The 144179-nt window shown below is 49.8% G+C and overlaps 1 protein-coding gene across 3 annotated transcripts; it reads right to left on the reverse strand.

The window, feature by feature from the left end:
• Positions 1-31907: 31907 nt before the first annotated feature.
• Positions 31908-98787, reverse strand: LOC138638860 (zinc finger protein 550-like). 3 transcript variants are annotated; one of them, XM_069728553.1, is made up of 13 exons: positions 98604-98752; positions 88653-88795; positions 86029-86155; positions 84935-85033; positions 84690-84797; positions 84523-84594; positions 80464-80559; positions 75921-76019; positions 75433-75531; positions 57126-57224; positions 48413-48505; positions 45986-47937; positions 31908-32219 (listed from the first exon to the last, which is right to left on the reverse strand). In XM_069728553.1, exons 2-12 carry the CDS (start codon positions 88665-88667, stop codon positions 47450-47452), a joined length of 1395 nt encoding a protein of 464 aa, XP_069584654.1. In that variant the 5' UTR covers positions 88668-88795; positions 98604-98752; the 3' UTR covers positions 31908-32219; positions 45986-47449. The 3 variants fall into 3 exon arrangements, with proteins under 3 accessions (XP_069584654.1, XP_069584651.1, XP_069584652.1); XM_069728550.1 differs by lacking the exons at positions 31908-32219; positions 45986-47937; positions 48413-48505 and adding exons at positions 50616-51250; positions 54593-55108 and having other exon boundaries at positions 98604-98738; XM_069728551.1 differs by lacking the exons at positions 31908-32219; positions 45986-47937; positions 48413-48505; positions 86029-86155 and adding exons at positions 50616-51250; positions 54593-55108 and having other exon boundaries at positions 98604-98787.
• Between the last annotated feature and the right edge of the window lie 45392 nt (positions 98788-144179).

Below are 144179 nucleotides of genomic sequence, written 5' to 3' on the forward strand. Positions count from 1 at the left end.
CCCCGGTGCTGACACAAGATCTCCAGCATCAGCTCCTCATCTACTGCTGACAACCTACCTGTGTACATGTGAGAGGTTGTCGGTCCGGCCCCCGGTGCTGACACAAGACCTCCAGCATCAGCTCCTCATCTACTACTGACAACCTACCTGTATACATGTGAGAGGTTGTCGGTGCGGCCCCCCGGTGCTGACACAAGATTTCCAACATCAGCTCCTCATCTACTGCTGACAACCTACCTGTATACATGTGAGAGGTTGTCGGTCCGGCCCCCCGGTGCTGACACAAGATTTCCAGCATCAGCTCCTCATCTACTGCTGACAACCTACCTGTATACATGTGAGAGGTTGTCGGTCCGGCCCCCCGATGCTGACACAAGATCTCCAGCATCAGCTCCTCATCTACTGCTGACAACCTACCTGTATACATGTGAGAGGTTGTCGGTCCGGCCCCCCGGTGCTGACACAAGATTTCCAGCATCAGCTCCTCATCTACTGCTGACAACCTACCTGTATACATGTGAGAGGTTGTCGGTCCGGCCCCCCGGTGCTGACACAAGATCTCCAGCATCAGTTCCTCATCTACTGCTGACAACCTACCTGTATACATGTGAGAGGTTGTCGGTCCGGCCCCCCGGTGCTGACACAAGATCTCCACCATCAGCTCCTCATCTACTGCTGACAACCTACCTGTATACATGTGAGAGGTTGTCGGTCCGGCCCCCCGGTGCTGACACAAGATCTCCAGCATCAGCTCCTCATCTACTGCTGACAACCTACCTGTATACATGTGAGAGGTTGTCGGTCCGGCCCCCCGGTGCTGACACAAGATCTCCAGCATCAGCTCCTCATCTACTGCTGACAACCTACCTGTATATATGTGAGAGGTTGTCGGTCCGGCCCCCCGATGCTGACATAAGATCTCCAGCATCAGCTCCTCATCTACTGCTGACAACCTACCTGTATACATGTGAGAGGTTGTCGGTCCGGCCCCCGGTGCGGACACAAGATTTCCAGCATCAGCTCCTCATCTACTGCTGACAACCTACCTGTATACATGTGAGAGGTTGTCGGTCCGGCCCCCGGTGCTGACACAAGATCTCCAGCATCAGCTCCTCATCTACTGCTGACAACCTACCTGTATACATGTGAGAGGTTGTCGGTCCGGCCCCCGGTGCTGACACAAGATCTCCAGCATCAGCTCCTCATCTACAGCTGACAACCTACCTGTATACATGTGAGAGGTTGTCGGTCCGGCCCCCCGGTGCTGACACAAGATCTCCAGCATCAGCTCCTCATCTACTGCTGACAACCTACCTGTATACATGTGAGAGGTTGTCGGTCCGGCCCCCGGTGCTGACACAAGTTCTCCAGCATCAGCTCCTCATCTACTGCTGACAACCTACCTGTATACATGTGAGAGGTTGTCGGTCCGGCCCCCGGTGCTGACACAAGATCTCCAGCATCAGCTCCTCATCTACTACTGCTGACAACCTACCTGTATACATGTGAGAGGTTGTCGGTCCGGCCCCCGGTGCTGACACAAGATCTCCAGCATCAGCTCCTCATCTACTACTGCTGACAACCTACCTGTATACATGTGAGAGGTTGTCGGTCCGGCCCCCGGTGCTGACACAAGATCTCCAGCATCAGCTCCTCATCTACTGCTGACAACCTACCTGTATACATGTGAGAGGTTGTCGGTCCGGCCCCCCGGTGCTGACACAAGAGCTCCAGCATCAGCTCCTCATCTACTGCTGACAACCTACCTGTATACATGTGAGAGGTTGTCGGTCCGGCCCCCCGGTGCTGACACAAGATCTCCAGCATCAGCTCCTCATCTACTGCTGACAACCTACCTGTATACATGTGAGAGGTTGTCGGTCCGGCCCCCCGGTGCTGACACAAGATCTCCAGCATCAGCTCCTCATCTACTGCTGACAACCTACCTGTGTACATGTGAGAGGTTGTCGGTCCGGCCCCCCGATGCTGACACAAGAGCTCCAGCATCAGCTCCTCATCTACTGCTGACAACCTACCTGTATACATGTGAGAGGTTGTCAGTCCGGCCCCCGGTGCTGACACAAGAGCTCCAGCATCAGCTCCTCATCTACTGCTGACAACCTACCTGTATACATGTGAGAGGTTGTCGGTCCGGCCCCCGGTGCTGACACAAGATCTCCAGCATCAGCTCCTCATCTACTGCTGACACCTACCTGTATACATGTGAGAGGTTGTCGGTCCGGCCCCCGGTGCTGACACAAGATCTCCAGCATCAGCTCCTCATCTACTGCTGACAACCTACCTGTATACATGTGAGAGGTTGTCGGTCCGGCCCCCGGTGCTGACACAAGATCACCAGCATCAGCTCCTCATCTACTGCTGACAACCTACCTGTATACATGTGAGAGGTTGTCGGTCCGGCCCCCCAGTGCTGACACAAGATCTCCAGCATCAGCTCCTCATCTACTGCTGACAACCTACCTGTATACATGTGAGAGGTTGTCGGTCCGGCCCCCGGTGCTGACACAAGATCTCCAGCATCAGCTCCTCATCTACTGCTGACAACCTACCTGTATACATGTGAGAGGTTGTCGGTCCGGCCCCCGGTGCTGACACAAGATCTCCAGCATCAGCTCCTCATCTACTGCTGACAACCTACCTGTATATATGTGAGAGGTTGTCGGTCCGGCCCCCGGTGCTGACACAAGATCTCCAGCATCAGCTCCTCATCTACTACTGCTGACAACCTACCTGTATACATGTGAGAGGTTGTCGGTCCGGCCCCCCGGTGCTGACACAAGATCTCCAGCATCAGCTCCTCATCTACTACTGACAACCTACCTGTATACATGTGAGAGGTTGTCGGTCCGGCCCCCCAGTGCTGACACAAGATTTCCAGCATCAGCTCCTCATCTACTGCTGACAACCTACCTGTATACATGTGAGAGGTTGTTGGTCCGGCCCCCCAGTGCTGACACAAGATTTCCAGCATCAGCTCCTCATCTACTGCTGACAACCTACCTGTATATATGTGAGAGGTTGTCGGTCCGGCCCCCCGGTGCTGACACAAGATCTCCAGCATCAGCTCCTCATCTACTGCTGACAACCTACCTGTATACATGTGAGAGGTTGTCGGTCCGGCCCCCGGTGCTGACACAAGATCTCCAGCATCAGCTCCTCATCTACTGCTGACAACCTACCTGTATACATGTGAGAGGTTGTCGGTCCGGCCCCCCGGTGCTGACACATGATCTCCAGCATCAGCTCCTCATCTACTGCTGACAACCTACCTGTATACATGTGAGAGGTTGTCGGTCCGGCCCCCCGGTGCTGACACAAGATCACCAGCATCAGCTCCTCATCTACTGCTGACAACCTACCTGTATACATGTGAGAGGTTGTCGGTCCGGCCCCCGGTGCTGACACAAGATCTCCAGCATCAGCTCCTCATCTACTGCTGACAACCTACCTGTATACATGTGAGGTTGTCGGTCCGGCCCCCGGTGCTGACACAAGATCTCCAGCATCAGATCCTCATCTACTGCTGACAACCTACCTGTATACATGTGAGAGGTTGTCAGTCCGGCCCCCCGGTGCTGACACATGATCTCCAGTATCAGCTCCTCATCTACTGCTGACAACCTACCTGTATACATGTGAGAGGTTGTCGGTCCGGCCCCCGGTGCTGACACAAGATCTCCAGCATCAGCTCCTCATCTACTGCTGACAACCTACCTGTATACATGTGAGAGGTTGTCGGTGCGGCCCCCCGGTGCTGACACAAGATCTCCAGCATCAGCTCCTCATCTACTGCTGACAACCTACCTGTATACATGTGAGAGGTTGTCGGTCCGGCCCCCCGGTGCTGACACAAGATTTCCAGCATCAGCTCCTCATCTACTGCTGATAACCTACCTGTATACATGTGAGAGGTTGTCGGTCCGGCCCCCGGTGCTGACACAAGATCTCCAGCATCAGCTCCTCATCTACTGCTGACAACCTACCTGTGTACATGTGAGAGGTTGTCGGTCCGGCCCCCCGGTGCTGACACAAGATCTCCAGCATCAGCTCCTCATCTACTGCTGACAACCTACCTGTATACATGTGAGAGGTTGTCGGTCCGGCCCCCCGGTGCTGACACATGATCTCCAGCATCAGCTCCTCATCTACTGCTGACAACCTACCTGTATACATGTGAGAGGTTGTCGGTCCGGCCCCCCGGTGCTGACACATGATCTCCAGCATCAGCTCCTCATCTACTGCTGACAACCTACCTGTATATATGTGAGAGGTTGTCGGTCCGGCCCCCCGGTGCTGACACAAGATCTCCAGCATCAGCTCCTCATCTACTGCTGACAACCTACCTGTATACATGTGAGAGGTTGTCGGTCCGGCCCCCCGGTGCTGACACAAGATTTCCAGCATCAGCTCCTCATCTACTGCTGATAACCTACCTGTATACATGTGAGAGGTTGTCGGTCCGGCCCCCGGTGCTGACACAAGATCTCCAGCATCAGCTCCTCATCTACTGCTGACAACCTACCTGTATACATGTGAGAGGTTGTCGGTCCGGCCCCCGATGCTGACACAAGATCTCCAGCATCAGCTCCTCATCTACTACTGACAACCTACCTGTATACATGTGAGAGGTTGTCGGTCCGGCCCCCCGGTGCTGACACAAGATCTCCAGCATCAGCTCCTCATCTACTGCTGACAACCTACCTGTATACATGTGAGAGGTTGTCGGTCCGGCCCCCCGGTGCTGACACAAGACCTCCAGCATCAGCTCCTCATCTATAACTGCTGACAACCTACCTGTATACATGTGAGAGGTTGTCGGTCCGGCCCCCCGGTGCTGACACAAGACCTCCAGCATCAGCTCCTCATCTACTGCTGACAACCTACCTGTATACATGTGAGAGGTTGTCGGTCCGGCCCCCCGGTGCTGACACATGATCTCCAGCATCAGCTCCTCATCTACTGCTGACAACCTACCTGTCTACATGTGAGAGGTTGTCGGTCCGGCCCCCCGGTGCTGACACAAGATCTCCAGCATCAGCTCCTCATCTACTGCTGACAACCTACCTGTATACATGTGAGAGGTTGTCGGTCCGGCCCCCGGTGCTGACACAAGATGTCCAGCATCAGCTCCTCATCTACTGCTGACAACCTACCTGTGTACATGTGAGAGGTTGTCGGTCCGGCCCCCGGTGCTGACGCAAGATCTCCAGCATCAGCTCCTCATCTATTGCTGACAACCTACCTGTATACATGTGAGAGGTTGTCGGTCCGGCCCCCCGGTGCTGACACAAGATCTCCAGCATCAGCTCCTCATCTACTGCTGACAACCTACCTGTATACATGTGAGAGGTTGTCGGTCCGGCCCCCCGGTGCTGACACAAGATCTCCAGCATCAGATCCTCATCTACTGCTGACAACCTACCTGTATACATGTGAGAGGTTGTCGGTCCGGCCCCCGGTGCTGACACAAGATCTCCAGCATCAGCTCCTCATCTACTGCTGACAACCTACCTGTGTACATGTGAGAGGTTGTCGGTCCGGCCCCCCGGTGCTGACACAAGATTTCCAGCATCAGCTCCTCATCTACTGCTGACAACCTACCTGTATACATGTGAGAGGTTGTCGGTCCGGCCTCCCGGTGCTGACACAAGATCTCCAGCATCAGATCCTCATCTACTGCTGACAACCTACCTGTATACATGTGAGAGGTTGTCGGTCCGGCCCCCGGTGCTGACACAAGATCTCCAGCATCAGATCCTCATCTACTGCTGACAACCTACCTGTATACATGTGAGAGGTTGTCGGTCCGGCCCCCCGGTGCTGACACATGATCTCCAGCATCAGCTCCTCATCTACTGCTGACAACCTACCTGTATACATGTGAGAGGTTGTCGGTCCGGCCCCCCGGTGCTGACACAAGATCTCCAGCATCAGCTCCTCATCTACTGCTGACAACCTACCTGTATACATGTGAGAGGTTGTCGGTCCGGCCCCCCGGTGCTGACACAAGATCTCCAGCATCAGCTCCTCATCTACTACTGACAACCTACCTGTATACATGTGAGAGGTTGTCGGTCCGGCCCCCCGGTGCTGACACAAGATCTCCAGCATCAGCTCCTCATCTACTGCTGACAACCTACCTGTATACATGTGAGAGGTTGTCGGTCCGGCCCCCCGGTGCTGACACAAGACCTCCAGCATCAGCTCCTCATCTACTGCTGACAACCTACCTGTATACATGTGAGAGGTTGTCGGTCCGGCCCCCCGGTGCTGGCACAAGATCTCCAGCATCAGCTCCTCATCTACTGCTGACAACCTACCTGTATACATGTGAGAGGTTGTCGGTCCGGCCCCCCGGTGCTGACACATGATCTCCAGCATCAGCTCCTCATCTACTGCTGACAACCTACCTGTATACATGTGAGAGGTTGTCAGTCCGGCCCCCCGGTGCTGACACAAGATCTCCAGCATCAGCTCCTCATCTACTGCTGACAACCTACCTGTATACATGTGAGAGGTTGTCGGTCCGGCCCCCCGGTGCTGACACATGATCTCCAGCATCAGCTCCTCATCTACTGCTGACAACCTACCTGTCTACATGTGAGAGGTTGTCGGTCCGGCCCCCCGGTGCTGACACAAGACCTCCAGCATCAGCTCCTCATCTACTGCTGACAACCTACCTGTGTACATGTGAGAGGTTGTCGGTCCGACCCCCGGTGCTGACACAAGATCTCCAGCATCAGCTCCTCATCTACTGCTGACAACCTACCTGTATACATGTGAGAGGTTGTCGGTCCGGCCCCCCGGTGCTGACACAAGATGTCCAGCATCAGCTCCTCATCTACTGCTGACAACCTACCTGTATACATGTGAGAGGTTGTCAGTCCGGCCCCCGGTGCTGACACAAGATCTCCAGCATCAGCTCCTCATCTACTGCTGACAACCTACCTGTGTACATGTGAGAGGTTGTCGGTCCGACCCCCGGTGCTGACACAAGATCTCCAGCATCAGCTCCTCATCTACTACTGACAACCTACCTGTATACATGTGAGAGGTTGTCAGTCCGGCCCCCCGGTGCTGACACAAGATCTCCAGCATCAGCTCCTCATCTACTGCTGACAACCTACCTGTATACATGTGAGAGGTTGTCGGTCCGGCCCCCCGGTGCTGACACAAGATCTCCAGCATCAGCTCCTCATCTACTGCTGACAACCTACCTGTATACATGTGAGAGGTTGTCGGTCCGGCCCCCGGTGCTGACACAAGATCTCCAGCATCAGCTCCTCATCTACTGCTGACAACCTACCTGTATACATGTGAGAGGTTGTCGGTCCGGCCCCCGGTGCTGACACAAGATCTCCAGCATCAGCTCCTCATCTACTGCTGACAACCTACCTGTATACATGTGAGAGGTTGTCGGTCCGGCCCCCGGTGCTGACACAAGATCTCCAGCATCAGCTCCTCATCTACTGCTGACAACCTACCTGTATACATGTGAGAGGTTGTCGGTCCGGCCCCCCGGTGCTGACACAAGATGTCCAGCATCAGCTCCTCATCTACTGCTGACAACCTACCTGTATACATGTGAGAGGTTGTCGGTCCGGCCCCCCGGTGCTGACACAAGATCTCCAGCATCAGCTCCTCATCTACTGCTGACCACCTACCTGTATACATGTGAGAGGTTGTCGGTCCGGCCCCCGGTGCTGACACAAGATCTCCAGCATCAGCTCCTCATCTACTGCTGACAACCTACCTGTATACATGTGAGAGGTTGTCGGTCCGGCCCCCCGGTGCTGACACAAGACCTCCAGCATCAGCTCCTCATCTACTGCTGACAACCTACCTGTATACATGTGAGAGGTTGTCGGTCCGGCCCCCGGTGCTGACACAAGATCTCCAGCATCAGCTCCTCATCTACTGCTGACAACCTACCTGTATACATGTGAGAGGTTGTCGGTCCGGCCTCCCGGTGCTGACACAAGACCTCCAGCATCAGATCCTCATCTACTGCTGACAACCTACCTGTATACATGTGAGAGGTTGTCGGTCCGGCCCCCCGGTGCTGACACAAGACCTCCAGCATCAGCTCCTCATCTACTGCTGACAACCTACCTGTATACATGTGAGAGGTTGTCGGTCCGGCCCCCCGGTGCTGACACAAGATCTCCAGCATCATCTCCTCATCTATAACTGCTGACAACCTACCTGTATACATGTGAGAGGTTGTCGGTCCGGCCCCCCGGTGCTGACACATGATCTCCAGCATCAGCTCCTCATCTACTGCTGACAACCTACCTGTATACATGTGAGAGGTTGTCGGTCCGGCCCCCGGTGCTGACACAAGATCTCCAGCATCAGCTCCTCATCTATTGCTGACAACCTACCTGTATACATGTGAGAGGTTGTCGGTCCGGCCCCCCGGTGCTGACACAAGATCTCCAGCATCAGCTCCTCATCTACTGCTGACAACCTACCTGTATACATGTGAGAGGTTGTCGGTCCGGCCTCCCGGTGCTGACACAAGACCTCCAGCATCAGATCCTCATCTACTGCTGACAACCTACCTGTATACATGTGAGAGGTTGTCGGTCCGGCCCCCGGTGCTGACACAAGATCTCCAGCATCAGCTCCTCATCTACTGCTGACAACCTACCTGTATACATGTGAGAGGTTGTCGGTCCGGCCCCCCGGTGCTGACACAAGATCTCCAGCATCAGCTCCTCATCTACTGCTGACAACCTACCTGTATACATGTGAGAGGTTGTCGGTCCGGCCCCCCGGTGCTGACACAAGATCTCCAGCATCAGATCCTCATCTACTGCTGACAACCTACCTGTATACATGTGAGAGGTTGTCGGTCCGGCCCCCGGTGCTGACACAAGATCTCCAGCATCAGCTCCTCATCTACTGCTGACAACCTACCTGTATACATGTGAGAGGTTGTCGGTCCGGACCCCGGTGCTGACACAAGATCTCCAGCATCAGCTCCTCATCTACTACTGACAACCTACCTGTATACATGTGAGAGGTTGTCGGTCCGGCCCCCCGGTGCTGACACAAGATCTCCAGCATCAGCTCCTCATCTACTGCTGACAACCTACCTGTATACATGTGAGAGGTTGTCGGTCCGGCCTCCCGGTGCTGACACAAGACCTCCAGCATCAGATCCTCATCTACTGCTGACAACCTACCTGTATACATGTGAGAGGTTGTCGGTCCGGCCCCCCGGTGCTGACACAAGACCTCCAGCATCAGCTCCTCATCTACTGCTGACAACCTACCTGTATACATGTGAGAGGTTGTCGGTCCGGCCCCCCGGTGCTGACACAAGATCTCCAGCATCAGCTCCTCATCTACTGCTGACAACCTACCTGTATACATGTGAGAGGTTGTCGGTCCGGCCCCCGGTGCTGACACAAGATCACCAGCATCAGCTCCTCATCTACTGCTGAAAACCTACCTGTATACATGTGAGAGGTTGTCGGTCCGGCCCCCCGGTGCTGACACAAGATCTCCAGCATTAGCTCCTCATCTACTGCTGACAACCTACCTGTATACATGTGAGAGGTTGTCGGTCCGGCCCCCGGTGCTGACACATGATCTCCAGCATCAGCTCCTCATCTACTACTGCTGACAACCTACCTGTATACATGTGAGAGGTTGTCGGTCCGGCCCCCGGTGCTGACACAAGATCACCAGCATCAGCTCCTCATCTACTGCTGACACCTACCTGTATACATGTGAGAGGTTGTCGGTCCGGCCCCCGGTGCTGACACAAGATCTCCAGCATCAGCTCCTCATCTACTGCTGACAACCTACCTGTATACATGTGAGAGGTTGTCGGTCCGGCCCCCGGTGCTGACACAAGATCTCCAGCATCAGCTCCTCATCTACTGCTGACAACCTACCTGTATACATGTGAGAGGTTGTCGGTCCGGCCCCCCGGTGCTGACACAAGATCTCCAGCATCAGCTCCTCATCTACTACTGACAACCTACCTGTGTACATGTGAGAGGTTGTCGGTCCGGCCCCCCGGTGCTGACACAAGATCTCCAGCATCAGCTCCTCATCTACTGCTGACAACCTACCTGTATACATGTGAGAGGTTGTCGGTCCGGCCCCCCGGTGCTGACACAAGATCTCCAGCATCATCTCCTCATCTACTGCTGACAACCTACCTGTATACATGTGAGAGGTTGTCGGTCCGGCCTCCCGGTGCTGACACAAGACCTCCAGCATCAGATCCTCATCTACTGCTGACAACCTACCTGTATACATGTGAGAGGTTGTCGGTCCGGCCCCCCGGTGCTGACACAAGATCTCCAGCATCAGCTCCTCATCTACTACTGCTGACAACCTACCTGTGTACATGTGAGAGGTTGTCGGTCCGGCCCCCCGGTGCTGACACAAGATCTCCAGCATCAGCTCCTCATCTACTGCTGACAACCTACCTGTATACATGTGAGAGGTTGTCGGTCCGGCCCCCCGATGCTGACACATGATCTCCAGCATCAGCTCCTCATCTACTGCTGACAACCTACCTGTATACATGTGAGAGGTTGTCGGTCCGGCCCCCGGTGCTGACACAAGATCTCCAGCATCAGCTCCTCATCTACTACTGCTGACAACCTACCTGTATACATGTGAGAGGTTGTCGGTCCGGCCCCCCGATGCTGACACATGATCTCCAGCATCAGCTCCTCATCTACTGCTGACAACCTACCTGTATACATGTGAGAGGTTGTCGGTCCGGCCCCCCGATGCTGACACAAGATCTCCAGCATCAGCTCCTCATCTATAACTGCTGACAACCTACCTGTATACATGTGAGAGGTTGTCGGTCCGGCCCCCCGGTGCTGACACAAGATCTCCAGCATCAGCTCCTCATCTACTGCTGACAACCTACCTGTGTACATGTGAGAGGTTGTCGGTCCGGCCCCCCGGTGCTGACACAAGACCTCCAGCATCAGATCCTCATCTACTGCTGACAACCTACCTGTATACATGTGAGAGGTTGTCGGTCCGGCCTCCCGGTGCTGACACAAGACCTCCAGCATCAGATCCTCATCTACTGCTGACAACCTACCTGTATACATGTGAGAGGTTGTCGGTCCGGCCCCCGGTGCTGACACAAGATCTCCAGCATCAGCTCCTCATCTACTGCTGACAACCTACCTGTATACATGTGAGAGGTTGTCGGTCCGGCCCCCCGGTGCTGACACAAGATCTCCAGCATCAGCTCCTCATCTACTACTGACAACCTACCTGTATACATGTGAGAGGTTGTCGGTCCGGCCCCCCGGTGCTGACACAAGATCTCCAGCATCAGCTCCTCATCTACTGCTGACAACCTACCTGTATACATGTGAGAGGTTGTCGGTCCGGCCCCCCGGTGCTGACACAAGATCTCCAGCATCAGCTCCTCATCTACTGCTGACAACCTACCTGTATACATGTGAGAGGTTGTCGGTCCGGCCCCCCGGTGCTGACACAAGACCTCCAGCATCAGCTCCTCATCTATAACTGCTGACAACCTACCTGTATACATGTGAGAGGTTGTCGGTCCGGCCCCCCGATGCTGACACATGATCTCCAGCATCAGCTCCTCATCTACTGCTGACAACCTACCTGTATACATGTGAGAGGTTGTCAGTCCGGCCCCCGGTGCTGACACAAGTTCTCCAGCATCAGCTCCTCATCTATAACTGCTGACAACCTACCTGTATACATGTGAGAGGTTGTCGGTCCGGCCCCCCGGTGCTGACACAAGATCTCCAGCATCAGCTCCTCATCTACTGCTGACAACCTACCTGTGTACATGTGAGAGGTTGTCGGTCCGGCCCCCCGGTGCTGACACAAGACCTCCAGCATCAGATCCTCATCTACTGCTGACAACCTACCTGTATACATGTGAGAGGTTGTCGGTCCGGCCCCCGGTGCTGACACAAGATCTCCAGCATCAGCTCCTCATCTACTGCTGACAACCTACCTGTGTACATGTGAGAGGTTGTCGGTCCGGCCCCCCGGTGCTGACACAAGATCTCCAGCATCAGCTCCTCATCTACTGCTGACAACCTACCTGTATACATGTGAGAGGTTGTCGGTCCGGCCCCCCGGTGCTGACACAAGATCTCCAGCATCAGCTCCTCATCTACTGCTGACAACCTACCTGTATACATGTGAGAGGTTGTCGGTCCGGCCTCCCGGTGCTGACACAAGACCTCCAGCATCAGATCCTCATCTACTGCTGACAACTTACCTGTATACATGTGAGAGGTTGTCGGTCCGGCCCCCGGTGCTGACACAAGATCTCCAGCATCAGCTCCTCATCTACTGCTGACAACCTACCTGTGTACATGTGAGAGGTTGTCGGTCCGGCCCCCGGTGCTGACACAAGATCTCCAGCATCAGATCCTCATCTACTGCTGACAACCTACCTGTATACATGTGAGAGGTTGTCGGTCCGGCCCCCGGTGCTGACACAAGATCTCCAGCATCAGCTCCTCATCTACTGCTGACAACCTACCTGTATACATGTGAGAGGTTGTCGGTCCGGCCCCCGGTGCTGACACAAGATCTCCAGCATCAGCTCCTCATCTACTGCTGACAACCTACCTGTATACATGTGAGAGGTTGTCGGTCCGGCCCCCCGGTGCTGACACAAGATCTCCAGCATCAGCTCCTCATCTACTACTGACAACCTACCTGTATACATGTGAGAGGTTGTCGGTCCGGCCCCCGGTGCTGACACAAGATCTCCAGCATCAGATCCTCATCTACTGCTGACAACCTACCTGTATACATGTGAGAGGTTGTCGGTCCGGCCCCCCGGTGCTGACACAAGATTTCCAGCATCAGCTCCTCATCTACTGCTGACAACCTACCTGTATACATGTGAGAGGTTGTCGGTCCGGCCCCCGGTGCTGACACAAGATGTCCAGCATCAGCTCCTCATCTACTGCTGACAACCTACCTGTATACATGTGAGAGGTTGTCGGTCCGGCCCCCCGGTGCTGACACATGATCTCCAGCATCAGCTCCTCATCTACTGCTGACAACCTACCTGTATACATGTGAGAGGTTGTCAGTCCGGCCCCCCGGTGCTGACACAAGATTTCCAACATCAGCTCCTCATCTACTGCTGACAACCTACCTGTATACATGTGAGAGGTTGTCGGTCCGGCCCCCCGGTGCTGACACATGATCTCCAGCATCAGCTCCTCATCTACTACTGACAACCTACCTGTATACATGTGAGAGGTTGTCGGTGCGGCCCCCCGGTGCTGACACATGATCTCCAGCATCAGCTCCTCATCTACTGCTGACAACCTACCTGTATACATGTGAGAGGTTGTCGGTCCGGCCCCCCGGTGCTGACACAAGAGCTCCAGCATCAGCTCCTCATCTACTGCTGACAACCTACCTGTATACATGTGAGAGGTTGTCGGTCCGGCCCCCGGTGCTGACACAAGATCTCCAGCATCAGCTCCTCATCTACTGCTGACAACCTACCTGTATACATGTGAGAGGTTGTCGGTCCGGCCCCCCGGTGCTGACACATGATCTCCAGCATCAGCTCCTCATCTACTGCTGACAACCTACCTGTATACATGTGAGAGGTTGTCGGTCCGGCCCCCCGGTGCTGACACAAGATCTCCAGCATCAGCTCCTCATCTACTGCTGACAACCTACCTGTATATATGTGAGAGGTTGTCGGTCCGGCCCCCGGTGCTGACACAAGATCTCCAGCATCAGCTCCTCATCTACTACTGACAACCTACCTGTATACATGTGAGAGGTTGTCGGTCCGGCCTCCCGGTGCTGACACAAGATCTCCAGCATCAGCTCCTCATCTACTACTGACAACCTACCTGTATACATGTGAGAGGTTGTCGGTCCGGCCCCCCGGTGCTGACACAAGATCTCCAGCATCAGCTCCTCATCTACTGCTGACAACCTACCTGTATACATGTGAGAGGTTGTCGGTCCGGCCCCCGGTGCTGACACAAGATCTCCAGCATCAGCTCCTCATCTACTGCTGACAACCTACCTGTATACATGTGAGAGGTTGTCGGTCCGGCCCCCCGGTGCTGACACATGATCTCCAGCATCAGCTCCTCATCTACTACTGACAACCTACCTGTATACATGTGAGAGGTTGTCGGTCCGGCCCCCGGTGCTGACACAAGATCTCCAGCATCAGCTCCTCATCTACTGCTGACAACCTACCTGTATACATGTGAGAGGTTGTCGGTCCGGCCCCCGGTGCTGACACAAGATCTCCAGCATCAGCTCCTCATCTACTGCTGACAACCTACCTGTATACATGTGAGAGGTTGTCGGTGCGGCCCCCCGGTGCTGACACAAGATTTCCAACATCAGCTCCTCATCTACTGCTGACAACCTACCTGTATACATGTGAGAGGTTGTCGGTCCGGCCCCCCGGTGCTGACACATGATCTCCAGCATCAGCTCCTCATCTACTACTGACAACCTACCTGTATACATGTGAGAGGTTGTCGGTGCGGCCCCCCGGTGCTGACACAAGATTTCCAACATCAGCTCCTCATCTACTGCTGACAACCTACCTGTATACATGTGAGAGGTTGTCGGTCCGGCCCCCCGGTGCTGACACATGATCTCCAGCATCAGCTCCTCATCTACTGCTGACAACCTACCTGTATACATGTGAGAGGTTGTCGGTCCGGCCCCCCGATGCTGACACAAGATCTCCAGCATCAGCTCCTCATCTACTGCTGACAACCTACCTGTATACATGTGAGAGGTTGTCGGTCCGGCCCCCCGGTGCTGACACAAGATCTCCAGCATCAGTTCCTCATCTACTGCTGACAACCTACCTGTATACATGTGAGAGGTTGTCGGTCCGGCCCCCCGGTGCTGACACAAGATCTCCAGCATCAGCTCCTCATCTACTGCTGACAACCTACCTGTATACATGTGAGAGGTTGTCGGTCCGGCCCCCCGGTGCTGACACAAGATCTCCAGCATCAGCTCCTCATCTACTGCTGACAACCTACCTGTATACATGTGAGAGGTTGTCGGTCCGGCCCCCCGGTGCTGACACAAGATCTCCAGCATCAGCTCATCTACTACTGACAACCTACCTGTATACATGTGAGAGGTTGTCGGTCCGGCCCCCCGGTGCTGACACAAGATCTCCAGCATCAGCTCCTCATCTACTGCTGACAACCTACCTGTATACATGTGAGAGGTTGTCGGTCCGGCCCCCGGTGCTGACACAAGATTTCCAGCATCAGCTCCTCATCTACTGCTGACAACCTACCTGTATACATGTGAGAGGTTGTCGGTCCGGCCCCCCGGTGCTGACACAAGATCTCCAGCATCAGCTCCTCATCTACTGCTGACAACCTACCTGTATACATGTGAGAGGTTGTCGGTCCGGCCCCCGGTGCTGACACAAGATTTCCAGCATCAGCTCCTCATCTACTGCTGACAACCTACCTGTATACATGTGAGAGGTTGTCGGTCCGGCCCCCCGGTGCTGACACAAGATCTCCAGCATCAGCTCCTCATCTACTGCTGACAACCTACCTGTGTACATGTGAGAGGTTGTCGGTCCGGCCCCCGGTGCTGACACAAGATCTCCAGCATCAGCTCCTCATCTACTGCTGACAACCTACCTGTATACATGTGAGAGGTTGTCGGTCCGGCCCCCCGGTGCTGACACATGATCTCCAGCATCAGCTCCTCATCTACTGCTGACAACCTACCTGTATACATGTGAGAGGTTGTCGGTCCGGCCCCCGGTGCTGACACAAGATCTCCAGCATCAGCTCCTCATCTACTGCTGACAACCTACCTGTGTACATGTGAGAGGTTGTCGGTCCGGCCCCCCGGTGCTGACACAAGATCTCCAGCATCAGCTCCTCATCTACTGCTGACAACCTACCTGTATACATGTGAGAGGTTGTCGGTCCGGCCCCCCGGTGCTGACACAAGATCTCCAGCATCAGCTCCTCATCTACTGCTGACAACCTACCTGTATACATGTGAGAGGTTGTCGGTCCGGCCCCCGGTGCTGACACAAGATCTCCAGCATCAGCTCCTCATCTACTACTGACAACCTACCTGTATACATGTGAGAGGTTGTCGGTCCGGCCCCCCGGTGCTGACACAAGATCTCCAGCATCAGCTCCTCATCTACTGCTGACAACCTACCTGTATACATGTGAGAGGTTGTCGGTCCGGCCCCCCGGTGCTGACACAAGATCTCCAGCATCAGCTCCTCATCTACTACTGACAACCTACCTGTATACATGTGAGAGGTTGTCGGTGCGGCCCCCCGGTGCTGACACAAGATCTCCAGCATCAGCTCCTCATCTACTGCTGACAACCTACCTGTATACATGTGAGAGGTTGTCGGTCCGGCCCCCCGGTGCTGACACAAGATCTCCAGCATCAGCTCCTCATCTACTGCTGACAACCTACCTGTATACATGTGAGAGGTTGTCAGTCCGGCCCCCGGTGCTGACACAAGATCTCCAGCATCAGCTCCTCATCTACTGCTGACAACCTACCTGTATACAAGTGAGAGGTTGTCGGTCCGGCCTGCCGGTGCTGACACAAGACCTCCAGCATCAGCTCCTCATCTACTGCTGACAACCTACCTGTATACATGTGAGAGGTTGTCGGTCCGGCCCCCCGGTGCTGACACATGATCTCCAGCATCAGCTCCTCATCTACTACTGACAACCTACCTGTATACATGTGAGAGGTTGTCGGTGCGGCCCCCCGGTGCTGACACAAGATTTCCAACATCAGCTCCTCATCTACTGCTGACAACCTACCTGTATACATGTGAGAGGTTGTCGGTCTGGCCCCCCGGTGCTGACACATGATCTCCAGCATCAGCTCCTCATCTACTACTGACAACCTACCTGTGTACATGTGAGAGGTTGTCGGTCCGGCCCCCCGGTGCTGACACAAGATCTCCAGCATCAGCTCCTCATCTACTGCTGACAACCTACCTGTGTACATGTGAGAGGTTGTCGGTCCGGCCCCCGGTGCTGACACAAGACCTCCAGCATCAGCTCCTCATCTACTACTGACAACCTACCTGTATACATGTGAGAGGTTGTCGGTGCGGCCCCCCGGTGCTGACACAAGATTTCCAACATCAGCTCCTCATCTACTGCTGACAACCTACCTGTATACATGTGAGAGGTTGTCGGTCCGGCCCCCCGGTGCTGACACAAGATTTCCAGCATCAGCTCCTCATCTACTGCTGACAACCTACCTGTATACATGTGAGAGGTTGTCGGTCCGGCCCCCCGGTGCTGACACAAGATCTCCAGCATCAGCTCCTCATCTACTGCTGACAACCTACCTGTATACATGTGAGAGGTTGTCAGTCCGGCCCCCGGTGCTGACACAAGACCTCCAGCATCAGATCCTCATCTACTGCTGACAACCTACCTGTATACATGTGAGAGGTTGTCGGTCCGGCCCCCCGATGCTGACACAAGATCTCCAGCATCAGCTCCTCATCTACTGCTGACAACCTACCTGTATACATGTGAGAGGTTGTCGGTCCGGCCCCCCGGTGCTGACACAAGATTTCCAGCATCAGCTCCTCATCTACTGCTGACAACCTACCTGTATACATGTGAGAGGTTGTCGGTCCGGCCCCCCGGTGCTGACACAAGATCTCCAGCATCAGTTCCTCATCTACTGCTGACAACCTACCTGTATACATGTGAGAGGTTGTCGGTCCGGCCCCCCGGTGCTGACACAAGATCTCCACCATCAGCTCCTCATCTACTGCTGACAACCTACCTGTATACATGTGAGAGGTTGTCGGTCCGGCCCCCCGGTGCTGACACAAGATCTCCAGCATCAGCTCCTCATCTACTGCTGACAACCTACCTGTATACATGTGAGAGGTTGTCGGTCCGGCCCCCCGGTGCTGACACAAGATCTCCAGCATCAGCTCCTCATCTACTGCTGACAACCTACCTGTATATATGTGAGAGGTTGTCGGTCCGGCCCCCCGATGCTGACATAAGATCTCCAGCATCAGCTCCTCATCTACTGCTGACAACCTACCTGTATACATGTGAGAGGTTGTCGGTCCGGCCCCCGGTGCGGACACAAGATTTCCAGCATCAGCTCCTCATCTACTGCTGACAACCTACCTGTATACATGTGAGAGGTTGTCGGTCCGGCCCCCGGTGCTGACACAAGATCTCCAGCATCAGCTCCTCATCTACTGCTGACAACCTACCTGTATACATGTGAGAGGTTGTCGGTCCGGCCCCCGGTGCTGACACAAGATCTCCAGCATCAGCTCCTCATCTACAGCTGACAACCTACCTGTATACATGTGAGAGGTTGTCGGTCCGGCCCCCCGGTGCTGACACAAGATCTCCAGCATCAGCTCCTCATCTACTGCTGACAACCTACCTGTATACATGTGAGAGGTTGTCGGTCCGGCCCCCGGTGCTGACACAAGTTCTCCAGCATCAGCTCCTCATCTACTGCTGACAACCTACCTGTATACATGTGAGAGGTTGTCGGTCCGGCCCCCGGTGCTGACACAAGATCTCCAGCATCAGCTCCTCATCTACTACTGCTGACAACCTACCTGTATACATGTGAGAGGTTGTCGGTCCGGCCCCCGGTGCTGACACAAGATCTCCAGCATCAGCTCCTCATCTACTACTGCTGACAACCTACCTGTATACATGTGAGAGGTTGTCGGTCCGGCCCCCGGTGCTGACACAAGATCTCCAGCATCAGCTCCTCATCTACTGCTGACAACCTACCTGTATACATGTGAGAGGTTGTCGGTCCGGCCCCCCGGTGCTGACACAAGAGCTCCAGCATCAGCTCCTCATCTACTGCTGACAACCTACCTGTATACATGTGAGAGGTTGTCGGTCCGGCCCCCCGGTGCTGACACAAGATCTCCAGCATCAGCTCCTCATCTACTGCTGACAACCTACCTGTATACATGTGAGAGGTTGTCGGTCCGGCCCCCCGGTGCTGACACAAGATCTCCAGCATCAGCTCCTCATCTACTGCTGACAACCTACCTGTGTACATGTGAGAGGTTGTCGGTCCGGCCCCCCGATGCTGACACAAGAGCTCCAGCATCAGCTCCTCATCTACTGCTGACAACCTACCTGTATACATGTGAGAGGTTGTCAGTCCGGCCCCCGGTGCTGACACAAGAGCTCCAGCATCAGCTCCTCATCTACTGCTGACAACCTACCTGTATACATGTGAGAGGTTGTCGGTCCGGCCCCCGGTGCTGACACAAGATCTCCAGCATCAGCTCCTCATCTACTGCTGACAACCTACCTGTATATATGTGAGAGGTTGTCGGTCCGGCCCCCGGTGCTGACACAAGATCTCCAGCATCAGCTCCTCATCTACTACTGCTGACAACCTACCTGTATACATGTGAGAGGTTGTCGGTCCGGCCCCCCGGTGCTGACACAAGATCTCCAGCATCAGCTCCTCATCTACTACTGACAACCTACCTGTATACATGTGAGAGGTTGTCGGTCCGGCCCCCCAGTGCTGACACAAGATTTCCAGCATCAGCTCCTCATCTACTGCTGACAACCTACCTGTATACATGTGAGAGGTTGTTGGTCCGGCCCCCCAGTGCTGACACAAGATTTCCAGCATCAGCTCCTCATCTACTGCTGACAACCTACCTGTATATATGTGAGAGGTTGTCGGTCCGGCCCCCCGGTGCTGACACAAGATCTCCAGCATCAGCTCCTCATCTACTGCTGACAACCTACCTGTGTACATGTGAGAGGTTGTCGGTCCGGCCCCCCGGTGCTGACACAAGATCTCCAGCATCAGCTCCTCATCTACTGCTGACAACCTACCTGTATACATGTGAGAGGTTGTCGGTCCGGCCCCCGGTGCTGACACAAGATCTCCAGCATCAGCTCCTCATCTACTGCTGACAACCTACCTGTATACATGTGAGAGGTTGTCGGTCCGGCCCCCCGGTGCTGACACATGATCTCCAGCATCAGCTCCTCATCTACTGCTGACAACCTACCTGTATACATGTGAGAGGTTGTCGGTCCGGCCCCCCGGTGCTGACACAAGATCACCAGCATCAGCTCCTCATCTACTGCTGACAACCTACCTGTATACATGTGAGAGGTTGTCGGTCCGGCCCCCGGTGCTGACACAAGATCTCCAGCATCAGCTCCTCATCTACTGCTGACAACCTACCTGTATACATGTGAGAGGTTGTCGGTCCGGCCCCCCGGTGCTGACACAAGACCTCCAGCATCAGCTCCTCATCTACTACTGACAACCTACCTGTATACATGTGAGAGGTTGTCGGTCCGGCCCCCGGTGCTGACACAAGATCTCCAGCATCAGCTCCTCATCTACTGCTGACAACCTACCTGTATACATGTGAGGTTGTCGGTCCGGCCCCCGGTGCTGACACAAGATCTCCAGCATCAGATCCTCATCTACTGCTGACAACCTACCTGTATACATGTGAGAGGTTGTCAGTCCGGCCCCCCGGTGCTGACACATGATCTCCAGTATCAGCTCCTCATCTACTGCTGACAACCTACCTGTATACATGTGAGAGGTTGTCGGTCCGGCCCCCGGTGCTGACACAAGATCTCCAGCATCAGCTCCTCATCTACTGCTGACAACCTACCTGTATACATGTGAGAGGTTGTCGGTGCGGCCCCCCGGTGCTGACACAAGATCTCCAGCATCAGCTCCTCATCTACTGCTGACAACCTACCTGTATACATGTGAGAGGTTGTCGGTCCGGCCCCCCGGTGCTGACACAAGATTTCCAGCATCAGCTCCTCATCTACTGCTGATAACCTACCTGTATACATGTGAGAGGTTGTCGGTCCGGCCCCCGGTGCTGACACAAGATCTCCAGCATCAGCTCCTCATCTACTGCTGACAACCTACCTGTGTACATGTGAGAGGTTGTCGGTCCGGCCCCCCGGTGCTGACACAAGATCTCCAGCATCAGCTCCTCATCTACTGCTGACAACCTACCTGTATACATGTGAGAGGTTGTCGGTCCGGCCCCCCGGTGCTGACACATGATCTCCAGCATCAGCTCCTCATCTACTGCTGACAACCTACCTGTATATATGTGAGAGGTTGTCGGTCCGGCCCCCCGGTGCTGACACAAGATCTCCAGCATCAGCTCCTCATCTACTGCTGACAACCTACCTGTATACATGTGAGAGGTTGTCGGTCCGGCCCCCGGTGCTGACACAAGATCTCCAGCATCAGCTCCTCATCTACTGCTGACAACCTACCTGTATACATGTGAGAGGTTGTCGGTCCGGCCCCCGGTGCTGACACAAGATCTCCAGCATCAGCTCCTCATCTACTGCTGACAACCTACCTGTGTACATGTGAGAGGTTGTCGGTCCGGCCCCCCGGTGCTGACACAAGATCTCCAGCATCAGCTCCTCATCTACTGCTGACAACCTACCTGTATACATGTGAGAGGTTGTCGGTCCGGCCCCCCGGTGCTGACACATGATCTCCAGCATCAGCTCCTCATCTACTGCTGACAACCTACCTGTGTACATGTGAGAGGTTGTCGGTCCGGCCCCCCGGTGCTGACACAAGATCTCCAGCATCAGCTCCTCATCTACTGCTGACAACCTACCTGTATACATGTGAGAGGTTGTCGGTCCGGCCCCCGGTGCTGACACAAGATCTCCAGCATCAGCTCCTCATCTACTGCTGACAACCTACCTGTGTACATGTGAGAGGTTGTCGGTCCGGCCCCCCGGTGCTGACACAAGATCTCCAGCATCAGCTCCTCATCTACTGCTGACAACCTACCTGTATACATGTGAGAGGTTGTCGGTCCGGCCCCCCGGTGCTGACACATGATCTCCAGCATCAGCTCCTCATCTACTGCTGACAACCTACCTGTATATATGTGAGAGGTTGTCGGTCCGGCCCCCCGGTGCTGACACAAGATCTCCAGCATCAGCTCCTCATCTACTGCTGACAACCTACCTGTATACATGTGAGAGGTTGTCGGTCCGGCCCCCGGTGCTGACACAAGATCTCCAGCATCAGCTCCTCATCTACTGCTGACAACCTACCTGTATACATGTGAGAGGTTGTCAGTCCGGCCCCCCGGTGCTGACACAAGATTTCCAGCATCAGCTCCTCATCTACTGCTGATAACCTACCTGTATACATGTGAGAGGTTGTCGGTCCGGCCCCCGATGCTGACACAAGATCTCCAGCATCAGCTCCTCATCTACTACTGACAACCTACCTGTATACATGTGAGAGGTTGTCGGTGCGGCCCCCGGTGCTGACACAAGATCTCCAGCATCAGCTCCTCATCTACTGCTGACAACCTACCTGTATACATGTGAGAGGTTGTCGGTCCGGCCCCCCGGTGCTGACACAAGATCTCCAGCATCAGCTCCTCATCTACTACTGCTGACAACCTACCTGTATACATGTGAGAGGTTGTCGGTCCGGCCCCCCGGTGCTGACACAAGATCTCCAGCATCAGCTCCTCATCTACTGCTGACAACCTACCTGTATACATGTGAGAGGTTGTCGGTCCGGCCCCCCGGTGCTGACACAAGACCTCCAGCATCAGCTCCTCATCTATAACTGCTGACAACCTACCTGTATACATGTGAGAGGTTGTCGGTCCGGCCCCCCGGTGCTGACACAAGACCTCCAGCATCAGCTCCTCATCTACTGCTGACAACCTACCTGTATACATGTGAGAGGTTGTCGGTCCGGCCCCCCGGTGCTGACACATGATCTCCAGCATCAGCTCCTCATCTACTGCTGACAACCTACCTGTCTACATGTGAGAGGTTGTCGGTCCGGCCCCCCGGTGCTGACACAAGATCTCCAGCATCAGCTCCTCATCTACTGCTGACAACCTACCTGTATACATGTGAGAGGTTGTCGGTCCGGCCCCCGGTGCTGACACAAGATGTCCAGCATCAGCTCCTCATCTACTGCTGACAACCTACCTGTGTACATGTGAGAGGTTGTCGGTCCGGCCCCCGGTGCTGACGCAAGATCTCCAGCATCAGCTCCTCATCTATTGCTGACAACCTACCTGTATACATGTGAGAGGTTGTCGGTCCGGCCCCCCGGTGCTGACACAAGATCTCCAGCATCAGCTCCTCATCTACTGCTGACAACCTACCTGTATACATGTGAGAGGTTGTCGGTCCGGCCCCCCGGTGCTGACACAAGATCTCCAGCATCAGATCCTCATCTACTGCTGACAACCTACCTGTATACATGTGAGAGGTTGTCGGTCCGGCCCCCGGTGCTGACACAAGATCTCCAGCATCAGCTCCTCATCTACTGCTGACAACCTACCTGTGTACATGTGAGAGGTTGTCGGTCCGGCCCCCCGGTGCTGACACAAGATTTCCAGCATCAGCTCCTCATCTACTGCTGACAACCTACCTGTATACATGTGAGAGGTTGTCGGTCCGGCCTCCCGGTGCTGACACAAGATCTCCAGCATCAGATCCTCATCTACTGCTGACAACCTACCTGTATACATGTGAGAGGTTGTCGGTCCGGCCCCCGGTGCTGACACAAGATCTCCAGCATCAGATCCTCATCTACTGCTGACAACCTACCTGTATACATGTGAGAGGTTGTCGGTCCGGCCCCCCGGTGCTGACACATGATCTCCAGCATCAGCTCCTCATCTACTGCTGACAACCTACCTGTATACATGTGAGAGGTTGTCGGTCCGGCCCCCGGTGCTGACACAAGATCTCCAGCATCAGCTCCTCATCTACTACTGACAACCTACCTGTATACATGTGAGAGGTTGTCGGTCCGGCCCCCCGGTGCTGACACAAGATCTCCAGCATCAGCTCCTCATCTACTGCTGACAACCTACCTGTATACATGTGAGAGGTTGTCGGTCCGGCCCCCCGGTGCTGACACAAGACCTCCAGCATCAGCTCCTCATCTACTGCTGACAACCTACCTGTATACATGTGAGAGGTTGTCGGTCCGGCCCCCCGGTGCTGGCACAAGATCTCCAGCATCAGCTCCTCATCTACTGCTGACAACCTACCTGTATACATGTGAGAGGTTGTCGGTCCGGCCCCCCGGTGCTGACACATGATCTCCAGCATCAGCTCCTCATCTACTGCTGACAACCTACCTGTATACATGTGAGAGGTTGTCAGTCCGGCCCCCCGGTGCTGACACAAGATCTCCAGCATCAGCTCCTCATCTACTGCTGACAACCTACCTGTATACATGTGAGAGGTTGTCGGTCCGGCCCCCCGGTGCTGACACAAGATCTCCAGCATCAGCTCCTCATCTACTACTGACAACCTACCTGTATACATGTGAGAGGTTGTCGGTCCGGCCCCCCGGTGCTGACACAAGATCTCCAGCATCAGCTCCTCATCTACTGCTGACAACCTACCTGTATACATGTGAGAGGTTGTCGGTCCGGCCCCCCGGTGCTGACACATGATCTCCAGCATCAGCTCCTCATCTACTGCTGACAACCTACCTGTCTACATGTGAGAGGTTGTCGGTCCGGCCCCCCGGTGCTGACACAAGACCTCCAGCATCAGCTCCTCATCTACTGCTGACAACCTACCTGTGTACATGTGAGAGGTTGTCGGTCCGACCCCCGGTGCTGACACAAGATCTCCAGCATCAGCTCCTCATCTACTGCTGACAACCTACCTGTATACATGTGAGAGGTTGTCGGTCCGGCCCCCCGGTGCTGACACAAGATGTCCAGCATCAGCTCCTCATCTACTGCTGACAACCTACCTGTATACATGTGAGAGGTTGTCAGTCCGGCCCCCGGTGCTGACACAAGATCTCCAGCATCAGCTCCTCATCTACTGCTGACAACCTACCTGTGTACATGTGAGAGGTTGTCGGTCCGACCCCCGGTGCTGACACAAGATCTCCAGCATCAGCTCCTCATCTACTACTGACAACCTACCTGTATACATGTGAGAGGTTGTCAGTCCGGCCCCCCGGTGCTGACACAAGATCTCCAGCATCAGCTCCTCATCTACTGCTGACAACCTACCTGTATACATGTGAGAGGTTGTCGGTCCGGCCCCCCGGTGCTGACACAAGATCTCCAGCATCAGCTCCTCATCTACTGCTGACAACCTACCTGTATACATGTGAGAGGTTGTCGGTCCGGCCCCCGGTGCTGACACAAGATCTCCAGCATCAGCTCCTCATCTACTGCTGACAACCTACCTGTATACATGTGAGAGGTTGTCGGTCCGGCCCCCGGTGCTGACACAAGATCTCCAGCATCAGCTCCTCATCTACTGCTGACAACCTACCTGTATACATGTGAGAGGTTGTCGGTCCGGCCCCCGGTGCTGACACAAGATCTCCAGCATCAGCTCCTCATCTACTGCTGACAACCTACCTGTATACATGTGAGAGGTTGTCGGTCCGGCCCCCCGGTGCTGACACAAGATGTCCAGCATCAGCTCCTCATCTACTGCTGACAACCTACCTGTATACATGTGAGAGGTTGTCGGTCCGGCCCCCCGGTGCTGACACAAGATCTCCAGCATCAGCTCCTCATCTACTGCTGACCACCTACCTGTATACATGTGAGAGGTTGTCGGTCCGGCCCCCGGTGCTGACACAAGATCTCCAGCATCAGCTCCTCATCTACTGCTGACAACCTACCTGTATACATGTGAGAGGTTGTCGGTCCGGCCCCCCGGTGCTGACACAAGACCTCCAGCATCAGCTCCTCATCTACTGCTGACAACCTACCTGTATACATGTGAGAGGTTGTCGGTCCGGCCCCCGGTGCTGACACAAGATCTCCAGCATCAGCTCCTCATCTACTGCTGACAACCTACCTGTGTACATGTGAGAGGTTGTCGGTCCGGCCCCCGGTGCTGACACAAGACCTCCAGCATCAGCTTCTCATCTACTGCTGACAACCTACCTGTATACATGTGAGAGGTTGTCGGTCCGGCCCCCCGGTGCTGACACAAGATCTCCAGCATCAGCTCCTCATCTACTGCTGACAACCTACCTGTATACATGTGAGAGGTTGTCGGTCCGGCCTCCCGGTGCTGACACAAGACCTCCAGCATCAGATCCTCATCTACTGCTGACAACCTACCTGTATACATGTGAGAGGTTGTCGGTCCGGCCCCCCGGTGCTGACACAAGACCTCCAGCATCAGCTCCTCATCTACTGCTGACAACCTACCTGTATACATGTGAGAGGTTGTCGGTCCGGCCCCCCGGTGCTGACACAAGATCTCCAGCATCATCTCCTCATCTATAACTGCTGACAACCTACCTGTATACATGTGAGAGGTTGTCGGTCCGGCCCCCCGGTGCTGACACATGATCTCCAGCATCAGCTCCTCATCTACTGCTGACAACCTACCTGTATACATGTGAGAGGTTGTCGGTCCGGCCCCCGGTGCTGACACAAGATCTCCAGCATCAGCTCCTCATCTATTGCTGACAACCTACCTGTATACATGTGAGAGGTTGTCGGTCCGGCCCCCCGGTGCTGACACAAGATCTCCAGCATCAGCTCCTCATCTACTGCTGACAACCTACCTGTATACATGTGAGAGGTTGTCGGTCCGGCCTCCCGGTGCTGACACAAGACCTCCAGCATCAGATCCTCATCTACTGCTGACAACCTACCTGTATACATGTGAGAGGTTGTCGGTCCGGCCCCCGGTGCTGACACAAGATCTCCAGCATCAGCTCCTCATCTACTGCTGACAACCTACCTGTATACATGTGAGAGGTTGTCGGTCCGGCCCCCCGGTGCTGACACAAGATCTCCAGCATCAGCTCCTCATCTACTGCTGACAACCTACCTGTATACATGTGAGAGGTTGTCGGTCCGGCCCCCCGGTGCTGACACAAGATCTCCAGCATCAGATCCTCATCTACTGCTGACAACCTACCTGTATACATGTGAGAGGTTGTCGGTCCGGCCCCCGGTGCTGACACAAGATCTCCAGCATCAGCTCCTCATCTACTGCTGACAACCTACCTGTATACATGTGAGAGGTTGTCGGTCCGGACCCCGGTGCTGACACAAGATCTCCAGCATCAGCTCCTCATCTACTACTGACAACCTACCTGTATACATGTGAGAGGTTGTCGGTCCGGCCCCCCGGTGCTGACACAAGATCTCCAGCATCAGCTCCTCATCTACTGCTGACAACCTACCTGTATACATGTGAGAGGTTGTCGGTCCGGCCTCCCGGTGCTGACACAAGACCTCCAGCATCAGATCCTCATCTACTGCTGACAACCTACCTGTATACATGTGAGAGGTTGTCGGTCCGGCCCCCCGGTGCTGACACAAGACCTCCAGCATCAGCTCCTCATCTACTGCTGACAACCTACCTGTATACATGTGAGAGGTTGTCGGTCCGGCCCCCCGGTGCTGACACAAGATCTCCAGCATCAGCTCCTCATCTACTGCTGACAACCTACCTGTATACATGTGAGAGGTTGTCGGTCCGGCCCCCGGTGCTGACACAAGATCTCCAGCATTAGCTCCTCATCTACTGCTGACAACCTACCTGTATACATGTGAGAGGTTGTCGGTCCGGCCCCCCGGTGCTGACACAAGATCTCCAGCATTAGCTCCTCATCTACTGCTGACAACCTACCTGTATACATGTGAGAGGTTGTCGGTCCGGCCCCCGGTGCTGACACATGATCTCCAGCATCAGCTCCTCATCTACTACTGCTGACAACCTACCTGTATACATGTGAGAGGTTGTCGGTCCGGCCCCCGGTGCTGACACAAGATCACCAGCATCAGCTCCTCATCTACTGCTGACACCTACCTGTATACATGTGAGAGGTTGTCGGTCCGGCCCCCGGTGCTGACACAAGATCTCCAGCATCAGCTCCTCATCTACTGCTGACAACCTACCTGTATACATGTGAGAGGTTGTCGGTCCGGCCCCCGGTGCTGACACAAGATCTCCAGCATCAGCTCCTCATCTACTGCTGACAACCTACCTGTATACATGTGAGAGGTTGTCGGTCCGGCCCCCCGGTGCTGACACAAGATCTCCAGCATCAGCTCCTCATCTACTACTGACAACCTACCTGTATACATGTGAGAGGTTGTCGGTCCGGCCCCCGGTGCTGACACAAGATCTCCAGCATCAGCTCCTCATCTACTGCTGACAACCTACCTGTATACATGTGAGAGGTTGTCGGTCCGGCCCCCCGGTGCTGACACATGATCTCCAGCATCAGCTCCTCATCTACTGCTGACAACCTACCTGTATACATGTGAGAGGTTGTCGGTCCGGCCCCCCGGTGCTGACACAAGATCTCCAGCATCAGCTCCTCATCTACTGCTGACAACCTACCTGTATACATGTGAGAGGTTGTCGGTCCGGCCCCCCGGTGCTGACACAAGATCTCCAGCATCATCTCCTCATCTACTGCTGACAACCTACCTGTATACATGTGAGAGGTTGTCGGTCCGGCCTCCCGGTGCTGACACAAGACCTCCAGCATCAGATCCTCATCTACTGCTGACAACCTACCTGTATACATGTGAGAGGTTGTCGGTCCGGCCCCCCGGTGCTGACACAAGATCTCCAGCATCAGCTCCTCATCTACTACTGCTGACAACCTACCTGTGTACATGTGAGAGGTTGTCGGTCCGGCCCCCCGGTGCTGACACAAGATCTCCAGCATCAGCTCCTCATCTACTGCTGACAACCTACCTGTATACATGTGAGAGGTTGTCGGTCCGGCCCCCCGATGCTGACACATGATCTCCAGCATCAGCTCCTCATCTACTGCTGACAACCTACCTGTATACATGTGAGAGGTTGTCGGTCCGGCCCCCGGTGCTGACACAAGATCTCCAGCATCAGCTCCTCATCTACTACTGCTGACAACCTACCTGTATACATGTGAGAGGTTGTCGGTCCGGCCCCCCGATGCTGACACATGATCTCCAGCATCAGCTCCTCATCTACTGCTGACAACCTACCTGTATACATGTGAGAGGTTGTCGGTCCGGCCCCCCGATGCTGACACAAGATCTCCAGCATCAGCTCCTCATCTATAACTGCTGACAACCTACCTGTATACATGTGAGAGGTTGTCGGTCCGGCCCCCCGGTGCTGACACAAGATCTCCAGCATCAGCTCCTCATCTACTGCTGACAACCTACCTGTGTACATGTGAGAGGTTGTCGGTCCGGCCCCCCGGTGCTGACACAAGACCTCCAGCATCAGATCCTCATCTACTGCTGACAACCTACCTGTATACATGTGAGAGGTTGTCGGTCCGGCCTCCCGGTGCTGACACAAGACCTCCAGCATCAGATCCTCATCTACTGCTGACAACCTACCTGTATACATGTGAGAGGTTGTCGGTCCGGCCCCCGGTGCTGACACAAGATCTCCAGCATCAGCTCCTCATCTACTGCTGACAACCTACCTGTATACATGTGAGAGGTTGTCGGTCCGGCCCCCCGGTGCTGACACAAGATCTCCAGCATCAGCTCCTCATCTACTACTGACAACCTACCTGTATACATGTGAGAGGTTGTCGGTCCGGCCCCCCGGTGCTGACACAAGATCTCCAGCATCAGCTCCTCATCTACTGCTGACAACCTACCTGTATACATGTGAGAGGTTGTCGGTCCGGCCCCCCGGTGCTGACACAAGATCTCCAGCATCAGCTCCTCATCTACTGCTGACAACCTACCTGTATACATGTGAGAGGTTGTCGGTCCGGCCCCCCGGTGCTGACACAAGACCTCCAGCATCAGCTCCTCATCTATAACTGCTGACAACCTACCTGTATACATGTGAGAGGTTGTCGGTCCGGCCCCCCGATGCTGACACATGATCTCCAGCATCAGCTCCTCATCTACTGCTGACAACCTACCTGTATACATGTGAGAGGTTGTCAGTCCGGCCCCCGGTGCTGACACAAGTTCTCCAGCATCAGCTCCTCATCTATAACTGCTGACAACCTACCTGTATACATGTGAGAGGTTGTCGGTCCGGCCCCCCGGTGCTGACACAAGATCTCCAGCATCAGCTCATCTACTGCTGACAACCTACCTGTGTACATGTGAGAGGTTGTCGGTCCGGCCCCCCGGTGCTGACACAAGACCTCCAGCATCAGATCCTCATCTACTGCTGACAACCTACCTGTATACATGTGAGAGGTTGTCGGTCCGGCCCCCGGTGCTGACACAAGATCTCCAGCATCAGCTCCTCATCTACTGCTGACAACCTACCTGTGTACATGTGAGAGGTTGTCGGTCCGGCCCCCCGGTGCTGACACAAGATCTCCAGCATCAGCTCCTCATCTACTGCTGACAACCTACCTGTATACATGTGAGAGGTTGTCGGTCCGGCCCCCCGGTGCTGACACAAGATCTCCAGCATCAGCTCCTCATCTACTGCTGACAACCTACCTGTATACATGTGAGAGGTTGTCGGTCCGGCCTCCCGGTGCTGACACAAGACCTCCAGCATCAGATCCTCATCTACTGCTGACAACTTACCTGTATACATGTGAGAGGTTGTCGGTCCGGCCCCCGGTGCTGACACAAGATCTCCAGCATCAGCTCCTCATCTACTGCTGACAACCTACCTGTATACATGTGAGAGGTTGTCGGTCCGGCCCCCCGGTGCTGACACAAGATCTCCAGCATCAGCTCCTCATCTACTGCTGACAACCTACCTGTATACATGTGAGAGGTTGTCGGTCCGGCCCCCCGGTGCTGACACAAGATCTCCAGCATCAGCTCCTCATCTACTACTGACAACCTACCTGTATACATGTGAGAGGTTGTCGGTCCGGCCCCCGGTGCTGACACAAGATCTCCAGCATCAGATCCTCATCTACTGCTGACAACCTACCTGTATACATGTGAGAGGTTGTCGGTCCGGCCCCCCGGTGCTGACACAAGATTTCCAGCATCAGCTCCTCATCTACTGCTGACAACCTACCTGTATACATGTGAGAGGTTGTCGGTCCGGCCCCCGGTGCTGACACAAGATGTCCAGCATCAGCTCCTCATCTACTGCTGACAACCTACCTGTGTACATGTGAGAGGTTGTCGGTCCGGCCCCCCGGTGCTGACACAAGATCTCCAGCATCAGCTCCTCATCTACTGCTGACAACCTACCTGTATACATGTGAGAGGTTGTCGGTCCGGCCCCCGGTGCTGACACAAGATGTCCAGCATCAGCTCCTCATCTACTGCTGACAACCTACCTGTGTACATGTGAGAGGTTGTCGGTCCGGCCCCGGTGCTGACACAAGATCTCCAGCATCAGCTCCTCATCTACTACTGACAACCTACCTGTATACATGTGAGAGGTTGTCGGTCCGGCCCCCCGGTGCTGACACAAGATCTCCAGCATCAGCTCCTCATCTACTGCTGACAACCTACCTGTATACATGTGAGAGGTTGTCGGTCCGGCCCCCGGTGCTGACACAAGACCTCCAGCATCAGCTCCTCATCTATAACTGCTGACAACCTACCTGTATACATGTGAGAGGTTGTCGGTCCGGCCCCCCGGTGCTGACACAAGATCTCCAGCATCAGCTCCTCATCTATAACTGCTGACAACCTACCTGTATACATGTGAGAGGTTGTCGGTCCGGCCCCCCAGTGCTGACACAAGATCTCCAGCATCAGCTCCTCATCTACTGCTGACAACCTACCTGTATACATGTGAGAGGTTATCAGCCCTCCGGTGATGACATCACTGATATGACATGAGATCACACCAGATCTAAGGGCGTCTCGTGGGCTGGGTATCACACACAGGGCTTTCCATAAATGACAACAGGTGAGTAATAGCGGGAGGACATGGCTATAATTTATTACTAATAATGTAAGGGTCGTCATCACCACCAGGAGGCGCTGTTATATTAATCTCTTTATTGAGGTGACCCCTCAAGGTCGGCCGAGCTTCTCAGGAACTTAGAGCTCACACAATCACTGACGTAACTAATCTGTGGGGTCGCTAGAATTTCCAGTTCCTTCTTGGGTTTGGAGTTCTCATAGGTCATTGACTGGAGATCTTGAGCCTCTTGGTCATTAGGGAGGAAAAAGACGTCCTCAATGTCCAGCGAGGTTGGGCTACATCTGAAATCTGAAGTGGACAATCCATCTGAAAAGATAAATTATTTCTGTGTAAGGAGCAGTGACACACACATAACATGATTTGCTATGCTCCAGGTCCATCCAAAGCTGCGGCCATCATACTGTTGGCTCTTGCATGTAGACATGCGTTGGATGCAGCGGGTGTCCATGGCATCCAGCGGCACTGTCTTGTGGGAGACAACAACCTCATCCCATCCCCCAACAGGAGCATGGATTATACAGATACACTATAAAGGTACCTTTACACTAAATGACTTACCAACAATCACGACCAGCGATACGACCTGGCCGTGATCGTTGGCAGGTCGTCGTGTGGTCGCTGGGGAGCTGTCACACAGACAGCTCTCTCCAGCGACCAACGATGAGGGGAACGACTTCGGCATCGTTGAAACTGTCTTCAACGATGCCGAAGTCCCCCTGCAACACCCGGGTAACCAGGGTAAACATCGTGTTACTAAGTGCAGGGCCGCGCTTAGTAACCCGATATTTACCCTGGTTACCATTGTAAAGGTAAAAAAAAAAAAAACACTACATACATTCTGATGTCTGTCACGTCCCCCGCCGGCGTCCACAGGGTTAAAACTGCTTTCGGCAGGAGCGCTGCTAATGCACGCGCTGCTGCCGAGAGTTTCCCTGCACTGACTGTGTCAGCGCCGGCAGTAACAGCGGTGACGTCACCGCTGTGCTGTGCTTTACTGCCGGCGCTGACACAGTCAGTGCAGGGAAACTCGGCCGGAGTGGCAGCGCTCCTGCTGAAAGCAGTTTTAACCCTGTGGACGCCGGGGGACGTGACAGACATCGGAATGTGAGTATGTAGTGTTTTTTTTTTTTAACTTTTACAATGGTAACCAGGGTAAATATCGGGTTACTAAGCGCGGCCCTGCGCTTAGTAACCCGATATTTACCCTGGTTACAAGTGAACACATCGCTGGATCGGCGTCACACACGCCGATCCAGCGATGACAGCGGGTGATCAGCAACCAAAAAAAGGTCCTGATCATTCCCAGCAACCAACAATCTCCCAGCAGGGGCCTGAACGTTGGTCGCTGTCACACATAACGAGATCGTTAGCGGGATCGTTGCTACGTCACAAAAAGCGTGACGTTGCAACGATATCTTTAACAATATCGTTATGTGTGACGGTACCTTAAGGTGAAAAATATGTGCCCCCCACATCCACCTCCAGGATCTTTTCTGACCTCCCATTCTACATCTGTAACAGAGTGTCACCCTAGCCTGTACACAGGGACCATACTTTAAGCAGGCTTAGAGTACCTTCACACACAACGATTTCGTTAACGATATCGTTGCAATGTCACGCTTTTTGTGACGTAGCAACGATCCCGCTAACGATCTCGTTATGTGTGACAGCGACCAACGATCAGGCCCCTGGTTACCCGGGGACTTCGGCATCGTTGAAGACAGTTTCAACGATGCCGAAGTATTCCCCTGATCGTTGGTCGCTGGAGAGAGCTGTCTGTGTGACTCCTCCCCAGCGACCACACAACGACTTACCAATGATCACGGCCAGGTCGTATCTCTGCTCGTGATCGTTGGTAAGTCGTTTAGTGTAACGGTACATTTACATTAGCATTCCATGCCCTATATCTGGTGGTGGCATGCTTGTCTTTCTTCCCCTCTGCAGGGGGCTTCTCCAATACACAAACCTGTAGAGAGACTGCAGACAGGGTTGCTGGAACTTTCTTAATCCTTGAAGCTATGTTTAAGGCCGGTTTCACACGTCAGTGTCTCCGGTACGTGAGGTGACAGTTTCCTCACGTACCGGAGACACTGACACATGTAGACACATAAAAATCAATGCATCTGTGCAGATGTCATTGATTTTTTGCGGACCGTTTGTCCGTGTGCCAAACACGGAAACATGTCAGTGTTCGTGGGAGCGCACGTATTACACGGACCCATAAAAGTCAATGGGTCCGTGTAAAACACGTTGTCCGTGTGCCGTGCAGGAGACAGCGCTACATTAAGCGCTGTCCCCCCCACTGGTGCTGAAGCCGCGATTCATATCTTCCCTGCAGCAGCGTTTGCTGCAGAGAAGATATGAATAATAGTGTGTAAAATAAAGATCTATGTGCCCCCCGCCCTCCCACCCCCTGTGCGCCCCCCCACTGTTCTGAAAATACTCACCAAGCTCCCTCGTTGGCTGTCGCTGCTTCCTGTTCTGGCCGCATCTTCTCCGGTATGCGGTCACGTGGGGCCGCTCATTTACAGTAATGAATATGGAGCTCCACCTCGCATAGGGGTGGAGCCGCATATTCATTACGATAATCGGCGGCCCCACGTGACCGCATACAGGAGAAGATGACGTTCCGACAATTACCGACGCATCCAGTGCACGACGTATGGAACGTGTGTCCATACGTCGCGATGCGTCGGTAATACAAGTCTATGTGCAAAAAACGCATCCTGCATGCAACTTTACAGGATGCGTTTTTGCACAGAACGACGCATTGCAACGTCTTTATAAAGACGGAAGTGTGAAAGTAGCCTAAGGCCAAGTGCACACGTCGCAGAATTGCCGTGGAAATTTCCGCGGATACTGCAACTCCTGCCACGGGTATATCGCATGCAGAATTGGCATGCATATTCCTGCTAAACACTAGCGTTTTGCAAGCATAATTAGCTTGCAGAATGCTAGCGTTTTCCAAGCGATCTGTAGCATCGCTTGGAAAATTGATTGACAGGTTGGTCACACTTGTCAAACATAGTGTTTGACAAGTGTGACCAAGTTTTTACTATTGATGCGGCCTATACCGCATCAATAGTAAAAAGATCTAATGTTAAAAATAATTTAAAAAATGGTTATTCTCACCTTCCGAAGGCCCCCCATCTCCTCAGCAGTGCACGTGGCGGCTTCCGTTCCTATAGATGCTTTGTGTGCAGGACCTGCGATGACATCACGGTCACGTGACCGCGACGTCATCGCAGGTCCTTCACACAAAACATCCATGAGAACGGAAGCGGCCGTGTGCACCGCTGAGAGGCGGGAGGACTCTGGGGGCCATCAGAAGGTGAGTATGTCACTATTTTTTATTTTAATTCTTTTTTTAACAATTATATGGTGCCCAGTCCGTGGAAGAAAGTCTCCTCTCCTCCACCCTGGCTACCAACCGCACATGATTCACTTACTTCCCACATGGTGGGCATAGCCCCATGCGGGAAGTAAGCGGATCAATGTATTCCTAGGTCTGCGGAATCCCCGCGATTCCGCAAATTTAATGAACATGCTGCGATTTTTTCTGGAGTGCGTTTCCGCTCAGGAAAACAACGCATGTGCACAAAAAATGCGGATTGCATTCTATTAAATAGGATGCTTAATGCGAGCGGTTTTATAGTGTTTTTATAGCAAAAAAAGTGACGTGTGCACACAGCCTAAGAGTGGTAGGACAACAAGCCACATCTTCTGTTAGTCAATGCTGTGTGCTTTGAAGGACAAGGATCTGCAGCTGCATTGGATCCTGGTATCATGTATGGAGATTGGAGATCGTTTTGCCACATGGAATTGTGATGTCTCCCCACCCTACTGTATTTAAGGACTGAATCTGAAGACTGTTGTTGTGGGGTGACTTGCGAAGGGCTGGGATCTTAGGCTGAGGCGAGATCCCTGTGACCGTGTGTATTGTTAAAAGCTGCCACTTTGGACTGTGTTGTGGCCCTCATCTGCTGGAGCCATTGAATTCACTCAAGGACCATTTCTATTTCCCTGGCGTTGGATTGCCAGGTGGCGCCCCTGGATCTGCTTCCTTTGTGTAGACTCAGTGTGGACTCATTACGGACGCTGCAGAATTACTTTAATTTGTGTTATCCCAGTTCCCTGTTCCAATAAATCTTGTTGGATTGTTTATCGGCCTGGTGTCTCTTTCTGCTCTGTCATATACCACGTCACAACATCCATAGACATTAATATGGAGAAAAGTATGTGCCCCTCAGTCATATACAGACAGTTGCTAGTGGTCGTAACCATGGATACCTAAGCTACTACAGTGCCCTGCACATGGGGTAGGCGATATAGTGAATCAGATGAACTATACTACATTTTTAATTGGAGGTACTTACTAATATTATTACACGTACTACATAATGGGATGGAATCTTAGAGCTGGGCATACCCCTATTATGCTGCTAACAAAATCATAGTAATTATTATCTATTATTATCAGACAGCACAATACTTTATCAATATAGGCATGCAGAACGACTGACAAGTTATGGATTGCTAAATGTGTACTGGATCAAAGCCAATAACAGCACATGAATACAGAACCAAAAGCCAACATCAGTACATAAACACAGCACAAGAATCGTCAAGAGCACATTGACACCAATTATCAATTTATAAGTTTCCGGGCTTGACGCTTTGATGTCTTCCTTGGTCTACCAGTATGTTTGCCTTTAACAACCTTCCCATGTTTGTATTTGGTCCAGATTTTAGACACAGCTGACAGTGAACAACCAACATCTTTTACAACATTGCGTGATGATTTACCCTCTTTTAAGAGTTTGATAATCCTCTCCTTTGTTTCAGTTGACATCTCTCGTGTTGGAGCCATGATTCATGTCAGTCCACTTGGTGCAACAGCTCTCCAAGGTGTGATCACTCCTTTTTAGATGCAGACTAACGAGCAGGTCTAATTTGATGCAGGTATTATTTTTGGGTATGAAAATTTACAGGGTGATTCCATAATTTTTACCTCAGAATTGAGTGGTTCCATAATTGTTACCCTATGTTTGGTTAAAAAAGTAACCATTACTGACTACCACATTTTTTGTTCTTGATTTCTTTTAGTGTTTCTTAAAGCCAGAAAGTTGCCATTTGAAATTACTTTAGTTTTGTGCCATGTCTGTGATCTGCTTTTTTTTCTCTACAAAATGAAAAACAACTGAATGAACATCCTCCAAGGCTGGTGATTCCATAATATTTGCCAGGGGTTGTATACACGAGAACCACTATCAGTACATGTTGTGCATCACCAAGATTAGTTCAGAAATCAACTGCAATGTCTGTTCTGCTGCCGCCATGTAGAAATCGGCAAATTTATTTAAATGAAAAAAATTACTCAAATTGATCAAAAATCCGTATTTGCTAGAATATGGATATTTTTTAAAGGGAACCTGTAAGCAGATTTTAATGCTATAAGATGCGGCCACTGCCTTTCAGGGCTTATCTACAGCATTCTATAATGCTGTCGATAAGCCCCCGGTCCGACCTGCAAGTGAAGAAAAATAAGTTATATTATACTCACCCGGGGGGCGGTCCTGTCCAGTCCGATGGCTGTCGCAGGTCCTGGTCTGGTGCCTCCCATCTTCTTGCGAGTACGCCCTCCTGCTTCTTCATCACTCCCTGCATCGGCGCTCCATCGCAGGCGTACTTCTCTGCTCAAAGTACTGCAGTGCGCAGGCGCTGGGCCTCTCTGACCTTTCCCAGCACATGCGCACTGCTGTAATTTGATCTGCCCTCAACAGGGCAGAGAAGTATGCCTGCGCAGGAGCGCCGATGCCGGGGAGGGATGAAGAAGCAGGAGGGCGTCGTCTGAGGTCATTGTATTTCATAAGGTCGCGGTGCAAGTCGGGACATTCGAAGCCTAATCATGGTTGGAAGTCTCGCTCTAGTGTGAAGATACTGGAGATGCAGCAGGTGGAGGAGGCCCTGGTAACCCAAATGCAGGGCTGCAAGCAGCGGGGCGGTTAGAGAGGTAAGAGATTGTTTTTTTTGTTTAATGTGTTATAACCACCACACTGTTCACGCTTATGAACCATAACCACCACTATCTGCTCTTATTAACTATAACTGCCACACCTTCCACTCTTATGAGCTATAACCGCTACCTTGTTATGAACTACAACTACAACACCTGCTCCTAATAACGAGAACTGCTACGCTATTTACACTTAAGAGCTATAACTGCCATCTCTTATGAACTATAACCACCAGACTGTCCTCCCTTTCGAACTATTACAGCCATTCCATATGTACTATAACTACCAAGTTGTCCTCCCTTATTAATTATAGCCACTACATTGTTTGCTCATATGAACTACAACCACCACACTGTTCTTTCTTATGAAGTACAACACTGTCCATCCTTATGAACCACAACGACCACACTATCCTCTCTTATCAACTCTGTCCTCCACACCATCCCGACTTTATGCTGGCTCCTCTGGTTTCTCATCATGATGTCCTTATAGCCACAGAGTTTTCACACTGTATTCCCTGTGGTAGATCGACTAGAACACTCTTTACATCTTTGCCATCTCTGCTTCAGAAGACCATTTGGCCATTGACATCTTCATGCCCCTAAGAAGGTCGGTCAGGGGTGCGGCTATTAAGGCGAAATTTGGGATAAATCGTCAATAGTATCCTACAGTTTCCAGAAACATCCTTACTTTTTGGAGACTGGTTACAGCCAATTCTGGATTGCCTCTACCTTATTCACTTGCAGCTTTATTTCACCCTTTCTGACAATGTATCCCAAGTATTTTGCCTCTTCTCTCTCATGGCACACTTTTGTTTTATGGTAAACCTTGACTTTCCTCGTCGCATCCAGTAGCGCCTGAACCTACTGCAGGTGCTGTTACAGAACCCCCAGCACCAAGAATATGTTATGCTATGTATATATTATGTATAATAGGTTCCATGTGAAATGCATCAGTCCACAGGCTGCGCCCCTGGGCAGAGAGGACAAGATATCCCCCTTCTGTCCTCCCCCACCTTTGTAATTTCCCCAGTAAATACCAGCAGGCTCCGGCCCTCTGCAGCTATTGTAATGTATGTCTGGCCTGTTTTTTTCTATTGGCCTGCCCTGTGTATCTGTGTTATATATTCTGTGTGTTGTAAATAAAGTGTGTTCTTTTAGACTGGAAATACCTGGAGTAGCAGTCAGCTTTTATATGCTCCCATGTAATCAAGAAATCCTAGCCAGCGTCCTTCATTCAGAATCCAGCAAAAGCAGAATGGACCTCCTGAAACACGGGGCGTGCTGAAAGAGGTACTACAGCACAGTAGTCCCCGTTACAGGTGCCTTCCCCAATCTGGCCTGAAGATAGCAATGTCGTCCAGGTAAGCTGCAACATACTTTTTGTGAGAGGCTAGGATCTGGTCCATGGCCCTCTGGAAGGTGGCTGTGGATTTCTGAAGACTGAACGGCACCACAATATACTCCAAAAGCGCCATTCTCCATCAGGTTTTAGCACCAGGGCAATGGGGCTGGACCACCCTTTCTTTGATTACTCAAAGCCCAGGCTTAACATTTTCCTCACCTCCTTCAAGATAACCTTGCTGCGGGCTTTGGGAATCGAATACGGCTTTTAGTTCACCCGCACATGTGGTTCCGTAAGGATTTCATGCTCCACAACCTGTGTACATCCTGGAAACTCCAAAAACATGTCCCAGTTCAGCTGAAGCAGTTCTCAGCAGTTACTTTTGGGCAGGTGACAGTGTCTCTTCCACAGTGACATCCTCGACCCCGGCCTCAGGATTGGCCCCCAGGCACGTAGCTTCCACTGGCTCCCTGTCTTGCCACAGTTTGATGTGGTACACTTGGTACAGCTTTGTTCTCCCTGGCTGGTGAACCTTGTAGTTTGCATCACTCAATTTTTCAACCACCTCATATGGCCCCTGGTCGTGGGTACCAACACCAATACCCGTTCTTCAAGACTAAACTTTATCAGCCTTGCTGCGTGAATGTAGAGCCTGGCCTCTTGTGCCTGAAGAAGGCTCTCCTTCACAATCTGCATCACCTTCGTGATCCGGTCCTGCATCTGGGCCACATGCTTGATGATGCTCTGTTGGGGTTTAACCTCTGCTTCTCAGGTCTTCTTCCCAATCTCCAGAAGTCTCCAAGGCTGCTAACCGTATAGCAGCTCAAACGGTGAGAACCCTGTAGAGGCCTGTGGGACTTCCCTACTAGAGTACAGCAGTATGCAATCCCAGTTTTAGCCATCCTTCTCTGCGACCTTCTTAAGCATGGATTTCAAGGTCTTGTTGAACCTCTCCACCAGGCCGTCCGTATGCGAATGGTAAACAGAAATCCGAAGTTGTGTAATCTGGAGTCTTACACAACTCATGTATCACTTTGCACATAAAAGGAGTTCCCTGGTCCCTTAAGATCTACTTTGGCAGGCCTGTCCGGGGAAAAATATGGGTTATACTCCTGGAAGGAGTTTCTCAGTGGTACCACCTCCAGGTACCGTGTTGCACAGTCCATTACCATTAGGATGTATTGGTACCCTCTGGCAGACTTAACTAAGGGCCCGACGAGGTCCATGGCAATCCGGTGAAGAGACCTCTGTAATAGGCAACGACACTAGGGATCTCCGTAAGTGGGACCTGGGAGCAGTTAGCTGACAGATAGGCCAGGGCCGGCAGTAGTTAATCTCTTTGTGACATCCAAGCCAGTAGAATCTTTGAAGGATCTGCTTTTGAGTTTTGGCTACTCCCAGATGCCCACCCAATACATGATAATGGGCCATGTCTAGTACCCAACACCTATAGGGGTCTCGTACTAACAACTGCTCTATAATTTCCTCTCTGTTTTGTCATCTGTTATAGCAGCTCCTCAATTAAAGCAAAATGTGGAAATCTTGTGTCAGTACCAGTCTCTTAAGTAACCCCTTTTATCACAGACACATTGTCAAGTGCCCATTTTAAAGTAAGATTCCATATTTTAGCAGTCCCAAATTTCCCCCCAGATATCCCCAGTTCAGGAATCTTGTCCTTGTAACCAGTAAGGACACACAGGGGGTAACTCATCCACCTCCGATGGGGATTCATCATGGCTTAACCAGCTCCTGTCTGAGTCACTCGGTGCCCCGTCTTCTGCCATAGTCATGGCCAAAATTTTTGAGAATGACACCAAAATTATATTTTCACATGATCTGCTGCCCTCTGGTTTTTATTAGTGTTTGTCTGATGTTTATATCACATACAGAAATATAACTGCAATCATATTATGGGTACTAATAGGTTATATTGAGTTAGAATGAGTTAATGCAGCAAGTCAATATTTGCAGTGTTGACCCTTCTTCTTCAAGACCTCTGCAATTCTCCCTGGCATGCTCTCAATCAACTTCTGGACCAAATCCTGACTGATAGCAGTCCATTCTTACATAATTATTATTATTATTTATTGTTATAGCGCCATTTATTCCATGGCGCTTTACATGTGAGGAGGGGTATACATAATAAAAACAAGTACAATAATCTTAAACAATACAAGATATAACTGGTACAGGAGGAATGAGGACCCTGCCCGCGAAGGCTCACAATCTACAAGGGATGGGTGAGAATACAGTAGGTGAGGGTAGAGCTGGTCATGCAGCGGTTTGGTCGATCGGTGGTTGCTGCAGGTTGTAGGCTTGTCGGAAGAGGTGGGTCTTCAGGTTCTTTTTGAAGGTTTCGATGGTAGGCGAGAGTCTGATGTGTTGTGGTAGAGGGTTCCAGAGTAGGGGTGATACGCGAGAGAAATATTGTATACGATTGTGAGAAGAGGAGATAAGAGGGGAGTAGAGAAGGAGATCTTGTGAGGATCGGAGGTTGCGGGTAGGTAAGTACCGGGAGACGAGGTCACAGATGTATGGAGGACACAGGTTGTGGATGGCTTTGTACGTCATGGTAAGGGTTTTGTAGTGGAGTCTCTGGGCAATGGGGAGCCAGTGAAGGGATTGACAGAGGGGAGAGGCCGGGGAATAGCGGGGGGACAGGTGGATTAGTCGGGCAGCAGAGTTTAGAATAGATTGGAGGGGTGCGAGAGTTTTAGAGGGGAGGCCACAGAGCAGGAGGTTGCAGTAGTCAAGGCGAGAGATGATGAGGGCATGGACTAGGGTTTTTACAGATTCATGGGTGAGGAATGAACGGATTCGTGAAATATTTTTGAGTTGAAAGCGGCAGGAAGTGGAAAGGGCTTGAATATGTGGTTTGAAGGAGAGATCAGCGTCAAGGATACCTCGAGGCAGCGAGCTTGTGGGACTGGGGAGAGTGGGCAGCCATTTACTGTAATGGATAGGTTCGTTGGGGGGGTCGCGTGAGATGGGGGAAAGATGATGAATTCTGTTTTGTCCATGTTAAGTTTTAGAAATCTAGTGGAAAAGAAGGATGAAATAGCAGACAGACATTGAGGGATTCTGGTTAGAAGGGAGGTGATATCTGGTCCAGAGATGTAGATCTGTGTGTCGTCAGCGTAGAGGTGATACTGAAAGCCATGAGATTCTATGAGCTGTCCCAGGCCAAAGGTGTAAATGGAGAAGAGCAAGGGCCCAAGAACTGAACCTTGTGGGACTCCGGCATAATCAATGCTTGCATTTTGCCAGAATTTGTTGGTTTTTGTTTGTCCACCCGTCTCTTGATGATTGACCACAAGTTCTCAATGGGATTAAGATCTGGGGAGTTTCCAGGCCATGGACCCAAAATCTCTGTTTTGTTCCATGAGCCATTTAGTTATCACCTTTGCTTTATGGCAAGGTGCTCCATCATGCTGGAAAAGGCATTGTTGGGCGCCAAACTGCTCTTGGACGGTTGGGAGAAGTTGCTCTTGGAGGACATTCTGGTACCATTCTTTATTCATGACTGTGTTTTTAGGCAAGACTGTGAGTGAGCCGATTCCCTTGGCTGAGAAGCAAACCCACACATGAATGGTTTCAGGATGCTTTACAGTTGGCATGAGACAAGACTGGTGGTAGCGCTCACCTCTTCTTCTCCGAATAAGCTGTTTTCCAGATGTCCCAAACAATCGAAAAGGGGATTCATCAGAGAAAATGACTTTGCCCCAGTCCTCAGCAGTCCACTCCCTGTACCTTTTGCAGAATATCAGTCGGTCCCTGATGTTTTTTCTGGAGAGAAGTGGCTTCTTTGCTGCCCTCCATGAAACCAGGCCTTGCTCAAAGAGTCTCCGCCTCACAGTGCGTGCAGAAGCACTCCCACCAGCCTGCTGCCATTCCTGAGCAAGCTCGGCACTGCTGGTAGTCCGATCCCGCAGCTGAAACAGTTTGAAGATATGGTCCTGGCGCTTGCTGGTCTTTCTTGGGCGCCCTGGAGCCTTTTTGACAACAATGGAAGCTCTCTCCTTGAAGTTCTTGATGATGCGATAGATTGTTGACTGAGGTGCAATCTTTGTGGCTGCGATACTCTTCCCTGTTAGGCCATTTTTGTGCAGTGCAATGATGGCTGCACGTATTTCTTTAGAGATAACCATGGTTAGCTGAAGAGAAACAATGATATTAAGCACCAGCCTCCTTTTAAAAAGTGTCCAGTGATGTCATTCTTACTTAATCATGACTGATTGATCGCCAGCCCTGTCCTCATCAACACCCACACCTGCATTAATGGATCAATCACTAAAACGATGTTAGCTGCTCCTTTTAAGGCAGGACTGCAATGATGTTGAAATGTGTTTTGGGGGTTAAAGTTCATTTTCTGGGCAAATATTGACTTTGCAAGTACAGTAATTGCTGTTAAGCTGATCACTCTTACATTCAGGAGTATATGCAAATTGCCATTAGAAAAAATGAAGCAGTAGACTTTGGAAAAAATAATATTTGTCTCATTCTCAAAATTTTTGTCTATGACTGTAAGTTTCAGAATAAGCTAAAGTCGTGCTCTACTATCACCGAGTCCAAGGGTCCTGACACCAGTACCCCATTTATTGTTATGAGACATGCCGGTGACCCCTCACTGGGCTGATAGTCCACACTGCAGGCGGGATAGGCATAGTACGACCACCGCCTCCCTATGCTGCAGTTCATATGTTCAGAGGACATAGGACAATGGGAGGTTATGTGTCCAGGGCTGTAAGATTTCAAGCAGCACAAGTCTTTACCAGCAGCCTTTGGCAACCCCTTGGAACCTCTGAATCCCCCAGTCATGGCTCTACTACTTCTTTTTTGAGATTCAGGCTCCTTGTGGGTACCCCAGTATGGGAATGCAACACCGCCCGGCTTCCTTAGGGACCTCTCAACCACCTGGTACCTTTCCAGTAGCCCAACCAAGCTGTCCACATTTCGAGGGTCCTCCTGGGCAACCCAGGTCTGCATTGGCTATGGAAGGGAGTGGATAAATCTGTCCATTATGACCCACTTTACCATCTGAACTGGGGTGGAGGACTCCAGCTGCAACCATTCTGTACCAGATCGAACATTAGGGAGCAAGGAAGTTTATCACTGCAATATGCCAAGTAGTTGACTCTGAGGTTGGACAGACATAGTCACCCCCCGAGCGTACCAGTATCTCAGTTTTTAGTTTGGAATATTCCTGGGCATTCTATAAGGCCCAGTCATAATAAGCCTTCTTGCCAGTTAGAGAGGGGGCCCAGCACCTCCCACCTCTGCTCCGGTGGCAGCTTCTACTGCTCTGCTGCCCTTTTAGTCAAAAAAGCTTCCACATCATAGCCCGTGGTCATTTTTTCCATCGCTCTTCTTAACGCCTTCTGGAAGTATGAATCGTCACCTGGACTTGGAGCAGGGGCAGCAGGCCTCCCAAAAATGGCCCCTGCGAGCCGTTACATCTGTCATGTAAACACCTCCTGTTGCAGTCGCTGCTGCATCAACTGTTTATTTGTTTTCTGTTGTGGCAGCTGCTGCTGTTGTACCTACTGCTGCTGTTGGACTTGGACCAGGTGTTTGATCAGCTCCTCTATGCTGGTTTACTTCACTTCCTGGCTTATGGCCATCTTCACCCAGGACATGCCGTTTGTCCACAGCCATCACAAGTGCTTCCTGGGGAGACTGCCCGCATTCTCCACCACATGTGGTAGATTGGTTCACTCGGTTGCACACATAGGTAGATACAGGAACAAGGTCTCATTAAATCTTCCACTGGTTTCAAATCACTTAAGTTAATGGCCTCAGTCAAACATATATCCCCTCCAGTACTTTTCCAGTGAGTTTGTCACATCCACATGATGCCATATCTTCATACTATCGCTCAACTTTTCTTTATCCATACTGTGACCTCACACTGCCCTAACTCTATATTGTGCCCACTCTCACAATGACCCCATACTGTACCCATACACTAACACGTAGGGGGTGTTAGTATGAGGGGCAACAATAAAGGTCCTTGGTACCTTCGGTTCCATGGAGCACTTACCTTCTCGTCCTCCCCTCCTCTGCAGCACAGTAGTGACTTCAACAGAGTAATGGTATTAGTTTTATGCCACATCTGCAGTGCAAACGCTAATTTCTGCAACTGTATTTGCACCTGAAAGATTGCAATGGAGTTCAGACAGCGGGGAACCAACATCTTTCCGCTCCGCTGAACTGACTGTCAGTTTAACACTGGGTTTGAGAAACAGGTTAGTATTCACTCCCGGATAACGCTTATCTAGCCTCATGGAAGAAATAGCACCGACTGAGGGAACACAGGTGGTACTTATGGGATGATCATTAGAATTGTCACTTTTAATTGGATCGCCGTGACTATCACTGTCATTGGGCACACTGGATGTCATGGTTATAGGGGATACAGTTGCTGTTACTATTATGAAGCTCCATGATTGCCATTGGGGCCGGTTTGATGGACTCTACAACTTTATAGAGGTATAGTGGATGTCAGTGTTCTACAGGCTTTGTGGTACTCACTGTGATAGCGGTACTTATACAGGCACTGAGGCTTTCATTGTTATTGAGGCACAGTAGCCGACAATGTTATAGGGGCACCGTTCATGGCACATTTCGCCAGGTTTGTGTCAGGCACCCACATTTCTGGTGTTGTCTTGACCACTTTGCATGAAATAGACAAGATATCAACTGATCACTTACCTTAGTGAAAAGCGGAGCAGTGTTCCTGGTTGAGAGGCCAATGCTGGAGGTAGAGAGGTGTGGGACAGGAGTCCTGGTGACACCGCCACCTGCTCAGTAGTCTGAGTGAGAATATGAAAGGAGTAAGATTTCTGGAACTGAAATATCCCATCAGACTCCGCGTGCTTTCCTGCATGCGATAATCATCCTTCCAATTCCATGGAATAAAGCATTAAGACCTCACCAAACTCTTTGGGCTCTTGTATCCACGATGCAGTTCCCATGAAATGAGCGCCATCATGGTGGCATCTGTAACGTACTCCTAACTACTGACTTTGATGGTATGCAGAAAAATTATCACTACCTAAAAGGTTGTAGCTGGATCTCAACATATTCCCTATCTTGTAAGAGATAATAAGTGTATGATCGATGAGGGATAAGTGGTCTGACCACTGGGACCCCCAGAGTTCACGAAAATGAAGGTCCTAAGTCCCATGTTTCAATAGGCCACTGAGTTAAGCATGCATACTGGTGATCCAGTTATTGTCCAAAGAGGCTGATGGTGCTATACTCCGCTATTTCCAACAGTACTATATAGACTTTGCTCGGTTGCCACTTCATATAAACGTGGAACTATAGGATCCTATTGCTAAGATCAGTGGAGGTCACTGAACTTGGTCTTTTAGCAATCACATTCACTAATGAGTTCAACACTGTGACGCGAGCCCTTTTATAGCCCATAGTAGGGTAAAAAAAAAAACTATCTGGACCCAGTATTACATTTTTTTTAGCTTCCACCACATAACGTTTACAATATTGATGTCTTATGTGGTGAGGACCCTCAAGCACCAGGGCCTGAATGAGACTGCTGCATCTGCCTACCATACAACTACTTCCCAAATTACAATATCATAAAAAAGCAAAAACCACAGCATTCTATTCTTTCCCACATTCTTACAGGTTGAGCAGGTTTTGTTGAAATGCCAAGACACGATCCTCTACATTAGAACATTATGATTTTCCAAAATTTTTAGGGTCATGTAAGACCACTTTGTCAGCTTGTTCAAGGGGGTTCACAGGCCACCCTGAAGTGAAATGTATGTCAGTGTCCACCCGTGGGAATCCGAACTTCTTGGCCATTAATGAGGGTTCCAGTGTCAGATATTATTAAGGATCGGCATGGCTTTCTGAGTGGGAATTTGCATCGATATTTGCACGAAAAATTTAGAATCAGACTTGAAATAAATATGGCTCTAAGGATGAATTTCTATTTCTTGTGTCTAATCTCATAAATGTACTACTGAGGTTGTTGGGTAGGCTATCTGTAGCCAAGTCTCATTCTGTCTCCTACCAGGTGTTGTCCCTTCGATTGCTCCTCATCGCCGTGATCATTGGCTTTTCACTTCTTTTATCCTACTTTGGTGAAATTATGAAATCTTAAGATTCCACCCACCCCAGAAAAAGACCCCTAGTCCTGATGTTCCACTAGAAGTTCTGCAACCTGCTTCCTAGATGGGTCCGTTGGTGAGTCTTTAGATGATGTGACTGGACGAAACTCTTAGTGCATTGGGTGCACTTGTAAGGTCGTTCTCCAGTGTGAATTCGCTGATGAACCTTCAGGATCGAGTTCTTGATGAACTTTTTGCCGCACACAGTGCACTGATACGGCTTCTCTCCTGTGTGAACTCTCTGGTGAACCATGAGCTCGTAGGGTTGTCGAAAAGTCTTCACGCAATGTCGACAATGGTATGGTCTTCCCCCTGTGTGACCGATCTGGTGTCTTAAGAAACGGGATAGGTCAAAGAAAGATTTAGGACATTCGCTGCACTGGTAAGGCCGGTCTCTTCTGTGCTGGGGCAGAGGAGATAAGATGCCAATGTGATTGTGCCAACTGCTGCACTTATAGAATGAGTCGTTGAGGAAGCAGTGTGTGCTAGCTGGATCATCCTCCGCTGTCATGTCTCGCCTGTTCTCTGTAAATGAAACACACCACAGTGTTATAGAGGAAGCACTTACAGCCCATTCAGGACCCCAAGGCAACGAAGGAGCAAATCAGTTGTATGGTTTGGCATGTATGGGCAAACCTGGACATAATTTAATAAACTGGAATGGTTTGGGTGCGATTAGAAATACTGTATTAGCAGACTTGGGTATGCTTTGGGCCACCAGGCCAGACCTTGGCTTGGTTTGGGCACACCCGAGTATGAATATTATTGAACTGACTTTGGTTTAAGCAGACATGGACAGAATTGGCTATGGCTTCGGTAGATGAATCTAGGTGGACCTGGACATGTTTTGGGTACATATGAGCTAAACTAATCACCATTTTACCACAGAAGATTAGAAAAGGTATGGGCTTTGTTGGGCATAGTTTGGGCAGACCTAAGAATCGTGGAATCCCAAGTATTTTGTTGGCAGGTTTGGATGGTATTGGGTCTTTCCATTCACCTTGGTTGGAACATTCAGCAGTTTCCATGTCTCCAGAAGTCTGGTTTATCCAAATCTCTGTCATCTCTTGTATCCTGGAGGTTGAATTATTGTCTATGGAGCAAGAAAGAAAAGGAGAAGGTGAATTATCTGCAGGAAAGGTCAACTGGGGCAAAAGTTGTCTTGGGAAGAGTTAGAAACTGAATAAAATCTGATTATTGTCAAGCAATCCTAGTTTAACCAAAATAGGTTTCAAAGAAACTCTCCAGTCTTTACAGATCATTTCAGTTCACTTTTAGGGAACTGATAACTGTTCTCACCCAAGGTTCTGAACTTTGAGCTTATGACTCTTTTTAAAATGGCTGCCGTCTCCGTCCCCTACTTTCTTAGTTTACAATGAAAGTATGGATGACAATCATTTCAGTGGAATGAAGAACCAACGAGCACCAAGAACCCATATTATGGGGGTAACAGGCAAAACGAGGTTGCAGTTTTCTTTTCGTTACCATTTTCCACTCACAGATGGGCCACATTGGGTGAAAGACCCTGGGCTGAGCGAATGTAAAACATCAGCACCATGATAACACTACGAACAGGCACCTGATCTGTTCATAGAGAAGTCACTTGCCAGCCTTATAATCCTAGATGCACCCTGAAGTGTAAAGAACGGAAGTTGGCAGTGTTAATACACCCAAGATCGTCTGTACAGGTTTAGTAAGCATGAAGGTAAATAAATACAACTAAATACAATTATAACAATGCCCCTGCATATGGCTATTTGCACCAACAATAAACCTTAATACTTTAAATTGCGGGCTGGATTTGGTAGTGCTGAGGGTGCAACATAGAAGTAAGGTTTATACATCTTTCACAATATACTCTAGCACTAATGGATGACTATTACCTAAATAGTCTAACAGAGAAAATCATTGCAACAGACTATTCCACGCAAACCATCAGAGAAAACTGAGGAATGGTCTAACCCACCTGTCTTAACCACAAGGATATGACCCACAATAATGGATTCATGCGACCTCATACAATGAAGAGCCAAACTCCTCCCATAAAAATAAACTCTACCCATGAAGAACAAAATAATAAAAAAAAAACCTCCATCCTATGAAGAACCAAACTCCACCCAAAGAAGCCATCACCAACCCTACGATTAACCAAATCCTACTTCTTTTGCAGACCTAAATAAGAATTTAAAAAAATCTCCACCCCATGAAGAACCTAGCTCAACCCTATACTTAACCTCATGAAAAAACGAACCTCACCTCTTAAAGAACCAAACTTGAACCCATAAAGATCCACACTCAAGCCTATGAAGCATTGCCCCGCATTAGGGATATTTTAGCACTCCACTTACAACACATTTCTGTATAATCAGTAAGAAGTCATAGTGAATACAAATGTGAGATGCTGGTTGTGACTTCAGGATCATGGATCACATTAGACCAGGCAGGAGGACTCGAGAACAGAACTACTTGGGCATGTAAGCTAAAGAAGACATTTAAACTGGGTGTTTAACCGCCAGCTCTATCATCAAACATGTATGGGATAGTGTGGAGGGTGAGGGCTAACTTTGAGACTGAATATATGTCCCAGGGTGGCCAGCTAGCAAATATTTAAAAACCTTTGCCCTGACCTGAAATCCGTTCTGTGGTCTCTGCTATAGGGTCCAGGGCCAGTTGTACCGCTAAGGTATTGCATTTAATGCATTGGAGAAGATAAGTCAACCACAAGGGATCACAAACGAGCAGTGCCCTGGGACAGGATAGTGAATCCTTGACACTTGGTTTTCATAGGGTTAAAGAAGCTGGAGCCCCTAGAAAAGAGGCCCGCGTGGTCACAATCCCAACCGTCCAAATGTTATTGGAGATAGGCTTCGACTAGATCTCCCGATCCACATCAGCTTACAGGGTATTCTATATTGAGCATAGGTTGCCCATTAGACGATCTCCATCTGGCACATTTTGGCAGGCACCATCAGTTGCACAAAACTGCACCAATCGGCTGTCACGACATGTCTCATGCATAGTGAATTTGCTTGTCTATCCCCTTCCTTGCACATTCGGCACGTGTACCCTAATAATATATTGTGCATAATGTCATGGTATTCGAGGGGACATCCGGGAGACTCTTCTCACACTTCACTTTCTCTCCATCATTCGTTACGCACAAGAAATAAAACTTCCCTCATTTGTCTTTTTTTTTTGTTTATTTATAACAATAATAATGAAATATTTTTTTAAATTCAGAGACATTTCTTAAAAAAAAAAATCACCAGAACCCAAAAAACATCGAAAGCGTCACGGATAGGAGTCTGGGGTAAGGAAGGAGTTGACTAGGTTATTTTTCGTTTTGGGGGGACTGGCTGATCGGAATGACTTATGGTCATCGCCTGCCGCTGCAGACCTGTGTGGGTGCTGGGGTGCTCTGTGGTCCGATCACTGGGCGACATACATGAGGCAGGACGTATGACCTCAATGCCCCTTTGTATAATATTGCCCAGGGTGGCCAGTCCGTCGGTCTGTTTAATCTGTAGAAGGTTCAAAGAGTACGCGATCTGTGACAAGATAGCATTCTGCTCCTGCATGAGGAGGTTGGACTCCTGCTGGTGAGAAGTCAGGTTATGCAGACTGCAGCTTATAGCGGACAACTGATGGTGGTCACGAGGCTCAGGATTTAACTCTGCAGTGGTCTCTCTTTCTCCAATAACATCCTTGGGCTGATGCTGACTGTCTGGTGAGATGATGGATGGTTCTTCTGAGGAGTCTTTACTGGAGTCCTCAGCTGCATCCTGGCACTGAGGAGAGAAGCTGCAAGCCGCCTCTGAATGAACACAATCTACGGGCTCTAAAACACAGAAAAGTTATCACATTATCACAGGTAATAATTGTATGTAAATCAACTCTTTACAATGACATTGGACCCTCCCCGTAATCCCAAAACATTTCAACAAAGTTCTACAAATCCTATATGACTGAGAAACTGGCATCTTCTGTATCGGTTCTTGAAATATCTCCTCTACTCTCAATGTTTACCTAATTCCAGTTCATTCCTCTCGTTCTTACATGCAGTCCTATAATCTTACTCGATCTGATATGATGTAGGATTAGAAATTCTGGCTGAAACATAATGAAAACAAAATTTCTCAATTCCCATGTTTCTGTAATCCTAGGCTTAGCCGCCTTCATCCTTTACATCTCTGACCGTATAAATCCAAGTCCTGAATTCAACTAATTTTATTCCAAATTCTTCCCTAAAAAGAATGTTCCCATCTAGGATCGTTATGAGGCAGTGATAGGATATGCTGCAAACGTCAGATATATTTGCCGAGAAAGCGAGAATTCTCAAAGCTCCAACAGAACGGAATGAGCTGCACAACTGCGGCCACAACTTCATGCCTGACAGCGGGCGATGGGGCTTCTTCCTAATCAAAGATGCCGGTCAACTCTTCTCGATAAACGCCCGAAAATGCCCCAAGTTGGAAAACCCCTTAATCCAACCAATTCTCAATGACCTGGACAAGTCTCCTTTATTCTGCTGGAGCCACTGTCCACTCAAGCTTCTCTCATTCCAGGAATTCCACATTCCCGTGTCTTTCTTCTCCCACTTCAGTGACTCCATTACTGTTCCTTCACTCCGTTTACAACAGAAAAATATTTCACACATCACACTTCCACACATCATAATCCTTCATGGAGACCATTGCCAGTACCAGCTCTTGCGATGAGCCCCAAGCTTTACTCATAAGGCTGACTATACAGTAGAGATTTTCTGAACGACTTATCAATGGCCGCCTGTGAAGATTGTCATCTTGGACAACAATGTGCAGTGTTCATGTTAAACTGGTAAATCAGTAATCGGCCCCCGCGATGATATGTGTCCTGGTTGGGGTCACCATGGATGGCATACAGATCTGTTTTGCATATGCAAACTGTCGAACTATGGTGGCCGGTAGTAAATTATTACTGACCTCTCGTAAAATCAAGACATAAAAAGGTGCCGATTGCTAAAAAAAAATTGGTTGAACTCTACATTTTTGGCAGCCACAAAACCTCTAGCGTGGTCAGCTAAGGTCCAGAAGGAACAAGGATTTACCGAATACAGATTGAATGTTATCCTACAAAACCAAACGACTATCTGCTCAGCTCCTGATTAGTCTATAACCTGCAGCCCCCAAAGCCACTAGATACCAGGAAAATAATTATTATCCTTTTATCAGGCAGGTTTATATTTTTTTACATACCCACTGCACAGAAAAAATACGAAATATTATCCCTGGCGTCTTATGGGTTCATATTAACTGACTAGATAATGGAGACGTAATTCTATGCCCCCGGGATAATACTACTATCCTCTTAGGGCACATGGCTATCCCTACTAGCCCTCAGTGACACCATGGATAATGAGATTAGCTTAATAGAAAACATGGGTAGTATAACTAACCCAATGGATCAGACAGGTAACGGAGGTGAAGGTAAACCAGGGAGAGGATTTATATCATATGGGTGGATAGGGAGGAAGACTACCAAATATTATTTTAATATGGTAAAAAAACATGTGTTACCATAAAGTTTGTAACTCCTCCACACCCAGAAACATCAAAAAAATATTTAACTAAAGTGTAAAAAGAATTGCCAAACCTTACCCATTCCACTGGACAATCCCTCAAAAAAAACACAAAAATCCCCAACGCGCGTTTTGCTTCTTTATTCCATGGCTTTCTAAAAGGGGAAGAGAAAGTCGCGTTGGGTTTTTTTGGTCTGTTCTTTGGGGGATTGTCCAGTGGAATGGGTAAGGTTTGCCAATTCTTTTTATGCCTTAGTTAAATTTTTTTTTATGTTTCTGGATGTGAAGGCATTACAAACTTTATGGTAACAAATGTTTTTTACCATATTAAAATAATACTTGGTGGTCTTCCTCCCTATCCACCCGTAGGATACAAATCCTTTCATTGGCTTACCATCTACCCCCACCCCATTACCTTGCTGCTAGTCTTGTTTTGTTTTATGAGATTGTTTTTATATATATTTTGCATCAATAAAGGAACTTTTAGCCTTGCATGGATATTCTTAGCTACCCTCCAGAAACAGATATTGTATTATCATATTACAAAAAGGGATAGTAACACTAACCATCAGGTTAGAAGAGATATTAATATTAACCCTGTAGACACAAGGGGGACTGTTATTATCCTACCCAAAAATATGGCGATAACCCTAACCCACTAGACACCAGGAATACTGCTACTATCCCACTAGAAAACATGGGTAGTAAGTATAACCGTCTGTAAAATGTAAAGGGAACAAGAATGCAATGATCTGCAAATCTCTTATCTCCATATTTTAGAACAGATCAGGAGACGAACGTTGGACATTTTTTCCATTTTAATTGAGTAACACGTTTCTGAAATTATTCCGCAATGTTTAGACGCAGTTGTTCCCAGATCGGTGACCTCTGACCATCTTTGCTTCGGAGAGACTCTGCCTCTCTCACATGCTCTTTTTACACAACGTCATGTGACTTAGACGGACATTGACCCTCCAGATGTTTTTCACTATTATCGCTTTTCCAGCCTTTTGACAATTGTCCCAAATTTTTTGACATGCGTCGCTGCCATAAATTTCAAAATGACTTCACGTTTTCAAATAAAATAGAAAAATGTCCAACGTTCAACTTCTTATCTGCGATCCCTGTTGTGTTTGATAAAGTATGGAGATAGGAGATTTCCAGATCATCGCATTCTTGTTTTCTTCACGTTTAACACAGCGGACCAACTTTTTTAAAATTGGGGTTGTATCATAGTGGAAGACATGGCTGGTATTATTATCCCTCTAGACACCATTGATATTATTTGAGGAGACTACATGGGTAGTATTGTTAACCCTCTGCACACCAGTGAGATTTGCTTACTAGAAAATATAGTTAGTATACTGACCCTTTAGACACCATGGATAACACTAATAACCTAGAGCAGGGATATTTGTATTTCCTCCTTGACACCAGGAGTGCTATATTGAACATTAATGGCGCTGATACGTGGGCCCTGGGTAACCAGGTTTACATGACCCTACATCTCACATTTGCTCATTGGAGCCTTCCGTTTCACATGGCGTCTACTAAAGCAATGTAACAGAATGCTCAGAAACCAAACAAAAACCTCTTCACAATACACAAAATAAGATTATTTACCGGCTTCCACCTCCTCGGGGAGGTCTTCCTTGTCTCGGTTCCAGTCAACCTCTTTGCTGTATTCTGGCTTGAAGAAATTTCTCAGCCTCTGCTCGTACTGTGTCAACCTCAGGTGCGGTGGGGGTCGGCGCCCTGTCTCGGCAACATGAGCCAAGGCCTCGCTCAGCTTCTCGTTCATTTTCCGCTTAGCATCCTTCCACCTCTTCTTGACTTTATCGCTTGTGCGTGAAGCCACCCCTACCGCGCTCACTTCGTTGGCTATGGCCTGCCACATGGCATTCTTAGCCATACCAGAGGTAATATCAGCTTCGTTGCCAAAAAGCTTGGAGTAATTTTCTATCACCAGGTCCACAAGGACGTCAAGTTCCTTCTCAGTGAACTTTACAATTCGCAGACGTGGAACTCCGGAAGAGGGGGATGAAGCAGACTGAGATCCGAAGGAGTTCGAGATGTGACTCACAGGGAATTGTGAGGGCGACGCAGTATCAGAGATATGCAAGATCGGCTCACCTGTATCTGTCATTTTGGCACAGAACAAAGCAAAGTTTAGAGATGGTGGGCACACACACCTGCACAGAGGACAATCACAATCGAGAGTACCGTTGGTGAATCTGTACTGGTGGGAGAGTGTAAGGGGCCACAAACTATAACAACAAGTTTAAACGCAGCAACTCTCCAAACCCAATCTGTTCATTCCAAAACCACACTGACACCAGCAAGTCAACGCATCCATTGAAGGAACACAGCAAAGACAATCCACAATCTTGATAATGTCTAGGGTTGAGCGAAACGGATCGTTCATTTTCAAAAGTCGCCGACTTTTGGCAAAGTCGGGTTTCATGAAATCCGACCCGATCCCTGTGTGGGGTCGGCCATGCGGTACGCGACTTTCGCGCCAAAGTCGCGTTTCGTATGACGCGCTTGGCGCCATTTTTTTCAGCCAATGAAGGGGCGTGGGCAGAGTGATGACATAGGTCTTAGGGGCGTGGACGCCTATCGCCATGTTGTCGCTTGTGCGCTGTAGCGATTTGCACTGTGTAACACCAGCTTTTCAGTTCAGGGACGGAGGGGAGAGGGAGAGGGGGAGAGAGGGGGAGAGAGAGGGAGAGGGGGAAAGAGGGGGAGAGAGAGGGAGAGAGGGAGAGAGGGAGAGAGAGAGAGAGAGAGAAGAAAAAAAAAAAAAAAAATCCCATTGCCTTTGCATTGGGTTTCGTGTTTCGGTCGATCCTCGACTTTTCGCCATAATCGGCCGATTTCACTCGACTCGACTTTTGAGATAGTCGGGTTTCGCGAAACCCGGCTCGACCCTAAAAAAGTCAAGGTCGCTCAACCCTAATAATGTCCTTACGTGGTCAACTTCTAAAGCCAATGTACGGTGTAAACTCAGACCAGAGATCAATTAGCTCCCAATGCAGTTGTGTCTTTCCCCATTGTTAAGGGCAACATTACCTGCGGAAGCTCGTTAATAGCAACCAGGCAACCCCCACATGTACTTATGCTGGCTAACAGATGTAAATCATTCAGCTGCGGCAAGAAAAACTAAATCTCCGAGCACTAAAAAATACTCGGAGAACCCCCGAGCATGCTCGAGAAATCTCGAGTAACGAGTATATTCACTCATCACTAATAGTCACCTGATCCATCAGCTGACTGTTGGCGATAAGAGTTTCTCTATGGAGACCAGCTGTGCAATTGCAGCTCTCTAGTGTCAGCTACTTCTGGAGTTTTGGAGTCCTGTTTCTGTGTCATCTGTGGTGTGGAGCTTGGCAGTGCAGCGAAGTCTGGAAGCTAAGTGTTGTTTTTATACCTTGTCTGTCTCGTGTTTGTCACCATCCCGTGTTGTACCATCTGCAGTGGTGAGGCTAGCACCATTGCCAGCCAGTGCACTAGCTAGGGCAGTGCGAGGTGACAGTAAGGGATGAGGTTCCTGATGGGGGGGGAAAAGGACCCGCTTAGGGTGTTAGGGGAGAGCAGGGACAGGCTCAGGTTTGAGCTCAGGGGGTGTCACGTCATTCATTCCCTATCGATAGGGCCTTCCTCTCCCCATTTCCATTCCATTGTGTGTGTTGTGCCATCCACTGACCGACCTCCTGGTGGGAATGTGACAGAGGAGCTCAGATAAAGACATAAAACATGACTAACAAACTTTCCATGAGAATGGGCTCATTGATGTAACCTCAGGTAACTCATTCAACGACCAGCAATGTGCAACACAGAAGCGATAGAAGGCAAAAAATATTTTAAGTCCAAAATACAAAAAATAATTACCCGTTAACTAAAAAGGTGTCCATACCCTTTATTAGGACTGAAAGAGCTCCCCAGTATGAGGAGATGTCTCTCAATCAGCTGTGGGGGGCTCTGGATTATACAGAAGACCATTATAATAATGGTGATGAGGGGTGAACATGACCTGAAGTCACAACGACCAACATCTCAGTGATGGGAAATAACCTCATCTGTTCCCTCCGGTCCACGACACAACAGGTAGTCGGGAGGAGGCACCAATTCAGATATGTTCTCGATGGTTTCTTACCTCTTGATGGTACTGTGGTATTCGGTGGCCCTTGCCCTCCTACCGACACCTTGATGTATTCGGGTTCCTCTTGTTTGATTGTCTTTGTGGTCACCGCGCCTGGATATATAACCAAACAATACATCACCAGGGACCACAAACGTAAATGTGCCTCTATCAGGTGTGAGTAATGGTGGTGGGGGGCCTTTGTTACTCCTGCTCCACAAGCATAGTTACTATAAAATGACTTCAAAGTCACCAATAAAACCTTGGCATTACTTCTTAACTTTTGTCAAATGACATCATAGGCCACAGCGACTGATGATGTCACCACATACTACCATATGTATGGGTGAGGAGTGGGCACTATAGGCAATCCGAATACTACATCAAACAAGGGCTCAGACCGGTGACACCCCCATATGTATGGGTGAGGACCGGAGACTATAGACAAGGTCAGCCTCTGGCAGAAAGTGTGTCTATGTAACTATATGAATGTATGCTTGCGAGTATGTAAATGGGTGTGTATTTATGTATACATGCCTTGTGTAAATGTGTATATGTATATACAGTGCCTACAAGTAGTATTCAACCCCCTGCAGATTTAGCAGGTTTACACATTTGGAATTAACTTGGCATTGTGACATTTGGACTGTAGATCAGCCTGGAAGTGTGAAATGCACTGCAGCAAAAAAGAATGTTATTTCTTTGTTTATTTTTTTTTTTTAAATTGGGAAAAGTTTTTTCAGAGGGTCATTTATTATTCAACCCCTCAACCCACCAGAATTCTGTTTGGTTCCCCTAAAGTATTAAGAAGTAGTTCAGGCACAAAGAACAATGAGCTTCACATGTTTGGATTGATTATCTCTTTTTCCAGCCTTTTCTGACTATTTTAGACCCTCCCCAAACTTGTGAACAGCACTCAAACATGGTCAACATGGGAAAGACAAAGGAGCATTCCAAGGCCTTCAGAGACAAGATCGTGGAGGGTCACAAGGCTGGCAAGGGGTACAAAACCCTTTCCAAGGAGTTGGGCCTACCTGTCTCCACTGTTGGGAGCATCATCCGGAAGTGGAAGGCTTATGGAACTACTGTTATCCTTCCACGGCCTGGACAGCCTTTGAAAGTTTCCTCCCGTGCCGAGGCCAGGCTTGTCCGAAGAGTCAAGGCTAACCCAAGGACAACAAGGAATGAGCTCCGGGAAGATCTCATGGCAGTGGGGACATTGGTTTTAGTCAATACCATAAGTAACGTACTCCACCGCAATGGTCTCCGTTCCAGACGAGCCCGTAAGGTACCTTTACTTTCAAAGTGTCATGTCAAGGCTCGTCTACAGTTTGCTCATGATCACTTGGAGGACTCTGAGACTGACTGGTTCAAGGTTCTCTGGTCTGATGAGACCAAGATCGAGATCTTTGGTGCCAACCACACACGTGACGTTTGGAGACTGGATGGCACTGCATACGACCCCAAGAATACCATCCCTACAGTCAAGCAAGTTGGTGGCAGCATCATGCTGTGGGGCTGTTTCTCAGCCAAGGGGCCTGGCCATCTTGCCCGCATCCATGGGAAGATGGATAGCACGGCCTACCTGGAGATTTTGGCGAAGAACCTCCGCTCCTCCATCAAGGATCTTAAGACGGGTCGTCATTTCATCTTCCAACAAGACAACGACCCAAAGCACACAGCCAAGAAAACCAAGGCCTGGTTCAAGAGGCAAAAAATCAAGGTGTTGCAGTGGCCTAGTCAGTCTCCTGACTTTAACCCAATTGAAAACTTGTGGAAGGAGCTCAAGATTAAAGTCCACATGAGACACCCAAAGAACCTAGATAACTTGGAGAAGATCTGCATGGAGGAGTGGGCCAAGATAACTCCAGAGACCTGTGCCGGCCTGATCAGGTCTTATAAAAGACGATTATTAGCTGTAATTGCAAACAAAGGTTATTCCACAAAATATTAAACCTAGGGGTTGAATAATAATTGACCCACTATTATGTTTAAAATGTATAAAAATTTAACTGAGCAACAAAACTTTTTGGTTTGTAAGATTTATTCATCTGTTAATAAATCCTGCTATTGTTTGAAGTTTGAAGGCTCTAACTTATTTGCATCTTATTAAACCTGCTAAATCTGCAGGGGGTTGAATACTACTTGTAGGCACTGTACAGTGCTCTACATACATGAGTACACTTCAAGAGATGTCAGACAACATTTAGCTTCCTTTCAAAATAAACATTTTTTACTGGATACCATACTACAAAATACTCCCAAAAACGTGGGCCATTGATAGCAAAGAAAGATCTGTTATTTTCTACACCCACAACAGTCATTTTACTACCAAAGTCAATAAACTACAAACAGCTGTTACTTAAAGAAAACCCCTTCCCATTTCCAGCTGTCAGCTACGGAACCATATGGAAGAGAAATGCCAGCTTCGGAACCATATGGAAGAGAAATGCCACAAGAACTGAAAAAAAATCATTTATACATACAGGAAAGGTGAAGGGTTCAGAAAGATCAGCAAAGCTTTACTGATCAGTTACTGGAGTAATAGTGAAACAACAATGTAACAAAGATGGAGATACAACCATCTCACAGATGTCCAAACCGACCACAGAAGTTAACATATAAACAGGAGGAGCGTCTTCTGATGAGAAGGGATGGAAAAAAAAATTATCTAGACGAACAAAGCCAAACCGCGATGACACAATCCGGCGTACATGCCAGATGATTGGCTTGCATGGCGTTAGTCCATGAAGGAAACCTCTTTGAAAGGCCATTCACAAAAAATGCTGCATACAACTTACCAGGGCACATGCTGAAAACTATGAAGACTATTGGGATTCTATATTTTGGAGTGATGAGACCAAGAGAATATGGTGGTGGCAGCATCCTTATGTGGAAGTTCATGAGCTGCTGGTGTTAGGGGGCTAAATGTCAATCATGGGATCATGACGTCACAGATGTCCTGCTCTATCGTGACAAGGTGCCATGACTCTGGACGCTCGGTAAACTGCACTTCAACATGACAACGATCCAAAACGAACATCTAAGGACATTTCTGAAGAACAACACGTGAAAGTGATTCAGTGGCCAAGTGTCTCCTGATATGACAACTGGACACCTTTGGGGATTCTGGAATGTCAAGTTGTCATCGCTCTCCATCCAGGCTCTATGAGCTTGTTCAGAAGAATAGAAGAAGATAGGTGTAATATGTCACTAACTTATTTATCCCAAGATTTGAAGACTCGGTGCTGTCCTTACTCATCATGGAGATCATACGAAATACTAGATGTAGTAGTGTTTGACGCAAGATGTACTCAATTTCTCATCAACTAATTTGAGTAAAACTGAAGAATTTGCAATTAATAAAATCATACTTTTCAAAAGGGGTGTACTCATTTATACAAAACACATTATATGTTTATGTATGCATTGTCTAAACATGTATGTGTATTTATACGTGTGTGTATGCTGTGTAACATGTAAAGAAAACCAGACAAAGAATTTGGAAATTTCTTATCGCCATATTCTATTACACCAGAACACAGATCAGAAGTTGAACTTTGGATATTTTTCCATTTAATTTGGAAAAAAATATCTCGTTTAGAAACTGGTGGCAGCAATATATTTCACAGCAGTTGTGCCCGGGCCATGTCCCCCATTGTGCAGTGTCATGACTTTTTACAACAGTAAAGTAAATGTCTGGGAAGAAGACAATTGCTGGCGTTTTCGGAGAGGATCGTTGTCTGCTTCTTGTCTGATGTCGGACACTCGCTGCTCTTCAGTTCAGGGGTGTTTGCCGAATATTTTGCTTCCCAATGGTGAAAGATCTGGACTGCAGGCAGTCGGTTCATCACTAGAACTCTTCTGCCGAGCCATGCTGCTATGATGGGGACTAACATTGTCTTGATAAAAAAACATCTGGATGAAGCAGATGTTGTCCTTCCCCCTCTATAAAACACTCAGCATTGATGACGTCTTTCATGTCTGCGCTGCCCCTGCATAGGCACTAATGCTCCCAATACTTTTGAGATGCACGAATTGTGTGTTGATTACAATCTGGACAGTCTCTCTCCTAGATAACAAGCTGGACGGTCTCTCTCCTTGATAAGCTGGATAGCCCCTCTCCTAGATAACAAGCTGGATGGTCCCTCTCCTCAATAAGCTGGATAGCCCCTCTCCTACATAACAAGCTGGGTGGTCCCTTTCCTCGATAAGCTGGATAGCCCCTCTCCTAGATGAGCTTGATGGTCCCTCTGCTCAATTATCTGGATAGCCACTCTCCTAGATAACAAGCTGCATGTTCCCTTTCCTTGATAAGCTGGGATAGCCCTTCTCCTAGATAACAAGCTGGATGGTCCTTCTCCTCAATAAGCTGGATAGCCCCTCTCCTACATAACAAGCTGGGTGGTCCCTTTCCTCGATAAGCTGGATAGCTCTTCTCCTAGATGACAAGCTGGAGTGTCTCCTCAATAAGCTGGATAGCCCCTCTCCTAGATAACAATAGATAACAAGCTGGATGGTCCCTCTCCTCAAGAGTCCTCAGCACATGGCGTCTGGAGTTTCATAAAGAATTTCACATTCTGATTCATCCAGCCAGAGCAGTTTTCCATTTTCCCTCCGTCCATTAGAAATGCGCTTTGGCCAAAAGCCTATGGGAATATATTGGGAGATTAGTTTGGAGATGTACGGAGGAGAAAGATTATGGACAGTTTTATAAATTAGAATCATATAGAAACAAACGCGTATATAGAAACATCAGATAACAAACTGACTCCCCCTGACGAAGGCACAGCGCCGAAACGCGCATAGGGGCTGTGGCACCATCTCCTGAGCTTTGGTAAGTTCCTGTCACATCTGTTGATTATGGCATTTGTCAGTATAGGTGTTTGTTTTTTCTATTACTTACCGCATTTCTAGTATATACCACTTTGATATTGCCGTTTGGCTAAGTTACGTGGTACTTATATGTGCATGTGTGGTGAATTGTAGGAATCCCTATGTTAGGAGCTCCTCCGTATACAGCAAACACTAACTATTATGAGTTACTAGGTTTTTCAGGACTTACCGCTCAGTAGTGGTGCCATTTTTGTAGTTTCTGGCTCATCTACCTATGGGTGTTATTTTAAGATTTGTGTATTTCTGATTTTATTCTAATAAAGTTTGTTATCTGATGTTTCTATATACGCGTTTGTTTCTATATGATTCTACTTAACTTTGCGTAAGAACGGGGTTATACTAGAGATTGGGATTAACATTGTGGGATAATATAACCTATTTCTATAGTATTATCTCTATCCAATCATGGGATTACCGTTTTGATTTTAGTTTTATAAATTAATAGTTTAAAGTGGAATCGCTGGTGAACTGGAAACCAGTAATGGGAATGGCAGAATAGAGAGGCGGAGGGAAAGCAAGGTGGATTAGTCGGGCAGCAGAGTTAAAGATGGACTGGAGAGGTGCGAGATGATTAGCAGGGATGCCTCAGAAATGAATATTGCGGTAGTCCAGGAGGGAGATGATGAGGGCATTAACAGTTTCGTAGATTTGGGGTTAATGACAGGTTGGATTCTGGAAATATTTTTGAGCTGGAGGCAGCAGAAGCTAGTCAGGGCTTGGATGTGTGATTAGAAGGACAGTGCAGAGCTGAGGGTTATTCCGAATAAGTGGATTGTGATATCGGGGAAAGCGCGATGTCATTTACTGTGATAGGGAGATCTGGTGTGGGAGCTAGGGGATATTAAAGAAAGATGAGGAGTGCAGTCTTGACAACACTCCATTTTAGAGAGTTCATTGAGAAGAATATGGCTGATAGATCTTCTTAAGATTCTGGACAGCAAAGAGGTTATGTCTAAGCCCAATCATTCCTGTTTTTAATGTCGTGCCAGCTGAGATCTAAAATCATGAGCATGCAATATTGACTGTCGGCCTTGTCCCTTGTCAACATGAATTTCTCCAGAATCTCTGAACCTTTTGATGACATTATGTGCTGTAGACGGTGGATAGTCAAGAACTTTGCAATTTTACATTTCAGATGGGTCACCTCCAACCAACTTTGCTTTTCAGAAACTCTGCCTGTCGGCTCTTTTCATAGTCATGTGACTTAGTGGACAATTTGTCCTCCAGGTTTTTTTCATTAGCACTACTTACTGCCATAGACCTGTTAACCGTCCCAACATTTTTAAGATGTGCTGCTGCGATCAATTTCCAAATGGACTTTTAATTCAAGTTAAAAATGGGGAAATGTCCAAAGATTACCTTCTGGTCTTTGTGAATAAAACGTGATAACCGGTTTCCAGATCATTGCACTCTTGTTTTCTTTACATTTTAGGCCTCTTTCACACTTCAGTCTTTTGGCGTCAGTTTGAATCTGCCATTTTCATCAAATAGCGGATCCGCCATTTTTTTTTGGGCGGATCCGCTATTTTCCCATAGACTTGCATTAGCGATGGATTGTGGCGGATGGTCGTCCGTTCCATCCGCCATGTGACGGATCCGTTGAAATTTGGCGGACGTCATCTAGACATTGACGGACATTGCAACGTTTTTTTTCTGCGCCGAAATGGCGGTTCATGACGGATCCGTGGCGTCCGCGATTTCCTAGAATGGCCGCCTATGGGCGACGGATCCGTCGCGACTGTCATTTGGCGGATCCGTCACCCCAATCCGCTTTTTCAATTGAGCATGCTCCAAAAAGTAGATACTTTTCCCAGGATGCGTCAAAAAAACGGATCCGTTAGAACCGTTTTCTCAACAATTGTGACGGATCCGTCGACCCGTCATGATGTCGGAGGAGACTGACGCCAAACAACTGAAGTGTGAAAGAAGCCTTACGGAAAACCATTTTTTGGAATTTGGGTTGTGTATATATGTATGGAATGTGATATATAACACTTTTACAGTCATCATCACTGTCCCCATTGATTTCAGAGTACCCAGAGGAAACCCAAACAAACATGGGGAGAGCATACAAACTCCTGCAGATGTTGCCCTTGGTGGGATTTGAATCCAGCACCCCAACTCTACAAAGCAACAGTGCTAGCCACTGAGCCACCGTGCTATCCATGTATGACTGTGTAAAAAAGAACATTAAAACTCTCATCAAATACGACACACCAGAATGCTCAAGCCATTAATCCCAACAGTGCAGAAGAAGGAGGGCCACATCTTCTGGATGGTCTTGTGAAATTGTCTTGACAAGTAACACATATGGGCATAGTGGGAGTTCAGAATTCAGCTGGTACCTTATCTTGCAGTCCGGATGGACACACGTACAGCCAACAGGAGCTTCACCTCCAGACTTGTAAAAATGTTTTCTTTTACCATATCACAGCACTGTTCATCAAAACACTAAGAACTATTTGGGTTCGTAAGCCCGTGTATTGTGTCCACCTCAACTTTCTTCTGCTGATTAGAGAGTGCTCTATGTATCTGCTTTATTCTCTATGCTATGCAACATGTAACTTGGCCTGTTCAGATGTTTCTGATTGAAAACTCTTGATTTCAGTAAATGTGAAGTCATAATGCTGCAAATTCAACAAATGACCATTCATTTTCAGTTCTATTTTCAACCTATAAAGTGTTTGGAAACTTTTGCACAGAACAATTTGCTGCATGTTGAGTTTTTTTTGTAAGAAAAATGTTTTTTTTTTTTTTTTTTTAGTACCACTGTCTTTTCTAATAGTGTGGCAAATAATTAACTGGCATCAGTCGTCTCGTTGCCATTTGTAGGAGAAACAAGTAATTGTACTGTTCCGCTGTGTCTATACGAGCAGTGTTTCTAAAAAAAATTGTATACTCTGCAGCTGCGTTTTTTGGAATAGTGTGTCTAAAACTTATTCTACTCTGCAGCCGTCTCTTTCTCATTTGTGCGCCGAAAAAATTATTTTATTCTACAGCTATGTCTATACGAGTAGTGTGTCTAAAAGGTTACTCTACTCTGTAGACATCTTTTTGAGAGGAGTGCATCTAAAATAAAATTCTACTGTACCGCTGTATCTGTACGAGTTGTGCCTGTGCGTAAAAAAATATAACTGTGCCATTAAGCCTCTTTGTGTACTCTTCAACCCTGTCTCTGGGAGTACTGTGCCATTAAGCCTCTGAATACTGTGCTAAAAAGCCTCTCTGTGCACTCTGCAGCTGTGTCTGTGCGAGTTGTGAGCCTACAAAATAGTTATACTCTGCACCTGTGTCTGTAGGAGCACTGTGCGTGAAAACAAATTTTTCTACTCTGCAACTGTGTCTTTGAGAATATTGTGCCAGGAAAACCTGTGAGTTTACTCTTCATGCATCTCTGTGGGAGTATTCTGAAAAAAAGCCTGTGTAGATGTACTTTGCAAAACACACTTATTTTAATTTGGGTAGATACCAAAACATTATGAATGGAAAATAGAACAAACTGCGGTGGAGTCTAATGGCTGTGTGTGGCTGGTATACTTCTATATTAAGCCAAAGCTAAGGACAAGTCCTGTGGGATCTGCGACAGGTTCATTTTAATGAATATCAGTTTGCCCACTGGGGCTGTGGACAGGTGGATGGACACGTTCCAACAAAACACTTTCCGCAGGGCAAGCCAGCACCTCCAAGGCATAAAGATATTCTATCCCTCAGAGGGCGTTTCCTACTGGTGATAGATTCATTTAGATGTTCTGACATTGTATTGATGTTTGGAGCCAGTCTGTAAGCTCTGAGCTAAGGATTTTCACTTTGCTTTTATCTTGCTATACTTTCCAGCTCTCTTCTGATTAACTTTAGTATAATTGATTTATTCTTTGTTTGGTATTTTGTTATTTACTTTACTCACTGTAACATCTTTCCTTTGTTCAGCACACTTCTCTTGTAGATATTTCACACTCTACTCTGCCCTTCGGTTCTTTAGGAGGAACGCGTAGGAACTAGACAGCCGTTTAAGGTCCAAGTTGCCATCTAATAGTTGTTTGTTTATGGCTATCTCTGTACCCACTGGCACCGCTAGTGACTGCGGTGTCAGGATTTCTAGACTGAACCAGCAGACTCCGTTGTGTTTTTTTTTTTTACTATCTAACTTATTGATCCCTAGTGAGTTGCTACAGAGGCATAACTAACACTGCCTCCTGCTAATATGGACCATATTAGATGATAGTGCTAGATGTTGCGATGTGCTGAGCGAGGGTTTTCCACATTTCTGCCATGTATACCCTTCCTTCCGAGGCGTGCCGGTTCCCCAGCAGCGTTGGCGACTTCCTCCTCCTCTGCGTTTGTACTTCCACTGAGCCCCCGCTGTCAGGTGACGACGCAACAGCAGTGCGCATTTTCCAATAACGCTCTAGTTACGGAAGTAAGGACGGCTAGTGGGGAATCAGCACTTCAGATAATTTGGGCATCTTGGCGGACATTGCGCAGGTACAGCAACATGTATTGCCTCATGTGCCAGGGTGTTCAGAGGTAATGACAAGATGTTCTCAGTGGGAGGTGTATCATTTGGGTCCTCTGTATCACCCCCAACCCACGCACCAGTGAGGCCCCTGAGCAGCTTTAAGTTCCACTCTGCTGTGAACACGGTTGTTCCTCAACCCCCAAAACTGTCCCCTGGCTGGACATTTGTGTACCTGGCCGCTGTTGGCTAAAGGAACCCATTTTCCAAGACTTGTGCACACCTGGCCTGATAACGGTGTGAATGGTCCCCGTTCCTCATCCTCCTGTGCCACCACCTCATCCATCATAGCTTTGTTTTTCTAGGAAGCAAAGTAGTTGGACAGTAACAGTGATGATGGCGTCATCAGCGCTGCCCATGTTCGTGGAGTACTCAAAGCAGCGCAACATGGCACACACGTCCCGCATGGAGGTCCACTCATTGGTCGTAAAGTGGTGTTGATCCGCAGAGCGACTCGCCTGTGTGTGATTCAGCTGAAACTCCACTATCGCCTGCTGCTCACACGGTCTCTCCAGCAAGTGCCAGGTGGAGCTCTACCTTGTGAGTCCATCACACATGAGGTGGTGATCAGGAAGGCAGAAGGGAAGCTGCAATGCAAGTAAGGAAGCTCTGCACCACAAAATTCAGCACATGCGCCAGGCAAGGGATGTGCGTCAAACCGGCTAGGCCCAGAGCTGCTATGAGATTTTGCCCGTTATCGCACACCACCAGGCCTGGTGTGAGGCTTAACCATCCCAACCACTCATCCGTCTGTTCTTTGACCTCCATCCACAGTTCCTGCACGTGTGGAATTGTTACCACAGATGAATTTCAGAACGACCTGCTGTCTTTTACCTCTGGCTGTGCTGGACTTGGTGGTGCCAGTGTTCCGGTGACCGGAAGAGAAGGCGTTGGGAGGAAGTGGAATCAACATGGACAGAGAAACATCCCAAAAACACCTAGCAATCCTCTGCGGTGGTAGGACATGCACCAAAACCCTTTCTGCCTCAGGCCCAACCACCACTACATTTACCCAGTGGGCACTTTGGGAGAAGTAACATCCCTGCCCGTGCTTACTGGTCCATGTATCGGTGGTTATGTGGATCTAGCATGCACGCTCATCACTATTTTCAACCCCCCCAAAATTGCAGAGTATTACATGGCCTGCATTCAGAGTGAGAGCGTGGTCAGCAGAAAAAAAAAAAAAAATCAATAAAAAAAAAAAAAAAAAAGTGTTGGCTACTTCCTCCTACGCCTCTTCCACCTCCAGTTGGACCTAGGCCTCCTATTATAATTTTTTTTTCATTTCTGTTATTTTAAGTCATTTCCCTAGCCACGTTTGTTTGCAGGGCAATTGTCCTGCTGTTACCCACATTTAGATTCCTTTTGCAGCCCATGGCTCTTACTCCAAACATTTTTCAACACTGAAGTTTGGGTCCCCATTGACTTAAATGGGGTTTGGAGTCCGGAGTGAAGCTCGAATCCTGTACCGGAGATAAGAAGTCCGTCTGAACCCGATGGTATTACAGAACATCTCTCGCTTCTATTGGTTGCCTAAGTGGAAACAAGATGTTAAACGTGGCCAATTCAAGTCTTCTCGACAAGCATCTCTAGGTCTTTCTCCACCACTACCCATTCCACAAGAAACCTGGTCCAAACTACCTCTACACTCTGTCACAGACCGTCTCCTGTTGCACGAGACTTAACAACCATTTGGGCTGGGGTGGATCATTTCATTAAGATGTCACAGTTTATTCCATTATGGGCCTACAAGACTCAAGTTTTCTTCCAGGAGCTTTTAGGAAGTCATGATCTTCCCGCCCTATCTTGGACAGTAGAGTTCAGTTTGTTTAGACCCATCTTCAGCCTAAAATCCACAAAATTATGGACAAACCAAGAGGATTAAATCAGCAGAATTTGGTCACAATAACGGTGTAAGAGGCCACAGCGAAATCTCCTTTTTCCACCATCTTCGTCTTTGTTGCCCATGGTCCTTCAACCTCCTGCTGTGCACAGAATCTGTGGCACATGGTACAAACTTAAACCTAACTAATCTGCTGCCAAGGCAAGAGCTATGAGGAATAAACAGACGTTCAACTGTTAATATCACTCTTGGAAGCAAAGTTTGGCTTTCCACTAAAAACGTCAGTCTTAAGATGGACATGCATCCTCTCTTCTCAGTTGAGCTCAACTTGGAGGGGCACTAGAAGGGCTGAAGGTACTTTTAATCCCCTCTTAATCATCACGCGCTAGGAACTGTATCTTACTCCTGCCAGCTCACTCTGTTCCCAGCATGTCAAGATGCCACAGTAACCCAGAGTGTAACTTACATCGTGCCCTCAGGTTTTACAGGTCGGCTCAGGCAGCGGACCACCACATGAGTATTCAGGTAGCTGATTTTCAAGCTTCTACTATGAATTGCATCTTTGAACCAATTTTGAGTTGAACTCTCTGACAGACTCAGCTCTGATACAAGTGTTTCATTCTACCTAGACTCGGAGACAAACTCCACTCTGCCACTGAGTCAACTATGTAAGACCTCTGTACCAGTTCTGTATTGGACTCCCTGACAAACTCAGCTCTGCCATACTGCTGAAGCAATTCTGCAATGGAGTCTGCTGCAAACTCGGCTCTAAATCGACTCTGCTTCCATGTGGATTACACGTCGGTTTCTATGACATAACTCAGCTCCATCAGCTCCTGTGGTTCCAGTTCTGCCATAATGGCCTCGGTAGTTCCATATATGTCATTCCGCTGCACCAACGTCACCTGTCCGTGTAGCGCAAAAGCTGCTCACCTGGACCGTAGGCTACAGTGACTCCCCCACGGGTATATTGGTATATGCATGTGTGTGTATTCACGCATGTACGGATGTCAGTGTTTGTACGTAGGGGTGCATGTATATGAATACGGGGGTGAATATGTGCTGGTAATAGGGGAGTATGAGCAGTGTAAACCGTAAATGTAGCCCTGATCCATATACTGGAAACCAATGCAACTAACCCTGGCCGACCAGTCGGGGGCTGCCTGTTGTGAATTCTGTGGCAGAGCTCCCTCCTGTGGTCACAGGTGGTACTTCGGCTGATTCTCTCTGTGAGCTTCCGTTGGTGGAGGAAAGTGGTACTGCGGCTTCTGAGTTTCCTTCCTCAGGTGATGTGGTGAAGTCGTTAGGTGCTGCTATATTTAACTCCACCTAGTGCTTTGATCCTGGCCTCCAGTCTATGTTCTAGTATTGGACCTGTTTCCTCCTGGATCGTTCCTGTGGCCTGCTGCTCTGCATAGCTAAGTTCCGCTTTGCTATTTTGTTTGCTGTTTTTTTCTGTCCAGCTTGTCTATTTGTTTTTTCTTGCTTGCTGGAAGCTCTGGGACGCAGAGGGTGTACCTCCGTGCCGTTAGTTCGGTACGGAGGGTCTTTTTGCCCCCTTTGCGTAGTTTTTGTAGGGTTTTGTGTTGACCGCAAAGTTACCTTTCCTATCCTCGCTCTGTTCAGAAAGTCGGGCCTCACTTTGCTAAATCTATTTCATCTCTACGTTTGTCTTTTCATCTTAACTCACAGTCATTATATGTGGGGGCTGCCTTTTCCTTTGGGGTATTTCTCTGAGGCAAGGTAGGCTTATTTTCTATCTTCAGGCTAGCTAGTTTCTCAGGCTGTGCCGAGTTGCATAGGGAGCGTTAGGCGCAATCCACGGCTGCCTCTAGTGTGGTTGGAGAGGATTAGGGATTGCGGTCAGCAGAGTTCCCACGTCTCAGAGCTCGTTCTATATTTTTGGGTTATTGTCAGCTCACTGTATGTGCTCTGACCTCTATGTCCATTGTGGTACTGAATTACCTTATCATAACAGTACTGGAGGCCAAAAGTACTAATGATTCTCAATAGAGGGAAAAAAGAAGTTCTGAGACCATTTTTTTTTCTCTGCACTGTGTTTTGCCTTTTTTTTCCCCTAGACATTTGGGTGGTTCAGGACACAGGTGTAGCGATGGACATTAAAGGTCTGTCTTCATGGGTGGATCAGCTCACGGCAAGAGTACAAAATATTCAAGACTTTGTGGTTCAGAATTCTATGTTAGAACCGAGAATTCCTATTCCTGATTTGTTTTTTGGAGATAGAACTAAATTTCTGAGTTTCAAAAATAATTGTAAACTATTTCTGGCTTTGAAACCTCGCTCCTCTGGTGATCCAGTTCAACAGGTTTTGATTATTATTTCTTTTTTACGTGGCGACCCTCAGGACTGGGCATTTTCTCTTGCGTCAGGAGATCCTGCATTAAGTAATATCGATGCGTTTTTCCTGGCTCTCGGATTGCTGTACGATGAACCTAATTCAGTGGATCAGGCAGAGAAAAATTTGCTGGCTCTGTGTCAGGGTCAGGATGAGATAGAGGTATAATGTCAGAAATTTAGAAAGTGGTCCGTACTCACTCAATGGAATGAAGGTGCGCTCGCAGCTATTTTCAGAAAGGGTCTCTCTGAAGCCCTTAAGGATGTCATGGTGGGATTTCCTATGCCTGCTGGTCTGAATGAGTCTATGTCTTTGGCCATTCAGATCGGTCGACGCTTGCGTGAGCTTAAATCTGTGCACCATTTGGCGGTATTACCTGAGTTTAAACCGGAGCCTATGCAGTGCGATAGGACTTTGACCAGAGTTGAACGGCAAGAACACAGACGTCAGAATGGGCTGTGTTTCTACTGTCGTGATTCCACTCATGCTATCTCTGATTGTCCTAAGCGCACTAAGCGGTTCGCTAGGTCTGCCACCATTGGTACGGTACAGTCAAAATTTCTTCTGTCCGTTACCTTGATCTGCTCTTTGTCATCGTATTCTGTCATGGCATTTGTGGATTCAGGCGCTGCCCTGAATTTGATGGACTTGGAGTATGCTAAGCGTTGTGGGTTTTTCTTGGAGCCCTTGCAGTGTCCTATTCCATTGAGAGGAATTGATGCTACGCCTTTGGCCAAGAATAAGCCTCAATACTGGACCCAGCTGACCATGTGCATGGCTCCTGCACATCAGGAGGTTATTCGCTTTCTGGTGTTGCATAATCTGCATGATGTGGTCGTGTTGGGGTTGCCATGGCTACAAGTCCATAATCCAGTATTGGATTGGAATTCCATGTCGGTATCCAGCTGGGGTTGTCAGGGGGTACATGGTGATGTTCCATTTCTGTCAATTTCGTCATCCACCCCTTCTGAGGTTCCAGAGTTCTTGTCTGATTATCAGGATGTATTTGATGAGCCCAAGTCCGATACCCTACCTCCGCATAGGGATTGTGATTGTGCTATCGATTTGATTCCTGGTAGTAAATTCCCAAAAGGTCGACTGTTTAATTTTTCTGTGCCTGAGCACGCCGCTATGCGGAGCTATGTGAAGGAGTCCTTGGAGAAGGGTCATATTCGCCCGTCATCGTCGCCATTAGGAGCAGGGTTCTTTTTTGTAGCCAAGAAGGATGGTTCACTGAGACCTTGTATAGATTACCGCCTTCTAAATAAGATCACGGTTAAATTTCAGTACCCCTTGCCGTTGTTATCTGATTAGTTTGCTCGGATTAAGGGGGCTAGTTGGTTCACCAAGATAGATCTTCGTGGTGCGTATAATCTTGTGCGTATTAAGCGAGGCAATGAATGGAAAACTGCATTTAATACGCACGAGGGCCATTTTGAATATCTAGTGATGCCATTCGGACTTGCCAATGCTCCATCAGTGTTTCAGTCCTTTATGCATGACATCTTCCGAGAGTACCTGGATAAATTCCTGATTGTGTATTTGGATGATATTTTGGTCTTTTCGGATGATTGGGAGTCTCATGTGAAGCAGGTCAGAACGGTGTTTCAGGTCCTGCATGCTAATTCTTTGTTTGTGAAGGGATCAAAGTGTCTCTTTGGTGTTCAGAAGGTTTCATTTTTGGGGTTCATCTTTTCCCCTTCTAATATCGAGATGGATCCTGTTAAGGTCCAAGCCATCCATGATTGGACTCAGCCGACATCTCTGAAAAGTCTGCAAAAGTTCCTGGGCTTTGCTAATTTTTATCGTCGCTTCATCTGCAATTTTTCTAGTATTGCTAAACCATTGACCGATTTGACCAAGAAGGGTGCTGATGTGGTCAATTGGTCTTCTGCGGCTGTGGAAGCTTTTCAAGAGTTGAAGCGTCGTTTTTCTTCTGCCCCTGTGTTGTGTCAACCAGATGTTTTGCTTCCATTCCAGGTCGAGGTTGATGCTTCTGAGATTGGAGCAGGGGCTGTTTTGTCGCAGAGAAGTTCTGATTGCTCGGTGATGAAACCATGCGCCTTCTTTTCCAGGAAGTTTTCGCCTGCTGAGCGAAATTATGATGTTGGCAATCGAGAGTTGCTGGCCATGAAGTGGGCATTCGAGGAGTGGCGTCATTGGCTTGAAGGAGCTAAGCATCGCGTGGTGGTCTTGACTGATCATAAGAACTTGACTTATCTCGAGTCTGCCAAGCGGTTGAATCCTAGACAAGCTCGTTGGTCGTTGTTTTTTTGCCCGTTTTGACTTTGTGATTTCGTACCTTCCGGGCTCTAAAAATGTGAAGGCGGATGCTCTGTCTTGGAGTTTTGTGCCCGACTCTCCGGGTTTGTCTGAGCCGGCGGGTATTCTCAAAGAGGGAGTAATTGTGTCTGCCATCTCCCCTGATTTGCGGCGGGTGCTGCAAAAATTTCAGGCTAATAAACCTGATCGTTGCCCAGCGGAGAAACTGTTTGTCCCTGATAGGTGGACGAATAAAGTTATCTCTGAGGTTCATTGTTCGGTGTTGGCTGGTCATCCTGGAATCTTTGGTACCAGAGAGTTAGTGGCTAGATCCTTTTGGTGGCCGTCTCTGTCGCGGGATGTGCGTTCTTTTGTGCAGTCCTGTGGGATTTGTGCTCGGGCTAAGCCCTGCTGTTCTCGTGCCAGTGGGTTGCTTTTGCCCTTGCCGGTCCCGAAGAGGCCTTGGACACATATCTCTATGGATTTTATTTCAGATCTTCCCGTTTCTCAAAAGATGTCAGTCATTTGGGTGGTCTGTGATCGCTTCTCTAAGATGATCCATTTGGTACCTTTGTCTAAATTGCCTTCCTCCTCTGATTTGGTGCCATTGTTCTTCCAGCATGTGGTTCGTTTACATGGCATTCCAGAGAATATCGTTTCTGACAGAGGTTCCCAGTTTGTTTCAAGGTTTTGGCGAGCCTTTTGTGGTAGGATGGGCATTGACTTGTCTTTTTCCTCGGCTTTCCATCCTCAGACTAATGGCCAGACCGAACGAACCAATCAGACCTTGGAAACATATCTGAGATGCTTTGTTTCTGCTGATCAGGATGACTGGGTGTCCTTTTTGCCTTTGGCTGAGTTCGCCCTTAATAATCGGGCCAGCTCGGCTACCTTGGTTTCGCCGTTTTTCTGAAACTCTGGGTTCCATCTCCGTTTCTCTTCAGGGCAGGTTGAGTCTTCGGACTGTCCTGGTGTGGATACTGTGGTGGACAGGTTGCAGCAGATTTGGACTCATGTAGTGGACAATTTGACCTTGTCCCAGGAGAAGGCTCAACATTTCGCTAATCGCAGACGCTGTGTGGGTCCCCGACTTCGTGTTGGGGATTTGGTTTGGTTGTCTTCTCGTCATATTCCTATGAAGGTTTCCTCTCCTAAGTTTAAACCTCGTTTCATTGGTCCGTATAGGATTTCTGAGGTTCTTAATCCTGTGTCTTTTCGTCTGACCCTTCCAGATTCATTTTCCATCCATAACGTATTCCATTGTTGCGGAGATACGTGGCACCTATGGTTCCATCTGTTGATCCTCCTGCCCCGGTTTTGGTGGAGGGGGAGTTGGAGTATATTGTGGAGAAGATTTTGGATTCTCGTGTTTCAAGACGGAAACTCCAGTATCTGGTTAAGTGGAAGGGTTATGCTCAGGAAGATAATTCCTGGGTCTTTGCCTCTGATGTCCATGCTCCCGATCTTGTTCGTGCCTTTCATATGGCTCATCCTGGTCGTCCTGGGGGCTCTGGTGAGGGTTCGGTGACCCCTCCTCAAGGGGGGGGTACTGTTGTGAATTCTGTGGCAGAGCTCCCTCCTGTGGTCACAAGTGGTACTTCGGCTGGTTCTCTCTGTGAGCTTCCGTTGGTGGAGGAAAGTGGTACTGCGGCTTCTGAGTTTCCTTCCTCAGGTGATGTGGTGAAGTCGTTAGGTGCTGCTCTATTTAACTCCACCTAGTGCTTTGATCCTGGCCTCCAGTCAATGTTCTAGTATTGGACCCGTTTCCTCCTGGATCGTTCCTGTGGCCTGCTGCTCTGCATAGCTAAGTTCCGCTTTGCTATTTTGTTTGCTGTTTTTTTCTGTCCAGCTTGTCTATTTGTTTTTTCTTGCTTGCTGGAAGCTCTGGGACGCAGAGGGTGTACCTCCGTGCCGTTAGTTCGGTACGGAGGGTCTTTTTGCCCCCTTTGCGTGGTTTTTGTAGGGTTTTGTGTTGACCGCAAAGTTACCTTTCCTATCCTCGCTCTGTTCAGAAAGTCGGGCCTAACTTTGCTAAATCTATTTCATCTCTACGTTTGTCTTTTCATCTTAACTCACAGTCATTATATGTGGGGGCTGCCTTTTCCTTTGGGGTATTTCTCTGAGGCAAGGTAGGCTTATTTTCTATCTTCAGGCTAGCTAGTTTCTCAGGCTGTGCCGAGTTGCATAGGGAGCGTTAGGCGCAATCCACGGCTGCCTCTAGTGTGGTTGGAGAGGATTAGGGATTGCGGTCAGCAGAGTTCCCACGTCTCAGAGCTCGTTCTATATTTTTGGGTTATTGTCAGCTCACTGTATGTGCTCTGACCTCTATGTCCATTGTGGTACTGAATTACCTTATCATAACAGCTGCCCACCTCTATGACTCAGGACGCCCCCTAGGCATATAGATAGAAGACTTGGGCCAGTCATCATGCAGGTCCAGGGCCAGTCTCACCTCTAGATGTGGCCCCAGTACGGTCTGATCCGAGGCCGCACGCTGACACCTTCATATAATCCAGATCCTCGTTATTCACCAGCTGCAATGTCGGCCGACCTGTAACGAGAGGAAACGGGGAGTCCGACACTGAACCCCCTGACTGCAGCGCTGTGGTTATACCTCTGCTACCGGACCAGAATGACCACACTCTCGTCACTCTCAGAGCTGCAGTAACAATGCCGCTGAATCTCATATCCTTCTGGTCTACAGCACGTACGGGCAGGGATGATGGGAGTGATACATGCGAGATAGCGGCGGATGGATGGTTAGCTCCTGTGGTCAGGGACGACGTAAGATGAGAGCGTCAGCTCCCGGGACGAGGATCAGGAGACTGACACCGGGGTCCCCTTGCTACAGGGTTAGAGGTTTATCATACAGACCGGTGATCTGACTGACGAGATGGATCCAAGCACTGGGCCATGACGCCGGACATCCCCTGCTCTCACCTGTGGGGGGCGCTGTACAGCCATCCGACCCTCGATCGCCTACTGACACTTTGATGTAATCCGCCTTCTCTTGTTTGATAGTTGGAGCCGACAACCATCCTACAGCGGAGGAGACAGAAGAAGGAATCAGGAGCCGCCAACTCCAGTCACACCCGAAGCTGCAAGTCCTGCTCAATCACTGTAGAGTATCATAAAGCAATGTTATACACTGGGATAAGGGCACTGAAGGGAGAATACGTGAGCTGCAGTCCTACGTAACAGGACAGATAACAGTATAGATAATGTAGTAGATGCTCCTGCAGTCCCATGTAACACCATATAACACAGTGGGACCCTTTACTATTACAGGTCAGGGATCTGCTCAGTCTACGGTGATGTTCCGCACCGGTTATGTACAGGTTAATGGTGGAGCTGCCTTCCCCGGACAGATATGTCGGTAATGACAGCTTGTGTTGGGGCCCCGAGGCGGCGGCCGATGCTGATGTTTTGTTCTATAAGCGGCCGGGCCGCCCTCGGCAGACGCAGGACGGGGTCCCCGATGGCGCGCTCCCCCCTGATGACGCGCTCCGGGCTCAGCTGCTGGATGTAGAGGTAAGCATGGCGGTCCGCAGGGACGTCCTCCCACCATATATAAAGATCTGTGATAAGTGACAAATACACCGGGGGGGAGCGGCAGAAATAAGTTCACATCCGGTGAGAAGCGCAGAGGCCATGAGTGTAAGAAGCCGGAAAGTAGGACGAGAATAAGACAATCCCTCATCATGCACGAGCCACAATGCTCAGCATAAGGCTGGGTTCCCACTGCGTTATGGGACCGCGTTTAACGGATACCGTTGCACGGCGAAATTAACGCCGTGCAACGCGTCCATTAACGCGCCCATTGAAGGCAATGGGAACGCGCTTCACTAGCGCGTGCCATGTTCGGCACGCGCTAGCGACGCGCCGGTGATGCCCGGCGCGCCGCGGACGCTGCTTGCAGCGTAGGAGGCGCGCCCGCGGTCCGTTCCCCGCTCTCGCAGATCGGGGATCTGCGAGAGCGGGGACGTTACCGCGACCCCGACCGCAGCCCCATAGAAAACATTGCGTTAGCGCAATCCGCTAGCGCTAAACGGATTGCACTAACGCAATGTGACCCTAGCCTTAATGAGTACACCCCGGCAGATGTGGCGATATGCGACACCGCACTGCAAAATACTCCACAAATGTCGGACATTAGTAAATTTTCCTAATAAATTCATGTTGCAAAATGAGTACAACCCAAACGAAAGCTGAAGTTTAGACTAGAATAGTGTTATTAGCCAAAATTCACCCCCAGGTCAGTCTAATTCTTCATTACCGCTGTCAGACAGAGTAGTGATGAGCGAACGGTCTTATCGTAGCATGCGCGTGTGCTAAAAGAGTGTCTACGGCGGGCTGGAAAAATAGGTTCAAGTCCCCGCGGCTGCATGTCTCACGGCTGTTCGACAGACGCAACACATTCAGGCAATGCCTAACAAACGGGAAATCCCTGACTGTATTGTGGTTCTCGAACAGTCGCGGGGACTCAAACATATTTTTCCAGCACGCCGTAGACACTCGGTTAGTACCCGAGCATGTTTGCTCATCATTAATGGGGAGCTATAAAAGGGAGATACTTAAAAGAAAACGCCTTCTCATTTCATGCGGTCAGCAATGGCACCACATGGAAGAGAAATGTCACCAAAGAAAAAAAAGAAAAAAAAATTCTACATACAAGAAAGGTGAAGGCTACAAGAAGATCAGCAAAGCTTTACTTATCAGTCAGTTACTGGAGAAAAAGCGATAGCAAATATAACAAGGGTGGAACTGCAGCATCTCACAGAGACGTCCAGGAGACCACGGAGGAGTAAGATCTCTGCAGTTATCTAAAGAAGTAGAAAGCTGAACTGGGGACACAATCCAGGGTCCACTGCAGAGGAGCTAAAAAATGTGGGGACCACTGAGACTCTGTACTCTGGAGGGTTGAAACCAAAGATAAAAGTTTATATTCTTTTATAATCAGTGCCCAGCGATCACATCATGAGTGCGAGGAATGACACGCCAGCGTGTTTAATGGCGCTGCCAGAGATTCATAGTAGCCTTTAACAGGTTAACAGCCACGGGTGGAACACCAGAACTCAACACACAGAGCGGGCCCGCCAGCCACACGTGGCTAGTGAGCTGCAGGTTGGGAAACCCTGTTGTAATATGTTGCCAACTTGTTCTTTTTGTTTCTTGACCCAGAGGACTCGGCGCCCTCCTTATACATCATGGAGGTCACACACAATACTAGATGGAGGAGTTATTGATGGGGGGGGAGGGTTGTAGTCATTTTTCTATCACTAAATTTAAGTAAAACTGAAGATTTTGTACCGAAAGTTATATTATTCACCAATGTTTAATGTTATTGGGCAAAAAGAAATGTTCTATGAAGCTCAGAATTATCAAAATTGTACTCATTTCTGCCGAGTACTGTATAGAAAGAGACGAGACCAGTCCAGGGGACCATAGCAAGAGATGACGAGACCAGTCCGGGGAACCATAGCAAGAGATGACGAGACCAGTCCGGAGAACCATAGCAAGAGATGACGAGACCAGTCCGGGGAACCATAGCAAGAGATGACGAGACCAGTCCGGAGAACCACAGCAAGAGATGACGAGACCAGTCCGGGGGACCATAGCAAGATACGACGAGACCAGTCCGGGGGACCATACCAAGAGATGACGAGCCCAGTCCGGGGGACCATAGCAAGAGATGATGAGCCCAGTACGGGGGACCATAACAAGAGATGACGAGACCAGTCCGGGGGACCATAGGAAGAGATGACGAGACCAGTCCGGGGGACCATAGCAAGAGATGACGAGACCAGTCCGGGGGACCATAGGAAGAGATGACGAGACCAGTCCGGGGGACCACAGGCAAAAAGAGACAAGACCAGTCCGGGGGACAACAGGCAGAGATGATGAAATAACGAGACCAGTCTGGGGAACCATGTGAAGAGAAAAGGCCAGACCAGTCCGGGGGACCATAGGCAGAGACAACAAGACCAGTCTGGGGGACTACAGAAAGAGATGACGAGATCAGTCCAGGGGACCATATCAAGAGATGACGAGACCAGTCCAGGGGACCATATCAAGAGATGACGAGACCAGTCCAGGGGACCATATCAAGAGATGACGAGACCAGTCCAGGGGACCATATCAAGAGATGACGAGACCAGTCCAGGGGACCATATCAAGAGATGACGAGACCAGTCCGGGGGACCATAGCAAGAGATGACGAGACCAGTCCGGGGGACCATAGCAAGAGATGACGAGACCAGTCCGGGGGACCACAGCAAGAGATGACGAGACCAGTCCGGGGGACCACAGCAAGAGATGACGAGACCAGTCCGGGGGACCACAGCAAGAGATGACGAGACCAGTCCGGGGGACCACAGCAAGAGATGACGAGACCAGTCCGGGGGACCATAGCAAGAGATGACGAGACCAGTCCGGGAGACAACAGGCAGAGACGACGGAATAACAAGACCAGTCTGGGGAACCATATGAAGAGAAAAGAGACAACGAGACCAGTCCGGAGGACCATATCAAGAGATGACGAGACCAGTCCGGGGGACCATAGCAAGAGATGACGAGACCAGTCCGGGGGACCATAGCAAGAGATGACGAGACCAGTCCGGGGGACCATAGCAAGAGATGACGAGACCAGTCCGGGGGACCACAGGAAGAGAGGATGACACAACAAGACCAGTCCGGAGGACTATAGGAAGAGATGACGAGACAACGAGACCAGTCTGGGGGACCATAAGTAGGGATGATTAGACCAGTCCAGGGTACCATAGGCAGAGATGACGAGACCAGTCCGGGGGACCATAGGAAGAGATGATGAGACGAGACCATTCCGGGGGACCACAGGAAGAGACGACGAGACTAGTCCGGGGGACCATAGGAAGAAACAGCGAGAGCAGTTCGGGGACCACAGGAAGAGATGACGAGACCAGTCCGGGGGACCATAGGAAGAGATGACGAGACCAGTCCGGGGGACCATAGGAAGTAACAGTGAAAGCAGTCTGGGGACCACAGGCAGAGACGACAACAGCAGTCCGGGGGACCACAGGAAGAGATGACAAGACCAGTTCGGGTGTGCTCCCAGTGATTTACAGGACTCTCTCTAAGCACATACATGGTAGTTACCTGTCAATCTCCTGGAGTGGCCGAGGAGAAGCCGGCCGAGGCGACACCGGTGGCTTCCAGAGAACGGTCCTGGGGTCTGATATACAATGTTAGGACAGTTATGGGCTGGTGAATTGGGCTTTTTCTGGTTCTTTGTGTCCTTGAGGGTCACAACTGGGACAGGCACGGCAATCACCAGGACAAAGGGACAACGGCACATGTGCAGCCACAACGGAAAGCCACATTTGCAGCCATCTTTCTACATCAGCTCTTCCTGCCTCAGCGTAGAGAATGGATGTCACGCTTATCCCTCGATAAACCTGCGGCCCCCACACTATCACATAACAGAAGACAACATGTCAGGACTCACTGTGTGCGGGGATGACACGGCCCTCTGTACTGTCCGCTGCGTGAAGCTCCTCTTTATCCTTCTGCAGTGACAAGATGGAGGTGACGACAGGTTTGGCTGTATGCAGAGGAGACACCATTACATGAAGCTTGTGTAGGATCTACAGGAGGATCACACAGGGTAATGGGTCTCCGTAAAGACAGAGGAGATGAGGAATGAACGAAGGCTTAATATAAAAGATCAATGGGCAGCGCAGGCCTCTAGAATGCCGTCTGGTCCCTTATAGCTCCACTGCTGCCATTCATCATATCTGTGTACACTAGGATGCCCAGACTGCGCCCACCCAGCGGCCCGTGCCATGGAATCACAGACCAGGCCAACTATGTGACTATCCGATCCTGACCTGGATTTCCTGCACCTTCTCCCAAATGACTGGAGAGTCGCCCCATTCTCCACCCATTGGACAATCAGCGGTGGCACCCCAAAACCAGACAATTGTACAATAGAGGTCACTCCAAAATAAAACGGTATGGAGGCAGGAAACAGCGCAATCTAGATGGGGTCTGATCTAGCTGATCAATTGAGTCATGGCCGATCACCTGTAGGGGTCACGGAAGAGGGAGTCAGGGGCGGTCACCTGTAGGGGACGTGGCAGAGGGAGTCAGGGGCAGTCACCTGTAGGGGACGTGGCAGAAGGAGTCAGGGGCGGTCACCTGTAGGGGACGTGGCAGAGGGAGTCAGGGGCAGTCACCTGTAGGGGACGCGGCAGAGGGAGTCAGGGGCGGTCACCTGTAGGGGACGTGGGAGAGGGAGTCATGGGCGGTCACCTGTAGGGGACGTGGCAGTGGGAGTCAGGGGCGGTCACCTGTAGGGGACGTGGCAGAGGGAGTCAGGGGCAGTCACCTGTAGGGGACGTGGCAGAGGGAGTCATGGGCGGTCACCTGTAGGGGACGTGGCAGAGGGAGTCATGGGCGGTCACCTGTAGGGGACGTGGCAGTGGGAGTCAGGGGCGGTCACCTGTAGGGGACGTGGCAGAGGGAGTCAGGGGCAGTCACCTGTAGGGGACGTGGGAGAGGGAGTCAGGGGCAGTCACCTGTAGGGGACGTGGGAGAGGGAGTCATGGGCGGTCACCTGTAGGGGACGTGGCAGAGGGAGTCATGGGCGGTCACCTGTAGGGGACGCGGCAGAGGGCGTCATGGAGGTCACCTGTAGGGAATGCGGCAGAGGGAGTCATGGGCGGTCACCTGTAGGGGACGTGGCAGAGGGAGTCATGGGCGGTCACCTGTAGGGGACGCGGCAGAGGGAGTCATGGGCGGTCACCTGTAGGGGACGTGGCAGAGGGAGTCATGGGCGGTCACCTGTAGGGGACGCGGCAGAGGGCGTCATGGAGGTCACCTGTAGGGGACGCGGCAGAGGGAGTCATGGAGGTCACCTGTAGGGGACGTGGCAGAGGGCGTCATGGAGGTCACCTGTAGGGGACGTGGCAGAGGGCGTCATGGAGGTCACCTGTAGGGGACGTGGCAGAGGGCGTCATGGAGGTCACCTGTAGGGGACGTGGCAGTGGGAGTCAGGGGCGGTCACCTGTAGGGGACGTGGCAGAGGGAGTCAGGGGCGGTCACCTGCAGGGGACGCGGCAGAGGGAGTCATGGCGGTCACCTGTAGGGGACGTGGGAGAGGGAGTCAGGGGCAGTCACCTGTAGGGGACGTGGCAGTGGGAGTCATGGGCGGTCACCTGTAGGGGACGTGGCAGAGGGAGTCATGGAGGTCACCTGTAGGGGACGCAGCAGAGGGCGTCATGGATGTCACTTGTAGGGAATGCGGCAGAGGGAGTCAGGGGCAGTCACCTGTAAGACGCGGCAGAGGGAGTCATGGAGGTCACCTGTAGGGGACGCAGCAGAGGGAGTCATGGGCAGTCACCTGTAAGACGCGGCAGAGGGAGTCATGGGCAGTCACCTGTAAGACGCGGCAGAGGGAGTCATGGAGGTCACCTGTAGGGGTCGCAGCAGAGGGAGTCATGGGCAGTCACCTGTAAGATGCGGCAGAGGAAGTCATGGAGGTCACCTGTAGGGGACGCGGCAGAGGGAGTCATGGAGGTCACCTGTAGTGGACGCTGCAGAACGAGTCATGGGCGGCCACCTGTAGGGGACGTGGCAGAGGGAGACATGGGCGGTCACCTGTAGGAGGATCCACACAGGAGTCATGGGCGGTCACCTGTAGGGGACGCGGCAGAGGGAGTCAGGGGCGGTCACCTGTAAGACGCAGCAGAGGGAGTCATGGGCGGTCACCTGTAGGGGACGCGGCAGAGGGAGTCATGGGCGGTCACCTGTAGGGGATGCGGCAGAGGGAGTCATGGGCGGTCACCTGTAAGACGCAGCAGAGGGAGTCATGGGCGGTCACCTGTAGGGGACGCGGCAGAGGGAGTCATGGGCGGTCACCTGTAGGGGACGCGGCAGAGGGAGTCATGGGCGGTCACCTGTGGGGGATGCGGCAGAGGGAATCATGGGCAGTCACCTGTAAGACGCGGCAGAGGGAGTCAGGGGCGGTCACCTGTAAGACGCGGCAGAGGGAGTCATGGGCGGTCACCTGTAGGGGTCACGGAAGAGGGAGTCAGGGTCGGTCACCTGCAGGAGACGCAGCAGAGGGAGTCATGGGCGGTCACCTGTAGGGGTCACGGAAGAGGGAGTCATGGGCGGTCACCTGTTGGGGACGCGGCAGAGGGAATCATGGGCGGTCACCTCTAGGAGTCGCAGCAGAGGGAGTCATAGGCAGTCACCTGTAGGAAACCCGGAAGAGGGAGTCATGGGCGGTCACCTGTAAGACGCGGCAGAGGGAGTCATGGGCGGTCACCTGTAGGAAACCCGGAAGAGGGAGTCATGGGCGGTCACCTGTAAGACGCGGCAGAGGGAGTCATGGGCAGACACCTGTAGGAAACCCGGAAGAGGGAGTCATGGGCGGTCACCTGTAAGACGCGGCAGAGGGAGTCATGGGCGGTCACCTGTAGGAAACCCGGAAGAGGGAGTCATGGGCGGTCACCTGTAAGACGCGGCAGAGGGAGTCATGGGCAGTCACCTGTAGGAAACCCGGAAGAGGGAGTCATGGGCGGTCACCTGTAAGACGCAGCAGAGGGAGTCATGGGCGGTCACCTGTAAGACGCGGCAGAGGGAGTCATGGGCGGTCACCCGTAGGGGACGCGGCAGAGGGAGTCACAGGCGGTCACTTGTAGGGGAGGCGGCAGAGGGAGTCATGGGCAGTCACCTGTAGGAGGATCCACACAGGAGTCATGGGCAGTCACCTGTAAGACGCGGCAGAGGGAGTCATGGGCGGTCACCTGTAAGACGCAGCAGAGGGAGTCATGGGCAGTCACCTGTAGGAGGATCCACACAGGAGTCATGGGCAGTCACCTGTAAGACGCAGCAGAGGGAGTCATGGGCGGTCACCTGTAGGGGACGCGGCAGAGGGAGTCATGGGCGGTCACCTGTAGGGGAGGCGGCAGAGGGAGTCATGGGCGGTCACCTGTAGGGGAGGCGGCAGAGGGAGTCATGGGCGGTCACCTGTAGGGGAGGTGGCAGAGGGAGTCATGGGCAGTCACATGTAGGAGGATCCACACAGGAGTCATGGGCAGTCACCTGTAAGACGCGGCAGAGGGAGTCATGGGCGGTCACCTGTAAGACGCAGCAGAGGGAGTCATGGGCGGTCACCTGTAGGGGACGCGGCAGAGGGAGTCATGGGCGGTCACCTGTAGGGGTCGCGGCAGAGGGAGTCATGGGCGGTCACCTGTAGGGGTCGCGGCAGAGGGAGTCATGGGCGGTCACCTGTAGGGGTCTCGGCAGAGAGTCATGGGCAGTCACTTGTAGGAGGATCCACACAGGAGTCATGGATGTCACCTGTAGGGAACGCGGCAGAGGGAGTCATGGGCGGTCACCGGTAGGATCCACACAAAGGGTCAGTGTGGTCACTTGTAGGGGGCTCTGGATGAAACAAGCGGATAGCAGAGGGAGCGAATACGAGAAGGACATTGGGGGTCATCATGCTGACAATAGTAGCAGCAGGTGAAAATTGGGGCCGGCGTCCTGGACTCACCGATGCTGTATGGGGGGCTCTGCTGCGCCCACTCGTCCTGCTTGATCCTCAGCAGTAAATCGGGGCTACAGGCTGTGGAGAGAGAAGACTCGTCTGCTCATTCTCGAGACATCTAGGACATGGCTGATGAGGCACTACAGGCGCCCAACAGAATATATAACCCCCACCTTGATGTGCAGTGAACTTGAGTCCCTTCTTCTGGCAGGAGTCCAGGGGGCTGTCCCGTTCTTGCTTCAGCCCCATGATTTGTCCTGGATCTCGGGGAGCAGCGGCAGCTGGAGGAGACACCAGAGTACAATAGTGTGTACCATTAGTCCACCTTTCATCAATGACATCCTCCAACATCAAATGTGCTGCCGAGCCGTCACACGTCCATGTGGCCATCACGGCGGCACGGAGTTACCATTCTCACCTGCACTGCCGATGGCTCGGCCCGTCTCACAGATGTTGATGTACAGGTCCTTCACCTTCTTAATGCAGAACAAGACGTCGCGGTTTAGTATCTCAAAGCCTAGGACAATGTGAGATGATGAGCGTGTCACGTCACATGGAGCCCCACAGCGGGTCACGTCACACGGAGTCCCCGAGCCCCACAGCGGGTCACGTCACACGGAGTCCCCGAGCCCTACAGCGGGTCACGTCACACGGAGTCCCCGAGCCCCACAGCGGGTCACGTCACACGGAGTCCCTGAGCCCCACAGCGGGTCACGTCACACGGAGTCCCTGAGCCCCACAGCGGGTCACGTCACACGGAGTCCCCGAGCCCTACAGCGGGTCACGTCACACGGAGTCCCCGAGCCCCACAGCGAATCACGTCACACGGGAGAACTACAATACCCAGATAGATTAGCGAAATTAGGATTATTTAGTCTAGAAAAAAGACGACTGAGGGGCGATCTAATAACCATGTATAAGTATATAAGGGGACAATACAAATATCTCGCTGAGGATCTGTTTATACCAAGGAAGGTGACGGGCACAAGGGGGCATTCTTTGCGTCTGGAGGAGAGAAGGTTTTTCCACCAACATAGAAGAGGATTCTTTACTGTTAGGGCAGTGAGAATCTGGAATTGCTTGCCTGAGGAGGTGGTGATGGCGAACTCAGTCGAGGGGTTCAAGAGAGGCCTGGATGTCTTCCTGGAGCAGAACAATATTGTATCATACAATTATTAGGTTCTGTAGAAGGACGTAGATCTGGGTATTTATTATGATGGAATATAGGCTGAACTGGATGGACAAATGTCTTTTTTCGGCCTTACTAACTATGTTACTATGTTACTATGTTACATGGAGTCCCCGAGCCCCACAGCGGGTCACGTCACACGGAGTCCCCCACCCCCAGTCACATCACACAGAGCCCCCCAACAGCGGGTACAAGTTTTAGCCTCCAGACATGAGATAGAATGTAGTCATTCACCGACTGCCAGTAGAGCTCTTGGGAAAAAATAACACCTGAAGAAACAGTGTAAAGTGATGGCCTCTAAGGAAGCAGCTGCGGGGTCTCACCCATCGCCTCCAGTGCAGAATGGATCTCCAGCATCACATTCTTATACAGCGCCCTCTGCCAGTCCTCCAGCACCCCCCACTCCTCCGCAGAGAAGCAGGCCGCCACATCGTGGAACGTCACCGACACCTACAGAGAAGGATTACAGACCACTGGTGTCACTGGAAAAATCCCCTGTATGTATTGTAACAATGCTACTCACTTGGGAGCGATATGAGGTATCACAGGGAACGCAAATACAGCCCTTGTCCAACACAAAGTCCATACAATAGTGCTGGTTAGCTCACCTGGCTTAGAGTCCAGCATATTATTCTTTCAGCAAAGTCACTCAATCCAGGAGATCTGCAGACCTCCATACACACAGACGTGTGAGACAAACACATCTCAATTTACACAGAGAGCCACACCCAGTGGTGGAGACATGGGGAGCAGCCATCCTGCCCTCTCTCTTCAGCTGCTCACAATCAACCTGTCACTGCCAAATAACCCCTTCTAGTCCTATATGTACGAAAGCATTGCTCTAGATTTATCTCCCATCCACTAGGTATCCTACAGCCTCCTTACAGTATGTACTCAGTGACTGCACCAGCAGAATAGTGAGTGCAGCTCTGGAGTATAATACAGGAGGTAACTCAGGATCAATAATGTAATGTATGTACTCAGTGACTGCACCAGCAGAATAGTGAGCGCAGCTCTGGAGTATAATACAGGAGGTAACTCAGGATCAGTAATGTAATGTATGTACACAGTGACTGCACCAGCAGAATAGTGAGTGCAGCTCTGGAGTATAATACAGGAAGTAACTCAGGATCAATAATGTAATGTATGTACACAGTGACTGCACCAGCAGAATAGTGAGCGCAGCTCTGGAGCATAATACTGGATGTAACTCAGGATCAGTAATGTAATGTATGTACACAGTGACTGCACCAGCAGAATAGTGAGCGCAGCTCTGGAGTATAATACAGGATGTAACTCAGGATCAGTAATGTAATGTATGTACACAGTGACTGCACCAGCAGAATAGTGAGCGCAGCTCTGGAGTATAATACAGGATGTAACTCAGGATCAGTAATGTAATGTATGTACACAGTGACTGCACCAGCAGAATAGTGAGTGCAGCTCTGGAGTATAATACAGGAGGTAACTCAGGATCAATAATGTAATGTATGTACACAGTGACTGCACCAGCAGAATAGTGAGCGCAGCTCTGGAGTATAATACAGGAGGTAACTCAGGATCAATAATGTAATGTATGTACACAGTGACTGCACCAGCAGAATAGCGAGTTCAGCTCTGGGGTATAATACAGGGTGTAACTCAGGATCAGTAATGTATGTACACAGTGACTGCACCAGCAGAATAGTGAGTGCAGCTCTGGGGTATAATACAGGATGTAACTCAGGATCAGTAATGTAATGTATGTACACAGTGACTGCACAAGCAGAATAGTGAGCGCAGCTCTGGAGTATAATACAGGATGTAACTCAGGATCAGTAATGTAATGTATGTACACAGTGACTGCACCAGCAGAATAGTGAGTGCAGCTCTGGAGTATAATACAGGAGGTAACTCAGGATCAATAATGTAATGTATGTACACAGTGACTGCACCAGCAGAATAGTGAGCGCAGCTCTGGAGTATAATACAGGAGGTAACTCAGGATCAATAATGTAATGTATGTACACAGTGACTGCACCAGCAGAATAGTGAGTGCAGCTCTGGAGTATAATACAGGATGTAACTCAGGATCAGTAATGTAATGTATGTACACAGTGACTGCACCAGCAGAATAGTGAGTGCAGCTCTGGAGTATAATACAGGATGTAACTCAGGATCAGTAATGTAATGTGTGTACACAGTGACTGCACCAGCAGAATAGTGAGCGCAGCTCTGGAGTATAATACAGAATGTAACTCAGGATCAATAATGTAATGTATGTACACAGTGTCTGCACCAGCAGAATAGTGAGCGCAGCTCTGGAGTATAATACAGGATGTAACTCAGGATCAGTAATGTAATGTATGTACACAGTGACTGCACCAGCAGAATAGTGAGCGCAGCTCTGGAGTATAATACAGGATGTAACTCAGGATCAATAATGTAATGTATGTACACAGTGACTGCACCAGCAGAATAGCGAGTTCAGCTCTGGGGTATAATACAGGGTGTTACTCAGGATCAGTAATGTATGTACAGAGGTTGGGTTCTCAGCGCATCATCTGTGAAATGTTCAGCGAGTCTTCTCTAACTTCCACCACTGCACGAGGAGACAGCATCCATCATGTCACAGGATAAGTCAGACTGTACTGTGTACTACTGTGTGTATTGTGGGAGCCGTCTGGTCTGCTTTACTTTTCTTGTACTAAATTACTTCAGCAGTCACATCCAGAGCTGCAATCACAATTCTGCTCTCTGTCACTTGGAAAACCCTCTGTTCAGAAGGGCCCTAGAAAAGAACTGCTTTGTGGGAAATGCACCGAGTGGAAACTTCAGAATGCAGCGAAGCATGGAGTATATCGACCCTGCGCAGCAAGAGCTGCCGAAAAGATAGTCAAATTTGGACTGCAGGTTTGGATGTGATTGAAGAAAAAGACAAATTACATTTAGGCACGAAGGTACTTACTGGGTAAAGGGACATGATGTCTTCAGGATGGATGAGTGAGGGGTCTTCAGAGGCGGCACCTCCTAAATACCCGCAGGAGCAGAGCAGCGCTCAGATGTATATTCACCGGAAGATCTTACACCCAGATCGCCCCATACACGGACCTGGCAATGACAGGAGACGTTACATGAGTGGCCCCCATTCGCTGCTTATATTCTCTGATGTATGGGGAGGGGAGTATATGTGAGTAGTCAGAGCCAAGTGGCCCCCAAACTCCACCGAGAACTCAACACCACTATGGAGTATGTGTGAGCAACTGCCGAGTTCACTGCAGTGGGTGCTCATAGCTTCCAACTATCTGCTGCATAGGTGGTAAATGTGAGATTGGGGTGGGTCTGTTGAGACCCCCACTGACTGCCAAAGTAGGGGACAGAAAACTTCTGCTGAGAGGAGTCAAGTAAAGCTCGAGGTTACATGTGCGTCCTAAAGTGTGGTGCCAGCCCTGCCTGGAGCTCAGCGCCATAATCAGGGTGTATGATTAACCTGCCGGTCTATACGACTCTCCAAGGCCGTCGGCCGATAAGTTGGTTACACTAGAACAGGGGTCCCCAACTCCAGTCCTCAAGGCCCACCAACAGGTCATGTTTTCAGGATTTCCTTTGCATTGCACAGGTGATGCAATTATTACCTGGGCAAGACTAAGGAAATCCTGAAAACATGACATGTTGGTGGGCCTTGAGGACTGGAGTTGGGGACCCCTGCACTAGAACACCCTGGTAATGCATCTGCTGGAGATGGTCAAAAGGATTCGGAGGATCCCATTCCTGTTGTTTTGTCAGCAGTCCACCTGTGGGAATCCCCAGCACCTCTTCAGAGTGACACACCGCTGATCGGAGGAGATGGCTCACAGGGTTCCCATCAGGCAGCCACTGGACCAAGATCCTGCAAATGTTTTGGACACTCACTACTGTAACGACATTCCTTGCCTTGAAGCTTTCTTTTTTCGCCCCTTTAAATACCATATTAGTTCTGCAACAATGTAACAGACGTGCATCTAATTCTGCTCCTCGTTTGCACACAGATCTACAGAAAATCCCTGCGTTTGCTCGTCCAGAGGCGGAGGAGCCTAGAAGGTCTGCTCGTCCAGAGGCGGAGGAGCCTAGAAGGTCTGCTCGTCCAGAGGCGGAGGAGCCTAGAAGGTCTGCTCGTCCAGAGGCGGAGGAGCCTAGAAGGTCTGCTCGTCCAGAGGCGGAGGAGCCTAGAAGGTCTGCTCGTCCAGAGGCGGAGGAGCCTAGAAGGTCTGCTCGTCCAGAGGCGGAGGAGCCTAGAAGGTCTGCTCGTCCAGAGGCGGAGGAGCCTAGAAGGTCTGCTCGTCCAGAGGCGGAGGAGCCTAGAAGGTCTGCTCGTCCAGAGGCGGAGAAGCCTAGAAGGTCTGCTCGTCCAGAGGCGGAGAAGCCTAGAAGGTCTGCTCGTCCAGAGGCGGAGAAGCCTAGAAGGTCTGCTCGTCCAGAGGCGGAGAAGCCTAGAAGGTCTGCTCGTCCAGAGGCGGAGAAGCCTAGAAGGTCTGCTCGTCCAGAGGCGGAGAAGCCTAGAAGGTCTGCTCGTCCAGAGGCGGAGAAGCCTAGAAGGTCTGCTCGTCCAGAGGCGGAGAAGCCTAGAAGGTCTGCTCGTCCAGAGGCGGAGAAGCCTAGAAGGTCTGCTCGTCCAGAGGCGAAGAAGCCTAGAAGGTCTGCTCGTCCAGAGGCGGAGAAGCCTAGAAGGTCTGCTCGTCCAGAGTGGGAGAAGTCTAGTAGGTCTGCTTGTCCAGAGCCTGTGAAGCCTAGAAGGTCGCAACAGGACGATCCATATCATAGAGGTATAGGTGAAATTCAGAAAAATGATGCATCTGACAAACTCAAAAATTATATAAAAGAAATCTTATTTTTCCAAAATCTTTTACACAAAATGGATTACTGCAGGGGGGATTCAGAAACATAGGGGGTCCGTAGCTGAATCCTCTGCCCCCTGGATGAATGTTCCCTTTCACTGACAGCAAGTAAGACTTTTGAAAAACATCAGTCATTCAGATGACACCATCGAGAGCCAACACCGGGAAACCGAGTCTGTACATACACGTCATGTGCTGGTCGATAAAAGTGTAAAAACTGTAGAATTAAGCTGCATGCTCATGATCAGGAGTAGCAGCATTTTGGATGCAGCGAGGTACAGTACAAGCACAGTGGATGGCTTTATAGAAATCTCCTGTCCACTGTGCTTCTATTTGGGGTAGCGTTCTCTCACCTGTGGTGCAGGTTTACGAGCCACAGAAGATCAACAGATATATCCCACTATAAAATGTATTGGATGTGGTAAATTGGCAAGGTTCAGTAATCGCAGATAATTCACTGCTCCTAGGATAATTAGTCGCCAGAAAGGCTGCCCTAATATGTACTAGCTAATGGGCACACTGCAGCGAGGCCGATATAACTACTCCTGCTCAGGCGGAAAAAATAATTATGAACGCCGTCCATCGCTGCCAGTTTCCCCCAAAAGCTCAGGACACTTCCGCTGCCACCAACTCCTATTTCTTATTTAATAACGGGTCAGGAGCCAACCCAATCAGTGGCAATGGCTTAGGTCAGAGGCTTTAGGGTAAATTTTAGAGCAAAATGACGCTAGCAAATATTATAACTTTTACTCCAAAAAAGATTAGGCAGTGTTTACAAAAGTATATAAAAGATATTATAAAATGAGACAATTGTGTATATACAGACAATTACAAAATAAAAAGGGATTAAAGGAAGAAACAACATTTACAGTTGCTTAAGTCATTTCAAAGCAGACCATGTGGTGCGGGGGAGGGGGGATACATTGAAATGTATCACAGAGCGTCTCTCAGCGAGCTCCCTGGACAAAGACTAGTGCAAAATGGGGTCTCCCTGTCTTACACCCCTCGTTGTGACATCACTGAGTGGGCTGGACACGCCCCCTTTTGAAAGGTATGGAAAACAATCTATTAAACATATCTCGGCATATGAACCTCGTAGAAGGACGACACAATTACTGTTTTTCTCAGCACGAAATGGACGTTCATTTAAATCCAAACCAATACCGCCAAAAGTTCCGTGGACTTATAAAACGCGTAACCGATTCCCACGCTGAATGGGCCTGTAAATTATGGCAGTCACTGCTACAGTGGGTACAAGGGAGCCAAGCAACCACTAAGGAGGACGTCCTCCAGCTCTTCTTTGCTTCCTCTAACCCCCGAGACACAGGAATGGCTTCGGGACAGGCGGCCAACGACTCTTGAGGAAGCCGCTCGTCCGGCCGATGAACATCATGATACCAGGAGGCCTCAGTTGTCCGGATCAAAGATGGTCACTAGGGGTCCGCCCATGGACCTGGAGGGCCCCAAACCACCGAAGATTGTAGGGGGACCAGCTAGAAACCCGGCCTACCACAGTCCCCCTGGGGCGCGATGCCACACCTGCCATCAGCTGGGACACCTGCAAAGACAATGTCCCAACCGGACTCAGCATACCCAGTGGCCAAAGCTGGAAACAGCTACCTTCAGCCGGGATGCTGTACACTGCTACCAAGGCGAAGCTGACCCGGCATTGGGGGCTATGACTAACCAAGGGGTGGAAAAGACAGAGGAAGTGCTGCATGAAGTAGACCCCGTGCAGGCAGCCCGGGCAGATAATCGACAACTGCATCGACAGGTTGTGTGGGTTAATGGGAAACATATGCAGGGACTAAGAGATTCCGGGGCAACTTTGACCCTTGTGAAGCCTCATCTCGTCCAGGACCAACAGAAGACGGACCAGACAGTGGCAGGCCGTGTAGCAGGGGGAGCTATACATCGACTGCCCACTGCCAGGATTCACCTGAACTGGGGAGTCGGGGATGGCCTTGTTGAGGTCGGCTTGATGGAGGATTTGAATGCAGACGTCTGTTGCCTGCCTTCTCAGTTGCCCCTCTGGCTGAGACATATCCTGTGACCACCCGGAGACAAGCTCGAGCTGCGGAGGCAGAATCACACTCAGAGGAGGCCCAGGTAAGACATCCCAGCCCTACACGTATTCCCATAGCCAGACACATTTCTTGGGCCACCCCAGATGAATTTAAGAGTGAGTTACTTGAGGATCCTTCATTGGAGGGATATCATGGGAAGACACAGGAGGGGAGAGGGGTACTGGAAGGGGAACAGTTTGTATGGAAGCAGGGACTTCTACCGGATCACAGAGCAGCACCACACAGGGACAAGCCCCACTATAAAACGACAACTGGCAGTTCCCAAGAAATATAGGCAGGAGTTACTGCGAATCTCTCATGACATACCCTTGGCCGGGCACTTCGGCGTCAGTCGCACCAGGCATCGTCTGACACAAAACTTCTTTTGGCCGGGGGTAACCTATGATGTTCGTCAGTACTGCCAGACCTGTGACAGCTGCCAGCGCATTGGCAAGAGGGGAGATCGATGCAAGGCCAAATTACACCCCCTCCCCATTGTGGAAGAACCATTTAGCCGAGTAGCGGTCGATCTGATAGGGCCGTTAGCCAAACCCAGTCCGTCAGGGAAAAGGTATATATTGACAGTGGTAGATTATGCCACACGGTATCCAGAGGCGGTTGCGTTACCTAACATACTGGCAGAGACGGTGGCGGTCGCCCTGCTCCAGGTTTTCTCACGGGTTGGATTTCCCCGGGAGATTATCTCAGACCAGGGTACCCAGTTTATAGCAGAGGTGACCAACCAAATGTGGAAGCTGTGCGGCGTAAAGTCCATTAGAAGCGCCCCGTACCACCTGCAATCCAATGGGTTGTGTGAACGCTTTAACGGGACGTTAAAACAACTCACTGGGACTTTTACCAGGACCTACAGGGACTAGGAGAAATTCTTGCCACACCTGTTTGCCTATCAGGAGGTGCCCCAAGAATCCATGGGGTTCTCCCCGTTCGAGTTGGTATACGCGAGACGGGTAAGGGGACCCCTAGACTTAGTGCTAGTACACTGGGAAGGGGAGGGCACCATAGAAGGGGTACCTGTTGTACCCTAGGTGCTGGAATTCCGGGACCGCCTACAGGAGCTGACCCAGGCTGTACGTGAGAACATGCAGATGACCCTGCGGCGCCAGCACGTATGGTACGATCGGAGAGCCAGAGAGCGCACCTTGGAAATAGGACAGAAGGTCCTGGTGTTAGAGCCCACTAGGCAGAACAATTTCCAAGATGCATGGCAGGGGCCCTACCAGGTAGTGGGGAAAATAGCCGACACAACCTATAATTTCGATTGTGACGACCCCAGGGTTATCCTCATGTTCCACGTGAATATGCTGAAGCCCTACCGGGAGCGCCCTGAAGAGGTAGTGGTCATCTGTGCACCTGAAGCAGAGGATTTAGCCGGACTTCCCCTGCCGGATGTCTTAGGGGAAAGGACTCAGTCTAAAATATGGGACCAGGTACACTTGGGTGAAGACCTAGGCCCCCGGGAGAGACAGCAGGCGGAGGATTTGTTGAGGCAGCGACAGAGGATGTTTTCGGGGAGACCAGGGTACACTCGCCTGGCACAACACAAGGTTGAGACCCAGGATCAGACCCCCCTGCGACAAAACCCCTTCCACGTCCCTGAGTCTGTACGAGAGATGTTGCGTTTAGGGGTCATTGAAGAGACAGATAGTCCCTGGGCATCCCCCGTAGTGTTAGTGCCCAGGAAGGATGGGACTACACGGTTTAGTGTAGACTATCGTAAGCTCAATGAGAAAACAGTGAGGAATGCATATCCCATGCCGCGTGTGGATGAGTTGTTAGACCGGCTGGCGGGGGCAAAGTATTTGACCACCATCAATCTATGTAAAGGCTACTGGCAGATTCCCCTTAGTCCTGACGCTATTCCCAAGTCGGCATTTGTCACCCCGTTCAGCTTATTCCAGTTTCGAGTTATGCCATTCGGGTTGAAGAATGCCCCGGCGACCTTCCAGAGGATGGCTGACCGGCTTCTGGATGGTCTCCAGAACTATGCTTGTGCCTACCTGGACGACATCGCCATCTACAGGGCGACATGGGAAGAGCATCTTAATCACCTAGAGACAGTATTAGACAGGATCCACAAGGCCGGAATCACCCTGAAACCAAACAAGTGTAACGTGGGCAAAGCAGAGGTTCAGTATTTAGGGCATTGGGTGGGAAGTGGGAAACAGCGACCAGAACCAGCCAAGATTGAGGCCATAGCCAAATGGCCCATCCCACGCACTAAAACCCAGGTCACGGTGTTTCTAGGGACAGCGGGGTATTACAGGAAATTCATTCCCAATTACAGCAGCGTAGCCAAGCGCCTCACTGATCTGACCTGTAAGAACCAACCCCGCCAGGTAACCTGGACCTCAGAGTGTGAGGAAGACTTCCGCCAACTAAAGGACGCCCTCACCAATACCCCTGTATTGGCCGCACCCGATCCAACTAAACGTTTCCTTGTTCACACAGACGCTTCTATGTTTGGATTGGGGGCAGTACTGAGCCAAGTCGAGCCGGACAGCCAAGAACACTCGGTAGCTTACCTGAGTCGGAAACTACTGCCCCGCGAAGTGAGCTATGCGGCCATTGAGGAGTGCCTGGAGGTAGTATGGGCACTCAAAAAGTTGCAACCATATTTGTATGGATGACAGTTTTCTCTCCTAATGGACCATAATCCCCTAGTCTGGCTTAATCGGGTCTCCGGAGACAACGCCAGATTGCTGCGGTGGAGTTTAGCCCTACAACCTCTGGACTTCACCATCCACTACAGACCCGGCAAACAAAACGGTAACGCTGATGGACTAAGTCGACAAACGGAACTTGTACCAACCCCATAAACTTCGGTCATCCCCAAACCGATCCGTTAAGGATCAGACTGTGTATGCCGATCGCGTCGCTGAAAAGGGGAGCCGTGTTACGGAACCACTCAGCACCCAGAATATGTTGTGCAGTTATATGTATGAATAATAGGTTCCAGGTGAGATGCATGTCCCTAATGCATCAGCCCACAGGCTGCGCCCCTGGGCAGAGGGGACACGATATTCCCCTTTTGTCCTCTCCCCACCTTTGTAATTCCCACAGTAAATATCACGGGCTCCGGCCCCCTGCGGCTATTGTAATGTATGTCTGGCCTGCCGCTTTTCTATCGGCCTGACCTCTGTATCTGTGTGATATATTCTGTGTCCTGTGAGTAAAGGTACCGTCACACTGAACGATATCGCTAGCGATCCGTGACGTTGCAGCGTCCTGGCTAGCGATATCGTTCAGTTTGACAGGCAGCAGCGATCTGGATCCTGCTGTGCCATCGTTGGTCGCTGCAGAAAGTCTAGAACTTTATTTTGTCGCTGGACTCCCTGCAGACATCGCTGAATCGGCGTGTGTGACGCCGATTCAGCGATGTCTTCACTGGTAACCAGGGTAAACATCGGGTTACTAAGCGCAGGGCTGCGCTTAGTAACCCGATGTTTACCCTGGTTACCAGCGTAAAAGTAAAAAAAAACCAAACACTACATACTTACCTTCCGCTGTCTGTCCCCGGCGCTCTGCTTCTCTGCACTGTGAGCGCCGGCCAGCCGGAAAGCAGAGCACAGCGGTGACGTCACCGCTGTGCTTTCCGGCCGCTGAGATTCGAACTCGGCTTCAGGAAAATGGCCGCCGCGATGTCCATCTGCGCACGCGCGGCCATTTTCCTGAAGCCCCGGGAAGCAGGAGACTCCATCTGCGCACGCGCGGCCTCAGGAAGATGGCCGCGCCCACCGAGAAACCGCTGAATAGCGGCGAGCGGGCTCTTTTTGTACAGCTGCGCAGTGCATTCGGCACTTGCGCATGCGAGAAGCACTACGCCACCAACGGGAACATAAGCAAGATGTGGGGGAAGAAACAGCGCTGTGACCACGCCCATCCGACCTGACCAGTCTGATTGACAGGCGAAAAAGGCCACTTTTGTAAGGTATTTCGGCAGCATAGGTAGGGAATCGGTGGACAAAAAATACCCTATTGTAATGCACAGCTCAGGCCCTATTTAACGGTATTTTTATCTCATACTGAAAAAACGGGGTGACAGGTTCCCTTTAACAATTTTGGTTATTCTACAAAATATTGATTTCTGAACTATTCCTGAGGTAAAACATTAGTATTGGTGTGTCTAAAGGATTATGAACTTTTTTTTTTTTGCATTATTTGAGGTCTGCAAGCAATGCATTTTTTTGTTATTTTGACCATTACTCACGCTCAGAAAATAAATACAAAATTTATTGCTTGGAACTTAGGGGGACCCTTATACATGTACAGCCGTGCCGTCCTCCCTCAGGGGGACCCTTATACATGTACAGCCGTGCCGTCCACCCTCAGGGGGGCCCTTATACATGTACAGCCGTGCCGTCCTCCCTCAGGGGGACCCTTATACATGTACAGCCGTGCCGTCCACCCTCAGGGGGGCCCTTATACATGTACAGCCGTGCCGTCCGCCCTCAGGGGGACCCTTATACATGTACAGCCGTGCCGTCCACCCTCAGGGGGGCCCTTATACATGTACAGCCGTGCCGTCCGCCCTCAGGAGCTTCTAGTTATGCTTGGTCCCGTCTCCCACCTCACTGACAGCACACCTGCCCCCCCCCCCATATACAGAACTCTGCCCTCCCCATATAAAGTAATCCTGCCCTCCATATACATAACTCCTGCCCTGCCCCCAATAAACAGAACTTCTGCCACCCCCCATATACAGCACACCTGCCCTTCCCCTCATATACAGCCCACCTGCCACCCCCCATATACAGCACACCAGCCACCCCCCATATACAGCACACCTGCACCCCTACATATACAGCACACCTGCACTGCCCCCCCATATACAGCACACCTGCACTGCCCCTCATATACAGCACACCTGCACTGCCCCTCATATACAGCACACCTGCACTGCCCCTCATATACAGCACACCTGCACTGCCCCCATATACAGCACACCTGCCACCCTACATATACAGCACACCTGCACTGCCCCCATATACAGCACACTTGCCACCCCCCATATACAGCACACCTGCACTGCCCCCCATATACAGCACACCTGCACTGCCCCCCACATACAGCACACCTGCACTGCCCCCCATATACAGCGCACCTTCCACCCCCATATACAGCACACCTGCACTGCCCCCCATATACAGCACACCTTCCACCCCCATATACAGCACATCTGCACTGCCCCCCATATACAGCACACCTGCACTGCCCCCCACATACAGCACACCTGCACTGCCCCCCACATACAGCACATCTGCACTGCCCCCCATATACAGCACACCTGCCACCCCCATATACAGCACACCTGCACTGCCCCCCATATACAGCACATCTGCACTGCCCCCCATATACAGCACATCTGCACTGCCCCCCATATACAGCACACCTGCACTGCCCCCCATATACAGCACATCTGCACTGCCCCCCATATACAGCACATCTGCACTGCCCCCCATATACAGCACATCTGCACTGCCCCCCATATACAGCACACCTGCCACCCCCATATACAGCACACCTGTACTGCCCCCCACATACAGCACATCTGCACTGCCCCCCATATACAGCACACCTTCCACCCCCATATACAGCACACCTGCACTGCCCCCCACATACAGCACACCTGCCACCCCCATATACAGCACACCTGCACTGCCCCCCACATACAGCACACCTGCACTGCCCCCCACATACAGCACACCTGCACTGCCCCCCACATACAGCACACCTGCCACCCCCATATACAGCACTTATGCCAAAATGACTTTATCAGTCACTGAAGAACAGCAATTGGTCATCCACGTGACACCCGTATATGAGGGGATGTCCACACACGGGCGGGGTCTCCGCTGTATACCGCGCTCTGGTGACGTCATCTGCGTACAGCACATGCACATACATGATGCGCATGACAGGTGCACGGGACGGGGCCGTATAAGACCAGGGAAGCCGTACCTGCCTCACAGCTCACACTCCTGCCCTCATAACGGCCGCGGCGGCTCCAGGAGAAGAACGCGCTGCCGGGGGCTGTCAGGTCTCTTCAATCAGCTCTCCTCCGTACAACGGGCGCCGCCATGACAGATCGTCTACGCATGCGCAGCGCTACAGAACTAGCGGAGACGTCGTACTGCGCGCTCACAAGGCGCGTTCACCGATGTCAACCGCGGCGGCGGCAGAGGCGTCCTGTGATTGGTCAGCGAGTCAGGACCCGCGGAAGGGAAACTGCGCGAAATGGGCGGGAAAGTGAGGAAGCGCGCTCTACTGGAAGAATCGTGTAATAGCAGCTTACCTCATCACATGCACATCTCCCACCGCGCCCCTCACATGTACATCTACTGCGCCCCTCACATGCACATCTCCCACCGTGCCCCTCACACGTACATCTACTGCGCCCCTCACACGTATGTCTCCCACCGTGCCCCTCACATGTACATCTCCCACCGCGCCCCTCACACGTACATCTACTGCGCCCCTCACATGTACATCTCCCACCGCGCCCCTCACATGTACATCTACTGCGCCCCTCACATGTACATCTACTACTGCGCCCCTCACACGTACATCTACTGCGCCCCTCACATGCACATCTCCCACCGTGCCCCTCACATGCACATCTCCCACCGTGCCCCTCACATGTACATCTCCTACTGCGCCCCTCACACGTACATCTACTGCGCCCCTCACACGTACATCTACTGCGCCCCTCACATGCACATCTCCCACCGTGCCCCTCACATGCACATCTCCTACTGCGCCCCTCACACGTACATCTACTGCGCCCCTCACATGCACATCTCCCACCGTGCCCCTCACATGTACATCTCCCACCGCGCCCCTCACACGTACATCTACTGCGCCCCTCACATGTACATCTCCTACTGCGCCCCTCACACGTATGTCTCCCACCGTGCCCCTCACATGTACATCTACTACTGCGCCCCTCACACGTATGTCTCCCACCGTGCCCCTCACATGTACATCTCCTACTGCGCCCCTCACACGTACATCTACTGCGCCCCTCACATGCACATCTCCCACCGTGCCCCTCACATGTACATCTCCCACCGCGCCCCTCACACGTACATCTACTGCGCCCCTCACATGTACATCTCCTACTGCGCCCCTCACACGTATGTCTCCCACCGTGCCCCTCACATGTACATCTACTACTGCGCCCCTCACACGTATGTCTCCCACCGTGCCCCTCACATGTACATCTACTGCGCCCCTCACATGTACATCTCCTACTGCGCCCCTCACACGTATGTCTCCCACCGCGCCCCTCACACGTACATCTACTGCGCCCCTCACATGTACATCTCCTACTGCGCCCCTCACACGTATGTCTCCCACCGCGCCCCTCACACGTACATCTACTGCGCCCCTCACATGTACATCTCCTACTGCGCCCCTCACACGTATGTCTCCCACCGTGCCCCTCACATGTACATCTACTGCGCCCCTCACACGTATGTCTCCCACCGTGCCCCTCACATGTACATCTCCTACTGCGCCCCTCACACGTACATCTACTGCGCCCCTCACATGTACATCTCCCACCGCGCCCCTCACACGTACATCTCCCACCGCGCCCCTCACACGTACATCTACTGCGCCCCTCACATGTACATCTCCTACTGCGCCCCTCACATGTACATCTCCTACTGCGCCCCTCACATGTACATCTCCTACTGCGCCCCTCACACGTACATCTCCCACCGCGCCCCTCACACGTACATCTACTGCGCCCCTCACACGTACATCTACTGCGCCCCTCACATGTACATCTCCTACTGCGCCCCTCACATGTACATCTCCTACTGCGCCCCTCACATGTACATCTCCTACTGCGCCCCTCACATGTACATCTCCTACCGCGCCCCTCACACGTACATCTCCCACCGCGCCCCTCACACGTACATCTACTGCGCCCCTCACACGTACATCTACTGCGCCCCTCACATGTACATCTCCTACTGCACCCCTCACATGTACATCTCCTACTGCGCCCCTCACATGTACATCTCCCACCGTGCCCCTCACATGTACATCTCCCACCGCGCCCCTCACACGTACATCTACTGCGTCCCTCACATGTACATCTCCTACTGCGCCCCTCACACGTATGTCTCCCACCGTGCCCCTCACATGTACATCTCCTACTGCGCCCCTCACACGTATGTCTCCCACCGCGCCCCTCACACGTACATCTACTGCGCCCCTCACATGTACGTGTCCCACCTCGGCCCTCACATGTACGTGTCCTACTGCACCCCTCACATGTACATCTCCCACTGCGCCCCTCACATGTACATCTCCCACCGCGCCCCTCACACGTACATCTACTGCACCCCTCACATGTACATCTCCCACTGCGCCCCTCACATGTACATCTCCTACTGCGCCCCTCACATGTACATCTCCCACTGCGCCCCTCACATGTACATCTCCTACTGCGCCCCTCACACGTACATCTCCCACCGCGCCCCTCACACATACATCTCCTACTGCGCCCCTCACACATAAATCTACTACTGCCCCCCTCACACATAAATCTACTACTGCCCCCCTTGCACATCTGCTACTGCGCCCCTCACACGTATGTCTACCGTGCCCCTCACACATACATCTCCTACCGCACCCCTGACACGTATGTCTCCTACTGCGCCCCTCACACATCTACTGCACCCCTCACACATACATCGCCTACTGCGCCCCTCACACGTACGTCTCCTACCGCACCCCTCACACATCTCCTACCGCACTTCTCACACGTTCGTCTCCTACTGCGCCTCTCACACATACATCTCCTACCGCACCCCTCACACATACATCTCCTACTGCACCCCTCACACGTTCGTCTCCTACTGCGCCCCTCACACATCCATATCATACCGCACCCCTCACACATACGTCTCCTACTGCATCCCTCACACACATCTACTACTGCGCCCCTCACACGTACGTCTCCTACTGCGCCCCTCACAAATACATCTCCTACCGCGCCCCTCACACATACATCTCCTACCGCGCCCCTCACACGTACATCTACTGCGCCCCTCAAACATACATCTCCTACCGCGCCCCTCACACATACGCCTCATACTGCGCCCCTCACACATACATCTCCTACCGCACCCCTCACACGTACGTCTCCTACCACGCCCCTCACACGTACATCTACCGCACCCCTCCTACTTTCTACTACTGCACCCCTCACACATGCATCTACTGCGCCCCTCACACCTACATCTCCTGCCGCACCCCTCACACTTATATCTGCTACACCCCTTACACTTACATCTTCCGATACACCCCTCGCACGTACAACTCCTGCAACACAGCTCACACTTATGTCTCCCGCCGCACTCCTCACACGCATGTCTCCTACTGCACCCCTCACGTGTACGTCTCCTGCCGCGCCCCTCACACATATGTCTCCTACCGCGCCCCTTACATGTATAGTACAGACCAAAAGTTTGGACACACCTCATTTAAATATTTTTCTGTATTTTCATGACTATGAAAATTGTACATTCACACTGAAGGCATCAGAACTATGAATTAACACATGTGGAATTATATACTTAATTTCAGTTGTTTCACACTTTTTTGTTATGTCTTATACAGTGGGGCAAAAAAGTATTTAGTCAGTCAGCAATAGTGCAAGTTCCACCACTTAAAAAGATGAGAGGCGTCTGTAATTTACATCATAGGTAGACCTCAACTATGGGAGACAAACTGAGAAAAAAAAATCCAGAAATTCACATTGTCTGTTTTTTTAACATTTTATTTGCATATTATGGTGGAGAATAAGTATTTGGTCAGAAACAAACAGTCAAGATTTCTGGCTCTCACAGACCTGTAACTTCTTCTTTAAGAGTCTCCTCTTTCCTCCACTCATTACCTGTAGTAATGGCACCTGTTTAAACTTGTTATCAGTATAAAAAGACACCTGTGCACACCCTTAAACAGTCTGACTCCAAACTCCACTATGGTGAAGACCAAAGAGCTGTCAAAGGACACCAGAAACAAAATTGTAGCCCTGCACCAGGCTGGGAAGACTGAATCTGCAATAGCCAACCAGCTTGGAGTGAAGAAATCAACAGTGGGAGCAATAATTAGAAAATGGAAGACCTACAAGACCACTGATAATCTCCCTCGATCTGGGGCTCCACGCAAAATCCCACCCTGTGGGGTCAGAATGATCACAAGAACGGTGAGCAAAAATCCCAGAACCACGCGGGGGGACCTAGTGAATGAACTGCAGAGAGCTGGGACCAATGTAACAAGGCCTACCATAAGTAACACACTACGCCACCATAGACTCAGATCCTGCAGTGCCAGACGTGTCCCACAGCTTAAGCCAGTACATGTCCGGGCCCGTCTGAAGTTTGCTAGAGAGCATTTGGATGATCCAGAGGAGTTTTGGGAGAATGTCCTATGGTCTGATGAAACAAAACTGGAACTGTTTGGTAGAAACACAACTTGTCGTGTTTGGAGGAAAAAGAATACTGAGTTGCATCCATCAAACAGCATACCTACTGTAAAGCATGGTGGTGGAAACATCATGCTTTGGGGCTGTTTCTCTGCAAAGGGGCCAGGACGACTGATCCGGGTACATGAAAGAATGAATGGGGCCATGTATCGTGAGATTTTGAGTGCAAACCTCCTTCCATCAGCAAGGGCATTGAAGATGAAACGTGGCTGGGTCTTTCAACATGACAATGATCCAAAGCACACCGCCAAGGCATCGAAGGAGTGGCTTCGTAAGAAGCATTTCAAGGTCCTGGAGTGGCCTAGCCAGTCTTGAGATCTCAACCCTATAGAAAACCTTTGGAGGGAGTTGAAAGTCCGTGTTGCCAAGCGAAAAGCCAAAAACATCACTGCTCTAGAGGAGATCTGCATGGAGGAATGGGCCAACAAACCAACGACAGTGTGTGGCAACCTTGTGAAGACTTACAGAAAACGTTTGACCTCTGTCATTGCCAACAAAGGATATATTACAAAGTATTGAGATGAAATTTTGTTTCTGACCAAATACTTATTTTCCACCATAATATGCAAATAAAATGTTAAAAAAACAGACAATGTGATTTTCTGGATTTTTTTTTTCTCAGTTTGTCTCCCATAGTTGAGGTCTACCTATGATGTAAATTACAGACGCCTCTCATCTTTTTAAGTGGTGGAACTTGCACTATTGCTGACTGACTAAATACTTTTTTGCCCCACTGTATTCTAGGTTCTTCAAAGTAGCCACCTTTTGCTTTGATGACTGCTTTGCACACTCTTGGCATTCTCTTGATGAGCTTCAAGAGGTAGTCACTGGGAATGGTTTTCACTTCACAGGTGTGCCCTGTCAGGTTTAATAAGTGTGATTTCTTGCCTTATAAATGGGGTTGAGACCATCAGTTGTGTTGTGCAGAAGTCTGGTGGATACACAGCTGATAGTCCTACTGAATAGACTTAGAATTTCTATTATGGCAAAAAAAAAGCAGCTAAGTAAAGAAAAACGAGTGGCCATCATTACTTTAAGAAATGAAGGTCAGTCCGAAAAATTGGGAAAATTTGAAAGTGTCCCCAAGTGCAGTGGCAAAAACCATCAAGCGCTACAAAGAAACTGGCTCACATGAGGACCGCCCCAGGAAAGGAAGACCAAGAGTCACCTCTGCTTCTGAGGATAAGTTTATCCGAGTCACCAACCTCAGAAATCGCAGGTTAACATCAGCTCAGATTAGAGACCAGGTAAATGCCACACAGAGTTCTAGCAGCAGACACATCTCTACAACAACTGTTAAGAGGAGACTTTGTGCAGCAGGCCTTCATGGTAAAATAGCTGCAAGGAAACCACTGCTAAGGACAGGCAACAATCAGAAGAGAATTGTTTGGGCTAAAGAACACAAGGAATGGACATTAGACCAGTGGAAATCTGTGCTTTGGTCTGATGAGTCCAAATTTGAGATCTTTGGTTCCAACCACCATGTCTTTGTGCGACGCAGAAAAGGACCCCAAACACACCTCCAGGCTGTGTAAGGGTTATTTGACCAAGAAGGAGAATGATGGGTGTCACGATATTGTATGAAATATAATATGACTTTGTAGCTTTGCCCTTCAGACCCATGCTGCGGGCTAAAAAACCCCTTCTTTGTGTGTTTCTGAATGTATGTGTAGAAGAGGTTTTATTGCTATAGCTGTAAATTCCAGGCTCTGGGCAACTCACTTGTCCCCCTCCCATCTGTCCAGCTAAGACTGGTATAGAAGTTCTCCAAAATCCATGAGGGTCTTTGTTCTAATATGATAAGATTCTGGGCCACCGACTTGGGCTAGGAAAATAATAAATACATATTGCTAACGTCCATTGGCGGTTCTGTCAGCCCCTGTAAGCATGAGCCTCTAACTCCATCAGGTAAAAACCGGTTTTTACGTACCGGTAATAGGATTTTACAGAGTCCACGACAGCACCCACAACGAGAGAGGGGATCCGCCCACCTTCCGGACAGGAACCTACAGGTTAAAAAGGGGCGGTCCCCCTCGCCCTCCAGTTTGTGTTCCAGAGTACAAGGGTTACCGCCAATGAATCAGTACATGACAATATTATATTAAACAATACTAAATACCACCACCTCTATAGAGTGATCTCTAAGGCACACCTTCCAACAGAGTGCAGGAATAAGAAACTAAATACGGGGGGGAATGTATGGGTGCTGTCGTTGACTCTGTAAAATCCTATTACCGGTACGTAAAAACCGGTTTTCCTATCGCCACGACAGCACCCACAACGAGAGACTTTCAAAGACTATTTAACTGGGAGGGACCACAGCACTAAGTACTGAACGGCCAAACTGTAAGCTGGAATTAGCAGATAGATCAAGGCGATAGTGCTTATAAAAGGTGGAAGGTGATGACCAAGTTGCCGCCTTACATATCATTTCAATGGGGACATCCGCCTTCTCCGCCCAGGATGATGCCATGGCCCGAGTGGAGTGCGCCCTGATGCCTTCTGGTGGTGTTACTCCCCTGGCAGAATAGGCAAGACATATCGCTTCTCTAATCCATCTAGCGATAGAGTTCTTCGTGACACCAGAACCCTTTTTCCGATTCTGGAAAGAAACAAACAGAGCCCTACTCTGTCTCCAGCTTTGTGTCCTATCCAGGTATTCTAATATCGCCCTCTTTACATCTAGAGTATGATATTTTTTCTCCTCTTCTGAACCTGGATTTTCATAGAAAGATGGTAAATAAATCTCCTGACTTCTATGAAATTTAGTTACTACTTTTGGTAAATATGCAGGATCGGGTTTTAGGACAATCTTATCCTGGAGAATTATTAGATAGGGAGGATCTACTGATAACGCATGTATATCACTGACCCTCCTGGCAGATGTTAATGCTAAGAGTAGAGCTGTTTTTAAGGTTAAATTTTTTATTGAAATAGAGTCTAATGGCTCGAACGGAGGTTCAGTCAACGCCTCAAGCACCAAATTTAAATCCCAAGGGGGTATTCTTACAATATGGATTGGGTTAGACCGCTGACATGCCTTAATAAATCTAGCAACCCATCTATTACCAGCTATATCACTGTTATATAGAGCTCCCAAGGATGAAACATGAACTCTTAGAGTGTTGACTGCTAAACCCAATTCCCAGCCTTTCTGAAGGAATTCTAAAATGGCTGAAATCGGAGCTTTATCTCCTAATGGTTGCTGATAAAACAAAAGGAATTTTTTCCAAATTTTTGTGTAGATCTTTGTAGTGACCTCCTTTCTACTTTTCAATAAGGTATCTATTAAAGCATTAGAGAACCCCCTCTCCTTCAGAAGCTCCCTCTCAAGTTCCAAGCCGTTAAGTGAAGAGTCTCCAAATTTGGATGACGAAATGGCCCTTGAGAGAGGAGTTCCGGAACCACTGGCAACACCCAGGGATCGGTCACAGACATTGTCCTGAGGAGAGAGAACCAAGGCCTCCTGGGCCAGAAAGGGGCAATTAAGATCACTCTGGCTCTTTCCTCCCGGATTTTCCTGAGAACTATCGGAATCAGACACATTGGGGGAAAGGCATATGCCAGCTGGAAGTCCCAGCGGACCCGAAGGGAATCCACTATAAATGGTTGGTCTGCTATCTGTAAAGATGCGAACCTTCTGACCTTCCTGTTGTTTCTCGTAGCAAACAGATCTATTGTCGGCAACCCCCACAGATTGACTATCTGATCGAATATCTGATGGTTCAGGGACCACTCTCCCTGACGAAGGGAATGGCGACTGAGGTAGTCCGCCTCTATATTGAGTTCCCCTTTTATATGAACTGCCGACAGGGATTGTAAGTGTTTCTCGGCCAGAGACAATATCTGTGCTGTAGTGGTCATCAGGGATCGAGATCTTGTCCCCCCCTGATGATTGATGTAGGCTACCACAGTCATATTGTCTGTTTGTATCTGTACATGCATATTCCTCAGGGATGGTAGAAAGGAAAGAAGAGCCTGATTGACTGCCGTAAGCTCTCTTAGATTTGAGGAATTCTGGGACTCTTGAATCGACCATCGCCCTTGGGTTAGAATGTCTCCCATATGGGCTCCCCAACCGAACGGACTGGCATCTGTTGTAATTATGTTGTCCGGAGTGATGGTCCAGAGAACTCCTTTTGACAAATGTGCTGGATTGAGCCACCATCTCAGATCCTGAAGAGTGGCGGGTGATAATTTGAACCTTCTGCTCAGAGCACCGTGAAGATCTTTTTCTGCTTGAAGAACTTCGTACTGAAGCATTCGGGTATGAGCCTGAGCCCATCTTACCGCCGATATACACGCAGTCAAAGATCCTAGAAGCGACATTGCGTCTCTTAGACTTAAGTTTGGAGCTTTCCTTACAGCCGTGATCCTTTGAACGATCTTCCGCTTCTTCTCTTCTGGTAGGAAGGATGACTGATCTTCTGAGTCTAGAAGAACTCCTAGGAACATTTGACGTCTTGTGGGTTCCAGTTTTGACTTTTCCCAGTTGATAATCCATCCGAGCTCCTGTAGGGATGATATTATGGCATTTACCCTAGACGTACACTGATCAATTGAATTTCCTACTATCAAAAAATCGTCTAGATAGGGCACCACAAGGGTCTCTCTCTCCCTGATATGTGCCATTACTTCTGAAACAACCTTAGTAAAAACTCTAGGTGCCATGGACAGGCCAAAGGGCATTGCCAAAAATTGAAAATGCTTAATTTGATGGTTTACCCATACTGCCATCCTGAGAAATTGCTGGTGATTTCTGTGAACTGGAAGATGGTAGTACGCATCTTTTAGATCCAAGACCGACATGTAGCACCTAGGAAACAAAAGCTTAGTTGTTGACTTAATGGATTCCATCTTAAAAGCGTGGTACTGAAGATATTTATTCAATTTACGTAAACTTATGATAGTCCTAAAGGACCCATCAGGTTTAGCGATTAAGAATAGCGGAGAATAAAAACCCGTCTTCTCCTGATGTTTTGGTACTTCTTCAATAACTCGCTTTGTAAGCAATTGTTGAATCTCTAATTCTAAGGCCTGTTGTTGGGCCGGAGTGTCCAGTGATGTTATCACAAACTGATCCGGGGGAGTTCTCAAAAATTCTAATTTTAATCCGGACTCAACCACCCCCATTATCCAGGCACTAGAAGTAATTTTTTTCCATCTATCTGAGAAGAACTTTAGTCTTCCGCCTACTGGTAGATCTGTCTTATCTGTAATTACGCCTACGTCTTGAGAAAGATGAAGGGTTCTTATAGTATCCACCTTTCTTCTTATGATCTGATGTTTCCCAGTCGCGATTATATCCCTGCTGGTCTGGCTGGAATCTCCTGAAGGGCATGCGTCTTCGGAAGGCGTTCCTAAAAGTGGGATTAAACGTTTTAGGAAATCCCTTCTTCCTATCTTCTGCCTTTGCAAGGATGTCATCCAGCACCGGGCCGAATAGGTACTCACCCCTACATGGAATGGAGCAAAGTTTGGCTTTAGCCTGGGCATCCCCCTTCCAGGTCTTTAGCCATAGAGCCCGTCTGGCTGCATTCGAAAGACCTGCCGATCTTGCGGCCAATTTCAGAGAATCAATTGAGGCGTCTGCTAGATAAACTGCTCCTTCTCTGACCTGAGACAGGGAATTCAGCAACTTATCCCTGGGTACCTTCGCTTTAAGCTGCTCCTCCAGCTGAGTCACCCAGACCATGATTGATCTGGCCGTACAGGTGCCTGCGATAGCAGGCTTAAAGGCTCCAGATGATGACTCCCATAGTTTTTTAAGGAGCATGTCAGCCTTTCTGTCTGAAGGATCCTTGAGGAGCCCTACATCTTCTAACGGAAGTGAGGCTGTTTTTGAAGTAGAGGCTACTGACGCATCTATTTTAGGAACCTTCATCCACTCTGATAAGGTGTCATCTTCAAAGGGGTACCTTCTTTTTGCAGCTGAAGGTAAAAACCCCTTATCCAGCTTGTCCCACTCCCGTTTGACCAGATCTTTAACAGAATCCACCACTGGGAAAGCTTTTCGACTTCTCTGGCTCAGCCCTGCGAACATGATCTCCTGGGTTGTTTTTGGTTCTTTACTCTCTGCAACCCCCATAGTTGCACGGACTGCCTTAATTAAGGTTTCCATACCATCCGTGGAAAAGCAAGGTCTTCCCTCCTCATCTGAAGAGGATGCCGAAGAACTTTCCGAACACTCGCCCTCTTGTACCGAAGGGCTGGAATCGGACACCAACTCCACACTGCTTTTTTCATGCCGTCTGGTTTTAAGGGATGATTTTATTTCTTCCCTAATTACCTCCCTCAGATCCGATACTCGGAGAGGGGCCTCTTCTTCTAACATACGACATATGCATAATTGGCATAACTTTTTAACATAGGTGTCAGGTAGAGGCTCTGTGCATACAGCACACTGCTTATGCTTGGATTTGGAGACCTTTTTCCCCTATAATAAAGCATAGTGTAGAAAACGGCTGTATCAGGCAATGGTCTACATATTACACTCACCACTGCTGAAAAAATGTAGAGTACCGGTTTTTGAGGGGGTGAGGCGCGACGTGACGCTGGTTTGCCAGGATCCTGCTGCCCACGTTCGCGGCTATGAGACCTGTGCTCTCCTGCCTGTCGGTGTTCAGCGTCTCCTGCCGAAGACATATTGCCGCACACACATCTCACCTGAGCGCTGCTCCTTTTCAAAAGTCCCGCGCTCCTCCTCCCGGTCTCCTCCGGAAGTTGTTCGCTCTACTTCCGGGTCATAAACGCCGACCTGCTCCTGCAGCGTCGCGCGCGAGTGGACGACCCAGGGCGGCGTGCCTTCCCCCGGGAACGCCACCGCTCCTTGCCAGACGAGGGGGGAAGCTGACACAAGACTTCCCCCGACGCTGCTTCCGGGCCCCCGACTCTGCCGTTCTCCCCGGACACCGCACAGAGGCTTGGCGGACCCGGGTAAGAGGAAACGACCTGTAGGCTCCCGCCGTCCGGACAGGAACCCAAACTGGAGGGCGAGGGGGACCGCCCCTTTTTAACCTGTAGGTTCCTGTCCGGAAGGTGGGCGGATCCCCTCTCTCGTTGTGGGTGCTGTCGTGGCGATAGGAAAAGTACAGATTTCTCCGGAACCGGGCGTCACAACGAGCTCGGATTTAGTACCAACAGAAAGCCAATGGTAAAAGAAGATGAATGAGGGGTGTGCTGGGATTCTGACATGTTCTGGAGCGGAGATACGAGCCTTATACAAATTTGTGTTAAATTTGGTAAGGTTGAGGAGAGAGGAGGGTCTGGGTAAACTATCCCTGTTGGTGATGTCACGGGCTGCGGTTTGTAAGTTTCTGCCAGGTCCCCAGCAGTGAGTCTTACCTGACTGCTAGCCCTGATGAACTGGGGCATGGGAACTCCGCCCACTAGCCTGGTTGCCTGCAATGTCCTGAACACATGTAAGTGTTATATTTCTCATTTAACCCCTGTTATTTTTATAATTACCTTGTACATATTTTCAATTGTCTCTTTTGTAACATCTTTATATGCCTTTTTATAAACCCTGCCTTAAACTTTCGGAGTAAAATATCTAAAATTACTAGTTTTGTTCTCCTGTTCTAAAACGTACCCTAAGTCTTCTGAAGGGAATTACGCTACTGTTTTGGGTTAGCTTCAGACCCGTTTAATCGAAGCTGGTGGCAGCATACCTTTGTTCTGTGCCTTTGGGAGTCGTTGATAATTATTGTTCCTGCCTGAGTGGGAGTAGTTATATCACCTCGCTGCAGCGTGCCCAATAGCCAGTACATAGCAGGCAGCCTTTCTGGCGACTAATTACCCTAGGTGCAGTACCTAGTCTGACCGGAGGGTGAGGGGGCGCCAGAGAGCTGCAAGTTTTCAAGCGGAACTGTAAAGTGGGATATACATAAATCCCTGCAGTTCGTGTTATATTGAAGAGCAGTGGGATACCTAAAATAAGCCCCTGCTGTAAACTAAGAGGTCAATAGCCTTGTGTGTGTTTTTTCATCACATTGTAGCCGTGGAGGAATAACTAAGATAAGCCCCCTGCACATATGATAGCTGTCTGTTGGCCTAAAGTCACCCCGATCCGTGACGTAGGGGTGACGGTCACGGTGTGAATCGTGACAATGGGGTGCTACGCCAGATGACCTGGCTTCCACAGTCACCAGCAGACCTGAACCCAATCAGGATCGCTTGGTGTGAGCTGGACCGCAGAGTGAAGGCAAAAGGGCCAACAAGTTCTAAGCATCTCTGGGAACTCCTTCAAGATTGTTGGAAACCATTCCCGGTGACTACCTCTTGAAGCTCATCAAGAGAATGCCAAGAGTGTGCAAAGCAGTCATCAAAGCAAAAGGTGGCTACTTTGAAGAACCTAGAATATAAGACATAATTTCACTTGTTTCACACTTTTTTGTTAAGTATATAATTCCACATGTGTTAATTCATAGTTTTGATGCCTTCAGTGTGAATGTACAATTTTCATAGTCATGAAAACACAGAAAAATCTTTAAATGAGAAGGTGTGTCCGAACTTTTGGTCTGTACTGTACGTCTCCTGCTGTGCCCCTCACATTACGTCTCCCGTCACGCCCCTCACACGTACTTCTACTGCGCCCCTCACACATACGTCTCCCACCACACTCCTCAAACGTACATCTTCCGCCGCACCCCTCACATGTCTGCGCCCCTCACACGTACATCTCCCACCGCGCTCCTCAAACGTACATCTCCCGCCGCACCCCTCACATGTCTCCTACTGCGCCCCTCACACGTACATCTCCCACCGCGCTCCTCAAACGTACATCTACTACTGCGCCCCTCACATGTCTCCTACTGCGCCCCTCAAACATACATCTACTACCGCGCCCCTCACACATACGTCACCTACTGCGCCCCTCACACATACATCTACTACTGCGCCCCTCACACATCTACTACTGTGCCCCTCACACATACATCTACCGCGCCCCTCACACATACATCTACTGCGCCCCTCACACGTTCATCTCCTACTGCGCTCCTCACACATCTACTACTGCTCCCCTCACACATCTACTACTGCGCCCCTCACACGTACATCTCCTACCGCACCCCTCACACATCTCCTACCGCACCCCTCACACGTACGTCTCCTACGGCGCCCCTCACACATACATCTACTACTGCGCCCCTCACACATACATCTACTGTGCTCCTCACACATCTACTACTGCTCCCCTCACACATCTACTACTGCGCCCTTCACACATCTCCTACCGCACCCCTCACACGTACGTCTCCTACGGCGCCCCTCACACATACATCTACTGCGCCCCTCAGACGTTCATCTCCTACTGCGCTCCTCACACATCTACTACTGCTCCCCTCACACATCTACTACTGCGCCCCTCACACGTACATCTACCGCACCCCTCACACATCTCCTACCGCACCCCTCACACGTACGTCTCCTACGGCGCCCCTCACAGATACATCTACTACTGCGCCCCTCACACATACATCTCCTACCACGCCCCTCACACGCACGTCTCCTATTGCGCCCCTCACACATACATCTCCTACCGCACCCCTCATACGTACGTCTCCTACTGTGCACCTCACAAATACATCTACTACTGTGCCCCTCACACATCTCCTACCTTGCCCCTCACACGTACGTCTCCTACCGCACCCCTCCTACATACATCTACTACTGCGCCCCTCACACATACATCTCCTACTGCGCTCCTCCTACGTACATCTCCCGCCGCACCCCTCACACTTATATCCGCTACACCCCTTACACTTACATCTTCCGATACACCACTCGCACGTGCAACTCCTGCAACACAGTTCACACTTATGTCTCCCGCCGCACTCCTCACACGCGTGTCTCCTACTGCGCCCCTCACATGTACGTCTCCCGCCGCACCCCTCACAGTACTTCTCCTGCCGCGCCCCTCACGCGTATGTCTCCCGCCATGTCCCTCACTCATACGTCTCCCGTCACGCCCCTCACACTTATATCCGCTACACCCCTTACACTTACATCTTCCGATACACCGCTCGCACGTGCAACTCCTGCAACACAGTTCACACTTATGTCTCCTGCCGCACTTCTCACACGCGTGTCTCCTACTGCGTCCCTCACATGTACGTCTCCTGCCGCACCCCTCACAGTACTTCTCCTGCCGCGCCCCTCACGCGTATGTCTCCTACCGCGCCCCTTACATGTATGTCTCCCGCCGTGTCCCTCACTCATACGTCTCCCATCACGCCCCTCACACGTACGTCTCCTGCGCCCCTCATACGTTCGTCTGCTACTGCACCCCTCGCATGTATGTCTCTCACCGCGCCCCTCACACGTACATGCATGTAAAGAAGCTGCGGAGACACCATCACGTGTTTCTCGACGCAAACAGTGAATAGCCAGGCCTTTCCCCGGGAAGGAACAACCACGGGAAGGGCAGCATCCTATGAAGGAAAGCCACCTATGCCAAGCATGGTATCCATCCACAGACAGCTGTTTCGGGGTGTTTGCCCCTCATCAGTGTGGAGTAGGAATCTGGCTATTAGGAGCAGTGCCTAGTAAAAAGGCTATAAAGGCACAGATGATTGGCATCGGGGAGACCAAAACATCCAACACTGCGGAGACACCATCACGTGTTTCTCAACGCAGTGATTCCAGAACACTGCCCCCATCCCTTATGGGAAATATGCAGATGCAGGTAAAGAAGCTGCGGAGACACCATCACGTGTTTCTCGACGCAAGCAGTGAATAGCCAGGCCTTTCCCCGGGAAGGAACAACCACGGGAAGGGCAGCATCCTATGAAGGAAAGCCACCTATGCCAGGCATGGTATCCATCCACAGACAGCTGTCCTGCTGCGCCCCTCACACATACATCTCCCGCCGTGCCCCTCACACATGTCTCCCTCTACGCCCCTCAGACTTGCGTTTCCCGCTGCGCCCATCAGACGTACGTCTCCCGCCGCGCACCTCAGACATACATCTCCTGCCGCGCACTCAGACGTACGTCTCCCGCCGTGCCCCTCACACGTACATGTCCTGCCGCGCCCCTCACACGTACGTCTCCCACCGCGCCCCTCAGACGTACGTCTCCCGCCGCACCCCTCACACTTACATCTGCTACACCCCTCACACGTACATCTCCTACAACACAGCTCACAGCGTCACGCCCCTCACACGTACGTCTGCTACTGCACCCCTCACACGTACGTCTCTCACCGCGCCCCTCACACGTACATGTCCTGCCGCGCCCCTCACACATACATCTCCCGCCGTGCCCCTCTCACGTCTCCCTCCACGCCCCTCAGACATACGTTTCCTGCCGCGCCCCTCAGACATACGTTTCCCGCCGCGCACTCAGACGTACGTTTCCCGCCGCGCCCCTCACACGTACGTCTCCCACCGCCCCACTAACACATACGTCTCCCACCGCTCCCCTCACCCGTACGTCTCCCGCCGTGCCCCTCAGACGTATGTCTCTCGCTGTGCCCCTCACACTGATATCTGCTACACCCCTCACACGTACATCTCCTACAACACAGCTCACAGCTTTTTTTCAGCCATATTATATTCAGTTTGTAAAATCGGGGGCAGTTCAGTAAGGGATCAGTGACCTGTCAGAAGCCATACAGATGAATATGTAAGCAGAGCACCACATAAAGCCCCGCCCCAGAGCACAAGAATCTCATTAACTGAAAATTGAAAATAAAGATTAAGCAACAACTACAAGACGGATTTCATCAATCAAGGTATCATATTATTCAGTAAAACGATGCCAACCTCACACTGTAGGTTACTCAGCACAATCCTGCTGACAGGTTCCCTTTAAGCTGTAGGTTAGTGTGAGCAGCATTCACCATAGGCAATATCACAGCAGTCAGGTTTTTCCAGACAATACGTGGTATCAGTGAGGACCAGGACAGTAGGGTGTTCAGTAAGGCAGCCAGACAAGCGAAAAAGGAAATTCCAAAAGATGCGGAGCTAGAATTGTGAATATAAATGAGAACTGTAGATATATAGTCAGTCCAGGACTTGCAGCAAACAAATAGTTATTGACAGAATGTGTGCTATTAGCAGTCAGATGGTCAAGGGCAGAAACGTATGCAATGTCACAGCAGTATCTCATGCTCCTCCTCAGCACCACCCTACTGGGTCGCCATGCAGGGTTGCCTCACATCAGGTCGGTTCTCTGAGGTTGCTTCCTGAGACACCTCTTTGCACTGCTGCTAAAGCATGGTGGTTCACTCTGGCCTTAGTGGGGCATTGCCGGTCTCTGCAGGAATTTAACTCTGCTGTGTCCGGTAGAGAATTGGCTCCTCGGCCATTCCCATGCAAACTGGCTCCATTTAAGGCATCTCCTCTCTCCAACCCGTGCTTGAATGTGGGTTCTGTTTTGTTAGTCTGTGTGTGCAATCTTTTGAATCCAGCTTCCCGTTAATGACCCTGCCTGTTTAACCATCCTGACTGACCTCTCTGCTCCTGACCTGGGTTGCATTTTCTGATCCCGTGCTGCCTGCCCACCCTCAGACCGTCTGTATTCGCATCTGTCTCGCTCCCACGTACCCGTGCCTCTGACTCTCCGGTTGGGTGCTGAAGTTCTAGGGACTGCCCCAGAGTGAAACTTGAAAACTACCTATGGCCAAGCCTACCCTCACCACCAGAGGCTCTTCTGAACACCAGGTAGTCACTTAGTTACTCCTCTCCAGGGAAAGCTTGCCCATGGCACAGTGAGTCCACACCCACCAGAGTTGCAGTACGTTTGAACCATGGACTTCTCTGACATGTCAGGACCCAGAGACCCCAAGACATTGGTAAAAGTGATGTTCGTGGAGGTCCACTCTCAGCGTGAGTGTCTGGAACAGGTGATGCAAGCCATCAACTTGCTGGTGGCAAACCAACTGTACTGCTGCTATGTGCGCTTCCAACTAGTCCGGCCAGACCTTTTAAGTTACTGTTAACCTCTGCAAGGGATCCTCCTGTTGCTCAAGTGTAAGGGGTTTGATGGAGACCATACAGTGAGCTGCGGTTTAATTAACCAGTGTAAGATCCACTTCACACTCAATGCTCAACTCTTTCCTGCCAACCAAACTAAGATAGCATTTTTGGTCTCTTTGCTGTCTGGTCAGGCCTGGACTGGGCAAATCCTGTTTGGGAGCATGACCCGTGATCTCGATAGGCTCCTGTGGATGTTAAGTGTTTTTTTTTTTAGGTTCCTAGCCATACTTCCTCTGATCCCTCATCTCTGCTGAAATAAAGGCAGAGCCTGGATTTTGTATCAGTATGCCTTGCGCTTTTGTACCTTGGCGGCAGAGTTGGGTTGGAACAAAGATGCCCTGGTGGAAACCTTCTGGCGTGGTCTCTCTGGTTGTTTTAAGGATGAAATGGTTGGCAGAGACTTACCCTCTTTGCTGACGCCATGATACATCTGGCCACCAGGGTTGATTTATGCTTCCTTGAGCGAGCTCTGGAACAAGCTTCAGCTTCTCTTCGTGCCAGAGATCCTCCCAAACTGGCTCCAAACTTCCAGGCTCCTGTGCCTCTGCAAGTGTCACTACTGCCTTCTGAACTAATGCAGCATCAGCACACTGTGCTTTCGGTACAGAAACAACAGCGGAGGTACAGGGAAAACGTTTGTCTATATTGTGGAGACCTGGGACACTTTGTTTGCCAGTGCTTAGTGAGACCAGGGAACAGGGAAACCATACCAGGGTTAGCAGGAGAGATGACCCTAAGTGAGAGTGATTGCTCTCCAAAACTAATGTCCGAAGATATCTTGACTTGTTAAGAGAGGTTACTCAACATCTCTGTGGAGCGCCCCCAGACACAGGGCCACAGATTCTCGGTACCGGTCCTCTCTGTCTCGATGCTGGGGTTGTCACGGTGGCTAGACCAGGTCCGTGACCCTGCTAAGGGGCGTCCAATGAAAGGTGATGTGGTGCAAGGTGCGAGGAATAACGAGGACACAGGATTGTAGTCTCTACCTTCACTGAAGGCTTCGGGGTCCGCAGTCCAGAGCACTGCTAACAGGGCTGGCTGAGACCGGCCGGTCCGAAGGCACATCCAAAGTTCCCTTTGCAGGTGGGAATCAGTGTCTACCTTCTAGCGCCTGTGTGTTGTAGTCCTTCCCTGCTGAGCACCACGGGATAGTCCTCACAACTGTCGTATCTGTTCCTTCTCTCTCTCCGTCCCCGAGATTATATGGCTAGGACGCACCTTTATGACAGGTAGGCCTGGAGTTATTCTGGGACCCTAGAGACGCCCCTCTCCCACGATTGCCTCCTATGTCTTCTTAGGTGATGTATGGCAGACAGCCAACCTGTAATTAACTGTCCTGCCGCTGTTTGAAGTAATGCGTGGAGTCTGTTACTTCCTCGGTGACCCGGCCACCGGCAATGCGCCTCAGAGGGATGTTGCCGATCTCGGGGCACGACTCCTTCTGGTTCTATCTCCTTCGTACTATGATCCCACTTCTTACTTCTCCACAATATCCTTCTCTTCGTGTCCTTCCTTGAGATACCGCCGCAAGGTAGTGCAGGTGTGGTCCCGTAACAATCTGTCCTTTCTGCTAGGTACCTGCCAGATTCCCAGTTCTGACAGGTCCTCCCTGGATCTCTCCCAGGCTGCGTTCTGACCTAACTTCCTATCCAACCCCCAGTTTTACCAGTGTGAGGAGTGGCCTAGTACATAGTGCCTTTTGCTCCCCCTGGTGGCCGGAGTGTGAAGTGTAGTGTGTGACTGTGATACCTCGTCAAGTGAACTCCTTTAGTGCAATCAGACATAACATCGCTCCCCTTAGTGGCAGAGCGACATTACTGCAATGACCAGGACTCTGGGGCGCTGCATCTGCGCATCTGAATTCCGGCTCCACAGGCAACTTAATTCATCTGGATGTGTTCTGTCGACTTCAGCTCTCCACCCAACAGCTGGATCATCCCCTGACCATTGCTTCCATATACTGTCAACTCCTGGCTTAACCTGTTTGTTTCATTACACTGCCAATTTGGCTGCGGATCGGCGCTCTGCCTAAAGACAGGATCTCATTCTACGTGCTTTCCATGTTAAAATCTGTTTTGTTTTTGACCATCCGCCATCTTGTTGTGGTTTTTTGGTTGCTGGTCTTTTTCCCCTGGTGCTGGGTTGTCTTAGGTCACCCTTTATTACCCAGCACCTGCCTCCCAGTCCTTGCTGGACAACAGTGTTAATCCGCTAAAGTTCTGGCTAGGTGCTTTGATAGCTTTCTATGTTTGATATTGTGCAGTTCTGGGACCTCTGGTTCTGCTATCCTTAGTTTCTGTTTTCAGTTGGTTTCTGCAGCCTTCTCTGAATTTTCTATCAGGAGGTGACCTGTTTTTATACCCAGTCCTTAAGATCTTTTAGGGACCTCCTTCCCCCTATCTTTAAGTCTTCATTTGAGATTAACCTAGTATTGTGGGTTTATTCGCAAGGAATGGGTCGCCCACTCCATCGTAGGGTATCAGCCTAGTCTCAGTGCAGGGTCAGGTTTTCCCCCTTCTATCCTAGTTCTGTGTTGCAGTTCCATAACAGTTTGTCCAGCCACACAGATAAAAAATAAATCCTTTCCCAGATTCCTTCAATATGTGCAGCATCCAAGAACTTGCTCAACGCTTGCAAGAGTTAACTTTGGAAGTAGCCGACCTGCAACAGCACGTGAGTAATTACTCTGGAGCACGCTCTGAAGAACCTAAGGTAGGATTACCTGAGTTTTTTTCTGGTAAACGGCAGGAAATTTTTACGTTTAAAAATGCATGTTTACTATATTTTCGGCTTAGGCCCAGATCCTCAGGGAGTGAATTACAACGTGTGGGGATTATTATGTCTTTATTGCTAAATGAATCCAAAATCTGGGCATTTTCATTACATCCTGATGATCTTTGTTTGACATCAGTAGCAGCATTGTTTTCTTCTATGGGTTTGTTATATGATGATCCTGATCTTGTCACTTCAGCTGAGGCAGAGCTCAGACGGCTTAAACAGGGTTTTGTTAATGCTGAGAGTTATTGCACCCAGTTCAGACGATGGTCCGCAGAGGTCAGGTGGAATGACCCAGCGCTCAAGAGTGTTTTAAGCAGGTTTGAGTGAAAGAGTTAAAGATTTGCTCATTGCATATCCTGCACCTGATACTTTGGAAACTGCCATGCAGTTAGCTATCCGTGTGGATAGAAGATTGAGAGGCAGACAGAATGAAGAGAAGGCTCTTATAATGCTGTACCCAGTCTCTCAGGATAGCCCCGTCGACAGCGGGGAACCGATGCAACTTGGGACAATGTCCTTGTTCCCAGGAGAGGGAGAAGAGGTTTTCTGAAGGTCTATGCTTGTATTGTGGTAAGACTGACCATTTTATTAAGCAATGTGAGGTTTGCATAAGGAAAGAAAAAAAAATGTCAGTAGGAGTAACACTCCAGTTCGTATTGCGTTTTTACGGTCCGCAGGAGTTTTTTTTTTCTGGTAATACCACATATCTTGGTTATTCCATTGATTTTCAGGTAATGGTGGATTGTGGTTCTGCACTTAATTTGATTGATCAACAATTCCTAGACAAATATGTTTGATTCTAAACTATTGTCATCTCCTATTCCTGTTGTGGCTGTTGATAACACTCCTCTAGAACATGGGTGTATTTCTCGAAAGGTTACCGGGTTCCCACTTATTGTAAATATGGAACATCAGGAGTGTATAGACTTGTTTGTCCTTGCTAAATTACCTTGCCCAGTCGTCCTGGGTTTACCCTGGTTAAAAATGCACAATCCTTTGCTGGACTGGTCGTCTAGTACTATAAGGTCCTGAGGTCAGGGGTGTTATGGTAATTGTTGTAATGTTCTCATTGCTGCTGTTGTGAAGAAGGAGCTACCTGAAGCCATTCAGGATTTCTGGAGGGTATTTTCGGAGGTTGAGTCGCAAGCCCTACCACCCCATAGAGATTACGACTGCGCTATTGAGTTCGTCCCAGGTGCCACACTTCCTAAGAGTCGTTTATTTAATCTGACGATTCCCGAGAGGGAGGCCTTAAAGGAATACCACAGACTAGTTTAGCTGCAGGTCATATAAGACCTTCTAAGTTCCCTGTGGCTGTAGGATTCTTTTTTGTCAAAAAGAAGGATGGGGTCCTTAGGCCGTGTCTGGATTTTTGGGAGATTAATAAAATCACTGTGCGCAATAAATACCCGTTGCCGCTAATTCTGGATTTGTTTAACCAACTAACCGGAGCAAAGTGGATCTCTAAGATTGACCTTCATGGGGCATATAATTTGCTGCGGGTGAAGGAGGGTGATGAATGGAAGACAGCCTTTAATACTCCAGAACGTCATATTGAGTGTCTGGTGATGCCTTTTGACTTTACCAATGCGCCTGCGTTTTTTCGAAATTTCATTAATGACATTCTGAGGTCGTTGATTGGTAGGAATATTATTGTTTATTTTGGATGATATTTTGATTTTTTCACTTGATCTGGAGTCGCATGGGCAGAGAGTCCGCGAAGTTCTACAGATTTTGAGCGAAAACTCACTCTTTGCTAAATTGGAAAAGTGCGAGTTTGCAGTACAGAAAATGAGTTTTTCTCTAGTCACCTTCCACAACAGCATAGGAGGTTGTCTCCATGCCCTAATGGGGGACAGGAAGCACAAGAGGTTAAAAGACCCTCCCACCTCCTATTCCCCAGTGTCTTTCCTGTCCCCCATGGGGCATGGAGAGGTCAACTGGTATGCTGTGTGTCCGGTGACTGCAGCGTTACCTTTTTTCATACTAGGCGGGCAGCGGCGGTCGGGTTTCTCCTCCGCAGTGAAGCTACTCCCGTCTCCCCACTTGTGGTGGAATCCGGGACCTGTCCTGGCCCTCCTGCGCCTCCTCGGGGGGTAAAGCGGGCCAGTGACCCCCGATCAGAGGCCTCCATGAGCTCTCCGGCTCACCTTCTCCCGCACACGCTACTCTGTGAACCCGGAAGTGACGATTGAAGCACTTCCGGGTTGTTTGTTCCGTGCCTGGAGCGCACTAACTTCTAACTAACTTGCTTTTCAGCCATCATGGACCCCGGAGGACCGAGTGGCGTGCGGAGCACGTGGAAGTATTCGGTAACCTGCTCAGGACCCAGGGAGAAGGAGAGAGGAAACATTTCAATGCTGGGGGAGGGTTTAAGGATATAAACCCTCCAGAAGATGCCATCAGGTAAGAAAGATGGATAGTGTTCCTGCAAGCCCCGTCTATGCAGAGCCCAGCGCTACCCCAGCCCCAGTAAGTGGTGGGTTATGGGCGGTTCCTAGTATAGGAATTGCTTCTGTGTGTCACTCCTCTCCCTTCTCTGTTATAGGGAGTCAAGGCTACACACAAGCCCTCAAAATCAGTGCCCAAGTGTGCCATCTGCTTCAAAAAACCTCCCATCAAAATGTGCCGTGAATGCACGGGCACAGTAATTAGGGCTGAGCATCCCTCCCTAAGAGAAGAAATAAGATCTATTGTGAAAAATGAGGTTCAGTCATCTCTTGCTAGCCTGACACCTCCTACCACTACTCTGCTATCTCCAGGCCCTTCAGCCCCAAAGAAAAGGAAAATATATATTGAACCCTCTGAATCTGACTCAGACGGTTCTGTGAGTTCGGCCTCACTAAAATGGGAGGAATCCTCACCCAGAAGACCTTCTGAAAAGAGGAAATATTTTTTCTCTATGGAGTTTATGGAGGATCTAGTCTCCTTGGTGCGCATTTGGATCGTCCCCACGTAAGGGCAATGGGGTACTTGGTACCGGGTCCTTCGGTTCCTCAGCTGGTATGTCACGGTGGCCCAACCCGGCCCGTGGCCCTATGAGGGGCGCCCAATAAAAGACAGAGTTTAGATGGTATGGTAGTGTTCGTGATGCCACCTGTGGTATTCGGTCAGGGTGACTGACGCTGCTTAGGGGTCCGCTGGCGTGATGTGATGGCAGCTGGATGGTATACCTTCCCACAGGTGAAGTATGTCCCCAGGGCTTCCCAGAAGTGTAGATGGTGATGGTGGATGATGTAAGGCGCGGTGAATAACGAGGACACAAAAGGTGCAGTCTCTTTACCTTTAGTGAAGACTTCAGCATCCACAGTCCAGAGTACCGAATTACAGGGTAGGCAGAGTCCGGACGGTCTAATGGCAATTCCAGAGTCCCCTTATCTAGGTGGAAATCAGTAGCCTTCCTACTGCGCTCGTGCCCCAGCGCTCGTGCGTTGTAGTACCTCCCTGCTCAGCAACTCGGTAAGGTCCTCACAACTTTTGTAGATGGCATTTCTTCCTCTCTGTCCCCCAGATGGTATGGATAGGACAAACCCGTATGACTGATGGCCTGAGGCTTGTTTATAGGGACCCTAGAGAAGCCCCGACCCCCCAATTGCCACCGTGTCTTCTTAGGTATTAAGGTCGGGCAGCCAACTTGGAATTGACTGTCCTGCCTTTCTCTGAAGTAAAGCGTAGAGTCTATTACTCCCTCGGTGTTCCGGCCACCGGCCCGCGCTCCAGAAGGAGGCAGCCTCTCACAGGACAGGACTCCTTCTGGTTTTCTTCTCCTTGTGCTATGACTTCGTTTCTCACTCCCTACAATACAATTCTCTTTGTGTCCTTTCTTAGGATGCTGCCGCACGTGGGGCAGGCGCAGCTCCGTGTCTTTCTGTCTTGCTAGACCTCTGTCAGGATCCCACCCCTGACAGGGACCCTCTGACTACAGCTTCGATGTTCCTCCTTCTCCCTCTGCCTGCCTGACAGGTGTTGTCTGGGCCAAGCCCAGTCAGCTTCTCCCTAACTTTCTATCCAATCCACCAGTTTTACCCTAATGTGAGGAGTGCCCAGTAGATAGGAGCAAGGCTCCCCCTGGTGGACTGGAGTGTGAAGTGTGTTGTGTGTTCTGTTATACCTGGTAAGATGAACTCCTTTAGTGCCATCAGACGTAACATCACTCCCCCTGGTGGAAGAATAACATTACTGCAACGACCAGGACTCCGGGGCGTTGCACCCCCCCTCCCCCGTTAAATCCAGCACTCCCGGGCTGGGAAAAGAACACAACAATACATTAGCAAAAAGACATACACAATTTTGGGAAATGCTATAATGCTATAAAACAAATTACTTTAGCAGTGCTTCCCTTTATGGGAGGTGAGAACACTTGAACTTTACAAACAAGAACATATTTATGTGCGTATGATTTTTTGTTGTTGTTGTTTTTAAGGCAAATTGAAAATAATTATTATCTAATTATGGAACACAATTACCCGTTCAGGTATTCTATCTACTAAGTGCAATTACCCTTTAAGGGTATACTATCATTAACCCTTAAAGTGCAAATCAACATTTTCTTTATTCTTCTTTCACTTCCACATATGCAGGACTGTCTGTCTACCCCACGGGCCTACTGCATTTCTCTTTTCCTTCAAACCTATCATTTGATTTAACTTCAATTTTATTTAAAGTACATCAATTAACTTTTTATTCTTGGCTACACACTATCAGTTATGGAAACATTATTGCTATCTAACTTCTTAAGGCAACACTATCATTTTTAGGCAAAGTGCAACAAATGAACATTCCCTTTAAGAGGAAACTCAAGTCTTTTCTGAGGTAGTGCAAACAATCAACAAGTCAGTTATCAACTTTCAAACGGCAAAACTTTCACGATGTCCTCAGGAACAGTTTCTTTGCAAAGTCTTCTTGTAAAACCAGTAGCGAGCACCTTTAAGAAGGTGCAAACTATATACAGGAACAGTTTGTGACCATGCACAGTTCATGATTCTGCAGTTCTTTAAAGGCAACGATAACTTGTGCAAAACTTGAAACAACAGGGATCCCGGGTAAACAAAGGGATCCCTTTAAGAGTTAACCCTGGACGGGTTTTAAAGCAGCAAAGAAAGAAAAGTTTTAAAATAACTATTTACATTTTCGGTTTTCCGAGGTTTATTCTGGCGGTCTCCACCAGGGCTTTACCTGACATGTAACCCTTGGTGGCTTAGGATGGTTCGGATCCAAGATCACTCCCGGTGCCAGGAATACACCGTTAGTCCGTCTCCCATGCACGGTCAGGTCGTGTGCGGCAACAAAAGTCTGCGTGGCTTGATGGTGAGTGCTGGTTACAGTGGAGACTACCGCAGTTACGTCAGCGGCGAGTTCTTCCTCCAGGGTCCTGGATACTGCTAAGAAGGCTGTGCACTTCTGCACACCCCGGACCCACCAGCTGCTTCCTTTCTGGTACCGATAATAAGTCACAGCATCCCCGGGGTTCAAGGCTGAATCCGCGTTGTCTCCGCACAGGCAGGGCTCCATCTCATTCCGGGTAACATGGACCCTCACCGATGACCCGATTTCCTGGATGAATCCCTTTTCTCTCCGAGGTTGGTATACCACCACAACACCCCACTTTGGTGGAGAGTCATCCAGCAACTCACCTCGGGCCTCCCGCTCAACTTCCTTCCTATACTCCGCGATCAGATACTGCCAGTATTCTCCCCATGGGAAGGGTCCAAGGTTAGGCTCGCATAGTTCGGGACCTGGTGACGGAGGCCCCGGGGCTCCAGCAGCCACGGTGGTGATCGGGGTAAAGGCGGGAGGAATGCAAAATCCCGGAATGTCATGGCACTGAGTACCTGCACGTGAGATGGTTCTTCCGGCGTCACTCCACTCCTCTGGGGTTGGCGCCAGAGCTGGTGCAGGCAGCGGAGTTCCTGTGGACAGCTCCCAGGGGCCCATTCTCTCCAGCGGTGGCATGCCGGTATAATCCTCCGGTGACGGGGGTCGGTACGGGGCCATTCTCTTTCGGGAGTCCCCACCGATCTCCAGCTCCATTCCTTCCTCCTCTGGAGTGCGGTTTCGTTTTTGCTGTCCCCGCCCGCCATGGAGAATCAGGAGGCGGACCTCGGTTGCTGATGGACACGTCCTCAAGATACAAAGATGTTTAGATTGGGCTGTCAATGTTTTTCGCGCTTCTCAGTTCATTCACACCCACAACTCCACGCCCTTCTTCTTCTTCTTCTGCGCTCCTCGTGGCGCTGTAATGGCGGCAGTTTTGGTTGGAATTTTTGGCGGCAATTGGCAATACACAGTTCTTAAGCAAATCACAGTTCAAATACGATTCTGGCACAGTTCTAAGGCACACATGACCCGAATCTTCAGGCTTAAGTAGATCCTGTTCGTGACGCCAAGATTTGGATCACCCCCACGTAAGGGCAATGGGGTACTCGGTACCGGATCCTTCGGTTCCTCAGCTGGTATGTCACGGTGGCCCGACCCAGCCCATGGCCCTATCAGGGACGCCCAATAAAAGACAGAGTTTAGATTGAATGTGTTGTGAATTCTGCTTTTGGGTTCCCTCCAGTGGTTGTAGGTGGTAATGCAGTTGTCCCTGAGTTGCAGTCCTGGTCAGGTGTTTCTGCTGATTGCAGTTCTGACTGGGGTATTTAGGTGTGCAGGATTCATTAGTCCTTTCCAGTTGTCAATGTTTCTCCTGCTTAGCTGCCAAATCAGCAAAGATAAGTGTCTGTTTCTTTTTCTATGGCACACAAGCTGTGTGCTTGTTTTTTGATTGTATTCCTGCTCTGAGTGTAGGAGTCTCTGGAGTTGCAGATATACGTTCCACGTCTTTAGTTAGATGGAGGAATTTTTTGTATAATCTGCTGTGGATATTTTTGGAAGGGTTTTAATACTGACCGCACAGGACTCTGTTCTATCCTTTCCTATTTTAGCTAGAGTGGCCTCTTGTGCTAAATCCTGTTTTCTGCCTGTGTTTGTCTTTCCTCTCCTACTCACAGCCAATATTTGTGGGGGGCTGCCTATCCTTCGGGGTTCTGCTCTGAGGCAAGATAGTATTCCTATTTCCATCTATAGGGGTATCTAGTCCTCCGGCTGTGACGAGGTGTCTAGGGTTTGTTTGGTACACCCCACGGCTACTTCTAGTTGCGGTGTTAAGATCAGGATTTGCGGTCAGTATAGTTACCACCTACTCCAGTGAAAGTTTTCATGCTGCTCCAAGGTCACCGGATCATAATAGGAATGGTAGTGTTCGTGACGCCACCTGTGGTATTCGGTCAGGGTGACCAACGCTGCTTAGGGGTCCGCTGGGGTTATGTGATAGCAGCTAGATGGTATACCTTCCCACAGGTGAAGTGTTTCCCCAGGGCTTCCCAGAAGTGTAGATGGTGATGGTGGATGATGTAAGGTGTGGTGAATAATGAGGACACAAAGGGTGCAGTCTCTTTACCTTTACTGAAGGCTTCAGCATCCACAGTCCAGAGTACCGAATTACAGGGTAGGCAGAGTCCGGACGGTCTAATGGCTATTCCAGAGTCCCCTTATCCAGGTGGAAATCAGTAGCCTTGCTATAGCGCTGTAGTACCTCCCTGCTGAGCAACCCGATAAGGTCCTCACAACTTTTGTAGATGTTATGTCTTCCTCTCTGTCCCCCAGATGGTATGGATAGGACAAACCCATATGACTGATGGCCTGAGGCTTGTTTATAGGGACCCTAGAGATGCCCCGACCCCCACAATTGCCGCCGTGTCTTCTTAGGTATTAAGGTCGGGCAGCCAACTTGGAATTGACTGTCCTGCCGGTCTCTGAAGTAAAGCGTAGAGTCTATTACTCCCTCGGTGTTCCGGCCACCGGCCCGCACTCCAGAAGGAGGCAGCCTCTCACAGGACAGGACTACTTCTGGTTTTCTTCTCCTTGTGCTATGACTTCGTTTCTCACTCCCTACAATACAGTTCTCTTCGTGTCCTTTCTTAGGATGCTGCCGCATGTGGGGCAGGCGCAGCTCCGTGTCTTTCTGTCTTGCTAGACCTCTGTCAGGATCCCACCCCTGACAGGGACCCTCTGTCTGCAGCTGAGTCAGCTTCTCCCAGCCCAGTCAGCTTCTCCCTAACTTTCTATCCAATCCACCAGTTTTACCCTAATGTGAGGAGTGCCCTAGTAGATAGGAGCAAGGCTCCCCCTGGTAGAAGAATAACATTACTGCAACGACCAGGACTCTGGGGCGCTGCACAATACTATGGGGTTAGAAGAAAAAGAAACCTCAAATGCAATCCAGGATGATTTATTCGGTGGTCTGAAGGCGGAAAAATAGATACTGTAGGTTTCCAGCTCCATGAAAATGTACTACGTATGATCTCTCAAGAGTGGGAATCTCCAGAAAAACGGCTAAATATTACTTCTGAATTAAAACATAGATTTCCCATAGAGGGAGAGTCCGTTAATTGGGAGATACCTAAGGTGGACGTACAAGTTGCAAGACTCGCTGAGAGAACCTCTCTTCCCTTCGAGAACTCATCACAATTAAAAGACCCAATGGATAGAAAGGTAGAGAGCCTCTTAAAGGGAACCTGTCACCCCGTTTTTTCAGATTGAGCTATAAATACTGTTAAATAGGGCCTGCGCTGTGTGTTACTATAGTGTATGTAGTGTACCCTGATTCCCCATGTATGCTGAGAAATACATTACCAAAGTCGCCGTTTTCGCCTGTCAATCAGGCTGGTCAGGTCGGGTGGGCGTGTTCACAGCGCTCTTTTCTTCCCCAGCTTTCTGTTGGTGGCGTAGTGGTGTGCGCATGTCCAATTTCCGAATTCCCTGCGCCCACGTGAAGACACAGCGCGCGATCTGCGCTGTCATCCCTTTCATCGGTGGGGGCGGCCATCTTCCTGGGGCCGTGCGTGCGCAGATGGAGTGCTCTGCTGCACGGGGCTTCAGGAAAATGGCCGCGCGTGCGCACAAGAGATCGCGGCGGCCATTTTCCCAAAGCCGAGATGCAAACTCGGCTTTGGGAAAATGGTCGCCGCGATCTCTTGTGCGCACGCGCGGCATCCCGCGGCCCCCGATGAAAGGGATGCCGCGCGAGTTTGCATCTCGGCTTTGGGAAAATGGCCGCCGCGATCTCTTGTGCGCACGCGCGGCCATTTTCCTGAAGCCCCGTGCAGCAGAGCACTCCATCTGCGCACGCGCGGCCCCAGGAAGATGGCCGCCCCCACCGATGAAAGGGATGACAGCGCAGATCCCGCGCTGTGTCTTCACGTGGGCGCAGGGAATTCGGAAATTGGACATGTGCACACCACTACGCCACCAACGGAAAGCTGGGGAAGAAAAGAGCGCTGTGAACACGCCCACCCGACCTGACCAGCCTGATTGACAGGCGAAAACGGCGACTTTGGTAATGTATTTCTCAGCATATATGGGGAATCAGGGTACACTACATACACTATAGTAACGCACAGCGCAGGCCCTATTCAACAGTATTTATATCTCAATCTCAAAAAACGGGGGTGACAGGTTCCCTTTAAGAAAATCTTGGGAAACTTCTGCCTCGTCATTCAAAACTAATGTTGCCTCCACATGTGTAGCTAAGTCCATCTATAGGTGGATGAATCGGCTAGAAACCCATATATCTCAGGGACAGCTTTTGGACTCTCTTCAATTGTTAAAAATTTCCTCAGGGTTCTTAGCTGACACATCAGCCGAGTCAGTTCGTATAGCCGCCAGATCAATGGCCCAGTCCAACTCTGCTAGAAGAGCCTTATGGCTGAAAATGTGGAGTGTGACATTACATCAAAAATTAAACTCTGCTCCATCCCGTTTAACCCCTTCCCGACCTTTAACGCACCGTAGGCGTCATGAAAACCTGTGCCATTCCGACCTGTGACGCAGCATATGCGTCATGGCCGGATTGGGCTCCTGCAGGCCGGGTGAAAGGGTTAACTGTAATTTCACCCGGCCTGCAGGGACAGGAGGAGTTGTACTTTAGCCCAGGGGGGGGTGGCTTCACCCCCCCCATGGCTACGATCGCTCTGATTGGCTGTTGAAAGTGAAACTGCCAATCAGAGCGATTTGTAATATTTCACGTAAAAAACTGGTGAAATATTACAATCCAGCCATGGCCGATGCTGCAATATCATCGGCCATGGCTGGAAACACTAATGTGCCCCCACCCCACCCTACCGATCGCCCCCCCCCCCCCAGCCCTCCGATCTGTGGTCCGCTCCCCTCCGTCCTGTGCTCCGCTCCCCCGTCCTCCTGTCCGCTCCCCCCGTGCTCCAATCCCACCCCCCGTGCTCCAATCCAACCCCCCTGCACTGCGATCCACTCCCCCGTGCTCCGATCCACCCCCCCTTGCTCCGATCCACCCCCCCGTGTTCCGATCCACCCCCCCGTGTTCCGATCCACCCCCCCTGTGCTCCGATCCACCCCCCCGTGCTCCCCCCCACGCCATCATACTTACCGAGCCTCCCGGGGTCCGTTCGTCTTCTTTCCTGGGCGCCGCCATCTTCCAAAATGGCGGGCGCATGCGCAGTGCGCCCGCCAAATCTGCCGGCCGGCAGATTCGTTCCAATGTGAATTTTGATCACTGTGATAAAACCTCACAGTGATCAAAATAAAAAAAAAACAGTAAATGACCCCCTCCCCCCCCCCCCCTTTGTCACCTCCATATGTAGGGACAATAATAAAATAAATATTTTTTTTTTTTTTCCACTAAGGTTGGAGTTAGAACTAGGGTTAGGGTTAGGGTTTTGGTATGTGCACATGTATTCTGGTCCTCTGCGGATTTTTCCGCAGCGGATTTTGATAAATCCGCAGTGCTAAACCGCTGTGGATTTATCGCGGATTTACCACGGTTTTTCTGCGCATTTCACTGCGGTTTTACAACTGCGATTTTCTATTGGAGCAGTTGTAAAATCGCTGCGGAATCCGCAGAAAGAAGTGACATGCTGCGGAATATAAACCGCTGCATTTCCGTGCAGTTTTTCTGCAGCATGTGCACAGCGATTTTTGTTTCCCATAGGTTTACATTGAACTGTAAACTCATGGGAAACTGCTGCGGATCCGCAGCGTTTTCCGCAGCGTGTGCACATACCTTTAGAATTAGGCTAACCTATGGAAAACCAAATCCGCTGTGCCCATGGTGCGGAAAATACCGCGCGGAAACGCTGCGTTGTATTTTCCGCAGCATGTCAATTCTTTGTGCGGATTCCGCAGCGTTTTACACCTGTTCCTCAATAGGAATCCGCAGGTGAAATCCGCACAAAAAACACTGGCTATCTGCGGTAAATGCGCAGGTAAAACGCAGTGCCTATTACCCGCGGATTTTTCAATAATGGTGCTGAAAAATCTCACACGAATCCGCAACGTGGGCACATAGCCGTAGGGTAAGGGTTGGAATTAGGGTTGTGGTTAGGGGTGTGTTGGGGTAAGGGTTGTGATTAGGGTTATGGCTACAGTTGGGATTAGGGGTAGGGGTGTGTTGGGGTTAGTGTTGGAGGTAGAATTGAGGGGTTTCCACTGTTTAGGCACATCAGGGGTCTCCAAACGCAACATGGCACCACCATTGATTCCAGCCAATCTTGTATTCAAAAAGTCAAATGGTGCTCCCTCACTTCCGAGCCCCGACGTGTGCCCAAACAGTGGTTTATCCCCACATATGGGGTACCAGCATACTCAGGACAAACTGCACAACAATCATTGGGGTACAATTTCTCCTGTTACCCTTGTGAAAATAAAAAATTGCTTGCTAAAACATCATTTTTGAGGAAAGAAAAATGATTTTTTATTTTCACGGCTCTGCGTTGTAAACGTCTGTGAAGCACTTGGGGGTTCAAAGTGCTCACCACATATCTAGATAAATTCCTTGGAGGGTCTAGTTTACAAAATGGGGTGACTTTTGGGGGGTTTCTACTGTTTAGGCACACCAGGGGCTCTGCAAACGCAACGTGACGTCCTCAGACCATTCCATCAAAGTCTGCATTTCAAAAGTCACTACTTCCCTTCTGAGCCCCGACGTGTGCCCAAACAGTGGTTTATCCCCACACATGGGGTATCAACGTACTCAGGAGAAACTGGACAACAACTTTTGTGGTCCAATTTCTCCTGTAACCCTTGGGAAAATAAAAAATTCTGGGCTAAAAAATTATTTTTGAGGAAAGAAAACGTATTTATTATTTTCACGGCTCTGCGTTATAAACTTCTGTGAGGCACTTGGGGGTTGAAAGTGCTCACCACATATCTAGATAAGTTCCTTTCGGGGTCTAGTTTCCAAAATGGGGTCACTTGTGGGGGGTTTCTACTGTTTATCCACATCAGGGGCTCTGCAAACGCAACGTGACGCCCCTAGAGCATTCCATCAAAGTCTGCATTTCAAAACGTCACTACTTTACTTCCGAGCCCCGGCATGTGCCCAAACAGTGGTTTACCCCCACATATGGGGTATCAGCGTACTCAGGAGAAACTGGACAACAACTTTTGGGGTCAAATTTCTCCTGTTACCCTTGGGAAAATAAAAAATTGCGGGCTAAAAAATCATTTTTGAGAAAAGAAATTTTTATTTTTATTTTCATGGCTCTGCGTTATAAACTTCTGTGAAGCACTTGAGGGTTCAAAGTGCTCACCACACATCTAGATTAGTTCCTTTGGGGGTCTAGTTTCCAAATTGGGGTCATTTGTGGGGGATCTCCAATGTTTATTCACACAGGGGCTCTCCAAACGCGGCATGGTGTCCGCTAATGATTGGAGCTAATTTTCCATTTAAAAAGCCAAATGGCGTGCCTTCCCTTCCGAGCCCTGCCGTGTGCCCAAACAGTGGTTTACTCCCACATATGGGGTATCTGCGTACTCAGGACAAACTGGACAACATTTGGGGTCCAATTTCTCCTATTACCCTTGGCAAAATAAGAAATTCCAGGCTAAAAATCATTTTTGAGGAAAGAAAAATTATTTTTTATTTTCATGGCTCTGCGTTATAAACTTCTGTGAAGCACCTGGGGGTTTAAAGTGCTCAGTATGCATCTAGATAAGTTCCTTGGGGGGTCTAGTTTCCAAAATGGGGTCACTTGTGGGGGAGCTCCAATGCTTAGGCACACAGGGGCTCTCCAAACGCGACATGGTGTCCGCTAACAATTGGAGCTAATTTTCCATTCAAAAAGTCAAAAGGCGTGCCTTGCCTTCCGAACCCTGCCGTGTGCCCAAACAGTGGTTTACCCCCACATGTGAGGTATCGACGTACTCGGGAGAAATTGCCCAACAAATTTTAGGATCCATTTCATCCTATTGCCCATGTGAAAATGAAGAAATTGAGGCGAAACAAAAATTTTTGTGAAAAAAAAGTACTTCATTTTTACGGATCAATTTGTGAAGCACCTGAGGGTTTAAAGTGCTCACTAGGCATCTAGATAAGTTCCTTGGGGGGTCTAGTTTCCAAAATGGGGTCACTTGTGGGGGAGCTCCAATGTTTAGGCACACAGGGTCTCTCCAAACGCGACATGGTGTCCGCTAACGATGGAGATAATATTTCATTCAAAAAGTCAAATTGCGCTCTGTTATGACCTGGTGGTCAGGACAATAATGGACCTGGTTGTTAAGAGCACACGGAATGACCTGATAGTTACTGATAATAAAGGATGAGCTCTGGGACGTGGGAACTCTGCTGACCGCAATCCCTAATCCTATCACACACACTAGAAATAGCCGTGGATTGCTCCTAACGCTCCCTATGCAACTCGGCACAGCCTAAGGAACTAGCTAGCCCTGAAGATAGAAAAATAAAGCCTACCTTGCCTCAGAGAAATTCCCCAAAGGAAAAGGCAGCCCCCCACATATAATGACTGTGAGTAAAGATGAAAATACAAACACAGAGATGAAATAGATTTAGCAAAGTGAGGCCCGACTTACTGAACAGACTGAGGATAGGAAAGGTTGCTTTGCGGTCAGCACAAAAACCTACAAAAAGACCACGCAGAGGGCGCAAAAAGACCCTCCGCACCGACTCACGGTGCGGAGGCGCTCCCTTTGCGTCCCAGAGCTTCCAGCAAGCAAGACAACAATAAAAATAGCAAGCTGGACAGAAAAATAGCAAACCAAAGAAAATACAAGCAGGAACTTAGCTTCTGCTGGGAAGACAGGTCACAAGAACGATCCAGGAGTGAACTAGACCAATACTGGAACATTGACAGGTGGCATGGAGCAAAGATCTAAGTGGAGTTAAATAGAGCAGCCAGCTAACGAATTAACCTCGTCACCTGTGGAAGGAAACTCAGAAACACCCACCAGAGGAAGTCCATGGACAGAACCAGCCGAAGTACCATTCATGACCACAGGAGGGAGCCCGACAACAGAATTCACAACAGCGCTCCTTCCCTTCCGAGCCTTACCATGTGCCCAAACAGTGGTCTACCCCCACATGTGAGGTATCAGTGTACTCAGGAGAAATTGCTTAACAAATTTTAGGATCCATTTTATCCTGTTGCCCATGTGAAAATGAAAAAATTGAGGCTAAAAGAATTTTTTTGTGAAAAAAAAAGTACTTTTTCATTTTTACGGATCAATTTGTGAAGCACCTGGGGGTTTAAAGTGCTCACTATGCATCTAGATAAGTTCCTTGGGGCGTCTAGTTTCCAAAATGGGGTCAATTGTGGGGGAGCTCCAATTTTTAGGCACACGGGGGCTCTCCAAACGCGACATGGTGTCCGCTAAAGAGTGCAGCCAATTTTTCATTCAAAAAGTCAAATGGCGCTCCTTCCCTTCCAAGCCCTGCCGTGCGCCCAAACAGTGGTTTACCCCCACATATGAGGGATCAGCGTACTCAGGACAAATTGGACAACAACTTATGTGGTTCAGTTTCTCCTTTTACCATTGGGAAAATAAAATAATTGTTGCTAAAAGATCATTTTTGTGACTAAAAAGTTAAATGTTCATTTTTTCCTTCCATGTTGCTTCTGCTGTTGTGAAGCACCTGAAGGGTTAATAAACTTCTTGAATGTGGTTTTGTGCACCTTGAGGGGGGCAGTTTTTAGAATGGTGTCACTTTTGGGTATTTTCAGCCATATAGACCCCTCAAACTGTCTTCAAATGTGAGTTGGTCCCTAAAAAAAATGGTTTTGTAAATTTCGTTGTAAAAATGAGAAATCGCTGGTCAAATTTTAACCCTTATAACTTCCTAGCAAAAAAAAAATGTTGTTTCCAAAATTGTGTTGATGTAAAGTACACATGTGGGAAATGTTATTTATTAACTATTTTGTGTCACATAACTCTCTGGTTTAACAGAATAAAAATTCAAAATGTGAAAATTGCGAAATTTTCAAAATTTTCGCCAAATTTCTGTTTTTATCACAAATAAACACAGAATTTATTGACCTAAATTTTCCACTAACATGAAGCCCAATATGATACGAAAAAACAATCTCAGAACCGCTAGGATCCATTGAAGCGTTCCTGAGTTATTACCTCATAAAGGGACACTGGTCAGAATTGCAAAAAACGGCCAGGTCTTTAAGGTCAAAATAGGCTGGGTCATGAAGGGGTTAAGGGTGGAGCTACGCTAAGGGCAGAGGCAGAAATATCCTTGTTCCCCAGAAACAACAGGAAGACAAACAATGACTCGGACGCTGTAGGGGGAGGCTCTCAAGATTCCTTCACCAGTGGACATTAATTTCAGAAAGCCATTGGGTAACAAACATTATCAGAGAGGGTTTATTGATAGAATTTCAATCTCCTCCCCCTCAAGGATTACGAGTTACTTCTCTTCCCTCTCCAAATTCCCAAAATCTCTTAATATCAGGTCTTCAGAGTCTTCTGAAAGCGAATGTAATTTCCCCTGTACCAGACCAAGAGCTAGGGGAAGGTCACTATTCTCGACTTTTTATAGTAAGGAAACCATTCGGGGATGCACGAATAATAATAAATTTGAAGGGTCTAAATCGTCATGTGATGTACCGAAGATTAAAATCGGAGTCAGTAAAAATGGCGATTCCACTAATAGGCCCACAATTCGTGATGGTAACAGTCGATCTAAAGGATGCCTATTTTCCTATTCCTATTCACCCCCATCACAGGAAGTATCTAAGATTTGCGGTTCTCCAAAATCAACAGATAAAACACTACCAATACAATGTGCTCTCGTTCGGAATATCATCGTCTCCAAGAATATTTTCAATAATTATGGCAGAGACGGTGACACACATTTGCAAACAAGGCATCTGTATAGTACCCTAGCTAGATGACCTACTTACTGTATTATAGCCCCATCCTCTCACATCCTCAGGAGTCAAGTACAAATAGTATTAGATATCCGCCTGTCGTTGGAGTGGATTCCAAATTTGAAAAAATCAAAGCTCCAGCCCTCCATGGTAAGGAAATTCCTAGGAGTGATTTTAAATTCCAAACAACAAATGTATTTTTCCCTTCCCCATGACACCACCGCACATTGAGAGATGGTATCAGCCCCCAGGAACAGGAAACCTGTAGCAGAGATAAAAGAAGGGGGCGGCACCTCTCTCCTCAGTTTTGGTTTCCTGTTCCTGCAGGTGGATGCCTGTGCTGAAAATACCTCCAGAGGGATCCCCCTCTGATGATTTCCGGTCTGGAGGCCGAGGTCCATGGGGGAGCTGCAGCTGTGTGCGGTGCTGTGCGTCTATAATCCCGGCCATGGGGAGCTGTCTGGCCGCGCTTATCCCCTTGCTGGACTCCCCGGCGGCCGCTCCTGTCAGGAGGCTGGGCCGGGGTGCAGGCATGCCCATCACAATGCTGGCTCTGAAAAACCCACCCCTCCCCATACCTCTAAAAAACCTCAAAGCTCTGATATAGACTCAGAGGAAGAGCTGGGAGAATTAACACCTCCGAAATATCAGATCTAGACTCATCGGATGAGCAGTGTGGCCACCCTTATTTCTTATCCGAGAATATTGGGGAATTGCTAAAATTGGTTAGGTCCACTATGGGGGTTGAAACGCCCAAGGAACAACGCATGGTACAAGACTCTATGTTTAGCAATTTAGAGGGGAAAAAACTTAAGGTTTTTCCTTTTCATGAAAGCCTCCTAAATTTAATTAAAAGAGAGTGGAAAAAACCTAACAAAAAGATGTCAGTACCGCAGACACTAAAACGTAAATATCCGTTTGACGAGGAAGTCTGTGATAAATGGGAGAAAGCCCCAAGACTAGATGCAGCCATCACCAGCACCTCTAGAGGAATAGCCTTACCATTTGAAGATATGGGTGCCCTAAAAGACTCCCTTGACAAGAAGGCTGATGATTTCTTAAAAATCCGCTTGGGAGGCGTCAGTGTGGTCATTTAAGCCAGGGGTTGCCGCCACTTGCACAGCTCGTGCTATGGTCAAGTGGCTGGAGGAATTAACTGAGCAAATTAAAAATAAATGCCCAAGAGAAAGACTGTTAGAGGCAATACCCTCAATACAGAAAGCATCAGGTTTTCTAGTGGACGCGTCAGTGGACTCCGTTCGATGTGCCGCCCGTGCGTGTGCTGTATCAAACTCAGCATAGGGCATTATGGCTAAAAAACTGGAATGCAGACTTCCAGTCTAAAGTAAAACTTTGTGCAGTCCCTTGTGAGGGTCAGTACCTTTTTGGGAAAACGTTAGATGAACTACTGGAAAAAGCTTCAGATAAAAAGAAACGGTTTCCACTTCCTCCCTTCTTTAAACGTCGTTGGGGTGGTACTTGCTAGTCCTTTCGAGGAACAGGAAATAGAGGTGGCCGAGGACGATCTGATGATAGGTCCATGCGAGGAAGACCCTGGAGGAAAGATGAGGGATTCCTCTTCAATAAGCCTCCCCCTAGATAACACTGAAAACAGCAATGATGCCAGAAATCCAGTGGGAGGAAGGCTCCAACATTTCCTCCATCAATGGTTGGCATTACCTGCCTCTCAATGGATAACAAATTTATTATCCGAGGGCCTGCGACTAAATTTCACTTCATTCATCATCGTTAAACCGATATATCCGGGTGGAAATGTTCAAAATGGAGAATCTAAGGTCATCAGTGAAGTTACTCAGTCCAGGGTGCTACATGGTGGTAATAGACTTAACCGATGCCTATTACGATGTACCAATCTGCGAAGAACACCAGCAATACCTAAGATTGGTAGTAGAAATAGCTCAGGTTCCCACTCATCTACAATATCAGTGCCTTCCCTTCGTGGTCTCAGTAGCTCCCCGTATATTTACAAAAATAATATCGGAAATAGCATCTTACGTAAGGAAGGAAGATATACTGCTGGTACCATATTTGGACGACTTTCTTGTTGTAGCGGACGACAAACAAAAATGCGGAGAGGCGGTCACAAGGGTAATAGAAATACTGACAAAAAAGTTTGCTGGATAATAAACTTAAAAAAGTCAAGACTAAATCCAGATACAGGAATTCCTGGGAATCCAGCTGAATTCAATCGAGCAAAAATGCATTCTCCCAGACAAAAAGATTCACTCCATCATTTAAAAAATACGCCAAGTACAGACGGGTCAACCCATCTCTCTAAGGTCCGCAATGTCACTTCTATGAGTCCTAACACCATCAATTCCAGTGGTCAAGTTGGCGCAAGCCCATACAAGAGAATTACAACTTGAGATGAGCGGTGTTCGAGTCGAACTGTTCGCCAATTTCAAATTCGAGCTGTTTTGGGCGGTGTTCGGTTTCTGTTCAATAACTGTTCGTTCACCAAAAGCCTAACTTGATTTGCACATTAAAACTGTTTATCATTGTTAATAGATTGTTTCAGTGTATAGTGGGTGGGGGGGCAGGGGATAACATAACATACATAGTAACATAGTTAGTAAGGCCGAAAAAAGACATTTGTCCATCCAGTTCAGCCTATATTCCATCATAATAAATCCCCATATCTACGTCCTTCTACAGAACCTAATAATTGTATGATACAATATTGTTCTGCTCCAGGAAGACATCCAGGCCTCTCTTGAACCCCTCGACTGAGTTCGCCATCACCACCTCCTCAGGCAAGCAATTCCAGATTCTCACTGCCCTAACAGTAAAGAATCCTCTTCTATGTTGGTGGAAAAACCTTCTCTCCTCCAGACGCAAAGAATGCCCCCTTGTGCCCGTCACCTTCCTTGGTATAAACAGATCCTCAGCGAGATATTTGTATTGTCCCCTTATATACTTATACATGGTTATTAGATCGCCCCTCAGTCGTCTTTTTTCTAGACTAAATAATCCTAATTTCGCTAATCTATCTGGGTATTGTAGTTCTCCCATCCCCTTTATTAATTTTGTTGCCCTCCTTTGTACTCTCTCTAGTTCCATTATATCCTTCATGAGCACCGGTGCCCAAAACTGGACACAGTACTCCATGTGCGGTCTAACTAGGGATCTGTACAGAGGCAGTATAATGCTCTCATCATGTATATCCAGACCTCTTTTAATGCACCCCATGATCCTGTTTGCCTTGGCAGCTGCTGCCTGGCACTGGCTGCTCCAGGTAAGTTTATCATTAACTAGGATCCCCAAGTCCTTCTCCCTGTCAGATTTATCCAGTGGTTTCCCATTCAGTGTGTAATGGTGATATTGATTCCTTCTTCCCATGTGTATAACCTTACATTTATCATTGTTAAACCTCATCTGCCACCTTTCAGCCCAAGTTTCCAACTTATCCAGATCCATCTGTAGCAGAATACTATCTTCTCTTGTATTAACTGCTTTACATAGTTTTGTATCATCTGCAAATATCGATATTTTACTGTGTAAACCTTCTACCAGATCATTAATGAATATGTTGAAGAGAACAGGTCCCAATACTGACCCCTGCGGTACCCCACTGGTCACAGCGACCCAGTTAGAGACTATACCATTTATAACCACCCTCTGCTTTCTATCACTAAGCCAGTTACTAACCCATTTACACACATTTTCCCCCAGACCAAGCATTCTCATTTTGTGTACCAACCTCTTGTGCGGCACGGTATCAAACGCTTTGGAAAAATCGAGATATACCACGTCCAATGACTCACCGTGGTCCAGCCTATAGCTTACCTCTTCATAAAAACTGATTAGATTGGTTTGACAGGAGCGATTTCTCATAAACCCATGCTGATATGGAGTTAAACAGTTATTCTTATTGAGATAATCCAGAATAACATCCCTCAGAAACCCTTCAAATATTTTACCAACAATAGAGGTTAGACTTACTGGCCTAAAATTTCCAGGTTCACTTTTAGAGCCCTTTTTGAATATTGGCACCACATTTGCTATGCGCCAGTCCTGCGGAACAGATCCTGTCGCTATAGAGTCCCTAAAAATAAGAAATAATGGTTTATCTATTACATTACTTAGTTCCCTTAGTACTCGTGGGTGCCGTGTCATTGGTGCCAACATGTATCAGAAGAAATGGGTGGACGTCCTTGGAGCTGAAGAGCTTTGGTATCCTATCGGTCACATCCTTGATCATCGCACCTGGAAGGCAGCATACTTCTCTTGCAGTTATGTCCGGTCTGCAGATGGCTGCTTCTGTGCCTCTCAGTAGTGAGTCTCCCACCACCACCACTCTTCGTTGCTTCTTGGCTGTACTTTTTGCTGTCACTTGTTGCTGTGTGCCCTTTTCTTTTTTGCTTGCTGGTATTGCTTCATCCTTAGGTGTGCCATCTTCATCCTCTACAAAGATTTGATATCGGTTCTTCAGTTGTGTGGTTGGTGATTTCTCCATGGTCTTCTTGCTTCTTTTGGTCACATGCTTCCACTCATCTGCTTTTGGAGGTTCTCTGACACTTTTTTCACCTTCTGTGACCAGTAGAGATGCTTCTGTTCTGTCTAGAAAGTCTTCATTCTCTTTGATGAGTTTCAAAGTTGCTATTCTTTCTTCCAGACCCCGCACCTTTTCTTCTAAAAGGGCCACTAGTCTACACTTCTGACAGGTGAAATTTAATTCTTCTTCTGGTCGATCTGTGAACATGTAGCACATGCTGCAGCTCACCATGTAGGTTGTCACATCTGCCATGTTGCTCCTAGATCCTGCTGACTTGCTGTGTGTTTTCCTTCTTGTGTAATCTACTCAGCCAAGCTATCTTGCAATAATATCCTACAGGCAAAAATTTGCGCGCCATAAGGCGCGCGGTTTGGTGATGCTTTCCAAGCAGCTGGTCCCGGCTGTACCCAATGATCTTCTAGCTTAGGGAGACTTCGCTTTTCCCAGAAGGCACCTGGAATATGCAAATTAGCCTCCTCAAGCTTGAATCCCTGGTTTGGTGATGCTTTCCAAGCAGCTGGTCCCGGCTGTACCCAACGATCTTCTAGCTTAGGGAGACTTCGCTTTTCCCAGAAGGCACCTGGAATATGCAAATTAGCCTCCTCAAGCTTGAATCCCTGGTTTGGTGATGCTTTCCAAGCAGCTGGTCCCGGCTGTACCCAACGATCTTCTAGCTTAGGGAGACTTCGCTTTTCCCAGAAGGCACCTGGAATATGCAAATTAGCCTCCTCAAGCTTGAATCCCTGGTTTGGTGATGCTTTCCAAGCAGCTGGTCCCGGCTGTACCCAACGATCTTCTAGCTTAGGGAGACTTCGCTTTTCCCAGAAGGCACCTGGAATATGCAAATTAGCCTCCTCAAGCTTGAATCCCTGGTTTGGTGATGCTTTCCAAGCAGCTGGTCCCGGCTGTACCCAACGATCTTCTAGCTTAGGGAGACTTCGCTTTTCCCAGAAGGCACCTGGAATATGCAAATTAGCCTCCTCAAGCTTGAATCCCTGGTTTGGTGATGCTTTCCAAGCAGCTGGTCCCGGCTGTACCCAACGATTTTCTAGCTTAGGGAGACTTTGCTTTTCCCAGAAGGCACCTGGAATATGCAAATTAGCCTCCTCAAGCTTGAATCCCTGGTTTGGTGATGCTTTCCAAGCAGCTGGTCCCGGCTGTACCCAACGATCTTCTAGCTTAGGGAGACTTCGCTTTTCCCAGAAGGCACCTGGAATATGCAAATTAGCCTCCTCAAGCTTCAATCCCTGGTTTGGTGATGCTTTCCAAGCAGCTGGTCCCGGCTGTACCCAACGATCTTCTAGCTTAGGGAGACTTTGCTTTTCCCAGAAGGCACCTGGAATATGCAAATTAGCCTCCTCAAGCTTGAATCCCTGGTTTGGTGATGCTTTCCAAGCAGCTGGTCCCGGCTGTACCCAACGATCTTCTAGCTTAGGGAGACTTTGCTTTTCCCAGAAGGCACCTGGAATATGCAAATTAGCCTCCTCAAGCTTGAATCCCTGGTTTGGTGATGCTTTCCAAGCAGCTGGTCCCGGCTGTACCCATCGATCTTCTAGCTTAGGGAGACTTTGCTTTTCCCAGAAGGCACCTGGAATATGCAAATTAGCCTCCTCAAGCTTGAATCCCTGGTTTGGTGATGCTTTCCAAGCAGCTGGTCCCGGCTGTACCCAACGATCTTCTAGCTTAGGGAGACTTTGCTTTTCCCAGAAGGCACCTGGAATATGCAAATTAGCCTCCTCAAGCTTGAATCCCTGGATAGATCTGTGCTGAAAAAATGCCGATCTCCATTTTTTTCCCCGCATTTACAGTGGGGCGGTGCAGTCTCTCAGCCTATCAGCAGTGCACACACACAGCAATGTGCATGTGATGCACACAAGCAAGGGCATGTGTCATTGGCTGTGCCCTATAAGAACCAGCCATTTGCCCCGTCGCCACCATTTCCTCAATGCTGCAGCTTAGTGTTAGACGGCACTGTAACGGGGTCTGCCAAGCTGGGGTACCTCTTTCAGTACCACCCTGTGTTTCAGGAGGTCCACTCTGCTTTGGCTGGAGTCTGAATGAAGGACGCTGGCTGGAATTGCTTGGTTACATGGGCGCATATAAAAGATCACTGCTTCTCCACGTATTTCCAGTCTGACAACACTTTACTCACAGGACACAGAATATATCTCACAGATACAGAGGGCAGGCCAATAGAAAAGTGGCAGGCCAGACATACATTACAATAGCCGCAGGTGGCTGGAGCCTACTGATATTTGCTGTGGGAATTACAAAGGTGGGGGGAGGAAATCCAACCCGTGAGAAAACCTGGAACAGGGCGGCCGCCACCTTCTCTGCCAGTATGTTAGGTAACGCAACCGCCTCTGGATACCATGTGGCATAATCTACCACTGTCAATATATACCTTTTCCCTGACGGACTGGGTTTGGCTAATGGCCCTATCAGATCGACTGCTACTCGGCTAAATGGTTCCTCCACAATGGGGAGGGGGCGTAATTTGGCCTTGCATCGATCTCCCCTCTTGCCAATGCGCTGGCAACTGTCACAGGTCTGGCAGTACTGACAAACATCATAGGTTACCCCCGGCCAAAAGAAGTTTTGTGTCAAACGATGCCTGGTGCGACTGACGCTGAAGTGCCCGGATATGTCTCAGCCAGAGGGGCAACCGAGAAGGCAGACAACATAGGCCCCAAGTCATTTCCCAGCAAGACACATGCAGGCAAATCCTCCATCAAGCCGACCTCAACAAGGCCATCCCCAACTCCCCAGTTCAGGTGAATCCTGGCAGTGGGCCGTCGATGTATAGCTCCCCCTGCTACACGGACTGCCTCTGTCCGGTCCGTCTTCTCTTGGTCCCGGACGAGATGAGGCTTCACAAGGGTCAAAGTTGCCCCGGAATCTCTTAGTCCCTGCATATGTTTCCAATTAACCCACATGACCTGTCAATGCTGTTGTCGATTATCTGCCCGGGCTGCCTGCATGGAGTCTACTTCAGCACTACCTCCATCTCTTCCACCCCTTGGTTAGTCGTAGCCCCCAATGCCGGGTCAGCTTCGCCTTGGTAGCAGTGTACAGCAGCCCGGCTGAAGGTAGCTGTTCCCGCCTTTGGCCACTGGGTATACTGAGTCCGGTTGGGACATTGTCTTTGCAGGTGGCCCAGCTGACGGCAGGTGTGGCATCGCGCCCCAGGGGGACTGTGGTAGGCCGGGTTTCTAGCTCATCCCCCTACAATCTTCGGTGGTTTGGGGCCCTCCAGGTCCATGGGAGGACCCCTAGTGACCATCTTTGATTCTGACAACTGAGGCCTCCTGGCGTCATGATGTTCATCGGCCAGACGAGCGGCTTCATCAAGAGTCATTGGCCGCCTGTCCCGAAGCTATTCCTGTGTCTCTAGGGTTAGCCCATTAAAGAATCGTTCTAACAAGAAGAGCTGGAGGACGTCCTCCTTAGTGGTTGCTTAGCTCCCTTGTACCCACTGTAGCAGTGACCGCCGTAATTTACAGGCCCAGTCAGCGTAGGTATCGGTTACATGTTTTATAAGTCCGAGGACCTTTTGGCGGTATGCCTCTGGTGTCAGCGCATACCGGGCCAAGATCACTTCTTTGAGCCGCTCATAGTCCATACAGTCCCCATCAGGTACCGTGCGATAGGCGTCCGATGCCCGGCCTGTCAGCTTGCTGGCCAGAATCTGAACCCGTTCCTCCGGCTTCACTTGATGAAGGACACACTGTCGCTCAAAGTCCTGCAGAAAACCATCAATGTCTTCCTCTGCCTCCCCCAACTGTCGGAAGGCATTACACTGGATCTTTTTGTGGCTTACTGTTGAAGGTACCTGGTCAAAGGTCAGAGCTCCCCTTGCTCGCTGACTCTCCTCTCTCCGCTCTGCCATCTTCATCTTGGCCAGCTCCACTTTGGTCCGCTCTGTCATCTCCATCTTGGCAAGCTCTATCCTGGTCCGCTCGGCCATCTTTTCCTTCAGATCAGTATGCACATCAGCCATCACCTCTCGTATGATCTCTACTGCAGGGTTTGGGCCATAGAACACCAGTCTGTTCTTTACCTCCCTCTGGAATTCAGTCTCCTCCATGTTCACATTGGGGGGCGCTGCACTGTCGTGTTGCATGATGGCTGCTATCAAATCCGCTTTTGTTTTGTTGCTGGCGATCAACCCTCGGGCTTCCACCAGATCTTTTAATGTAGTCCTCTTTAACTTCTGGTAGTTGTTTTCCACTCATTCCTTTCCTCCTGTAGAAGGGGTATCATATCCCGCTGTCTGCCACCAGTGTAACGGGGTCTACCAAGCTGGGGTACCTCTTTCAGTACCACCCCATGTTTCAGGAGGTCCACTCTGCTTTGGCTGGAGTCTGAATGAAGGACGCTGGCTGGAATTGCTTGGTTACATGGGCGCATATAAAAGATCACTGCTTCTCCACATATTTCCAGTCTGACAACACTTTACTCACAGGACACAGAATATATCACACAGATACAGAGGGCAGGCCAATAGAAAAGCGGCAGGCCAGACATACATTACAATAGCCGCAGGTGGCCGGAGCCTGCCGATATTTAC

This window comes from Ranitomeya imitator, chromosome 5, assembly GCF_032444005.1.
Source record: "Ranitomeya imitator isolate aRanImi1 chromosome 5, aRanImi1.pri, whole genome shotgun sequence".
Lineage (NCBI taxonomy): Eukaryota > Metazoa > Chordata > Amphibia > Anura > Dendrobatidae > Ranitomeya > Ranitomeya imitator.

Coding starts and splice junctions, on each gene's coding strand:
- LOC138638860 (XM_069728550.1), bottom strand. Junction 57,225..75,432: donor TACTGGGGCCACATCTAGAG/GTGAGACTGGCC, acceptor TTATATATCCAG/GCGCGGTGACCACAAAGACA. Junction 51,251..54,592: donor CCCCGAGGAGGTGGAAGCCG/GTAAATAATCTT, acceptor TCTGTGTTTTAG/AGCCCGTAGATTGTGTTCAT.